Source organism: Drosophila eugracilis, unplaced genomic scaffold, assembly GCF_018153835.1.
Source record: "Drosophila eugracilis isolate 14026-0451.02 unplaced genomic scaffold, ASM1815383v1 contig_2154, whole genome shotgun sequence".
NCBI lineage: Eukaryota > Metazoa > Arthropoda > Insecta > Diptera > Drosophilidae > Drosophila > Drosophila eugracilis.
This window is the reverse complement of record NW_024573038.1, coordinates 8,816,962-8,956,044: the sequence shown is the minus strand read 5'-3', so window position 1 is coordinate 8,956,044 and position 139,083 is coordinate 8,816,962. Positions and strand designations below refer to the sequence as shown.

General features: G+C 41.3%; 16 protein-coding genes across 20 annotated transcripts in view; 9 read left to right on the top strand and 7 right to left on the bottom strand.

Annotated features, from left to right (window-relative positions):
- The window catches only part of LOC108114671 (ras-related protein Rab-26), a 15,414-nt gene extending 598 nt beyond the window's left edge, over window positions 1-14,816 (top strand). Inside the window, exons 1-6 of one of the 2 annotated variants that reach the window (XM_017225752.2) lie at window positions 8,189-8,855; window positions 10,396-10,506; window positions 12,917-13,025; window positions 13,134-13,244; window positions 13,343-13,487; window positions 13,640-14,816. In XM_017225752.2, coding sequence (XP_017081241.2) covers window positions 8,199-8,855; window positions 10,396-10,506; window positions 12,917-13,025; window positions 13,134-13,244; window positions 13,343-13,487; window positions 13,640-13,754 — 1,248 coding nt within the window. In that variant the 5' untranslated portion in view covers window positions 8,189-8,198 and the 3' untranslated portion in view covers window positions 13,755-14,816. Of the gene's footprint in view, window positions 1,441-8,188; window positions 8,856-10,395; window positions 10,507-12,916; window positions 13,026-13,133; window positions 13,245-13,342; window positions 13,488-13,639 lie in introns of those variants that run through there. The other variant, XM_017225753.2, reaches the window with a different exon arrangement.
- Window positions 14,817-15,163: 347 nt separating this feature from the next.
- LOC108114513 (pre-rRNA-processing protein TSR1 homolog) lies at window positions 15,164-18,062 on the top strand. The gene is made up of 4 exons (XM_017225534.2): window positions 15,164-15,352; window positions 15,413-16,980; window positions 17,036-17,302; window positions 17,360-18,062. Exons 1-4 carry the CDS (start codon window positions 15,247-15,249, stop codon window positions 17,867-17,869), a joined length of 2,451 nt encoding a protein of 816 aa, XP_017081023.2. The 5' UTR covers window positions 15,164-15,246; the 3' UTR covers window positions 17,870-18,062.
- On the bottom strand, window positions 17,978-23,557 carry LOC108114512 (TBC1 domain family member 9). Of its 2 annotated transcripts, XM_017225533.2 has the most exons (11): window positions 23,425-23,557; window positions 22,780-22,946; window positions 22,081-22,339; window positions 21,459-22,020; window positions 21,254-21,402; window positions 19,800-21,195; window positions 19,520-19,737; window positions 19,171-19,400; window positions 18,715-19,065; window positions 18,551-18,639; window positions 17,978-18,492 (listed from the first exon to the last, which is right to left on the bottom strand). In XM_017225533.2, exons 1-11 carry the CDS (start codon window positions 23,466-23,468, stop codon window positions 18,187-18,189), a joined length of 3,771 nt encoding a protein of 1,256 aa, XP_017081022.1. In that variant the 5' UTR covers window positions 23,469-23,557; the 3' UTR covers window positions 17,978-18,186. The 2 variants fall into 2 exon arrangements, with proteins under 2 accessions (XP_017081022.1, XP_017081021.1); XM_017225532.2 differs by having other exon boundaries at window positions 18,715-19,400.
- Window positions 23,558-23,758: 201 nt separating this feature from the next.
- LOC108114596 lies at window positions 23,759-34,823 on the top strand. The gene is made up of 5 exons (XM_017225652.2): window positions 23,759-24,370; window positions 29,731-29,977; window positions 30,052-30,175; window positions 30,247-32,711; window positions 32,884-34,823. Exons 1-5 carry the CDS (start codon window positions 23,816-23,818, stop codon window positions 34,710-34,712), a joined length of 5,220 nt encoding a protein of 1,739 aa, XP_017081141.2. The 5' UTR covers window positions 23,759-23,815; the 3' UTR covers window positions 34,713-34,823.
- LOC108114597 lies at window positions 24,527-29,024 on the bottom strand. 2 transcript variants are annotated; one of them, XM_017225655.2, is made up of 3 exons: window positions 28,759-29,024; window positions 26,223-26,490; window positions 24,527-25,733 (listed from the first exon to the last, which is right to left on the bottom strand). In XM_017225655.2, the coding sequence occupies exons 2-3, from the start codon at window positions 26,292-26,294 to the stop codon at window positions 24,699-24,701; spliced, it is 1,107 nt and encodes a 368-aa protein (XP_017081144.2). In that variant the 5' UTR covers window positions 26,295-26,490; window positions 28,759-29,024; the 3' UTR covers window positions 24,527-24,698. The 2 variants fall into 2 exon arrangements, with proteins under 2 accessions (XP_017081144.2, XP_017081145.2); XM_017225656.2 differs by lacking the exon at window positions 28,759-29,024 and adding an exon at window positions 26,575-26,997.
- Window positions 34,824-34,902: 79 nt separating the features above from the next.
- On the bottom strand, window positions 34,903-35,874 carry LOC108114598 (putative uncharacterized protein DDB_G0294196). Its single transcript, XM_017225658.2, has 2 exons — window positions 35,802-35,874; window positions 34,903-35,711 (listed from the first exon to the last, which is right to left on the bottom strand). Exons 1-2 carry the CDS (start codon window positions 35,802-35,804, stop codon window positions 35,040-35,042), a joined length of 675 nt encoding a protein of 224 aa, XP_017081147.2. The 5' UTR covers window positions 35,805-35,874; the 3' UTR covers window positions 34,903-35,039.
- Window positions 35,875-36,885: 1,011 nt separating this feature from the next.
- Window positions 36,886-39,417, top strand: LOC108114743. Its single transcript, XM_017225860.2, has one exon. It carries the CDS (start codon window positions 37,013-37,015, stop codon window positions 39,353-39,355), a length of 2,343 nt encoding a protein of 780 aa, XP_017081349.2. The 5' UTR covers window positions 36,886-37,012; the 3' UTR covers window positions 39,356-39,417.
- A 347-nt stretch (window positions 39,418-39,764) lies between these two features.
- LOC108114052 lies at window positions 39,765-40,522 on the top strand. Its single transcript, XM_017224806.2, has 2 exons — window positions 39,765-40,153; window positions 40,212-40,522. Exons 1-2 carry the CDS (start codon window positions 39,981-39,983, stop codon window positions 40,300-40,302), a joined length of 264 nt encoding a protein of 87 aa, XP_017080295.1. The 5' UTR covers window positions 39,765-39,980; the 3' UTR covers window positions 40,303-40,522.
- Window positions 40,523-49,560: 9,038 nt separating this feature from the next.
- Window positions 49,561-93,870, top strand: LOC108114232 (trichohyalin). 2 transcript variants are annotated; one of them, XM_017225104.2, is made up of 7 exons: window positions 49,561-50,149; window positions 80,764-80,811; window positions 88,963-89,154; window positions 89,225-89,509; window positions 89,571-89,682; window positions 89,785-90,009; window positions 90,894-93,870. In XM_017225104.2, the coding sequence occupies exons 3-7, from the start codon at window positions 89,103-89,105 to the stop codon at window positions 92,569-92,571; spliced, it is 2,352 nt and encodes a 783-aa protein (XP_017080593.2). In that variant the 5' UTR covers window positions 49,561-50,149; window positions 80,764-80,811; window positions 88,963-89,102; the 3' UTR covers window positions 92,572-93,870. The 2 variants fall into 2 exon arrangements, with proteins under 2 accessions (XP_017080593.2, XP_017080592.2); XM_017225103.2 differs by having other exon boundaries at window positions 89,761-90,009.
- On the bottom strand, window positions 73,426-75,518 carry LOC108114235 (transcription initiation factor TFIID subunit 8). Its single transcript, XM_017225106.2, has 2 exons — window positions 74,739-75,518; window positions 73,426-73,789 (listed from the first exon to the last, which is right to left on the bottom strand). Exons 1-2 carry the CDS (start codon window positions 75,490-75,492, stop codon window positions 73,548-73,550), a joined length of 996 nt encoding a protein of 331 aa, XP_017080595.2. The 5' UTR covers window positions 75,493-75,518; the 3' UTR covers window positions 73,426-73,547.
- LOC108114233 (HIV Tat-specific factor 1) lies at window positions 89,922-102,078 on the bottom strand. The gene is made up of 7 exons (XM_017225105.2): window positions 101,975-102,078; window positions 94,163-94,999; window positions 93,901-94,103; window positions 90,684-90,850; window positions 90,432-90,618; window positions 90,240-90,376; window positions 89,922-90,180 (listed from the first exon to the last, which is right to left on the bottom strand). The coding sequence occupies exons 2-7, from the start codon at window positions 94,989-94,991 to the stop codon at window positions 90,021-90,023; spliced, it is 1,683 nt and encodes a 560-aa protein (XP_017080594.2). The 5' UTR covers window positions 94,992-94,999; window positions 101,975-102,078; the 3' UTR covers window positions 89,922-90,020.
- LOC108114236 lies at window positions 97,150-102,129 on the top strand. Its single transcript, XM_017225108.2, has 5 exons — window positions 97,150-97,533; window positions 98,524-98,721; window positions 99,023-99,238; window positions 99,300-101,927; window positions 102,002-102,129. The coding sequence occupies exons 1-5, from the start codon at window positions 97,395-97,397 to the stop codon at window positions 102,127-102,129; spliced, it is 3,309 nt and encodes a 1,102-aa protein (XP_017080597.2). The 5' UTR covers window positions 97,150-97,394.
- Window positions 102,130-102,686: 557 nt separating this feature from the next.
- On the top strand, window positions 102,687-107,999 carry LOC108114515 (adult enhancer factor 1). Its single transcript, XM_017225536.2, is given in 3 exon segments — window positions 102,687-102,969; window positions 104,196-105,149; window positions 105,214-107,999. Coding segments are annotated over 2 exon segments (1,341 nt in total). The 5' UTR covers window positions 102,687-102,969; window positions 104,196-104,380; the 3' UTR covers window positions 105,786-107,999.
- Window positions 108,000-108,071: 72 nt separating this feature from the next.
- LOC108114514 lies at window positions 108,072-110,363 on the bottom strand. The gene is made up of 3 exons (XM_017225535.2): window positions 109,727-110,363; window positions 109,012-109,671; window positions 108,072-108,957 (listed from the first exon to the last, which is right to left on the bottom strand). Exons 1-3 carry the CDS (start codon window positions 110,246-110,248, stop codon window positions 108,142-108,144), a joined length of 1,998 nt encoding a protein of 665 aa, XP_017081024.2. The 5' UTR covers window positions 110,249-110,363; the 3' UTR covers window positions 108,072-108,141.
- Window positions 110,364-110,453: 90 nt separating this feature from the next.
- On the bottom strand, window positions 110,454-113,142 carry LOC108113955 (alkaline phosphatase). The gene is made up of 4 exons (XM_017224668.2): window positions 113,016-113,142; window positions 112,203-112,462; window positions 110,763-111,867; window positions 110,454-110,687 (listed from the first exon to the last, which is right to left on the bottom strand). The coding sequence occupies exons 1-4, from the start codon at window positions 113,089-113,091 to the stop codon at window positions 110,557-110,559; spliced, it is 1,572 nt and encodes a 523-aa protein (XP_017080157.2). The 5' UTR covers window positions 113,092-113,142; the 3' UTR covers window positions 110,454-110,556.
- Window positions 113,143-114,067: 925 nt separating this feature from the next.
- LOC108114727 (syntaxin-7) lies at window positions 114,068-116,338 on the top strand. Its single transcript, XM_017225835.2, has 6 exons — window positions 114,068-114,266; window positions 114,430-114,625; window positions 114,692-114,761; window positions 115,069-115,213; window positions 115,290-115,706; window positions 115,767-116,338. The coding sequence occupies exons 2-6, from the start codon at window positions 114,487-114,489 to the stop codon at window positions 115,860-115,862; spliced, it is 867 nt and encodes a 288-aa protein (XP_017081324.1). The 5' UTR covers window positions 114,068-114,266; window positions 114,430-114,486; the 3' UTR covers window positions 115,863-116,338.
- Window positions 116,339-139,083: the final 22,745 nt, after the last annotated feature.

Sequence of the window (139,083 nt, the reverse complement as noted above, 5' to 3'; positions counted from 1 at the left end):
TTATAGCAAATAGGAAATAATAATAGCAACGGCTCCCCCCATCCACGCCGAAAGCCCATGAAAAGCAGATTCATTCAGAAAACGTGCCACACAACCGGACGGCAGCGACGTCGACTGAGGCAGCGACGGACAACGGTAAATGTCAAAGTCATAAAGAGAAAGCAGCGAAATGCCGATGAGAGAAAGCACAAAATAAATGTCAAAATCATAATGAGGGATGAAAGCTAATCAGAGCTTTAGAGAGTAGCAACGTCAAGTGTCAAAGTCATAAAGAGAATGTAAGGAAAGTGCCGGAAAGAGAAATAACGAAAAGCTCAAACGTAGTTGACAAATGGGGAGTAAGAAGAAAACCTCCGGTTAAATGCTTAACTATTGGTTAAGGGATCTGAACGGGCAACATCTCTGAATACAAGGAAGCAAAAAATCACTTAATCAAAGAGGATAATGACTAAATCTTATGATAACAAAAAAACTTCCGGTAAAATTATTTAGCAGATGTTTGGTTAAACGTGTAAGGAGTAGAAAGAAAGAACAAACTGGATCTAAAAGGAGGTCAGGATAAAAGCTCTTTCAGAAGAGAGACCATTAATGATTTGACATAGTTTCGTTCAAAAGTCAAAGATAACAAAAAAGCTAAGAATAAAGAGAAGATTACCATATAAGAAGAGAGTAAAAAGGAAAGTGAAAGTAAAATTAAAAGCTTAGTGAATCTCCTTAAAACTAGACCAATGAGAAAGCCTTAAGTGAAAGCTCAGGATAAAAGCTCAAGCACGGCTTTTGGCCAAGACACAAGCCAATAAATCGAGACCAATGGCCACCACAACGTTGGGAATGGGAGGAGGCCAAGGGGCTGGAGGAGCGCCAGCCGGATCAGCGCATCCCGACGATGCTAGCAGCATGAGCGACGACGTCTTCGAGGATGCAGAGACCACCCAGGCCAGGATCGAAGAGCTGCGTCGTCGGCCCTTCGGCGATGGCTGTTACAATCCCCCCGCAGCGCCCGCCTCCGTTTCCGCCTCGATAACGACAACGTCGACGCAGCACCACCATCATAATCCTTCGTATCATCACCACCACAGCCAGCAGAGTTTAACCGGAAGTCATCACTACCACGACGATACGATAATGGCGCCTGTTCAGCGATCAGCCACCGGTTATCCGGGTTATCGGCCCTCTCGCGAAGCAATGCAGATGTATGCATATGGCGCCGAGGACTACGAGGACGACTACAACGATGGCTGGCGATCGTATCGCTACGATGAAGTCGATATGCACCCAGCCCAGCCCACCGCACATCAGCAGCCCTTTGATGATACTGTTAACCACAAGACCATCCTCCTGGGAGACTCGGGAGTGGGCAAGACATCCTTTCTGGTGAAATACAATACGGGCGAGTTCAGGCTAGGTTCCTTCTCCGCCACAGTGGGCATTGCGCTAACGGTGAGTTTTTGAAACAGTTAAACATCTTCAGGTCAAAATAAACCCCTAGTCAAATCTTCTGTAACTCGAACAAAGCCAATGGAATTTTCCCGGGAATTTACCGCTAATTATGTTATTGTATAAAATAAAATATGATTTAATTATAGAATGCAATAAATTTTCATATGCTGACAGCTGGTGGTTCGAGTTACAGAAGCTTCAGGGTGTTGCCCGAAAATCCGGAACTCGCATAGCCGTAGTCTTGCGATTGTGGGTGAAACCGTAGCGCTGCCTGCTGCATGAAACCCGCACCCTGTGACCCCGCCCCTTTTGGCAGACCCCCGCCCATGTATTGACGCACATTCGAATGGGTTCGCTTATGTAGTAAGAGTATGTCTGTGTGCATTAGCTTGCTGTGAGTGTGTAATTGGGGAACAGCTGGCCAGTACCTTTTGGTAATACAAGTCTTTGCCTTGACACTGAGAGAAAAAACAGGAAATTTCACTTTAAACTTTAATAGAAGACTTTTACATTTTAAAAATAAATATTCGAGGGGTTTATTTCAGTAAACAGTATAAAATCTCAAAAAAGATGATTCATTTATTAAGATTTTTTTTTTATTTATAACTAAATCGTCAGTTTGTTTAAAAAAAACCAAAAATATAAATTTTCATTTAACTAAAATAATTTCCAAGTCAAAAACTTTTCTTACTGTGCACCGTTTGCCCCGCTAAATAGGCAACATATTGTTGGGGTAATCGCCGGAGATTTTCTATTTTTGGCGGGCGCTCTGAAATCCCCCAAATTGATTTTTTTCCCGCAGGATAAATATAAATCGCTGCGTTCGACCTTTTGCACGTTGTTGATGTTGACATTGATGGCTGGCTGGAAATGACAGTGTGTGCAGGACTCACTTTCACATGCGCGACCTGTTGCTGTTGCCTTTCACTTTCACTCACCACACACAGACAGTGTCTTACACATACAAAATAACTCACACACAGACACAGTTTACCACCGCAATGGCCGCCAGTGAAGTTCAAGTGCAACGGTTTTCAGTTGCCTTGGATGCTGCTGGTTTTCCTCCTGCTAACCCGCTTTTCTCCGCTTTCACCATTGTGAAACTTGGCGCGTGCTCGACTCCGGGGCTTAAGTATTTTTAGTAGGGTGGGTCATGCGCTGGTAAAACTACAAAATATGAAAGGGAATAATTTATGTATTTTTTCAAGATTTTAGCCTAGAAAGTATTTTTGTAAAAATGCCCAAAAAAAGCATATCAAATATAGGCCTAATTAGTTTTTGATATCTAAAATCGCATTCTTATAAGGCAGATAAATCAATCAAAATATGATACGATATTGATATGAAACTGGAAAAGGAGTTAAGGCAATATCCCAGCAAGCAATTGATGTACCCTATTAAGCAGACACCTGAGACCTGAGACCTCGGACCCCCCCCCAGCCATACCGCGCCTCCTTGCACGTTTCTAGGCCAGGGCTGCTGATGTTTCAAAGCCAAAGCCGAAAAAACCGAAGCCACACGACCTGCAAAACTCGAACTTAAATCGAAGCGGAGCCGAAGGACTCGGCTGCTGCGAGTCAAAATGGGAGTGATGCGAGTTCTCCTGGGTCTGCCAGTCAGTCTAGTCTGAACACTGAATCTGAACGTTGACGTCTCGATAAGCATCGGACGCGCAACAACCTTTGTAGCTTTTCCGAATTTCCTAGCCAGGTGTAAGGCTGTACGCCAGCTGCTTCAGCTGCTCCAGCCGAAAATACATTCGTCGCGAGACTCCACGAGCCAAGTAAAGTGAAGTGCTGACTTGTGTGTTGACTTCGTGTGGCGCGTTCATTAAGAATTTAAAAAACCATTTTGTAGACATATGTAAACAGTTTTGAAAGCACTTGCACTTTGCAAAATGCAGCTCTTTTTTGTTTGCTATTTTTGGCGCTTTAGCATCCTGTGTGTCTGTGTGTGTGTGTGTCTATGTGTGTCTGGGTAATTTGACAAGGTCCTGCGCGAGTTTAAAAATAAATGAAAACAATTATGGCAGACTGGCTGTCGTTTGGCATTTAATAATTCAAGTGCAGCGGAAAATGTTTTCGGGCCAACTTTTGTTGGTTTTTGCGGCGTTGAGAGGATTTGGGATTTTCGGTTGCTTTCTAATTGGATAATCTGTTTGAAAGATTCCTTGAAACGGCATAGGAAATGAATCTAGAAGGGGAATCCAGGCTAAAATTAGAATTTGTGGTTGGTTTTTACAGACTTGAAATATAGAAATTTACTAAGAAAAACCAATCATGTAGACAAGCACTTAGATTTCTTTCTAACATTCTTAATTATTGTTATTTCTTTCAATTTTTATTTTGGTTTCAGTTTTCCAATTTGATTTATTCATTTAAATTAAGTTTAAGTTTATAATTTTAATGGATTTATTTGATTTATTTCGTAAACTAAACTCAATAATTTCAAATTAAAAATCAGCATTATTGACTTCAAATGAATACTTAATTGACTCGAAATGAATAATAAATTAATCGGACTACTGATAATCTGATTAAGTGGAAAATCATCCGTCGATTACCTTTCGGAATTCCCGTCGAAACTACAACAAGTTCATTTGCCTGTCTCTAATTGGAATTTGATCAATGCAATTGAATATAAGCCAATTTAGAATCGAACCTGATGCTGTCATGTCTTGGCCAGATTCTATTGTTGTTTACTTGGACTCGGGTTTCTTTCAAATGCGCATTAATTATGCGAGAGCCAATAATTGCGCATGAATGCAAACGGTCGAAGGTCATGGTTAGTGTCTCCCTCCCTTTGATTTTCCCCTCTAAAGCAGCCATTCTAACGGCCAACTTGTATTATTTTCCATTGAGCTGGAATTTGAGTAAATTTCTTCATTTTAAGCAGCTTGTGGTTTTCAAGGTTTTTTTTTTTTTTTCTGGGAGAAAGAGAGATAAACGAGCCATCGATTTTCTCAATTAAAATTGGTTTTTCCCCTCCCTCAGCCTGCAGTTTTCAAAAACTTCAAAGGTGGATCGAGGGGTGGAGAAGAATTTGGCCTACGAAAGCCCCAAAAAGTTTTCTTTCACTGCCACAGGTGTCCTGTTTCTTGTCGTTTCGAAATTTCCCAGAGCATCCCCTCGGGCTGGAAGTCACTTGAATCGTCATTTAAGCCGATTACTAGCACAAATCTCCTGGGTGGCATGTCTTCAACCTCCCAAACAGGACTTAAAGCCCCCTCTGGCCCCACCCTTGCCGACCCCCTAAAGATGCACTGGCACTAAATGGTTGTGAGGTTGCCTTGAAAGTTTTATGAAAGCATTTTGCCTTTTGTCCTGTCAATTGGCCCGCTCATCAATTTGAAGTTTTCCATCAAAATCTCCAGCGTCCTCATGGCATTCTCAGTGGGTGTTTCCACAGAAGTTATTAGAATAATAATAGCACCCGCTGGAAAGTTTTAAAAACATAAATTAGATCTGTAAAACTATGTTGGAATTTCTGTGAAATTTTACCCTATTTGTTAATTAATCCTTCACCAGTTCGTGGAAAATATAGATTTGGAAATACAATATAAAATTGTTCAAGGACTTGCCATTCTCTATCATGTTTATTAACAAAAATAAAATTGAAAAAGTACTACTAACCTGAGTCCAACTGTATATAGCCCAGTGCGTGGGTGGCAGTCAATCCAGCTGGCTCGTCATTTCCTTAAAGCTGTCCATGCAATCAGGAAACTATTGTCTGGCGCTTCTGTCTGCTCCTTGTTGCTGCCGTTTAAGCGGCGTGATTGAACGCTAAATTGAATGTAACTCAGTGTGTCCTTAGTATCTGTGTGAGAGTATTTCTGGTTGCCTTCGTGGTCTGTGTCTGTGTGCGTGGGCAGAACATACTTGTTCATACTTACATGAGCATTGTGTCCTGCGTGGGCGCCAGCGTTGGCTGTGCAATGAACCGTCACAGTGGCTGACCCTCCACTTCCACATCCCCATTCCCTCACTTTCCAGCTCAAAAACCCACTTTCTCCTTCCGCTTTGGTATAATTACACGGGCAATGCTGCAAACCGGGGGATTCCCTTTCCTCGTCTTAAGGCGGCGGGAGTTCCTCCTTTCCTGCTCAACCAATTTATGAAAGGAACTGTAAAATGCTGCTTAACTTTTAACTTTGAACAAATTTCGTGTACTCAGAGAAAGGAAATTTCGCTTTTCCTTTTTTTTGTCTCTTCGCTTTTTGGTTGTTGTCACCAACAGCATGGACGGATGCACTGTGAGAATTTACCTAGGCAATGGTAAAGATAAGGATCTCTCTCCTATGACTTCCTTCTTGATATGATACAGAAACATTGCACTACGATATAAGGTTAAAGAAAATTTAAAATTTACATAACATTTTTTTCCAGTGTAGGCTAACAGCTAGAAGGCGGCAGCAGCATCAGCTGGGCAGAAAACAGCGACAACCCAATTAAAAACTTTTGTTATCAGGCATTGCGTTTTAAGTTGATTAAAGTAAATTGCTCGATGGCTGCTCGAAAGGTTGCTTCATGGATTGACACCTCATTGACCCCCAAGCCCGGTGTAAAAAAAAGGGTAAACTTTTTGAATATCATTTGCCATATTTGCATAAAGGGAAACCAATTGTCCGAGGGCCATATATACATTTTTTCCATGGAGTTACATTGAATTCGGGCATAATTAAAGGTCGCCCTTTGTGTCCGTTGCTACGAATAAAATCGTAATTGGTAAAAGTATACTTTTGTCTGTTTAAACAAATTGTTCTTGGCTCGAAAGGATATCCGATTTCAATCTGCTTTTTGTATTATTTAGAATGTTCTCTAATTATTTATTAGGAATTCAGTTCTAGTGATTCCCAGGAATTTGGTAAAAACTTTCTGTATTTTAACAAATAAATATTCTTTATACGAAAAGCTCTATCTCTACCTCTGAAATATTTTATTCACGTCCAATTTGAGCTAAAATATCCAGGTTAAATAATTTTTGTAACTGCTTTTCGTTCGATTAAAGTTGTAAACCTTTTTCCCGCTTAAGCAATTTGTCCCAGGCTTAAGGGTTATCCGATTTCATTGCCTTTCCAACTCCAGCACTTTGGCCCCGTTTTAGCCGCCTTCAGAAAGTAGTTAACAGTTCGCACGTGTCCGCTGCCGTTGACCTGCATTTGAGGACTTGAAAAGAACGCCATAAAAAGAACGCTTTAAGACGAAAGAAATAAAGGTGAAACGACAGGTTGCAGACAGCCGTGTTGAATGGTTGGATGGAATTCGCTGTGTTCCTGCGGGTCCCACAACTTCAATAGTCCACAGCCCCGCCGAATCCTGCTTCTCTCCCCCCCTCTCGGAAAAAGCATCCTCGTCAAAAAGGGTTTTGTCTGGAAATTGAAAGCCATACAACCATATTGATATATGTATTGGCATTTGGCAATTTGTTGAGCTGAAAATTAAATTAAAGTTCGTCTGAATTTCGGCATTGCTGCTGGCAGTCCCAAAAACGTCAAAGTAAATAGGAGTTCAGCAACTTTTGGTACATAAAATGTGATTTCTAGTTTATGGCTCTTCGTTGATTTGAAATTGTATTCACTGAGTTCAGTTCATTTTATTCATACAAATTTAATATTGAACGCTAGTTTAGATTTTCAATTTGTTTTGCGATTTATTGCTCTTTGTTCTCTTTCAAAGTTTCGGTTTGTGCGGCTTATATATTTAATTTTTTAATTTTCAATGCTTTTTAAGTATTATAGGTTTATTTTCTTTTTCTGTTTCAAGTTTTACTCATTTAAAATGTCTTTTGTAAAGTAGAAAAACAAACTAAACCTGGGAACGTCACTTTTTCCTGCAAAACTCTTTTTAGCCCCAAAAAGTATGCTACGAAATTCCCTAAGATATACACACAAGCGATTTGTAATCACTTAGTGAAACAGCCTTAGGACATTCGTTGCTTGCTAATGAGCGCTAGTTAATCACAGGGTAGGTCCTATATTAACCTTTGGAATACCATCTTTTCCCTCCCCTTTACCAACATTCTCCAGCAGGACGAGCCAATGCATAATTAGCCAAAAATTTAGTTAGCCACAGCTTCGGTCCGTTGATTTTGCTTTCGCTTTCGCTTTTGGTGGCCTTGCGGTTTGCTTGCCAACTGTTGATTTAGCGACAGCAACCGCAACCACCCACAACAACACGCCCACTGTTCTTCCTCTCCTTTTGCAGCCCCCTTCCTACCACTCTTCCACTACCAGCACCATCCCAATCCACTTTCACTCTGTTGTCAACGACAGTTGTTGTTTGGCGGCCCTGGGGCCTTTGTGGGTTTCGGTTTTCATTTCATTTCGCCAAAAAAGAGAAAGCAACGGAATTACATTCAATTTGCACCTGGTCTTTCATTGTTTTATGCCGAAAATTCCAGAATTTTCATTTATTTCTTCTGTAAATATAAATTTATTTCATATTTATTAAAACAGGATAATGAAAGTTGCCATCTTGTTTATGCTTTTTAATGAGTTTTAATGACTTTGTCGGAAGTAAACTGTATATAATTATGTATCTCCCACTCTCTGTGTGAGTGTGTGTGTGTGTGTTCGTGTGTATCTGAAACCTAAACAAACTTTATTTGGGATACTTTCTCCTGGGGGTTGCTGTGTTCTTTTTTACCCATCAATAATGAAGACACAACCAACAACCGACATCTCAGATTATTGATTTATGTGCGTGTGTGTTAAATATAGAATCACGCCAATCACCAGGAAGTAAAAAGAGGTTTCAAAGATGCGTCGTCAGCAGACAAGATATCGGAGCGATTCCATCGCCAGTCCATCGGGCACACGAAAGCCCTCCATTTCGATGGCCACACCATCACCATTGGCCAGTGGCTCACCCACGCGTCGTGAGTCTCTGGTGAAGCCCACATGGCAGCATATTACACCCGGCCAATTGCCACCAAAAACGCTGGACAAGATCAATGGCATTGCCTCAGACGATTCGGACGATGATGGCTATCCGAAGAGACGACCCAGCGTCATTGTCCACCAGCGCCAGCAGTCCATCTCCCAGCAGCCTCTGTTGCCGGAATACATGACCTCGGCATCTATATTCCGGGATCAAACACCACAGACATCTCAATCTCAAACCCAATCCCACCATCTGCCATCTGGCAATGGTTTCATGGCCCGTTTAAATAGCGTCAGATTGGCCGCTGGGGCAGAACAGCAGCCACTTTTGGATTCCGGAGGAGGAAGTAATGGATTTGGTGGTGGAGAAAATGCAGTGGCCAGGCCATCTGTTGCACTTGCTGCACCTGCTCCGGGACCTGGTACCGAGGGAGCCAGCGCTACGCTATGCAAGAATGCTGGACGAGCACTCATCCGCATGATTTCATCGAACAAGGCGCCGGAGGAGGAGGACGATTTCGATATCATGGGCAAGGTGAATACGAATGGGAAACTGGGCAGTGTACTTTTTGACTTTTAATAAGTTGTTTAATAAAATGAAAAGTTAGTCAGGAGGAGTATCTTAAGCTAAGGAGTAGGCAAACTAATGAGCTTCTCTCAATTTTCTAGCCAAATAATATATGTATGTTTCTTAGTTCGATGAGTTTATAAAGAAATATTTAAGTTTGAGTTATCAGCATTTCTGCTTTGCCAGCAATAATATCCAACATCGACCTTGATTTCCACCCAGTTACCGAGAACAACCCTCAATCACTGCACTTACTTTCAAAGTAAAAAAGAAAAAAAAAGAAAAGCAAAGAAAGATCCCCTTTTTCGATTCAACTTGTCAACTGCCAATTTGCATTTTCAAAAAGGCGACAACAAAGGCGTAACGATAAAAAACTGAAATATTTTCTTATGGCTATATTTATTTGTAACTTTAACAGTCTGAGGGAGTGTGGAGTTTTCCAGCCGGCAACTTGCTTTTCGTGAGGCCGCAATTTGATTTATGTATTATACCTTTTTGTTTGACTGCCAGCGACTTTTACGAGACGGCTTTTTATTCGTTGTGCTCGTGATCGGCTTTTGGCCTGATTTACAATGTGATTTGCACAAGCAGCCGAAAATAAAGTCATAAAATTCAATAAAGTGCAGAGTGACAAAGGAAATTAAATGCCCAAAGTTAGAGAGCAAAGTTTTTTTTTTGTGTGACATTCGGTGGCTGCTGCAGCTGCTCTTGATTAGAATAAATCTGGGGGGAATTATGACAGGACTCCTGGCGGCGACTTCCTGTCACCCAGCTGCCAAGGCAAGTTGTGGAAATGAAAAATTTATATAAAAAAAAACATATTTATATGTCCCGCTCTTTAAATGTGGAAGAGAGGGAGGAAAGCTAACTAAAACATTCGCAGAAGTCCCACGGGGCAACTTTGAGCCATTTAAAGCCTGCTAGCCAGTTGGATTTAATAAAGGCAATTATTTAAGCAATCTATATTTTAATTTTGAAAAGCTTTAACTGCAAAAAAAAAGATTTATTCTCTGTGTTTGAATAGGTTTTGCGCAATGATTTTTGCTGTAACATTTTCGCCTAGTTAGCAGCTGGCAAACAAGATACTCCCTGGGAAATCAGCAATTGCAATGTTTGCATAACCGAGCTAACTTTGCGTATCCCAGCAGAGTCAATACCAGCTGGCAGCAGTACCTTTTTGAAAGGATATTCCAGTTATAAAATTTACAAAGGCTACAAGGTATAAAGAGGACATGCCCTGCCAATGCTGAGGGCTACAACAATGAGAGCTTTCAGCACGGCCGCAGTGGCATGTAAAATTCATAAGCAGCTCATTAAATATTTAGCTGAAAACATTAGGGCTTGGGCATAAATTATAAAAGCAGATAAATCAAACCTTAGACACTCCTTTAACTCCAAAAAAATTAAAATCAAGAAAAGATGTACATAACAATTTACCTCACTCACATATCACATGGTTTTCTTTTGGATTTTCCTTTGGCTTTTACCCTTTGGCAACCTGAAATAGGTCATAATGCTGGGAGATTCGGGAGTGGGCAAGACCTCACTGTTGATCCGTTTCCGCGATGGTCGCTATGTGCCCAGCTATTTCCTCAGCACCGTTGGCATTGATTTTAGGGTAAGCGCTTTATTCCCGCCGTTTCTTCTGTTCCATTATATGTTCCCCCTTTCTCTGTGTTCTTATATATGTATTGTTGTCATTATCCTTCTTGTTCATATTGTTGTTGTTGTTATTATTGTTGTTGTTGTTGTGGATTCTGTTCTTGCTATCATTGTTGTTCATTCCGCATAAGTGTTTTCTCCTTCTCTCATAGTTTACTCACATCTCTGACTCTGTCTGTCTACCAAATCTACATCATTTATCTATCTATTTGAATTGCCCGTCATTGGGTACACAGAGAGAAATGTTTGCTGTGATTTAACATTTAATAAACCCTATCATTGGATTTAAGAGCTTAAAAACCTAACACTTATTAAACTGTTTTCAAATAATAAACTTTGTCATATCAAATTTTCAACTTATAACTTGTAAAAATCTTAACCCATAACTTAATTTACATAGTTATATAAACAAAATTCTCTCTGTTTACCACTTGTACACCTGCTGATTCCTTCTTTCCGTCAATCTGTATGTCCTGTCAACAGTTGTCAAGGCTTTCAATGAGATTTTCACCTACTGCCCTCTCAACTTCACTGCTTACTGTGTCTCTCTCTCTCTCTCTCTGTCTCTCTCTCTCTCTCTCTATCTCTTTCTTTCAGCATACCTCTGTCTCCTTCTCTGACCCGTCTATGGGCTGTGGTTTTCATGATTTCGTAGTTGCCTGCGGTTGTCCTCTTTACGTTTAGTTCTTGTTCAAAACCCAACGAAACCCGCCCAACCTCCAACTTTGTTGATAGAGATAAAGATCCTTGGGGGACTATTTATTAAAAAGCATGTGAACTTGAAAAGGACTTGTTGATGTTCTTGTCCATGTCTTTGTGTCTCTGTCTGCTGCCTCTGTCTCTCTCTGTGTGTGTGTGTGTGTGTGAGCTGTTTACTCTACTTCGGTGTATTTAACTTGTTGTTGTTGCTTTTATTATGCTTATTATTGTGCGGTTGAACATTTAGGGGCTTAGTTGTCCTGGCCGGAGGCACTTCCTTTGCTCCTGTCTATATATCCTTCCATATATCCTCTTTTCCTCTGTGGCTCATGGCTCATAAATTTATTAAACTACCCGTGTTACCCATCTCTCTCTCTCTCTGTCTCTCTCTCTCTTTCTCTTTGTCTCTCTATCTATTACTATCTGTCTCTTTCCCGGGAAATTTTACAAGTGCCCCATTCGTTTGGCGTTTCCTTGACTTTAAATTGTTGCCATGTTTTCTATATTAAATACGTCGACTCTGGCATTGTCTAACTTTGCCCTCGGGGATGCACCGCTACCTACTAAGGCATCAGCCACCGCACTGCTTACTACAGCGGGGACATTGGGGATTCAACTGAAATTTAATTCACTGGGGAGTTGTTTCATGTTGATTTTTCAACTTGGCTGGTTCTTGGCCAAAAAGTATAAAGTAAACGAATATTGTATATGAGTGCCTGCCAATTTATGGATAATTAAATGTTTGAACTCTCTAGATGTAAGATAACTTTTCCATTCGAATGTTTTAAGAAATATATTCCTATATTTCATTTATGTTAAGTATACTTATCCCTATAAACCTGCTCAAGTTCTTATTTTAATCATGTTTCACTCATACTTATTATAAACTTTTAAATAATTAACTTATACAGTTTATATCATATTTGACCTCTGAAATTTCCGACAGTGCATTGGCCTAGTGTGTGCTGAGCCAGAAATTCTTGGCTTATTCCCTGAAATTGAAATGAAATCAGGGCAATATGCCACACAAACGTATTAAAATCATACACCCGTACTTCTACCTTTTGCTAGATGTTGTGTGTTTGTTTTTTCTTGTTTTTTTTTCGTTGTGTATTCCTCATCTTGTACACTTTTATGGTATTGACTGACTGTCTGAGTAGTTAGTGGGGAAACGACATGGGGCCATCGTAATGCCAATGGCCGGACGAACTTGCAACGTCTGCTGCTCATTATCCGGGAAAAAGAAGGAAAACGGAAAAGGAGGCGGCTCATCATTATGCTGGATCCTTCGACCCAAGGCTTTCATCATGGAAACTGCCGTCTGGTCGTACTTATGAATATTTCCCCTTTCTCTCTACCCTCTTCCTTTTTACTTAATTCATGTCTGCATGTGTATTTTGGGGGTTATACTGTAAAAGCAGACCACGCTGCGTATAAGTGATATGCATTAAGCATACGCAACGTTATCCCCCTTTTGCCTTGCAACTCTTATTCTCCAACCCCATCTGTGTGTGTGTGTGTGTAATTCGGTGGCACGGCTTTTGTGCATGAGCATTTCGTGAATTAATTGCATTTTACATAACAATTGCATTTCCACGGCCCAGTTTCGTGTTTGGCATTTATAAAATAATAAATTACATTTCGTTCAATTACAAAAATATCAACAGAACAAAGTGGTGGTCGTCGATGGCACACGCGTCAAGCTGCAAATCTGGGACACGGCCGGTCAGGAGCGTTTCCGTAGCGTTACCCATGCCTACTACCGCGACGCCCACGGTGAGCAAAATTCTATACTCTAGCATTTTTTTTTCGCGTGCATGTCACATCTGCTCCATCGACTGTGTGTGTGAGTCCTTTGAACCTAATTAAATTTTTGAACCGAAGCTCTGCTGCTGCTGTACGATGTCACCAACAAGACAACCTACGACAACATACGCGCCTGGCTGGGCGAAATCCGGGAATACGCGCAGGAGGACGTGGTCATCGTTTTAATAGGTGAGAGATCCGGTTAAAAGGCTTTGATTACGCTTAATCAACTTACGAGCATCGAATCGAATCTACCTTCCGTTTCCGTTTTTGTGTCTGTTTTGCAGGAAACAAGGCGGACTGCAGCAGCAGCGAACGTCAGGTGAAACGGGAGGATGGGGAGCGTTTGGGAAGGGAGCACAACGTACCCTTCATGGAGACCTCGGCCAAGACGGGACTCAATGTGGAGCTGTCCTTCACAGCGGTGGCCAGGTGGGTCTTTCGTTTAAATTAAACAATAAAGGAAAATATGCTCTCCCCCGATAATATTGCCTTTACAACTTGGATCAATGGAAATCATCCATCTTTTGTCCCGACATTCCCCAAACCAATCTCAATAATCCTTTGTATTCCTCACATTTTAGGCAACTGAAGAGTCGCGGCTATGAGCACGGCGATGATGGAAAGTTCAATGTTCATGATTTTGTGCGTGACAATACAAAGGCGCGTTCGGTTTGCGCCCAATGCAGGAACATGTAATTGCAATTGGCCAACTCGCGAATAAAACAAAAGCCATATCCTCCCGATCCCGCGCACAAAGACAACAATAAACCGGCAGTCAGATCAAAGGGAAGTGAGGCAGTCTGAAGGAGACAGAGAGACGATGGCAGAGTAGAACTTCTGCATTTATTGAAGAAAAAAACAAAGGAAATATAACAAAGATGGCACCAATTTTGTAAGACCCTAGTGAGGTGGTAGATTATTCGGTATGTTTTGTATTGTAAATGGGAATTTCGGGGCAGCGGAACGGGACGCGATACGTATAATTTTTTTAGGGCAGGCCATTGGCGTATGCGGCATATACATATATAGTAAATGTAGGCCAATGCATAAATATTGAACAATATATATATATACAAATATCCATATACAACTGCATAAATTACTTTAACGAGGAAGAAAAAAAAAGCAGAAGAAACGCAGCAAAATCATGCAACATTGAGATTTATCCAGCACGCCCGGTTGGACTTCGCTGAGAAACGTCTTCGCTCTGATAAAATAAACCTACCTAAAAACGAAGAAAATGAATAACTTAGAGAAAAGCTCGAGAAGTACCAAATCCAATTAATGAGAAACAATCACTCAATTTACCTACTATTAGTTGTATTGTTTTTACTCCTAATTGTTAAGTGTTATGGCCTATCGTTAAGTTTTTGGACCCACTCGAGGATCTCTGGAAATTATTTACACACCCCACTAATGAATATCCTACGCAACTAAGTTAATTACGACAACCCATGTCTTATCTATGTAAGCCCAATCCAAAATCCATTTGAAAATATTTTGAAGAGCGCGCCAAGGCGAAGGTTGCGATCAATCAAAGGCAGTTAAACCTATTACTATACTGAGCTACTACAGCAAATGAAAAAAAAGAATCCGACGCATGCATATATCACGGGATGGATGTAAACTAGCTACTAAACAGCGTTATATTCAAGACGTCATGTCTTTACCATAAACAGCAAATACATATTTACATTGAATGTGGTTTAAAAAAACGAAAAACTTTCTTTTATTTTTAGAATCAGTTGGTATACTTTATGGGAGTTTTTCATTTTCAAATATCGAACTTTTTTATAAATAAGGTAACAATAACATAACTTTCAAATTGGCGCCATGCAACAGTGCTGTTATGCCTAACAGCCGTTACAGTTCATTAGCCCACTCTGGTCACATTTTTGAAACACATAAAATAACCTTTCGGAAGTTTTTGTTCAATGATTTAAGATATAGAAACCAAATCTTAAAATTTTGGCGGATTCTTATCGGATTTGTATGATTTTCACTTAAATGAAAACTACCATAAACAACAAATTCAAATAAATTTTAACATCTAAAATCGATAACAACAATCGAAAAATATCGCTAGCAAAGAATCAATGGTTTGATCATCACTAGAACATGTGCTCTTGTTTGTGGAAACAAAACAGCGTGAATTGGTTGGAATTTCTCTATTAAAACACCTGCAATCATGGCGGATCATGCTTTTCATCGGCCCGGGCCGCTGAAGCAAACGAACAAAGCCCACAAAACGGGACGTCATCGCTCCAAGGGAGCTATAGACAATGCCCAAAAGGGTAAGTGCAAAGCCTGAAGCAATTTTTGAAAACCTATTAAATGATCTATTGCTTCCACAGGAAAGATTGGTCTTAAGGCCATTTCGCATAGGCACAAGCAACAACAGCGGAAGGAGCAGCGTCGCAACCAGATGAACCAGCTGCGGAAGAACAAAAGGGAAGAAGTCTTGGAGCAGAAGAGGAAGCTGGGGGGTCAGAACACTGCTCCCTTCCTCGTCTGCCTGTTGCCTATGCACGAGCAAATCGATCCCAAGTCCGCGTTGGAAATTCTTCAAAGCTGCGACAGCGAACTGGTGGTGGAGAACTCCCCAAGTGGCATTGTTTACATGAATCTTCCTCGCTTTAAGCAGCGTTTTGCCTTTGTAACCCCACCTGTTGGTCGTGGAAATGAGCTAATTGCCTTGGATTACCTCAAGGTGTGCGACACTACTCTGCTCCTGACCACTGCCGCCTTTGGTGATGAGGATATCTTCGATCGCTGGGGTCAGCGGATTTTCAATATGATGTCTGCTCAGGGAATACCCACTCCAGTGGTGGCCCTCATGGATCTGGAGTCCATCAATCCCAAGCGGCGTCCAGCTGCTAAGCAAGCGGCTCAAAAGATCATCTCTAAACTGTTACCCGAGGAGAAGATCATGCAATTGGATACTGCCAGCGAGGGACTGAATGTGATGAGACGTATCGGCGGCCAGAAGAAACGTATCCTGCACAACGTGGCAAATCGGCCACATCTCTTCGGCGATGTAGTGGAATTCAAGCCTAATTCCGATCCTAGCGATGATCTGGGCACCTTAGAAGTAACTGGTTTCCTTCGAGGACAATCTCTAAACGTGAATGGCTTGGTTCACATTCCGGGCTTAGGTGATTTTCAGCTTAGTCAGGTGGTGGCCCCGCCAGATCCATACAAACTGGATAAATCTCGTGATGGCGAAAATGCCGGAGTGAGACTTTTGGATAAAAGTGATCCCTTGAAGCGCACATCCCTCCAGAGCGAGAACATCCCCGATCCCATGGACGCGGAACAGACGTGGCCCACAGAGGAGGAGATTGCCGCCTCGCAGCAGGAGACCAAAAAGATGAAGCTTGTGAAGCGTGTTCCCAAGGGTTACAGCGAGTATCAGGCCGCATGGATTCCTGATGTTGAGGAGGTGGCGGATACCAACAGCAAGGAAGACGACGACATGAGCGACGATGATGATGATGACGATGAAGATGAGGATGATGATGAGGATTTTATGTCGTGTGACAATAAGTCTTTCGAGGATGAATATGAGAAACGGGATTCGGACACTGAAGAGTTTCAGGATAGTGCGTCTGTGACCTCAGAAGCTGCCGTCAACGACGAGAAATACGATCAGCAGATGGACTTCCAGGAGGAGCGTGAGACCCTAAAGCAGCTACAACAAGCTCGAACAGATCAACTCTGGCCCGATGAGATTGACACACCTTTGGATGTGCCTGCCCATGAAAGGTTCCAGAAATATCGCGGCTTGGAATCCTTCAGGACATCGCCTTGGGATGCCAAGGAGAATCTGCCAGCTGATTATGCTCGTATCTATCAATTCCAGAACTTCGACCGCACCAAGAGAAGGATTCTGAATGAAGCCAAGGAGTTCGAGGGTGTGCTGGTAAGATCATTACAATTCGGGGTGTTGAATTTGACTGTAAAAAATATATTTCTAGCCCGGTTTCTACGTCACCCTTCATGTGATTAATGTGCCGGAAAGCCGGTGGAACGCCTTTAAGTCTGCTCAGCTTACGGACAACATTATTGTATATGGAATGCTACCTCATGAGCACCAAATGTGCGTAATGAACGTTGTCCTCCAGCGTATGCCCGATTCCGAAGTGCCGATAAAATCGAAGGAGCAGTTGATTATCCAGTGCGGCTATCGTCGCTTTGTGGTGAATCCGATCTACAGCCAGCACACCAATGGGGATAAGCATAAGGTAAGGATTCTTTTACTAATGAAATGAATTAATAAATAATAAAATCACCTTTTCCAGTTTGAACGCTACTTCCGTCCGTACGAGACCGTCTGTGCCACGTTTTACGCCCCCATTCAGTTCCCTCCAGCACCCGTGCTGGCCTTTAAGGTGAATCCCGACTCTACCCTGGCTCTGGTGGCACGAGGACGTCTGCTTTCTTGCAATCCAGATCGGATTGTCCTTAAGCGCGTTGTTCTCAGCGGTCATCCTATGCGAATTAATCGCAAGTCGGCTTCTATCAGGTATATGTTCTTCTACAAGGAGGATGTGGAATACTTCAAACCCGTGAAACTAAGGACCAAGTGCGGAAGACTTGGACACATCAAGGAGTCGCTAGGAACGCACGGTCATATGAAGTGCTACTTTGATGGACAACTGCGATCCTATGACACTGCTTTTATGTACCTGTACAAGCGAGTCTTCCCCAAATGGACATACGAGGATTGCCTGGTGCGAACGGCGGAGCACGAACGTCAGCATGCGGCTGCGAACAGAAGGACGTCGCAGCAGGTGGCCATGGAGCAATAAATACTCCGACGAATATTTATTCCGTTGCGAAATATTTAAGCCACCGGAAAAGTACATAAAACATGTACAAGCCCCCGCATCCATCGTTATTTATATATGACTTCGTTGTATAATAGGAATAATAGAATTATATTCACAAACAATTGTCTTAACTTAACGGTAGAGGCAATACAATATACATACATAAAACATGGATACTTTTAAAAGCTTGCCGCATTGCACAAGGATCAAGGATCGGTCGGGCTCTCATATATGGCTAATACAGTTTTGTGGCTAGGATTGGGTATAGGAAATAGTGGGATAGGGACTATGATTATTCAGTAATTGGTGGACAAACACTTGCGCCGCTTCTTTTGCAGTTGCTCGATCTGTTCGCTTATCTGGATGGGTGTTTGGAAACCTCTTACAATGCTGTTGACGGTCAGTACCGTGGCGATGAACTGGCTTATGGATATGTGCCAGGATTCGGAAATGTTTGTGCTACTGTTGCTACTATCACCGCTGCTTGTCGTTCTACCCTTGCCGCTAGCTTGACGCAACTCCTCCTCCAGAGCAACAAAGAGACGGGTGGTGCCTATTGGTTCTGCTGCCGGTGTGGTGGGATTGCCATTGCTATCCGGTTGCTAGAAAATTATATATCCAGATTATAAAAAATCGTTTAAAAACTAGAGAAGGATCTACCTCATCGCCACCCATATTCAGCTGAGTGAAGCTTTCCAGGCTGGGCTCCTTCTTTATGTTACTGTTACCCAGCTCCAAGAGATTCTCATCTACAAGAAAATGGAGTATCAAATAAGTGGTCTCAATAGCATAACTTATATAGTATGCTAACAGCTTTTACTTACAAGCCCTCTGCATTTCTTCATCTTGGACCAGACCCATTATCTCTATTATGCTGCGCCACAAAAGCTGGAAATTCTCCTTACGCATGTGCGGAATGCTGCGCTGGGAACTAGACGCGCCCTCATCCGGCTGGTCCAGCAGATAGCCGAGGCTACCCAGGCTCCGTGAGTCCGTGGCATTTGAGTCAGCGCGTTCCAGTCGCGTGGCTGCAACCAAGTCGCTGATCTGTGAGAAATTCGATATAGTCTCGACATTCAGAAGCATATTATCGGCGGCCGCAGCTGAGGCTGCTCCGGCTGCCACATCCGCTCCCAATCCAGCTCCGGGCGGCGTCATGCGAGCCGCTCCCAGATCTGAAATATCCGAAAATGTGTCAATCGATTCGTAACGGCCCTGCTGGCGAAGCTCTCTCTGGAGCCCGTCATCGTCCCGCCCAGCATCTGTGGATGTTGCAGTACCCTGGAGTCCCGGCAGGTCCACGTAAAAAGTTGAGCTACGCTGCGCCAACGAAGAGGTATTGGAGTTCAGCGAAAGATTTGGAGTACGCGATAGATCCATGAACGTATTTCCCGAGATTCCAGCCAAGTTGTGCAGGTGCTGTGTAGCAGTGATCAAGGCAAAGTCATCAGCATCAAAGTTGTGATCCGAGGGCGAAGGCAACGCCTCCATCGACTCTGAGGCATCGTTGCTAAAGTAACAAAAAAAGTATTAGTGGAATCTTCATTGTTTTTGAAATATATAATGTATAGATTTATGAAATGATTTAATTAAATGAAGTATTGCATATTTTAAAAACAAAACACTCACTCAAAAAAGTCCTCCGCTTCGTAAGCTTCCTCGGCGTCATCTTTAGTGCGTGGACGCGGGCGCCGCGATCTTTCGATCTCCGCTTTGGACAGAAGAGGCGGCAGATGCAGGACATACAGCAGCTTCAGTTTCTCCATATTCTTGGTGGAGCAAACCAGACCCAAGGCGTTTATGAGTTGACCAAAGTCTAGAAAACCTGTGTTTCTCTTATCGGTGAGCTGAAGAAAGAAGACAATAACATACAGATTAATTCCAATTTAAGTCTCGGCGTATAACTTACTCTAAACAACTTTTCGCCAATGTCCACGCTGACACACTTGCGCCATGGTGTCAGTTCTGTAAAGAGTGTGTGGAACACCTCATAGTTGACACTGTAGGCCTCGTGTCTGCCTCCAGAAGTGCTAGCATCCTGGACCGGTCTGCTAGGCGATTGCGGCACCAGCTGTGGCATCTCTGACAACGGGCATTGAGCCTTTTGCTGCTGTTGTTGCAAAGATTTCAGGGCGTGTTTCTCCTCCCGAATTATGGTTAGCAGCATGTGCAGTTCGTTGCGACTGAAGTACGGATTCTGGACGTAGGCCTTTACAATGGTCTTCTCGTTGTCGATATCGAACTGCCGCATGGTCAACCGACGATGCTTGTTACGAAGTTCCTCAATGCGTTGCTGGGTGATCTCCTCTCCGAACTTTGTGTACGCCTCATGGATCAGGGTCTGTACTGTTTGGGTTTGGACTTTACGTTCCATCTTCCGCTTGTCTGTCGTTGGAGGAACCTGGTATTCTGGGTTGTAGATCCCCTCCAGATAGTTCTGCAATACCAGCATAGCTTCTCCATCATCCTGACACTGCAGAAGTTTTTCCCTATTCCACTCAATAATCTGCAGGGAGATCATGAAGATAATCTTGGCGCCTTCATAAAAGAAGCAGTCTAGAATGTGCAATGAGCTTTCGTAGCTGATCACGCTCATAAAAATGGTTAGGAACCAGGAAATGGAAATCATCTTAATAACTCCCAGCTGTTCAAGATGTCCGTGCAAATCAGCCAAATGCGTCTCTACCAGCTCGTTAAGCACACCCTGATCAATCTGGGCGCCCACCACCTTATCCTTGTAATAGTCCGGCAGTAGGTTCTCACACAGGCTAGCCAACATCCAGAAGGCATTCTCCTCGTCGCAGAAGAGTAGGAACACAGACGACACAATGTTCATGGCCTGGCAGTATCCCACTTGCGGATTGCGCAACGCATAGGCCTGCAGGACTCTTCTTAAAGCTCCAATGCCATCCGTGCTTTGGAAAGCCGGATGTTCGGGCAGCGAACGCGGCAAATCCCTATCGATTTCGTCATGGGCAAAGCAATTTTTGATGCAAGCCGCTTTCTCTACCAGATCCTCGTAAAGTCCCGGATTCATCTCCTTGTCATGAATCGCCCCCGAGAAGATCAGCCAGATCTCCTGACGCAGTTTGTCGGGAATGCCCTCCACTATTAGATTTATCACGTCCGTGGTGCGGAACATACCAATGCCTCGTCCAAAGTCTCTGAAATGTGCCTCCCAGCGCACCATCTTCTCCTCCTGCTTTTGTATAATTTCCGAGCTAAACTGCGTCTTAAATGTGTTCATCAGAGCTGTCTGTTTGCTCCATGAAATGTCATACTTGGCCCGTTCGCGACTCACAGGACTAAGGGAATTAACTTTAATTACTGACCTAAGGAGTTACATAGTACATCTATACTTACACATGAATTCGTGCGAGAAGATCTGTGATCTTGGATATCAGTACATCCCTGTCCACGATATGAGCAAACATGAAAGGCACATTCTCTGATGTAATAATTACAATTTGATTTTCGAACCGCTGTTGACCATCATCCTTCTTTTCCACACTCTACAAAAATTGGTGACTTAAGCAAACCAATCTTAAAATCAAAATGCAATACCCACCTTAATGGTCTTCATGGGTATAACAACGCTGACCAAATCCTTAACATCGCTACGGAAGCAAAAGAAATTCGGCGAAAGATATATAAACCCAGAATTAAAGCGCTTTGAGTAAGGTGTCCAAATGTTTGCCTTGATCTTCCCGTCGATGATCTCCGACTGTGGCAGTCGGAAATAAATGCGAAACTCCTCGGATTTCTGGCGAGCTGTCAAGTCACGCAGCAGGACGGGCTTCTTTGAAGTTTTGGCACCCAACCGTGCGAAGTTAGAAGTATCGTGGTCGACCACGGGACTGTCAGGATCATGGATAAGTTGCTGAATTGCCATTTTGTTGAGCTGCTCGATCAATAGATGCGCCTCACTAGCGTTAAAGAGCATTGTGAAATTGTAGGTCATATTATTGGTGGTTTTTAGATAGATGGTATTCGCATTTCGGCTAATGTCCTCCAGCTCTGCAAAACGTATTATGCGCTTTATCTCCTGGCCCAGCATATATGAGTAGAAGCAAACGTGATTCAGCGATATGTAGAGCTGACCCTGTCTTGGAATCTTGTTTTTAACATATCTGAAATGCATTTACTAATCTGTAATTAAGAGTTCTAAATAAATATTAGATTAAACTTACGTGGCCGAGTAGCAGTTAACAAGTCGCTCTTCCTCGGGCATTTTGAAAATCTGCCTGAATTTTGATTTCATCACCTTGAAATCGGCTGATTCGCCACTGTCGTCTTGATTGTTTTGCGTAAAGAGAGATTGGATCTTGCATATGGTGAAGTTGGTCACCTCGTCTTCGTTCTCCATCTCGTCCAGAACTTTAAAGAGATTTGCCTTCAGCCATTCCCAGTCCTTAACTATCTCATCCTGGGTAATGCCAATGGCGATTTCTGTCGAACAAAAATGTTAATCATTAATTTACCTTCTTAGTTGACCTTTTGTTGAAAATGTTTTATAATATTCAAAGATTTGCGGAAAGAATGAAGACAATAAATGTAAGAAATTTTTATCGTTTTTGGATAGGTAATGATAATAATGATTCCCTTGTGTTTTTTCAGAATTTCATGTACTATAGGAGTATGCTATAGCCTTTCATTCTTAATATATTTGAAATTAAATAACAAAAGAAATAAGTCAGCCTCCGAAGCTTTTGTAATCAGCTTCATTCCATGTTTACGTAAGCGCTGTGAGGGAACCGTAGATGAAAGAAATATAGGCATACTCCCATAAAAGCGAGGCGAAGCCCGATGATTCACGGTCACAGATTGCTGGACATAGACTCCAGGAACTGGAACTGATAAAGCAGATGAGTTCGAGTTATTGAACCTACCGTAAGACACCTCCGATGATGGTGTTTGATGGAGTATGCGATATGGAGCCGGTTTGGTGTTCATTACACTGTCGTAGGTTCCAACCAACATGGAACCAAAGCCACGGGATTCCCCATGACCACGTCGCTTCTGTAGGACAAAGTATGTTGAGTGCATCTCGGCAATCCTGTGGGCGGCAAGAAGGCGGGTTTTTATAATCGGTTTATCAAGTGGTTTATAGGGAATTTTCTAGGTGGTAGGGGGCCTCTTTAATTTTTTTACGCAGCAGGAAACAGTTGGAAATCAATTTTCAAGCTGCGGCTGCTGCTGCCGCTGACTTTGCACAGCTGCCTTTTTTTGCGTTGCGAAATCAGAATCGTCGATTCAAAGAGTTGGAGTCTTGAACTTTCGGCTCAATTAGTTATCAACAAATGCAATTAAACTAACTGCAAGTACGACGTTTATGCGTAGCTTTAAATCGCGTTTAAAGCAGCGCCTTGCGGCATGCATTTCGTGATAATCACATTCCATGAGACACCTTCCATAAACACAACATTGCATATACACATGCCCATCCATCTCACCCACACACTGATGGGGGCATGTTTAATTTAGATTTTCGGCATTTGCTCGATTTAGGTTTGGATTTGATTTAGATTGCTCACCAAAATGCCGAGGGCAGGAGCAGCTCCTTGGGCTGTATCCACATCTCGATTGTTTTTAGCCCGTGCGAGGCCCAAAATCAAAAATTACTCTTTGTTTAATACTGCATCGAGCGCTGATTGTTGTTTTTGTGGCTAGTGTGCCCGTTGACTGGAAAACTCAAAAACCCACCAAGAACGAAGTGATCTATTGTGAATGGACGCAAACCGCGAAATATTTGAATAACTGTTAGCACTTCGTAAACATAAACATTCAGTAAACTTTGACTTTCCTTTAATATTATCATTTTAACGAGTCACTCAAATGTTTTATTCAAAACATAACTAACGTGTCGAGCTACAAAATTACTAGTTTTATTCCCAACTCCTGCAAAATCATAAGTGTTTTGCAAAAATGTTGAAAAAATTCGTGGAAGTTAACGCGGATTGCAGTCCCTCTGCGAATCCGTATGAGGTTCGAACCTTTCTGGGCAACGAAACGTCGCCGGAATGGAAGGCAGAAAACTGTCCGCCTCGCGATCGCGTGTGCCAGAAGAAGCCAGCTAACTCCACGATCTCCCAAGTACTGACCATCGAAGATGAACTTCGTCGCATCCATCAAAAGGCGGAGGAGTCTCGATTCATACGTCCCTTTAAGAAACAATGTGCCTTGTACGATGAGTACACCATGTGCATTATACCGCAACGTACTCCGGCAGAGTTGAAAACTCACGCCGAGATGCGAGAGCGCTTATTGGCCGCTCGCAAGGATTTTGGCCTAGTTGAGCACGACGCCAGAGTTGACAGGACATGCCCCAAGGACTTGGTGGTTCTTAACAGTCCCATGGACATGGGCGAGGAAGAGCAACAGGCCGAGGAGGGTGAGGAAGAGGAGGAGGGGGAGGTCAAGCCACAACTAGCCACCCCAGAATGCAGCTCGGATATGATTATTATTCCAGATAAACGCATGGTAAGCCTAAATATCTTCAAAAATTGAAATGATATGCAATTATTTTTACATCATAAGCAGTGCTTGTTTATTGTTTTTTAAGTAAATCAAATCCTTTTTGATTATAAATTAATAAGAAATAAGTTCTCTTAAAGAAAAAAAAACATTGATTTCAATATAAGTACTTTCAATAAATAAAATACGACTCCATTAAAAATAAAAGAAATAGCTTTCATGTTATAGCTCAAAAAATCTTAACCTTTTAACTTGTTGATCATTAATAACAGACCACTGATTAAATTATGGCATTGAAGCTTAGGCTAGCTTAGTATATTTTTATTTTGTGTTTCTACTCAATTAACTCAATGTCATCGATGTCCGCGTAAATGCTGCCCGGTGGCAGTTCCGGCAGAGAGTTGGATCCTTGTTCCGTTTGCCCATCTCCATTTGTCGAAGCCAGCGACAAGGTGCGATAAGCTCCAGAAACAGCCTGCTGTTGCATATGTACTCCCAGCTGAGAAATGAGTTCCAATGCCTGGATATCCGAATTCATCAGAGCGAACTGATGGATAATTGCCAGGTGCGGAAAAACGCCATTCAGTAGGGTGCTCGTGCCGGCATTCATCTGATCATCCAGGTTTTCCTGTTCTTCTTGGGGGGAAAGTGCGTCCTGCTTCTCCACTTCTGGCACGCTGGCTGGTGAGGGAATCATAGTGGGCTCACAAGTTACCAACTCCACATCATCATCCTCATCAAGATGATCTGACATAAGACTATTCTCACTGGAGAGATTAACAAAATCCGGTATGACTGGTTCATTTGTGACGCCTTCAGTTGAATCGGCCAGTTCCCGTTGCATGAAGTTCGGCAATGCATGCTTAAACTCTACAATAATCTCCTCGACAGGCAGATCTTGGTTTAAGGGATTCTCACCCTGGTAGCCCAACTCATCGGCCTCGTACTTGTACTTTCCCCGGAATCGGTTCAGCCAACGATAAGAGGGTCTAAAGGATGGAAGGTTTAAAATTGCCGCCATTCGGGTGGCTGTTTCCTTTAGTTTTTGGTTTCTTATGCTGATTTTCAAGCGGAGTTGAGTGCATCTTTCCACCCACTCGTGCAGAAGGAAACTAATGGCACTCATCTCAAACTTCCGGCGTTTACGCGTCATCTCTTCGATTATTATAGAGGCATCTGCCTCGCTGAGAGTAGCCAATTGCTGGAGCAAGTCCTTCTTCTTGTCCAGGATTCGACGAATTTGGGTGGCACAGCAGTGGAACATCTTGGCCAGGCTGTTCCTCGATATATTTGTCTCCTCATAGTAGCGGATGACAGCAATTTTTTCGTAGAAAGTTAGAATATTACGCTCATTTCGACGGGATTTTATCTAAGAAAAAGGAAATAATATAAAATTAGTTAAAATTTTGGGCGTAATATACATAGATATTCATACACATGTGCACTTTAAGTAGGTTATTTTTTAAGGTGGAAAAATAGGAACGAATAATATTAAAACATTTCGACAAGCAAAACTTTACAACTCTATAAAACAAGTTTATCCTTTTTGTAAAGACAACTCTATAAAAGATCTCGTGCAAGGTGTGTATATAATGTAAATACATATGTATAAAAGTCCTTGTTTCCAAAGCAAAATGCTCAAGGGTAAATATACATACATACATATGTATGTAAATATATGTAAGTGTAGATATCTACTTACATACATATGTACATACAAATGTATATTTACAGTTTAGCGCGTGCTTGTCTGACGCTCGCGCTGCCCACTTGAGGCAAGTTGTAAAATCCACCCTCAGCAGACCGCTTAAAGGCCAAGTTAACAAACATATCTGGCTTCTCCTTTGGGACTACTCACCCCTTTGTTGTTGCTGTTATTGTTGTTGTTGCGACGCAACGTAGTTGTTGGTAATGCCGCAATAGCTGCCATTTCAATAGTAGTTTTAAGTTTTTCGCTTCTTCTCCTTCTTATTCCTTTTCTTTGTACTTCTACTCCTCTTCTTCTTTTACACTAAATGCGCAGCAGCTTCTTGCGCTGTTATTGTTGTTGTTTCGCCTGCTCGCCCCAAAGATCGTGCGTCAGAGAGAGATGGCGAGCATGTGCGTATTTGAGACTCCTTTTGAAGCTGCCAGAAAGAAAAAGGCAATAAAATAGAAATAAAAGCATTATTAATACTGCCCATGCAAATTGCGAAGCGTTTATTAGTCACATTTTTTTATGAGCGTTGTCACGGCACGTTCTCAAATTCGCCTGGCTATTGTTGTTGCGGCTCTGACATTTTTACAATTACTGAGTAATAACACACTTGTGCGCCCTGTTTCTTTTTTTGTTTTGTTGTTGTTTGTTCCGCTCTTCGCGTCTATCTGTGTGCAAGTGTGCGTGTGTGTCCGTTCTTTGCTCGCTCCGTATGAAATAAAAACGGTTCACTATGCTAAGTCCCTTTTGCGTGGTGTTTGTTGTTGTTGCCGTTGTAGCAACACAAACGGTTCTTGCAGCTGTTACTTCAGCACAGTAGTGGTTAAAATATTAGTAATTTTCACTTGTTAATTACCTCAAAAGTAAACAATTACAGCTCTAGACAATGGTTTTAGTTCAACTGATTGGCAGTTTTTCGGATCGCATTCCAACAGCAGATAAGAAATAATTCTTGGGTACAGAAACGCAAGCATAAGAACATTAGGAATATCAACAGTTACTATAGGTACCGTGGTAATAGTATAGATAATTACTTCTACAACTTCTTTAAGATTTGTAAATATGTAAATATATTTATGAAAAACGGTTTAGTGTATTTATCATATTTCCCATATTCAAAGCTTTAGGTTTTTACTATTCTTTATTTGACAACCAATCAATCCTGTAAATTATGAAAAAAACTTTTTGGAACATCGGTCACACTCACTTTTACATAATAAAAAAAATACTACTAGGCTTATCCTTTGATTATTTATCTTTGCTTAAACCCTCGATTGACCACTATGTTGTTGACCGTAGGTGTTACGGTTGTTGGTCTAGTGCATTGTGCAGTGGGCATATGCAAAAGCAGTGCGACTGCAGTCGCCACGCTTTTGTTTCATTTGCGATTGCGTTTTGCCGCGTGTGTTGTTTGTTATATGTCTCAATTGTTGTCGTTGGGGGGAAAGGGGCGTGGGCGATGCAGGCAGGGGGTGGCAAGGCTATATGATGGTGGTTTAACAATTATGATTCGATTCCTATTCGTTTGGCTGGCTGCAGAAACCTCTCTCTATCTTGGCCAATTAACTGTGCGCCACAGATAAGAGCCTGTCTACTTTTACCTTTTGAACAAAACGTTTGGTACTCGAAGTGATATAATCACGATCCAATGTTTTATGATCGTTTATAGCCAGTGCGTTATCAATAGACAAAAAGCAATTTTGATTCTTATAAGATCTTTGGAGTTCCTTAACAATAATTAATTTCAACGTTTATTTCAAGGACTTTTTTAATATCCTATATTTAGTTGTTTAACTTAACCTTGAATATAAGGATGCTATAACAAACAACTTGAAGTTATAGTTTTAAAAAGAACATTTAAGAAAGAATATTCAAGGTTATATGTAAAGGATCCTGAATACCTTTTAATTTAGCTTTGACTTATATACTTATATAAACCCCTCTTGGAAACACCTCTGCCTTTTGCAGCCATTCCCTTTTCTCAGGGGCGCCGCCTGCGGTCGTTTGTTTGCTGAACACTTTAGCTCGGCATCCGTATACATATACTTGCATGTGTCCATGAGTTTTCGTTGGGCGGCTGCACCTGGCAAATACCAATTTTAATTCGAATTCAAAGCCATCACCAAGATTGCTTTTGCAGCCTCAGCATCTTTGATGGGAACAGCTGCCTTTAAATTGATTACTTCATCAGTTCTTTTTTTCAGAGTTACTGCAAAATGGGTGTTGCTTTTCTAGGTAAGCTAAAATGAATAATATTTTAAGATAATTATGATACTGTAATTAAGGATAAACTCTTATTTATTGAAGAAATAGTTCTGTATTGGTGAATTACTGATAAAGTTTCAGTGTAAATAAATAAATTTGGAATAAAAATCATGCCTTAAGGATCTTATTAAGTCATTAAGTAACCGAAGATACAAAAGCTATTTTTAAGTTGACATCCCAGCTCATTTGTCTTTGCAAAGATCTTGGGTCTGAAGTCCCCGTACCCGTAATTGCCTCAGATCCCCTGCCTCATCGTAACCCCACTAGCTAGTTTGACATTTTGCCAGCGCGGCTATTCAAGAGGGTTGCGTAGTTGGAATTGGAACCGACTTGTACTTGTACTTGTATTGTTGGCAACTGCGCTCTGTTATTGGTATTAGTATTGGTATTGACGTGGTCGTATGCTATAACTGCGCGATACTGCGACGCTCACCTGGTTCACCTGGTTCGCCGTTGTACTATATGTCTCGATTTCTGTTGCTGTTGTTTCTGTTGTTGCTGCAGCAACAGCACGCTACTAGATGACTTGTTTGTTCTGCAGCCGAGCCGAGGCAGCTTCGTGTTTGCTCGGTGGTCCGGGTTTTCTGGTCTCGGGGCTATAGTAGTCGTCGGTTTTGGTTGGGTTTTTGGTTTTTGGTCGAACGAGAGCGATAAGATTCCGTGATGTGGCACTAAGCGCTGTTCGTTGTTTACTGCTCTGTGCATGGGACGCCTCTGTTGTTTGGTGGCCGTCATCGTGGCCAGCCAGCCATAGAGGCACACTCACTTATACGGACGCACCCCGAAACCCATACAAACATACACACATATAGCATATACCGCATATAGCGCGGCGACATCAGGTCGTTATAGTCAATCTAGTTGGCATTTCGTGCTTACCTTATGCCGCTTACTAACTTCTTGATGAGCGCAAATAGCAAAAGAGGAAAGAAAAAAAAACATGAAACAGGCCTCTAGTACACATAACATACAATACGATACCATACTATACAAAAACCAAGACAAACAAAAACGTCTCCTATATAAGGGGCGTCGGGCATCGGTGGCGTATGCGTGCTATTTTCAGCCGTATTAAAAGCTTATGGCCATGGCCAGGAAAACAGAGTCGCCGAGTGAAAGCACAGAGCTTGCACAGAGCCAAGCGCTGATAACTGGCCATATGTTACCCAATCGCCAACTAAGGCTATTATGTCTCTGAATAATTCCATTTGCTAGCCATATCCTAACTTTATTTGGGTTAAACTACGCCTTTTGTTTACTATTTGTCGTATTACTCTTTGTTTAATTTATTTTTTATTGATTTGAAACCCTTATTATGTTGATGACTAATACGCATTACGTTTAACCTTGTAAGAAACGCTTACAATCTCTCTTAATTAATTAATATAATCATTCTCGTAAACAGCTGGAGCTAAAACGTCCCAAGAGTCGAATCTACTTGAACGAGACCGAAGTTGGCCCCTTGGAGGAGTTACCTTTTCCTTCCTATAATCCGCGTGTCCTCCAAGAGGGCCTAGAGGGCGAGAACATCAAGACCTTCGACATTATCGAAGGATGCAGTCCACAGGATTTGTGGACCTGGAATGTGGGCTACCAGAAGAGGGAAGAGGAACTGGATCAGGAGTTTATCCAAGCCTCCCTGCCCAAATATGGTGTGTATTCATTCAGAGACTTTCTTTCACATAGAGCTTGGCTATTCTAATCTAGCTTCATCGAAAATTTGCAGAAAACGACGGCGAACTCACGCTCTATAATATACCCCAGCAGCTGGAAAAGACTTTCACGGCGGAAATTGTGTTTGGAAATCGAAATATCTATCCCGAACCAAAGCTTGAATCTAACCGATTGCAGTGAGTATCCCATGAATGATTTTCACTGTTACTCCATACGAGTATATGACTCCTCTTTCCTTTCCTTTCAGATACTATAATCGGCCAAGTGAAATTGGGGCCATCATAATAGCCTTCGTGGAGACCTTTCGTTTGAATCCCGATTTCTGGACAGGAGGCACTATGGACGGTATCCTTAAGCGCGGTGTGAAGTTAACCAAAAAAAGCGCCGACCTAAACTACAAGTCACAGACGAACGACTTTGATATTATCGAACAGGTAGTTGAACGAGACGCTGCCGTGGAGATTAAGATCCACTTTTCCGGACTGTTAAAAAACGAACCAAATATGTATAAGGCTCTGTCGCTATTCTTTTCAAAATACAATGCCTGCATCTTTACATCCCGGGATCTCTACCTGTTGATTTGGAAACGTTGCCTAAACTCTTACTATATCTTTGATCCCAATGGAAGGGATGAAAACTGTGAACGGGATTTTGAGGAAGGAAAGTGCTCACTGATGGCCACTCGTTTTACAGAGCACTTGGTGCATCTGATCACCAAGTTCAGTGATCTCCAGCCACAGGATGAGTTTAATATCTTTGAAATTTCCTTGATTCAGTATGGTAAGCTAAAGGAAGCACCAATTGCACCAGCAGAGAACGAGGAGTATCATAAACTCTGGGCGGTGGTCAACGAGAACTTTGCGGTGAAAACTGCAGGAACGGGTGGAATACACCAGCCCATCTCAGGAAATGAGAAGAATGCCTCGTTGGTTGTATCCTTGATAGCCTTGATTTACTCAGAATTCGAGCTGGCTAAACTGTGGAAACCCGAAACAGTAGATGATATCATAAGGTATGGTGTTGCCTACTACAAGACTCTGCGAAAGAAGTTTCGGCTGGATGGTAAACGCTGGAAGAACAAGAAGCCCCATTTGAACGTTGTGGATCTACCGGAAATGTTCCTAATGGGTGCTTTTAAAGCCACGGTTCGCAAGCATCCCTTTATGATCAATGGTCATGTGGCGGATTGCAGGAACTATTTGGAATCCCAGCTTACGATGGCCCTGCATCAGTTGTTCAACATGCCCCAGTGGCCTTCGGCGCTGCTCCAGATAGATAATTCAGTGATGGCTGTTTGGCGGGACAGGGAATTCTTTTACGTTTTCGATCCTTTCAGGAGAAATCGAACGGGTCTGGTCGTGGATCCAGATGATTATACCATCAAGGGTCTAGCTGTACTGCAGATACACGCCACCTTCGATTCCTTTGTCCGCGTGATCTACATGAATGCCTTGAAGATGCGACGTGGTGGCAAATTCTTCATCCATGGCATTCGGACAGGCTGTATCCGACCTTTGCAGGTGATGACCCCGCAGACGAACAAATTCCCCGGTCTACAGATGGGCCTGCCCACATTCACAGATGAGCCACCGTTGCCAGAGTTGAAGCAGAAGAAGAGCATTGAAAGCATTCCAGAGGAGGATCGCTTCCCCACGGTGGATGAAAAGGAGATGGCTCAGGAGTTGATAAACATGATCATCAATATGATTATTAAAGAACTGCCAGAGCCACAAACCAAGAGGCCAAATCTCTACAAGCCTGCGCAAAAGGTACTTCTACGTACAGATCAGGAGAATCTCAAGGCCCTAAGACTGAAGATTAAGCGAGGCTATGAGCTTGGCCAGGAGGAGGAGGAAGATCTGAAGAGGGTTCTCACGGTGGAGGAAGAGCTAGCTCTTAAAAGCAACTTTAATGCGTTACCAGATGGCTCCTGGATCATTATGGGCACCACGCAACTTCCTCAGTTGGATGAGGAAATGGCTAAACTCGGAGGACTCCTGGCTGGCTTGGTGGCCATGGCTGTGTCCTCGAAGTACAAACTATCCACCTGGAATGCTGACTTAATTGAGTTCTCACTGGAATCAGCGAACAGCTTTGGTGAAGATTACCAGAACTACGAATACATCTTGGCCTGTCTTTTGGCCAAGAAGCTACCTGATATTGCCATCGGCGAGAGCAACTTCAGTTTGGAGGTAAAGAAGGTGGTCAAGTCCTCGATGATGGTACCTCTCCGCCAGGTTCTAGTGGATCTTTTGGTGGATAATAACAGACTACTCCTCGTGTGCCAGCGTTTCTCCTGCGTGATATTTAAGCGTTATAACTTTGTGTATATGTTCATTGGATTCCCCTGCAATGCCATTGGTTATAGGAAAGGTGGTTCTGGGCCAGCTTGTCTCCTTCGTTTCCTGGAACTGGATGCTCTGATCAAGCGTATTGAATTTGGCTGCAATCCTCAGGGCTGTTCAGTGATGAACTTCATCGTGGCCTGCATCCAAATGGTGGATAATAATCTTCATGGCCGTTTCCGTCCCTGGGGCAAGGCTGATGATGACAAGGAGGTTAAACAGGAGACGGCGAGGCAGAAGAAGCTGCGTGATCAACGGTTGGAGAAGATGCGTTACATCGATGAGGAGCTCAGGAAGGAGAACGAACGCATCCAGTTGTTCCTCAAGGCCAAACAGGAGCACATGGACCGCAAGGCGGGAATTAAACGTAAGTAAAGCTATTTGATATATTAAAATATGAGTATGAGGATAGAATTATTTGTCAATTCGTTTAAGACTTATTATTATTTTGTGTAGAAATTTGTGTAGTGATTGTCCGGTACGTTTTTCTTGGCCTAGTAGGAAAAAGCGACTTTAAAACCTTTCTCTTTCCCTTTTAGCCGAGTACAAAGACATTGGCATCGACGAGGCCGAAGGCGAAGAGGGCGACGAGGAAGAGGACATGCTTGGCGATGAGGAGGGCGAGGAGGAAGGCGAAGGCGAGGAAGAGGTGGAGCTGAAGCACCGTCCTGGCAAGAAGCTACCAAAGGAACTTCGCCGTGCCTACAAGCCACGTCCCATCATGTTTGGCTACAGAATGCGAGAGAAGGACTGCAACTTCAAGATCCAAGGCAGCCTGGCACTCGAGGGCCGTGATGAGGGCTCCTTCAAGACGATCAAACCGTGCTACTTCGCATCCGCCCTGGCCATCATCAGTTGCTCTCTGCGGCCTTTGAACCAATGGAACTCTTACCGGATCGATAGGGTGATCAACAATGCCAAGACGATTGCCACGGGTGTCTGTGAACTGGAATCTGTGTTTGAACGGGTCGTTCGCCACGTTACCATCGATGATTACGAATTTGATATCTGGATCCGGTGCTTTGAGCCGGCGGGCATGTGGACACCATCACCGGTAAAGAAACCAGGTAGTCCGGAAGTGGGTCTAATGCTTTTCAAGAAGAAGTTTGGCAAACTGCTTAATTTGCGGAAATACATGATCATCTTTACGCCCAATGGAAGTTATGCCATCTATCACGACGAGTTCTTCCATCTGTTTGATCCCTATGGCAGTATGGAGAAACCAGGGGGAGATGAGGAGCAGGAGGACGACGATGGTGATGAGGAGGGTGGAAAGAAAAAGAAACGTTGTCCTAAGGGACCAAAGCGATGGCCCGAAAGAAACACCGCCTCATGGGTTCTCCTCTATGATATAGATTCCTTGCTGAAGTACATTGACGATCGAAGTGCCGCTAAGAACTGGAAGGAGAAGAACCTGTATAAGTTCTTCGTCGTTGATGTCCTGTCCCACAAGAAGGCGGCACCGAATGCCAGAATCCTCCAACTGCTTACCGATCTCTCGATACCGATGACATGCAGCAATAAGCAGTACGGAAGTCCAGAGTATGAGATCTGCGCCACCAATGAATCCCTTGGATGGCTGGAATTGGAGAACTGCCTGCCCGTGTGGAGCAGGTTGAACCGCCGAAATACGGCGGGCAAGTATCGCAATCTGCCTATCAGCAAGATCAAGAAGTTCGACATCGAGATCGAGGGTCGTTTGTGGTCTTTGTGGGGCAATCTCCATCCGGAGGCTCCAGTCTTCGACGACGAGGTCAGAGGTCGTCAGTATCTGGGTTGCTATGTGATGGCCTGTTGTGCAGCCAGTGTGTATCGGTTAATGGACTGGAGTCCTCATCTCCTGGACACCATTGTAGTCAGCGGAAATACGTACTTCAAGGAGAGCATCGATCAGATCAGCAAGGAGGACTACGAATTCTCGCTGGAGAATCTCAATATCGACTGCTCCATGGACACCATCAACTTTGTGGTGCACATCGAGCATGTGTGCTATGGAAAACTTTACAGGGCGCCCACTTTCAACCGTATGAATCTCTCCGAGGCTTTGATCTACTTCTTCAGTCACTATCAGTTTGGAATAATCAGTGTGCGGAAGAGGTCACTGGCCATTGGCTTCTGTCCTGGTCACGACGGTGGTTACTTCATGTACGATTGTCAGGAGAAGGACCATCCACTATTCCCCAAGCAACAGGGTGCCTCTTATATGCTGCGCACCCGACATCTCCAGGTGCTGCTCTACTGTGTGGTGGTCACCCTGAATGTACCATTCTACAACATCGACTTTAGCATCCACAAGGTTGAGATGCTGCGTGAAGGAGCCACCGTGGAGAACGAGGAGGAGGAGGGCGGCGAAGAGGCTGCCTTTTAAAGAATATGAATAGGAGGAGATTCTTTTGGTATTCGTTGGGTCACAGGCTAAGATTCTAGTTTATAATTGTTTGAATAATATGATTGGTATAAATAAAGATTTTTCTATATATATATTTCTATCTTCTATATATATGTTAAAGGTTTCTGTATAAAGACAAACCAACTCCGTGACTAATAGAAACCCGAAAGATAATCAAAGACGACTACTCTTCAAAGTCGAAATTTAATCGGTTCTCTAAGAACTAAGCTAAACATTTAACAACAATCGGATGACGCAGAATCAGATGACTCAATGTCGTCATCCGGTGACTCAATTTTGGGTGACTTAATGTCGCAGACGATGCTGCTCATCGGCCTGCTTGTAGTGATAGCCATCGGCACGAAGTTCGTGGGCGGGCTCGGGTTCCAATTGCTCTTGAGTCTCTACATCGGATGGAGCCATGGGCTGCTGGACATCCAGAATGTAGGGCATCTGCTGCTCTTCCTCAGCTGGTTGCTCCTGGGGCTGATCCTGCTGCTGTTCTTGCATCTGGAACTGCTGCATCTGCTCCTGGTATTGCTGGTAGGTCAACTGCTGCTCGGCAGCTGGGGCAGGGGGCAGGTAGCGATTAGCAGGCTCGGGCTGCTGCTGGATCTTCTCCACGATAGTTTCTTCGGGAGCAATCATCTCCATCTGGGGCATCATCATGGGCTCGGCATCCATTTGGACTGGAACGGGTGCAGGGGGCAGGTAGCGAGTGGAGGGCAGTGCTTCTTCCTGATTCACTGGTTCGGGAGGAGTTAGCAGACTGCTGGGCATTGCCTCCATCTGACCCTGTTCATTGGGACGCATGTACTCCACCTGTTCGGGCAGCTCACGCAGCTCCTGTGGCTCAATGCTCATGGACACTGCGTGCTCTGGACGAGCAGGAGGAAGGTAGCTGCTGCTGGGCTGCAGATGGGACACATCGGCGGCTGCCAGGCAGGCACACAAAGCGAGGGTCAGGCAGAAGGTTTTCTGAGAGGAATGAGAATGGTGTTCGATGTTATTCCTATATCCTTTAGTTATCGCTTTTAGAGGCTTCTATTTCCCAGTGTGAGTACTTACCATCTTGTTGGATGTTTAGCTGTGAAGCGTCTGATGTCTGAAGAGTTGGAAGTGATGATATTTATACGAGTACAGAGCTTCAGATGAGACCTTCGTGTCCAGTCCGATAAGTTCAAACAGTGGGCTTTGGGGCGGGTTCCGTTATTTGCGCAGACCATCGAATTGTCATCGATTTTCGGCGTTGGTTTCGATTTTGGCGCATCTCAACAAACAGTCAAACAAACAAACATTCGAATGCCCAAATGTCCAACTATTCGAGCTGAATCATCGCCACTGGCCGCCAAGCAAGGCGAAGCCATTCGATCCCATCCGATCCGAGTCAATTGGACTCAGTTTAAGCCGCTTTTGGTTGTCTTCGTACCCTTGCGGAAGGTAATTACGATTTTTAATGCCCACGAGGAAGCTAAACTATCAGAGTAAATACGTATTTTAAAAAAAGGTTTAATATAAACAAGCGATTAATGCGTTTTATTTATTTTTCCTCTGGTTTTCATAGTCACGATGTAATATTTAAAAGAGGGTATTAAATATTCTTCATTAAAAGTTTGCTCATTTATCCATTTTCAGCGTTTCTTCTCTCATTACTTCGGTCTTCACCTGCTGACAGGTGGCACTTGACGGGGCGTTTGACAATCTCAATTGGGCACGAGAGCTCCGGCTCGAGGCGTATAAACTGGAGCATGGCTGGTCTGGGAATTCAAGGTTCCCTAACATTTGCTTTTCACTCTGTGAATTTGGCACTTCCCCCACTGACCTTCGCTAGCGGATTTCACGGTCAATGGATGGATTGTCCAGAAACCTGTCCGAAGATGTCTCCGCATCTTCAAGGGGCCGGACCGGAAAAGCAAACAATCATTCGAGCAAAAAATCCCATATAAGCTGAAGAATAAAAGGTTTTATTTGCAATGGTTTTCTTCTCTCAGAATTTGCATAAAAAGAAGGTTGAATGAATCTAAAAATGAAATGTTATTCTTTAAGATTTCTCTTATTTAAAGTATGAAGTAGCCTTTCAGTCGCTGTAGTTCCAAATTCTTTCCTTAAACTTTAATTTCTTTATCTTTTCCTGATAAAGTTGCCAAGTTTCGATAACTCAATTTTTTTTTTGACGTTAAATTTACATTCCCCATTTAGGGAAGCGAAAATATTTTTCGGTAGCGCTTTTATAAATTATCTAACAAGTGTTTGTAGTATCTTCAATGTCTGATTAGATTATGTACGAGTGCAGTCGTTGTGGTAATCGAAGAAGCAGCTTGAATCCTCACGCTAGCGACAAGTTCCGATTCGAAAAGGAGGATTACATAGAGGGCGCCTCCAGTTGGTGCGACCTTTGCAGGGAACTGACCTTCTTTATAAAGTGCCAAATTGGCACGGACCCAGTACAGATACTATTTAAAAGCAGTTTGGAAAATATATCTTCTGAAACGCCTTCAGGTATCGCCAATTCAAGATCCGATATCCAGAATTCACAGGCCGCCACTCTGGCTGATCGTGTCAATAATTGGGCCGTCGAGGCCGTAGATCCTCCAAAGGAAGTTGGATCTTTTTGTGTACTGCCCAATAGGCATGGCTATTTGATTCGCAATCAGCAAAGCGAGGATACTGATGAGAAAACGCCGGAAACTTCACATAACGTGACTCCAGCATCGAGCTTGCAGCCAATGCAAAGCAATGCCGGCAATTCACGCGACTCAAGTCCTGCTGAAGTGTCCAAGAAAGCATCATCGGTCGAGGGAAGTACAAAAACTTCAAAGATTAAGGGCATTGAACTCTTGCGAGCCACTCCTCCGGATCATTTGAAATCGGTGCTACCCCTTGAACAGGATATTCGTCTTTCACAGGATAACCCTTTTGCCAAAACTGGCGGGGATAGCGATGAACAGAAACTAAAATCTAAAACATCTGCCGAAGAGATTAAAAGTTCTGATTCTACTTCCAAACCTTATGGTCCAAGTCTGACCGTCAAGGACGTAAAGAAGTTACAGCGTCGCTACTGTTCAGATAGATCTTCCCAACCAGGAACTTCCCAGCAAGCCAAGGCACAGGCTGCATCCGGCAGTCACTACAAATTCCGGGAACCCGCCAAAAAGTTTTCTACCATATTTGAAATGCAAAGGAAGCTCTTAGAGAAACGCCGAAAAATGAAAAAGTTGGCCTTAGTACGGATGAAACTAGATGCGGAATGTGAGATGACACGAAGGGAACTGAGTATCCTGGAGAGAAAGAATCATCGGGAGTCAATGGGTCAAAGTAAACGACAGAGTGGTGGCGCGCACTTTACATTGTCACGTCTTGTATCTGAAATGAAAAGTGAAAAACAACAACAAGAAAAGGGCAAAAAGTTGTTCAAGAAAGATGTTCTAGGGATCCTGCTGAAAACCTTACTCGAAGAGGAGGTTCCATTAGAGGAAGAAAACGAGGTGGACACAAATCTGAAACCTGAAGACAAAAAACCATCAGATCCCCCTCATGAAGCTAAAGGTGAAATGGAAACGGTGACTGAAAACGATAAAGGTTTGAAATCGGAATCCACGGTAGAGAGGTCATCAGCAATGAAGAAACAAAAAAGAATTTCAAGAAAGAAAAGAAAATATATACCTATCCCGGATCAGCTGAGAAACCCCTTTGCCTCGCCTGGAAATATTGGATTCGACATGCCCAATGCTTATCATTCCACAAATAGTTATCAACGATCGCAGCCGTTAGAAAAATCTCCGAGAATGTGCTTCCTGCTGTCCTCGGTGCAGCGGGCAATTCGGTCGAGGTTAATCAATGATCCGCTAAACGTAGTAAGGCTGATCAGAAGCTTGAGTGCATCCGTCGAAGTCATCTTGAGAGCACCTAAAGCACTGTTTTGTACAATACCCTGTTTGGAAGATGAAGTGCTGAATCTGATCGAGAAGAAGACCCATTTGACTGAAATGCAAAAGGTCGAGGAACTACAGGTTTCGCGATCTCCAATCCGTTGTCCCGATTTCGATTGCCAACGTGTGTTCTTTGTCTCCGATTTCAATAACCACCTGCTGAAGGATCATCGAACTCTGACCGTAGAACGGATCAAATCAAGGCAAACGAAGACCTTTTTTCTGGATAGCAATACAACAAAATTGGACAGGCCCAAATGCCATATGCTCTTGATGGTTCGGAATAAGGTTATTGACAGCCAAGCCAAGCATATGAAGGATCTTATGCCCATCCTGCTAATGAGTGGCCGTACCCATTTATCAAAAACCTTTGAACCCATGGGATCAAAAGCTGCCAAGATCATTAGTCGGATAAAACCCAAATCAGATATGGAGTTCTTCGTCATTTGGCTTACGGGAATTGTGCCGATTGGTATGAAACCACTGGCTACCATTTCACTGTGGTCCATTCTAGGTCGCAATACGGCCGATTGCTTCGCTGTTAATACCGCCTATATAAACGATATCAAGGCACCCAACGACGCGGGACACATCTTCCGCAGATCATCTTCGATTTTCCTGCCCATGAGCATGATCAATAAGATGACCAACAATGGACGCAGGTTCCTGGCCATTCAGGTACGGGTCTACTGAAGATCGATCAACATAAAAATCGAACTAAATCTTACCGTATTAATTATATATATAATGTTTTATATATAACCTATTTGTATTGAGTTTTTTATTGGTGGATGTATAAAGTATAAGAGGGAGTAGATATTATGCAATGGTTGAGTTTTAATGAAGAAAAGTAAACATTATTGGCTGGCATAAACTGAAATTGATTTTGCTTTATCTATTAAAAGTATTGCATACTTCTAGGCTTCGCGATAGGTTTCCCAAAATATGACTGTAGAAATTATATTGCCTACTTTTCCGGGAGCTGCTTTTTTGGTCTTTAAAATTCTTTAAGAAATAAATTTATGTATTCCTCCAACTCAGACTGCGTTGCTTAAAAAATCAATTTTAAAAAAATATATCCATTTGTAACCTTGAATTTCTTGTCTTACAACGTCAGATTCAGACACTAGCACTCTTTCAGTTGATAATAACAAATAATACTCAAAACATATACCCGTTTCTTTTTGCATTACCTTTTTGGATATAAAACAGCGTAAATTTAAGATTCTTTTAAATTCTCTTGACCATAAATTGTCCATTCAAGAAATACATTTACTTCTTTTTTCGATTTAAAACCAAAATAAGCGAGGAACGCAGAATGTCGTCTAAATTTGGTGAGAAGCTCGGCCTAGCTAGCAATGGTATAACCAGCGATGATCTGGCCGCCATGGATCCTACTGAGACCGACTTCGCCCTGGAGTTGAAGCCCACCCCCAAGCTGACCTGCATTCCGGAGCACCAGCGTAAGCGCTTGGTCAGCTCGGATACCAGGTGGGAATCGTAATTAGAGTAGTAAATAAACTCATTATTAAATCTTTCTCCTATCCAGTGTTTATCAGCGTGAGAACGTGTTCGATATGCCGGACAAGTCTTGGTCGGTTCTGTATTTTGGAGCTGGCAAGAACAGGGCCTTTAAGTAGGAACTGCAGAAGCCAAACAGACGACTCGTTCCCGCTGTCCTAACATCCCGTATTAGCACCAATTTAAATCGAATGTCTGGCTGACATTCCGCCTGGCCCATTGATTGACTCCCTGACTCCTCCTGGAGCACATCCATTTACCAATCCACCATCCATCAAACGTCGCGAAATGTTATATACACATTATATATATGAAAATGAAAATTCGCCCTCGTGCCAGTGCATATTTGATCGTCTTGTGTGTGGGTTTTGGGTCTGGCCTGCAATTGATGATGTTGTCGCCGGCGATTCTGATATGAACGATTGTGATTAATGGAGACAGCGTCATTGAGCTCGATCTGCGGCGCCTCAGACATTATAGTACTATGATATTTGCACAGAACGATCCATGATGTCATTCAAAACTGTACGACACATTGAGCCAAGATTGCTCTTGAGAAGTGTCAAGCGAGCATTTCTACCAGAAGCGGAAATAATGGCTTAATGAGACAAATGACGCGACTCTGACACATCTGACAGCTCTTAGATACGTGTGAAGTTCATGAAATTGATGCCCAATTTTTTGCAAACGTCTTGTCAATAAGAGTTGTGATAAATTTGAGAATGTTCTTTGCACGAAATGCTAATCCCCCAATGAATAATGCAGTATAGAGTTAATTTTAGATAGAACTTGGCAGGGGGAATCACAAGAAATCATGATAGTCGTGGAAAGGAATTTTGGGAAACTTATTGTTAAATCTTGAAAATTTACAGTCCAAGCTTACAGATTTTGGGAGAATAGACAGCAAATCTAAAGGCTTTAAAATTCTTTTTTTTTTAATGTTATAAATTACCAATCTCAATACGAATGAACACCCTTTTAGTAATGTTTATTTTGATTTAAATTTAAAATTCTTTTCAACCATTCTTATAAGTCTCGATTTTGGCTTCCATGCTCAAGTGACCTTTTGTGAATCCCCCTCCATAAATTTATGGTCTGTCTGCGTTTAAAAATAGCACCGAAAATAGCTTTCTTTCAAGCATGCCAAAATCTGTTTGTCTGCTCGTTAGCATATCTGCATACTGAATATTTGGCACTGCCTGCAGATGGGTGGATTCAAAGATTCCTAACCATATGTCAGCCTTAAACTCAGTTCAAGTGTCTGACCTAGTTCCTGTAGAGTTAATTAATTTAAAAATAAAGTTTTATAGAGAGAGCTTAGTTTGGGATAACAATATATAAGCATTGAAAGTGGGTGGGTTAAAACAAAATCTCATTTATAGTCAGCAAGTGCAACCTTTGATACTGCACTTTAAAATAAGATTAAACTTATCTTTAAGGTAAGATAACTCTTTAATTTATATTTATAACTGATGATGAATAACTCTGTCCTTGTCCATCAGAAAAGCTTACAATGGGCCAAAGAAATGTCTCATTTCCGTTGTGAAATTCTTTTTATTCGCTGCATATTCTGGCCATTGCAATGGCAATTTATAAATGAGACGAAAGTGGCAGTGACATCAGTTGGCACTCGGCTGGCTATAACAAGAACATATTAATACAGTTTGAGTGAAAAGTGAGATCAGAGCTTGTGAATTTATCGAAAATAGAAAAATTTCTCGTGTGAAAGTTCTGAACTTTATTCGAATTTATTTGGTCAAACAATTTCCTGGGAAAACTGTTAAGTGAGTTCTCTCACTTTCGGTTTGTAAATAATATGTACTTTTGCCTATTTGCTTGCCACATTTTGTGGCCTGTTTGCTGTTCGCTGTGTGCTCTAATTGAAATGGACCACAAAATTGCTCATCTTTGAATGCGGCATGCCGCAAACTTCAAAGTTTCGCTCTACTCTTGCCGCTTCTGATTGATGGTTATGATTGATGGAGTCGCACTCGATTTTCGTTTATTTCTCTGCCCATTTATTTTTGGCATTCGTTTTCCACCAATTTGATACAATTGAACTTTGTCATGTATTCTCACACAGAATTCTTTTCCTTCTTCGTTTTTTTCCATACTTTTTGCATAATTTGCATAAAATATATGGCCAAGCTCCAAAGTCCAAAGTGCCAAAGTGCCAAAGTCGCCTCTGTGTTTTCATTTCCCCTTAAAATTTTTTTTTGTACGGCTCATGTTTTACTTTTCGGTTGTGGTAAAATCTCACATTTCCATAAGGCAAACATGAGCATAAGCATAAAATTATATATGCACAAGAATCGGCAGAGCCATCGAGAAGCAACGGCAACTGCACTTGCAAGTTGCAACAATCTGAGCAGGGCAGTGGGAGAAAAGTTGAGGCAATCTTCGGGTTTAAGGAATATGAATTTTAATAGATTTTTTTAATCCTTTCTATTTTATGAACATATCCTGCTTTTCCCTAATACTTAACCATAAAATGTCATTCTACTTTACCAACACCTTTTCTCCCAGTGCCTTGTGAGTGGCTAAGAAGGGTACATTGTGTGGGTGTTTGGGGGAAGTGGAGGGGGTTTCTTTGCTCTGGCCAAATTTCGCTTCACTTGTTGTGGCTGTAATTGCTGCCGTTTCCGAGGGGCCAAACGGGCTGGTGGCGGTGGACGGTTGGACTGGAGGATTGGTATCTGTCATTGACATGGATGGTCGTCGTGGTTCGTGCCTGCAGCTTAAATGCGTTTTGCATAATTTTAAAGCCTCTTTAAAGCGAAATGCAATTACGGGTTGCGATTTTGTGACCGAAACTATTTTGCCAATTTCCTTTTTTGGTTTTCTTTTTTTTTTTTTTTGGAACAAATTGAATTTCACTCTTCGCTGCACAGCGATATGATAGAGAGAGAGAGAGGGGGAGATTTTCCATTTCCCATGCGTCGTATACGTGTTATTTGGCAAAACGCAAAACGCGCGAACAATTTTGATCAATTTCTATGCAATTACTTGCTGCCAATTATATGGAAATTGATTAATTAGCCTTAGTCAGTGCGATTTGAAATATGCTTAATCAATTATCGATGAAGCTGGGGGGGGGGCGGGGAAAAAGGTTTATGGTTCACTTCTGTCGTTGGCTCTGTCAATTATTCACAAATTATGTTCTCAATGAAAGCTAAAACTAATATTCGAAACACATTTTCAGATTACTCATGGCCAAACGAATTGTCTAGCTGATTCAGGTAGTAAACTTTGTTTATGCACATCGATAAAAGTGGCCAAGATGAATCAGATCTTGCCTAGAAATGAGTCAGAAAAAGTTCTTTAAGAATATAAATAAATGTAAAATATTTTATTCCTTCTTTTTGGTATCAAACGAAGTCATTGACGCTGCCTAATTGAACTTGAACTTGATGTTAAGTGACAGCAATTGAAATGTCTTAATTTTGTGCCCGAAAATATTTGGGTCAACTCGTGCTGAAAATTCTTGGAATGCAAGCAAGTGAAAAATTTTTGGACTTTTAATTACTCGTTTAATACTATGTACGCCTGCCAAAAATGTTTCTAAAAACAATTTATCAAAAAGTTGCGTAATATTTTTTGGAATATTTTTTAATATTCATAAAAACCAGAAAACAAAAGCATTGGCCAAAAGCAGTGGTAAGGCCTTCTAAGCGTAAATATATTGAAAATCGATTAGTGCAAAGTGAACAGGAAAATCAACAAAATGGAAATCACAACGCCAGACAACGTGGCTCTGGGAAACTGTTGGTCACGCATAATTCTTGAGCTGCTGGCTTGGGGGCAATCATACACAGAAAGAAAAAAAGAGTTAAAAAAAAATAAAAATTTAAAAAAATCAAAATTTAATCGCATATTAAGTTTCTCATAAAAAGAAAACTTTAACCAACTAATGAAACCCTTTTTAGTTTTCATTTCTCTCAGTGTCTGGTAATCATCAATGACAAAGTTTGTCCACTAGCCAGGGGACAGATTGCAGTTGGCTCCGCTTTCTGACCACTAACCAGTTACCAGTTACCAGTAACCAATGACCATAACGCCATCTGTCCAACAAGTTGTCTTCAATTAGCGCCAATCGCGGCACAACAACGAAAAGCAATTAAGTTACGCAGAGTTTAGCCACTTCTTGGGTGTTCTCTTCGAGACTCTTATCAAATATATTTTTTAATTGAAAACTTATTACTGGAAGTATTCCAAACTTGGTTATCTCGTTCCAGTGAGTTATGTTATGATGAGATTTGCATAATTGGAAACACGTTAACTGGCTGCTCTAAGGTATTCCTCTCTCTTTTCCAACCAAATTTGCATAGTGCATTACTCACTTCGATAACTGAATGATTCAGAGTGGTAACCTTCAGTGTATTAACCCTCCTAACTATATAACCAGTAAAATATAATGGAAATCCTATGAGTTTATTAAGCAATTGTCTTGAGCCAAATGCAAGTTTGCACATTTCTTGTTTTTAGGTTTTCAGCTTGTTTATTTGCATTTGAAGATTCTTTATTTTGAAATTTATGCATTTTATGATTGTTTTTGTTTTCTCGATTTTCGATTTTTGGGTTTTCGGTAGTGCGGTTCAAAAATGCGGCGATCATTCTGAACTAAAATTTTTGCTCTTATTAGTGGAGCATACCCAGACGCCAATCCCCGAGCACCGACACATGTTGCGCCTGCCGATCTTTTTCCAAAATTTTATATACATATATATATATATTGGTATGTACTTGAATATATCCGAAATGTGCGAAAAATTTAAGACATCTGGCAATTGTAATGGGCAGGAAACTGTTGGCCTGATGCCGGGATTATTTGTCTGGGTTAATTTCCTCAAAACTTGTCGAAAGTTTTAGTGAAATTAGTTTTATAGCCGTTTTTCCTTTAAACTTGAACCCCTCAAATGATTTTCTTATCAAAGGAAAGTATTTGTTTGGCTTTTGAGCGAATAATAATCTATATAAGGTTGTTCATTAAACTATTTATAGATTACTATATGCCATGTAAGCAAGCATAGATTCACTATTTCCTATAATGTATTTATATTAGTCATAGGTAAGGTTAGTAAGACAGGAATGCCTTATACCTTGTATACCTTTTTACTGGTTTACTTAACTAAACACTTACTAAAAGGTTATTCAAGGGGTATGTTTAGTTTTCGGTTCGTATGAGTTTCAATGTTATGGCAGAAGGCAAGAAAACTAAAACTTAACTCGGAAATTTCCGAAGTAAGCATTTGTCAGAGTGAAACCAAAACCAAAGTTGACTTATTCATAGCCTCTCTTCCTATAATTTTTCTATAAAAGCAATGATTACTAATCTATATAAAGCGTATAAAAAGAAGTAAATTTGAAGGTCAAACCTTTTGGTTATTTCTTAAGTGATTCATGTAAAATTCTATGATTTTATCAATAATTTTATCAATACCAAAAACAGATTTTACAAATATTTTATCAGCTTCCGGCCAAATATATTGTTTCACGGAATAAACCATTTTAAAGAAAAGAATTTTTCACTTCCTTGTTTATATTTTTGCAAAGGAAATTCCATTTTTATAAATAAAATGCAATATTAAAACACCAAATCTATTCACTTAAGATTTTCCACCTTCAACCTTTCTCTAATTGGTTTCCCTTCCTCTCTACTAACCCCTTTTTCCCATTCGAATACTCGATTGTCCACGTGCTGCGACCTCTTCAATGGGTCAATGTCAGGCCAGAAATGACGCTTCTTGTGTTTGTTTAGGCTCACTCCCCCTTGGGGGCAGCTGAGAAAATCTTTAAATTGCCATAAATTATAAGAATTAGAGGCATTATGTTAGATACGGCTGCCAATGTTGCGCAAACATTTGCCGGGCAGTCAAGTGCAGAGTGTCGATGGACGACGAAATGAATCGAGATCGAAACGGAGGCGTAGACTGCGTCTACGGGTACGAAATGAAACGGAATTAATAGGTCTGGCCTTTGATGGCCCCAAAAGAGTTGAGCTAAGGCATAAATCATGGGCGACCTTCCTTTATTCCCCCTATATATACATGAAGATCGTCATTCTAGTTTTTATTCCAATTTTCCGGGTGTTAATGGCCGGCAAAGCAAATTTTTGGCCACACATTTGCTGGGCGGAATTTTATATCGTAACTATTTGGTAATTAAAGTTGGAATAGTTTTTATTACTCCTCCTACACTATCAAGAAAATTTTGGACTATAATTTAATTTAGTGTGGATGATGAATAAGCCATTTATTTTTAAAATTTGTTTATATGAAAGAATAAATGGTAAAGGATTTGATTTTAATTTGGGGCCATAAAGAGGAAATCTTTGCTTTAGATTTTCTATAATATTTTTCCTAAACATTTTGCAAGGAATTTCTTTTATTATTAACAAATTTTCTGCTTGTGTATGCTCGTAACATTACACGAATTCTGATGTTTATGCACAGATTTTTTGTTTTTTGGGGGCAGCTGCCGCACATGTTGCCAGCGAGGCGCCATGCCATGCCACGCCACGCCACCCACTCAATGCCAATGTCCAGAGCAGATGGCAGCACAATCACCCCACACCACCTCCATCCAACCTTCCAGCCTCATAACTACATACATTTGTAGCCACATCCACACCCAGATCAGCCACACCCACATCGTATAACCCCATGGAACCATGGCGATTCTATTTCGATTTTGGAAGTCATCCCTATTTTTAGCCAACATGGATGGATCACACCATCCTGTGTGGCCCGGGGAGCATGGTAACTCTTTCACGTCCAATAAATTAATCTATTTCGATTCGCAATTCCCATTTTCCGTCCGGGAAACTATTCCATAACCCAAAATTATGATCCATTTGTCTTTGCTTTCTGGTTATTTTTTTTGCTGAGCTTTCATATTTTCTCGAATTACTTTTTTGTTTACAATTTGTTTGCTTGCTCGCGCCTTTTTCGAATATTTTTTCCTCGAGTGCGCTCAATTTGTTGATCATTCTGTAAACATTCCGTTTTGTTTATCAGCTTATAAAGTGCAACAGATTAATAATAAACTGCTCCGTCAATTTGACCACTTTATTGGGTGATTGGATGACCCTCCGTCATATACTCTGGGATTTTATGTTTTTAGAAGGTTTCGTCAGCCAGTTGAGATGTTTGCCATTTTGACAAGGATTGCTACTTGACCATGGAAAGTCTCTGTCAGTTAAGAAAACTCTTATCATCTTGTAACAATATTTACTTTCTTATTTATCTCTCTTTTGTTATAGTTTTTATATATGTAAGAATAAAGAGATGGTGTTAAACTTAAACATTGCATAGGTGATAATCTTAAGCTTATTTTTAGATTAAACTTAAATATAGTCACAAGTATGAAGTTTTATGAAGGAAAATACTCATCGTTTTATTACCAAGCTTGTAGTTACTAAGCTTAAAATATATTTTAAGAAATTCACTTATTGGTCATAAATACAACGAGATTTAGTGGACTCTAAGATTTCATTCTGTTCGTTTGCAAAGCCTATTTGGTACCTAAGTGTGAATGTATGTATACCGAAGTAACGGCATGGCCAAAAAAATACCAAATTTAGGTATATTAGAGATGCGCTTATGCTTAGAGATTCTAAGTTTCAAACCCCTCACTAACACTTCTTCATGCAAAATATATATTTTAATGAGCATAAAAATAATAATGAGTATAATAAATAAATATTTTTAAAACCCCTTTAAAGTCTATAAAAACATTTTAATATTCTTACAAAAAAGGGTATTTCAGTTTCGACCTTTAAAAGACAACCTCATTTCCTTGTTATTTTAAATGGGTCAGGCTCGCACAAGCAATGAAAATGTTAATGTTGCTCCTTGAATACAATGTTGTTGGTGCTGTTGTGGTGGCTAAGATTGCACTTGTTGCTGTTGTTGCCGCTGTGTTAGTAATGGTGTTGCTGTTGGGTATTTGGTTGCCACTCATGTTGCAGTTCCTTGTGTTGCTCTTGCTACTAATTTCGATGTTGCTGGTGCAGGACTTGATTCTGTGTTGCTTTTCCTACTTTTGTTTCTTATCTTGGTAATGTAACTGTGATTGTTGCTGATGGTCATGTTGCAGCTGTTTTTGTTGATGTTGCTTGTGTACTTGCACCACTTAATAAAAAAAAGCAACAAGTTGCCGAAGCTAGAGAGCTTTTCGTTTTCACACTTGTTAAAGTCTTAGGAAAAGTTCTTCAAACTTTGGCAGCTAATGAATAGGATTAGTCTTTTACAATTTTAAGAAATTAAATATATAAAAATTTTCCGAGAAAACTTCTGTATTAAAATGCAAATTTCACAAGACCTTTGGGCATGATTCATTAACGCTGCCACGCTGATCTACGTAATTGTTTATAAATATGGGCGGCACCGGCAGACAGATGGCGTCATTTTGTGTTTGCATTGAATGTGGTCAGGAATTTTCATTTTAGTATTCTTCATCATTTTCTTTTCTGCTTTTCCCTTAAATCTCAGAACATTTTCAGGTTGACTGAGCCGCAGAAAGTAAACACTGTAGGCCGCTGGCAACACTTTCTGTGTTGGGCAACAAAAAGAATTCGGTTTATTGCTCTGCTCCTATTTGAAACATACAGTTTTAGTTTTGTTTTCTTTTCTAGAGACAAGACGCACCCGTTGCGCCCATAAATTTAACTGGGCCAAGCACTCTGATCTCATGCAAAAACTCGGCGCCCATAAATTTAAATGTCTTTATAAATAAGCAAGCGGCGAGCGGCAAAGCCAAACAAAACGAAAATCTAAAGCGAAACTAAAATAAAATCAACTGTATAAATTATAAATCAGGCATCAGCAATTAAAGGGGGCACCAGGCGTCAGCAATACAACTCAAATTAGCGTAGTAAACTTCAAATAAATAAAAGCGCGCCAAACTTCTCTAGTCAACATGTTGCTAAGCATGTGGGGGAGCATTTAACAAATAAAAACATGTTGCCAAGCGGAGCCGGCAATTTTGCAAAAGAGTGAATCTTTATCTCTTGCTCTTTATGTTTTTGGAGCAGTGAGGAGCGTAGGCTCTGATTTAATGCTCTCTTCACTTAGGAAAACTTGGAGGTTATAAACAGAGTTTTAAGATTACTTGTTATTTATTTCATTTTTTATTTTTGATTTTATAGCGTTTAAAGATTATTTTTCAATACCATAAGCAGTAAAAGTAGTAATGTTACTATGTAAAGCTCTGTAAGCTACTTTTTTCCCAGTGCACCTCACTCTCTCTTACCTCTCTCTCTTGGCAACAACAGCATCACACAACAGCTACGTCACAACACTGAGCAGCAACTTGGCGAGTTTCGGCTTTCTGGCAAGCCGGCAGCAGCGAGCTTTGCGTTTGCTTTCGCGATTGCCAGTCGCAATTTTCCGTTCGTGGCGAACAGTCGCGTTTTCCAGCAGCGGTAGCAGCGTTTAACAAAAACTGCCGGCACTCGTAACGAATCTCTTGGCCGTTAGAAGTAGTTGGCCAAAAAAGCGAAACTATCTATCTCAGACTCAAAACACCGAACGACAACAACAAGTGCGATTGTTTCAATTTGTCAGCAAGTGCAACTTCTTGGCAGGTGAAAATAGTCGGTCGTGCCGGTTAGATAGACTAACACCTTCTTCGATTACCCCTAATACCGATTCCCTATATTCCTCTATTCCTATTCCGAATCCGATTCCGAAATCGACTCCGTGTGTTTGTTAAACAGCCGGCCAAAAGCCCGCTAATTGGCTTGATTTTGGGCCCAAAACTAAATATCAAGTTTCAATATTTACCGTGTGTTCGCGAAATCGGACAGTCTGTCACTTGCGGAAACCGAAAGAAATCTATATACAAAGTTGATATATATATATATATATATATTTGGCAACGGGCCAGCTTGGTGAAGTGAGCGCTTGGAAAGCAGGGAGTTCTGCCTATTTGCATTTCAAATTGTTTGCGAACATCTAAGAAAAGGTAAGTGGCTCGCCGGCTAAGAAAAAAGTAAGACTGGCTAAGTGAAAATCAAACAAGAAGTGGTACAATTAACTCGAACGATTTCTGATTCGATTTCTGGATATTCGCTGAGGTATTTGCATAACCCGATGGGAGTATATATCTATCTGTGGTATATATTTTATGCTTGTCCATTTCCTTTCGTCTGCATAAATTATCCCATTCTCTCTCGAACTTTTCTATTCTATTCGGTGGCAATTCTAATTAAGTGCCAAGACCTGCCCCAATGATGTTGCCACTCCCACGACCCTTGGCTCAACTCTGACCCGCTTGATTGCCACACGGCAAGAAACATTAGTTGGTTAATGTCAGCGCGTGTTGACTTTTTCATATCAGTAATTTTCCTTTTAAAGAAATTTCGGCTTATCAGTGACCATAAAAATGATCAATCGTTAAAAGGTTTTATGATTAATTTATTATTACTTGGCAACATGCGGTTTTTTTTTGGTTTTTTAAAAACATTTTTAAATCTCAAAAAGATAAAGATGGCTCGATAATAATACTGATTTAATTAGGATTTTATACTACCATAAATCACAAATTAAATGTTTCTGTTTAATAAAAGTCAACTTAATCGGAGAAGTGTTAGTCATAAATGTTCTATCTAAAAATATGCATTTAATTAAGATCGTAAAAATCTATATAAATAATATTAAATTTTAATTACTTTAATAAATATCTGTCGTCACTGCTAGCTATCTAAAAATGTCTCCTAGAATATTTCTAATTTGTAAGACATTTTAATCTGATTTTCTTAACTTTTCCAAAGACAAGCTAACCTTAATTAAAAATGTGTTATAAACTAAAAAAAACTAAATCAGATTTGGTAATAAATATGTCTACTGAAAGTTAAAGAAGGCTAAAAATACTTTTACCGGCATTATGAAATGTCACAATGATAAGCCGGAGATGGTAACTAATTTGTTTGATTAGCAAAATTGTGTTTTAGATTTTTTTTGGCCGTGCATTTGGTTGCCACTCGAGGGATCTTTTTATTGGCCTTTTTTGTTGTATTACTTTGTTGGCTATCTGTGCTCTTGTTGGAATTGTTAACAAAACTGTAGATTTATGCAGTAGATTAGCTCGTCAACACAAAGCGAAGGCCAAAGGACATGCTCAAATCCGCTTATTAATGAGCTGTCACAGGGCAATGGGCAATGGGCAATGGGAACTGCGAACTGGACAGTGGACATTGTATAAAGGGCGGTGGTCAAGACTTGGTCATCAATTAACGTTAATGTGGCAATGTCGTCAGAGCTGCTCGCTGCTCGCTGCTGGCTAAATGTCCTTGCCACACTTTTGTCAATCACAAGTATTACTTTTTGTATTTATTTTCATGCAATTTGTTTTATTTTTCGCCAACCGTGCGAATGCATTTCATATTCATAAGCTGTGGAGTGAGCGAGTGAGTTAGTGAGTGTGACTAAGCTGACAACTTGCAAAAGCCAAGAAATAATAATCGTTAAAATCGATTTGGTTTTACTTTTTTTTTTTCTTTCAAATTGGAAGAGCAGGGAGGAGGAGGTGGAGTATGGGTACGTGACCAACGATGACCTTCAACGGAGCAGCCTGCTCCTGGGAGATTTAAGCCAAATGCACGAATCTCTTTTCGAGGGTCATAAATAAAAGAGCGAACCGTATTCCTACCCCTCACTATGCCACTCAGGTGCTCGACGTGGCGCATATTTTTAGACGTTTAGCAGAACCCACTAAAAATACATTGCTTTCTTCAGCATAAAAAATAAAAACCCAAAAAAACCAAAAAAACAGAACGAAATATCCCGAAGAAAAAGGAAAACAAAGCCCTGCACTCAGAAACGACAGAAATGCGCGCTGGGATATCATAAAATGCCGAAATGCAGAAAAAGAAACCAAAATACAAGAAAATAGACATTAGCCAGCACAAAAGGCGGGTCTTAGGTAGAGGACAGTGGAGTTCTTAGTGGGGATTAGTCGAGGCAGGGATTACCCTGGAGATGGGTAATATATTATGGGAAGTATTCTAGGGCTATTTGTTCGATTAAGATATTGGTTTTAGGCTTTTTGGAAAAAGATTTAATATGGGTTAAGTAATAACTTATTGGCTATTCTTTTTCATGTTAAGTTTATCAATTATTTTATTATTTAAAAACTTGGTAAAACAATGAAGAAGAGTAGGCAGCTGTAGCTATATTATAAATATTAAATTATTCAAATATTTCAGGAAAATTTTTCATGAAAAAACACAGTACCTACACCTCCCCTTAGAACTATCAAAAACTCGAAAGAACACCATTTCCCACTCCACTGAGACAAAAATTGATCTACTTTCCAGCACTTCATGTGCAGGGCATGTGAGAATGCGAGACGGCAACGAAGGAAAAAAAAAACATAACAAAAAAGTGAGAAGACCGAAAAAAAGGACAGAAAAAACATTTGGCAGAGCATAAAAATAAAAATGGAATAAAATGGCATAAAAAATGCAACAGTTCAGTGAGATAAACACGAAAAAGCCAAGGTAGAAAAAGATATGGGGCAAAACGAGGGGAAGTTAGCTGAGAAGAAGAGAAGGAAAAGTGGAAGGTGAAGGAGGAGAAAGAGCATTTGGAGCCAAAGAAAGAAATAAGGGACACACAAAATGGGCCAGTAGCTTGGATTTCAAGCCCACTCACACATGAACACACCTTGCCGAATTTTAAATGAGTCAGCCAACGATTCAGGTGGCCGAAAAGGAGGGGCGGAACGAGGGTGGATCCTTCAATAAATGTCCAGTTGTCCGGCTGCTCTGCTTTGGGCCAACTCGGGGGCCTGCCTTCGACACTTGGCACGGTTTTAATGCCCTGCCCAAGGTTAATATGAACACAGTGAGAGAAATAGAAAGTGAATTAGAATAAGAAATCTATGACTTAGAGGAGCATATGATACTTTAATGATGTTAACCAAATTTCTTATAAACAAATTCTGTTTCTAAGCTTCAAGACTGAAACCTTCCCCTAAGCAACTGCATTTCTCTCAGTGTACTTACACAAAAAGAAATACAGACACTCTCACATAATGAAGAAAATGCGGATAAAGCTAGCAAATAGAAATGAAGAAATACAAATTGTATAAAACAGTGTGCAGGGAGAGGGGGTTCTTTTTTTGGTAAATGTGCCACAGAGATAAAAGCGTAAATAGAAGCAAGGCACGAAAATTTTTTCAAATTACCAGAAAAGAGGTTGAGGCAGGGCCACCCACAACCAGGCGTACGTACGTGTGTGTGTGTGTGTGTGTGTTTGTGAGAACTTATTGAAAGTGCTAACACACACGCAAGTGAAAATGGTTATGCATTCGTGTGGGTGTGGTATTTCCACATCCTGGCAAGCGACCGCAGTTTAAACAAACTGCTTGGCCTGCCCGTGTCCATGTTCCATATAGTAGCATGTGGAAAAGTTGTCACCTTTCTCCTGCCCCATTTACTCATCTTTATAACCTCACTCTTTGCACTGAAATAAATTTCATGTGTTTTTTTAATTTTCATATTTTAATGATAAGGGAAACTTTGATCTTAATAGTCTTATAATAGATCATAGAAGCTATCATAAAAAATACTGTCCAACAATACTAGGCAGAGATTTCATTATCGATAAAAAATCAGAACAAAATTGACTTACAGTTTCATATCTTAAAAATACCAATTAAATTTTGTAGTATTTTTTGGAGATTTTTTAGTGTGTTCATCTACCATCTCCTCCACCTCCTTTCCTGCTGCTGCTGACTTTGCGTGTGTGTAATGAATTTAAAGTTTGCTCCGCATACATTTTTCATACGCTTGCAAATTGTTATGGCTTTTAGACCACCCACCCACTCATTCTGCCCCCCTCTCCCCCTCCCTTTTCAACCTTCTGCCCCCTGTTCATACATACATATGTACATATACGTATATACACCTTGTATTAAGTGGGTGTCGTGTGTGTTAGCTTTTGTCCTTGTTATCCACACGAGACATGATTATTAATTTGCAATTTCTGCTAATTGCATGAGCTTCAGCCACCCACTTACCTGTATACGTGTACATTCTGCCCTCAGGTGTTTCTTTTATGCCATCTAAGCGATCGCTTAAAAACTTATTCTCATGTGCGGCAAACTCAGGAACATTCCGCCAGTGTGGTTGCCACTTCTGCTGTTCAAATAGATAAGCCTAGATTAGATTAGCGGTCACTGGAGCACATAGAAAACATATTATGCTTTCCCTTTGCTACCCCACTAAAGTGTTCTATATATATAAGATGTATATATGTATAGTATAGGGAATAATGACTTAATGGGATTTTTGTATAGTTTGGACTGGCGGGCCACTTGACTTTGAAACGATCGAAGAAATGGAAGGAATGGCGGAATTGCTCTTACTGCTCTAGTAATTAGTTCAATTTTTTAGGGGGAAAAGTTCTGGAAGATTCTTGTCTTATCCAGAATAATTGAAAAGATAACATGACTCATAGAAATAATTAATATATAGAGATCTTTTTAAAAACCATTTAAATTAAAACAGAAAGATTTATTTAGTTGATTTGTAAAAGAACGTGTTACTATATCGCTTTTTTATTCGAACTCAAGTGTTTTCCCGACCACAGCCTTATCCCAGATCATCGTAAACTATTTATTAACACAGCTACCACTTCATTTATCTCACTTGATGACGGCACTCATTCATTAAGTTTTTTTGATGGCCAACCATTACAAAAACAAAAATTTGAATATTTATTTGTGGCAAATTATAAGCCATATATTCTGTAATAAAAATCAATTTGTGAATAAATAGCTAAGCATTAAGAAGGCAACAACACACCCGAGAAGTGGGCTCAGCTTAGCTCAGCTTAGCTCAGTTCAGTTTTTCCTGGCTCAATGATGAGGCGATTGAGGCTGGCTGGCGCTTGAGAATCGATGGCTGTCATGTCGATGCATTTTAAATTGTTGACATTAGGCTGGCAAATCGACGGCCAGACGGCGTCTGCCTTAGCGATAGCTTTAATTTCGCTGATTGAAGGAGCATCAAAACGGAGCAGCAGCTCTCCTCTAGAATGCTTTACGACCGTAATTCAGCTTGTGTTTTCTGTTCGCAATTTTGTTTATAAATCGCTGGCAATCTAATCGATCCGAATGGCTTTGGCATTTGATGCTCGTAGGGTTAACAGAGGCTAAGTGCTGTAGTTCCACTTCCTGTCTGGTGGGGGCTGAGTGGTAATTCTCTGGCTCGGCCTTGACCCGGGCGCCATTCAATGGCGGCAGCCTATTATAAGGCTCGCCAACCGAAAAAAAAAAAAGTTTCACTCTTTGCTAGCCTTTGTGCTTGGTATTGCGCCATTGCGCATACGCCCCGTTGCCAGACTCCATTTAACCCTGGGCAGGGTTTTATGGGTGTAAGTTTGTACTTCTATGGGTTAATGAGATTTTTTTTAAAGGTTACTTTTTTTGTTAGCTATATTTTCTATGCTAGTTTAGGGCCTTATTTGATTTCACTTAAATAATAATTTATTTAATTTTTAAAATTAATACAGAAAATGTTATTCAAGGTTAAAGGTTAAACCCTCTAGCACCACCAGCGGCAGGAGTTTTCCTCTTTTCATTAAATATTTTCCTTTTGAAGCTGCAACAGAAGGCCGGTTTCCTAATTAAGTCGATGTTTGTTGGCTTTCCAGCTGCGTTTTTGATGGCCAGCTGAAACCCCTAGATTTTGGTTTGCTGTTCTTGTACCCTTGTAGGTGGTACTCGCAATATTCAAAGTGAAATCCGCCCATCGAACTGCAGCGGCAGAAAGGTTGTTTCTGGCCAGAAAGTCACGCACATGCTGATAATTTGGCCAAACTGACGGGCCAAACAAAATCCACCAAAAAAAGAGGCAACCACAGGGCTCAAACCCGTTGACAACTTCCATGGGGCAACAAATTGTTTTCTTTTCTGCGGTTTTTACTCTTAATTATGCGCAGTTAGGTGGAGTTGACTCGGGAATTGCCACGATTTGGGCCCTGGTAATGGGATCCCGGGGTTCTTTGCTTGTTGGGATTCGCTGACTTTGACATTTGAGTTCAGTTTGGTTTTTTTGCTTTATTTTTTATTTTTTTGCTCTTGAGACTGTCGCGAATCGCCAGTTCATTAAACTGAAGTGTCATTCTGCGAACGTTTTCCTGACTTTTTTTTTTATGTCTTTCACTGTAACGGGGCAAAGTACAGGGCTGTAAGAATGTGTTGTAATGGCGGGGGAATTCATGATTTTACGAATTTTGTGAACTCTTTTCAAGCTGACCTCAACACATTTTGAAGGCACTACCGTGGGCCACTACCAGACGAGTGAGAAATCAAAATAAGAAGTTAGTTTCAAGGCAGTTAAGGGTTAGAACTTAATCATTTTTTGGTCTTGATTTCTCAGAAAACCCATTAAAACCATAAAAATCCTTACTTAAATTTCATATATTCCCATTTTATTGGACTTCGGCTTCTTTTTAGACCCCAAAAAAAGCTGTTATAAAAAGCTTAGCTTGTACTTTAGAGAGCCCCTCGATGACTTTATCCCCATGAATTTATAATATTTGATTTTCCAAATTCGTACTCATCGGAATTGGCAACACCCAAGCTTCGACTTGGCATGAATTACATCATAATCTCCTCGTTCGCACACCTTTAAGAGCTTCGCTCTGCCCATAACAAATCGAGAAACTTTCAAATTGCTAACATACTCGTAAAATCAGTTGTTATGGCTTCACCCAGCCCCGACTATGGAATATATATGCCCGACTCAAATCGGTGAGATATGGCACCATTATGATTGCACAGGCACAGAGACACTCGTCGTCGTTTCTTCTTCTGTTTTTTTTGGCAAAAGAAAGCGATGGAAAAAAGTTTTTTCTTCGACATGCAAAAATTGTCAAGAACAATAAGGCGAAACCATATAAAATATGTTTTGGGTGCGTTGAGGCAGCTTGTCAGGGCAGCGGAGAGGGAGACGCGTTGAAAATGCCAATTAGGCTGAAGCCAAAACCTCTCAAAAGCCTCTTCAGAAAAACAGCAAAGCAAAAAAAAAAAAAAATCCAAAACTTTCGAGTTTATTGTGCGTCTGGAATGCGAAATATACAAGATCATGTTGCTGGGGGGAGCACGAAAAAAAAGAGTAAAAAACGAATAAAAAACGAGTAAAAAACTAAACAAACAGAACTATAACAAGGGAGGCGAGAAATGCCCTGTTCTGGAGACCCCTTATCACAAGCGATCGTGCTCAGGAAATCAAATAAATTATGTGCTCGCCAAAGAAAGAAAACAAATCTAATAAAAAATCAACAAAAAAAATATATATAGGCTTTCGTATTGGATTAATTTCTGACGCCAGAACTTTTGGAGACAATGTTGTCGGCGGGCCAAGACAATTGATGGTTGTAGACCTTTTATTTGAGCGCCGATTTTGCTTTGATTTTGATCGAAAACATAAAAACAAGTTTATTTATTTGCCTTTCGAAGTGTTAAAAATGATATTTGTAATTAAGCCAATCCTAGTGGGAAGTAGTGATAAAGTCAGTCTTAAAGTTCAACGAAATTAATCAACTTGGCTTATTTATCGCTGCTCCCTTGATGAATTTCGGCTGCTTGGAATTAATGATGTAATACATTAGGCCAGTTTCTCAGGCCAACAGCCTAGCCCAGCCCAGCCGGTGTCTCATTATAAATTCTATTGCGCCGGTAAATGAAAACACCATAAATATGCAAAATGATTATGGCCAAGATGGCGTTGACATAGTCGATGATGACGAGCCACCTGATAAGGTTGAACTTGTGATGGGAAACCATCTTACTTAACCCGAGACACTCAACGAGATAACAGGGAAAAGTAAGGTTTCAGGTAGTTAGTGTGCTCATTCTAAGTTGATAAGATAAACTAACTTTCATGTTTAACTGAAATTTTATCTAGGAAAAAGTGCGACAAATTCTTAACTTAATTAGTGGGAAGTTCTGTAGTTTAATAAGCTTAGTTTAACCTAATTATTATTGCATTAGTAATAGTTTAAACTGCAGGCAAGCTTTGTGCCATTACTCATTCATGTATTTGCTTAGCTTGAGTACCTAATCTGCTTATGCAATCTTATCAGAGAGAATGAGAGACACTTTAAGCCAAGTTAACTTACAGTTGCAATTTAATTAGCAAGAATTTCTAAGAATCCCATGACTAACTTTAAGGAATAAAGATCAAGACTAGCGAAAAGTTACTGGGAAATGAAATCAAATCAATCTTAAGGCTTCTTTATTAATATACAGGGTTGGCCCATTTAGCGTTTGCTTTTTGAGCTATCGATAATTTTGACTTTGACATTTCGAATGATATTTAGTAGAAGCTTTGCGGTTAACGAAATGGTTAAGTTTACGCTTGAAGAAAATTGGGAAATATTGATATTTTCTTTAGCGATTTTAAAACTCATATCTTCCATGGGCCTCCCTATATGTGAGGTGGAGCTATGCACATCAGTTGGCAGCCCTACGAATATCGATAACGGTCGTGTATCGAACAGCCCGTGAGAAAGGACAAGCACTAAGAAAAGTAGCACAAGAAGAAGCACAAGAAAAGTTTTAGCGTCGTAAATTAATTGTTAATTCATAACTTAAACATAAACACCTGTTATAACTTTTATAAAATAAAACATATTTAATACTCAAATATCTTATTATATCAAATCCCAAAAATGGGTTAACTTTAGTTTTTGCTACTTAACTCCCTTCCAAGAACAAAATCTTTAAAAAATTATAAAATTTCAATTACTTTTGTTTCTTTTGTAAACTCCAAGATTGAACATATGATTCCCATAAAAACACTCGTTTAATATTAAAAACATTTCCGTCAGCACTCATTGGAATGTTCTAAACTCCATCCATCATATTTCCGGCCTTGGGGGCGGCGACTTCCTCTTCAGCGCCCTCAGACTTATGACATGTGAAATTAATGTACATTTAATATGTTTTCAATTTCAATGAAAATACCAAAAATATGCCGAAAAATTTCCGGCATAAATTGGCGCCGCTTGTTCAATCGTCCGGGCTCATAAATCTTTTTTTTTTCTCCCCTGCTCAACCAGTACAGGATGCTGCTTCTCTTTGCTCTTCCCAAAAATTCCATTTAGCCCTCGAGGGCTGTCCGCTATTTATGCAAATTGCAAACAATCCGAGGCTCCTCATTTCCTCTGCTCTCTCTCTCGAAATTATTGTGGCAAATGGAATTCATATTTGTGGCCTGTTTGTTCCTTTTTTTTTTTCAATTAGAGTTCGGTCAATGATTTGCTAAACAATTTAATGGAAAATTGATTTTGGCCTTAGGCGAATTATAAATAAATTTATTTGATCCTCTCTCTCTGCTGTTCTCTTTTTTGTCAAATTAGTTATTAAAGAGGGACAAGTCGACTGCTAAAAGGGCTTGCATTTCCCGTTTAAAATGTAATTTCCCTGAGCAAGTTCCATGTGCATGTAGAAAAAGTTGGCGGAAAATTCTGCAGCAGAAGGAAACGCGAAAATGCGGAGTAAAGAAGGCAGAAAAAAAAGAGACTGAAATATGTGCGCCAAGCAAAAAATGTGTGTTTTCCTCACACACACACACACACACACTTACCTCCTCACGCCCCCCCGAAAGAAACATCCCCCATTCCACCCCTCATTTTGTTGTGCATTTATTTTTGTTAGTTTCATTTGCTTTGTGCAGCTGCTTTGCAATTTAACTCCGCCCGCCTCGGGAAACCCCTCCTGTTAACCCCTTGTTGCCGCATTGCTAATCCAGTGCGAGAATTTTTCCCACTGCCGCTGCTGCTGCTGCCATAGATTTTTCTCGAGCATTGTTCAGCTGACAAAAAGTCATTTGTTTGCCACGTTGCCAACTGGCTGAGAAGCTGCGAAAAGAATAGATCTTTAGAGCGAAGACGGCTTCTTATGATGCGCTTAATTTGAGTTTGCTTAGCGGAAATGTGACAGGAAAAAAATTGTTTAGCAAACAAGATGGGAGATAACAAGGGGAAGATTGATCTGCAAGTGCTAACAGCTTGGCTAGAAATATATACTTGTATTTTATTTACAAATATATATCATGAAAATCTGCCTTAAGGTTAAGGAATTTTTCTAGAAAGACAGATGAAGTTAGCAATTTAACTTCCTAAACCTTTGATTAACAAAAACATTATTTTAATACCAAATTGCAAGTAAAAACCATATTTCTAACAATTTTTCCTTTACTTTTCTTTTTAGGTAAGCTTTCTTGGTCTGTCCTCCGGCTAATCTTGGTAACTATTTCCAGCTGACCAAACGCCCCCTCCAATTTCATGCAACTTTTTCTCCTCCTTGAAACTAAAAATAAAATATGCATTGGAACATTCGATATGCAAACACACAACAAAATTGTGTTCAGTTGGCAGAAATATTTCAGCTTTTAGCATGTTGATTTTCGTTCGAAGCGGACGGCTAGCTGTGTACGCCAGTGCGTATGAGCAATGCATTGCGGCGGGCACGAGTCGCATAACGCATACGCCACGTATGCACGCCACGCGCAATTAAGCCAAACAAAATGCGATCGCAAAGCGTTCATAAAAATAAAATAAAAACGCGGAGAGGAGAGAGGAGGAGGGGAGGAAAAAAACAAGATGCGAAAAACGCGAAAATAAAAATTAACACCAAGCATAAAATATTCCCAATTTAACGACGGCGTGTGGATATATAGTATATATATATATCTGAAATATGCGCACGATAATTAATAAACATTTAGGAGGGTAGGCGAGGGGGGCACTTGCCGTTGATAGTTGATAGTGGCCAACACACTATGCAGTCAACCACTTGACCATAATCAGTCAATCAGCCGGCAAAAACGGGGACGTTGTTGTTTCACCCATTAATGAAGTTGTTGTGTTTGCCTGCGCCAGCCCACGCATATAAATATGTGCGAATCCATTGGCAGTAACATATATATATATAGATATATAGATATATATAGCCGATACATGACTGCATTTTGCCGCTGGCAATGGTTTCGTTGCAAGCCAATTAGGCTCATCAATTTGGCCCGCTTTGCTTGTTTATCGAAGTGCAAAGCGGCAGACACGAGCCACATGTCGAATGGCTAATCAGACACATTTTGGGGTCATTTCCAATGCAGATTGGAGGGGGGAGGGGGTGGGTTGGGTAAGGGAGAAGTCATCCCGGAGTTGTCGCTTATTCCCCTGAGGGGACCTTCGTCGACGACCGGTTCCGCAATTGTTAAATTCCCAATTAAATCTATTCCCCAGTTGCGGGACTCCATTTGCCGCCCCCTTTCCATTTGGTTACTCAATCTCTTTCTCTGGCCGAGGCCATGATGCACTTTCCATTCAGATGATCTCGGGTGGAGTCATCGCGATTCGGAATGGCACTGTGATGTCCATTTTTAATCTTTTCACATGTGCAAAGGGGGTAGGGGGAGTCGATTGGTTTTGGGAAGAGAAAAAATGGTTTTTGATTGACATTAGCTCACTATACCCCACCTAAACTTAAGAGTAACACAGTTCATGCTTTCTGTTAAATCATTTCTAGTGACTGCCCCAAAACAGAGCCACCCTAATGCGTAAGGCTGACCCAGTTAAGAGGGGCAGCTGCAGTGCGTGCATACAGTATGTAGGTGGTGTTGCCCAAGCGGGTCAACAATGGAGTGCCACTCAATATACAAAAACACGACTAGCCGCCGATGAATGAATGCAAACAAACAGTGGAAAACAAAGACTTTCCCAGCTAACAATCTGCAAAAATGTAGAGAGAGAAAAAAAAACATGTTTTTCTAAGGGAAAGGAAGGGCCAAAGGCAAAGTGCTAGAAACCTTTTACAGAGACTGGCCGGAAAGGATATGCTTGTTAGCAGCGGAAGTGGCAACCAGGATAAGAAAGGGACAGCCAGAGACAATTAGAAAGAGATAGAAAGAAGGCAAGTAGACCATTGTTACCAGGAACACTGTAATTAAACGCCTAATGCGATTTTACTTGCTGCTGTTTCTTGTTAATTGGGTCACTCGAAATGAATTTTTAGCGCTTATTCAAATCGCCGGGCATAATGAAGATGTTTTCCCTGGCTTAGCCACTTAATTGACTTTCATTGTTGTTCGCAGTTCGCAGTTCGCAGGGTTCCACCTGCAGCACAGCAACTCAATTAGCCGAATGGCAAAGTTCTTGCACAACTTTAGCAGTCTGCATAATTTCTAGGTCAGCCTGGCTTTTGCACAAAAGCCTCTCGAACAATAAATTGCTGTTAAATGGAATTGCCAAAGGATTTTCCTTCGGCACACACTTGATTTTCCTATTTGTATTTGTGTGGTCTACTTCTGGCCAAGATGGGCCATTTATTGGCAGGCCAATCGCTAAGTATTTAATTAATTTATGTCTTGCAGGGAAAAGAGAGAGAAAATATCAATACACCGAAGAAAATTATATACCATATTCAACCTTCAGTTAAGAATTCAACAAACTTTAAGTTTATCTTCTTAGCAAGCATGAAAAGCGCGAGAAAAACCTAGATGAAGGCATTTCAATTTTTCTTGCCTACAACTTTTATTTTTGCAGGACTTTTGGCGAAAAGTTGAAGCCGAAAAACAAAAGTCGAGGCGTGGAAAATATTTCTTATTCTTTTCGTTCCTTCGGTTGTCAACATTTTGGCAATTTGATTAAGTCCAATTTGTGCGACGTTTTACTGCCACGCCCACAAGCTGTACAGTGTGTACACCCACCGCCCACCGCCCACCATCACCCAAGCAGATCGGTTGTATTTGCGCTCAACTTTGCAGTTAAATAAGACAACAAAAATTTATTTGCCCAACTTTTCGTGTGAGAATGTGTGAGTGGGTGGCTGGCAGGCTGGCAGGCTGGGAAATTGTGATTCCATTAGGAAAAGTCTGCAACTCAAATGTCATTTAAGTTTGTCTAAAAGGGTTGGTTTTTTGGGGGAAAGGAGGAAGGGTAGATGGTTTAGCCGAACTCCTGGGACTGGAGTCACCGAGACACATGGCATTTGCATGGCAAATATAATTACAAAGAAACAGAAAATGCAATTTACCATTGCATACTTCTGGGCAATCCAACAGGAAACACCAATACATACGCATACACATTCGTTGGCAATATTCGGTAAACAAATATGAATATTTCAGGGATCGATTTTTGGGCCAACTGCCAGCTAGTTTAGAACAATTAGAGTGAGCAATGAATATTTCACAATTTCGATTTCGTTCGATATATGGCCATATAATTATAAGCAAATTGATCCTTTTCAGAACCGATTTGCCACAGGCTGACACCCCCTAAAAACGCATGTTTTCATGCACTGAGAGAAAGAGTTCAAGAATCTGAAAGGTTTTCTATAGAAATGTTTGATTTTACACCTCCTAAGACTAGCAAAACCTTTGCAAGAACACCTTAAGTTTTATTTTTAGATTTTTTCCCGTTTCACCTTACAAACTTCCCCATCATTTCTCCCTCTGCACTTTGGGGTTATGCAATACACATGCATGCAGCAGGACAAGTTGAGCTCACTCAAACTAATCAGTTGTTTCAATATTTGCCCGAAGGCGAACAAGGACAAAAGTCATCAGGAATGGATGAAGGTGGAATTGTAGGGGGAGGGGTCATACCCGGTGAAGTTAGGGAATCTGCAATGCAGACAGGAAACGGAAACAAGCGGCGAAGAACAACGGAAACAGCGCACAGTGCACTGCAGATATGAGAGAGGCCACTTCCTCCAGCTTCTGGCATCTGCCACCTGCCTCTGCCCCCGCCTCGCCCACATGTCGATTGGGAATGAGTTGAGGCCACTCAACCAAAGACTAATTGATTTTCTCACCGAACTTGCATCACCAGAATCAGATTTTCCATCTTTTCACACCCCGATGCTGTCAGTTTTTCCCCGCCTTATCGTGTGGGCCTCATTTTCAGCCTTCTTTTGTTGATTTAAATACGTTTGCATAAAATGCGGCTAATTAAAACTTATGAAACGGCCAACAAGAAGAAAAAAAAAGTCAAGAACAGTTAAGGCAAAGCGTAGGAATCCGCTTGAAAAGTGCCAAGGAAAAAGGCAAATAAAAAAGCTGGCAAAACCAGCTTCATTTTAAGGAAAACTTATTGAATTTTCATGAACTTTTACGTCCATAAGAGAGCGGCAGACCTTCTGCATTCAGAAGGCAAATGGAAAAATTTGGAAAATTAATAGGCCTAGAGGCATGCTAAGATATACCCTTTAAAGTGGAATTTTTAAAAGGTTTTTTCCACAAAGTTATAAAGTTATGAGAAAGGCTTACTAAAGGATTATTTCCATCAAAGAAGAAGTAAAGAAAACATAACTTGACTTTAGGAAAGTGTATATTTCCTGACCAAATAAGCCAATCTGTCCAACTTATTTAATCTCGGAAAGGAAATTTCACATCGTTTCAGCACTCCAGGAACTTCCGCTTGGCCAAAGTGCCATCGCTCATTGTGAGTGAAATAAACATAATGTCGTTACCCCGCTTTTCCTCACTTTTCCGCAGTTCTTTTCTCTGTTCTTTTTTCTTTTTTACCCCATGCACAAGGACAACGGACTACTGTGCAAATGAGCAATAATAAAAGCCAAAACTCTTGGGCTGTTAATGCTGGCGCATTAAAATAAAAAACCCCGAAAAGGCGAAATAAAAAAAGGGAATCCAGAAAAAACAGAAAAACAGAAAACAGAGGGAAATGGCGAATAAATCGCACAAAAAGCGTTGTGTGATGTGCCACGCCCCCAGGCTGCCTTTGGCCATCAAGCATAATCAACTTGCTGCTTAAGTTATAATATTTTTTGTACTTTTTTTTTTTAGTCTGCGCAATGCTAATGTTCCATTAAAGATGCCGCAAAACTTCTCATGGTCGAGAGGGAGGCCTTGCCATTTGGCAGTTCCATAAACAAATCCAGAGTGTTTCTTGCAAGGCTGTTGCATGAGTATATATAGTATATATATGCCAAACTTAAGGCCCATAAAAATCAATTCCCCTACAGTAGAAGACCAAGGAGGCAGCTCCTTTGTTTATTTGCATTTCCTGCCCCGAGAAACGGAAGTTCGCATGTCAGTCGCTGGGTAGCTCTGGATGATCATAAAATCAGCCAAAGGGCAGCAGCCGCAAACTTCTCTTATTTACGGGTGTTTATATGGGGGTCTTGGTAGGCCCAAAAAAAAATAGATATATAGAGAGAGAACTCAGTGCCCCGAGGCTTTACTTAGGCAAATGGGCAGGCAGGATACTTGCCCCAGCTGTCCGTGAATATTTTCTAGCATTTATGATTAAAGCATTTGGAGGGGAGGATGACGATGATGATGCTGATGATTTTGCTGACATTTCTTTTGAAAAAGATTAAAAAACTTTAAGGCCAAAAAACACTTAAAGATGAGCCAGAAATAATGTGCATTAATCTTAATGCTGACACAAAGACAAGACAGATAAACGAACTGCTGAAAGTCTAGCAAAATATATTATAAAATGATTTTAGATGACTAATCCAAAGACATTTAATTTGTTAAGAGGCATAAGATATAAAATCTTATACTTTGCCATTTCATCAGTTTCTATTTTGAGTTTCCATTTAATGATTTTCCTTCTATTAGAAACATTAGTTGGCCAAATAAACACAAAACTCACTTAAATATAAATTCCTTCTTTTTTGGCTCTACAAGCCGCAAACATCTTGCCAACTATAAATATTCCGATAAGCCTTAAGGCTCTTCACCATAATTCAGTGGGCTAATTGGTTCACACTTTTATTTTTGCCTTAGTTTTTCCTCAATTTTTCAGCGTAAACATTTCTGTCTTAACTTTTCTTTCTTTTCTTTGTAAGCGAGAAACGAGAAGCGTGCCAATTTTCTCAGCAATTTTCTTGGTTATTTTTAGCTTGAAATTAGTCATCCTTAAAGCAATTCGAGACTCAGACGGTTTTCCATTTAAAAGTATTCAAATGCGGCAGAAGGGCAGGGCAAACACTTGTTGCCACACAGGCCTCCCTCCTAGCTAATTGACAATTAATTGTTTCTTCGGTTACTTGGAGGCTATTTAGCTGACGTCTCTAAAGATTATTTTTTCAAATTTATGTCATACATTTTCCTCTTTCTTACTTTAAATATATATATTATATATTTGTTCGACATCAAAAGTTTATTTGATTTATTTTGTGGAATTTTGTCATGTTTTCTGTTTGCTGAATTTGGTTTAGACTTTTCGCTGGGCCATTCTTTTCGCAGAATTTGTATTTTTGATTTCATTGGCCAGCACATTGATGGACTGAATGATTGATGTTTATGCTGAAACATGAAAATTGCCCGAATAACATTATAATGTTCATGGCAGATCAGAGCCATTATGGTCGTGTAAATTCTGTTGCTACTCATATTTATTTCAAAATTATGCAACACCTGAGATTAAAGTGGATAAATTGTCACTGGCATTCCAGCAGCTGTCAAATAAGTTGGAAAATATGTCAACTCCATGTGCGGGCTGCTCTGAATGCCCATGAATTGGCCAACCTGATTGATGGTTTTTTTTTGCTTTTCTTTTTTCTTCTTTAGCCCGGCAAAGTGACATAGCCAAGGGGGGGGAGAAAAGAACATTTTCCTTTTTAAAGTACATTTATGGTGATTTTTATAGAGGTTTTGGTTTACTTTATAGAACAATTCGATTTGGCTGCGTTTAATATGGAATATGGAATATGCCAATCGACGTTTACTTTGTGCAATCAACAGGCTCAATGCAATTTTAATGCATTAACCGAATTAAATAAAGCCAGCTTGAAAATGATTCAATTAATCTGCATAAAAAAATGCATTTATAATTCATTTATATGGTGCCCACCATGCAAATGGTAAATTCATAAAAAATTCAGAAACAAACCAACCGCAACAAAAGGTCGAGCGCAATTAGCCAGGCTATAAATATATATACATATATATATCCCATTCAGGGACAGATGTTGTGACATCCAGCAAAGATGTGGCTCTGGCCCAGGGCATATATAAATAAATAATATTTGAGAACGAAATCCATTGACGGAGGGGGCAAAAGGGCTGCCTGAAAATACATTTTCAAGTTCAGGCCAAACGAAATCGTCTCGAAAATAGACATGGCCAAAGGTCATGGGGCATCCCGATGGGTGGGTGGGTGTTTGTATGGTTGGTTCTTTGGGGTGGGTCATGTTCATCTGTTCATAGCGCTGGCCCGCTGGCTAAAGTCCCCTTGGAGTGCACCGCAAATTGAATTCAAATTCGTAAACGTGCCATCTCATGTGTGGCAAGCAGCTGAGCGGTGGCTTTTTGATGGGGGGGAGGGGGTGTGGGAAACACAAATGTGGTGGTTATAGGTGGGTGGTTAGTGCTCCAGAGTGCAGCTAGTCAACTGCCTGGTGGGACCTGGGGAGTTGCTGCGAGTGCCATACAAAAATTGTCTTGATTGGAATGCAGTGACAGTTCGAAAAGAAAAGGAACTTTTTGGTAAAGTAAAAACTATATAAATCATTTAGTACATAGAACTGAATTTGAAATATGGATAATATATATTATTAACTGAAGTAAAATAAGAGAGTGTATATATAAAACAGCCACCAAGCTACAGAACACTCGATAATCATTCGATCAGCTTCGTCATTGAACTGCAACGTCTGGTCTCGGTTATCCCGCTTTTCCCCCATTATAGAAATGAAAATGTTTGTGCCAGAGACGGATGCATTTTCCACTTGGAAATGGATCGTTGTATGTGCTTGTGAATATTTTCCAATATTTCAAATTTATGGGCTGCCTCATGACCTGCAGCAATAAACGAGTCTTAGCAACATGTTGCTGCTGTTTAAGTGTGAAAGTAAAGCAACATGTTGCTGGCAAACATATTTAAGGCCGCTGACAGGCCGCATTGTTGTTGTTGTTGTTGTTTTTGATGTTTTCTGGTTTTTATTGTTGTTGCTGTTTGGCCTAATCTCGACAAGATGAAGCGGCAGCCATATGGAAAAATATTTCAAAGAAAAGATTGCCAAATGCTGATAACAAACGACTGAATGCGACCGGCACGAACTCCCCGAAAAGCATTTGAAATTGATTAGAGAGAGGGAGAGAGAGAGAGAGGGGGAGATGGCGGAAGAGAGAGGCAGAGAGATAGAGCCAGCGGAGCATCGTCTGCGATAAACATTTAAGATAGCATCGAGCCCATTAAAAAAGTACAGATCGCAGGGGCCAACTCTCAAGGGGGGTCGCAAATCAACCAAATCCCCACAGATTTTTGCTGGAAATTCTAGTTTTTATAGCTTCGAGATTTTAGAATTCAATTTATGTCATATTTTTGGAATGATAATTAAGCAATCTTCTGGAAAATATTACAAAATTGAAGTCTATTTTATGAGATGAGAATTTAGATTGCCTGAAAACTGTAATTAGGAAAACAATTGACTGGGAAATCTTACATAAATTTCTCCAAAAACCCTTTAAAAATATCTCAAACCATCCCCACCCCTGATCCTCAGTTTCTACAATTCCCCCACCACAGATCTTTACCAATGATTTGTGGCTGACAAAGGCAAACTCTTCCTTCTTCTGACACAATAAAAAAGCGATTTGAAAGATTGCGGAAACTCAGCTTGCCACCTGAAGTGGAGCATGCGAGTTGCCTTGCAGCGGGAAATACGAGATGCGCATGCCTGCCGCCTGTCCTTGTTGCAAGCAGCCTCATTCATGGCTATTTGGGCATTAAATCCATTCGGTTACTATAAGTACATCATAGTAAGCATTGTTCGTTGGAAAGAGACCCCGACATTGTTCCAGACAGCTTGCCGCAAGCTTTTGAGCCAAGTTTTGTTGTTGTGATTATGAAATGAAAGCCCACCTCCGCCCTACTGTTTTGCCAGGCAAATGAGGTTGGCTGGTTGGCTTTCATTGTCATGATGGCATCTTAGTTGGCGGCCGGGTGAAACTGCTTAGAATGCATAAATTGGCAAGACAAGCTAATGAGACAGGCTCCTGACGGAAGTCGAGGCAAGATATCTACATATATATATATATATAATCTATTGGAGACTTGCATTCTGCTGCTGTTACTTTGACATGCTAAACTTTCTGCACGCTGGCACGTTTCTGGCATTATAAACACATTAGGTATTCGCAAAACATTTCCATTTCGCCCGATGATGGAGGAAACCAAGTTTTCCTCCTCCACCTTGGCTTGGCTGCTGCTGCTTTTCCAGCAATGCTTTATTAATTCAACTTGAAATGCATTTTCGGGGAAATTGCTAGCTTTTCCAAGTGCAGCTGCCAAAAAAAAAAAAAAAAAATTTGCATAATTGCAGTGTTGCCGGAGAAGAGAAAATTTGAAATCGCAAATCGACAGGTACTGGAGCCAAGGGAGTCTATAATTGCATCCTCTTTTGCCAAGTTGGCACTGCTGGCAATCAAATTCAATCAATTTAATTAAGCCCCAAAATGGGGAGGGGAGGGGAAGGCGTGGCTGCTGGCATTTTGCAATAGGCGAGCACAACCGGCGTATACGCAATTTGTTTTATTTTTAACACGTTACGCACGTAGAGCGATGCTAAAAATATAATCGCGTATACACTTGTCTTTATATAGCCGCCATAATATCGAGTAACAAACGCGGCACACACGCACACACACACACGCATGCATAAGCTGCGGAAAGCTGGAAAATGCTGGCCAAAAGGAAGTGAGCTTCCCCTTAGGTCCCACGGCTACATAATAAAGCGGCCATAAAGCAACAGAACGTGCTAACAACACGTACAAATAGGCCAAAAGGGATGTGGCTTCAGTCCGTATGCGTTTCTTTTTTTTTGGGGCTGCTGTTTTCCCAGAACTATTTCTCGGAAAAGTCATGTGAGAAAAATTGGTCGGCATGATAAGGATAACATGGGTAAAGTTGGAAAGTGCGTAGGGGTCTAAAAGTATTATTTATAGTAGTTTTTATGGCAGTTGGTTACATTATTTAATTACAAGTATTTTAAGAGCTTCCTTTTTTTGTAAATTTATAGTTTAAATTTGTTGAAATTTTCCCTAAATAAGTGAAAAAATCCCTCAAGTATTCTCATTTTTAACCCTTTTTAGCCACAAATAAAATAAAGTAGATGAAAGATGTGACTGCCCTGCAGACCTATTTCTGTTTCTGGAGAATACCAGTATCCCTTACCTCATCAATTACTAAATATGACTGCTTTTTTCCTTAGCCACCCATCATACATTCCCAGTTAAAGTTTTTGGCAAGGTCCCCGACAATGGATGAGGCTCGGCAGTTGCTTTTGGGCCATGGAAATTTGTAATTCCCAAATGAGAAAACGGAGCATTTTCATGCTAAACACGAACCAAGAGCGATTTACTGGCACTTTTTCCTTATTCTGTATGCTTTTTTTTTTTTTTCCTCCTTCGACTCCATTTTCCGAGAGTATGTGTGTCAAAAGGCAGACAACATAAATAACACGAGCCGAGAAAGAAGAAAAGATGCCCAACAAGGGCGAAAAAAACACGAGGCTTGCTTTGTACTTCCCTTTTTCTTCTTTTTTGATAATAAAAATCAAATAAAGAGCCAGGCCAAGTCGAAGAAGAAATGACTGAAACCGCAGTGCCAAATGAGAGTGAGGCTGTGAAAAGGCAAAGGGAAAGTAAATTTCACACACGCGCCGCTCAAAGGAAAACCGAAAAACGGCAGGAAAAACATGTAAATAAATAAGAAGCGTGAACTTGAATTGATTTGCTTAAGAGAGCCGAGGCAAACTCCCCCTTGTTAGGCGTATAAAAAAAAACATCATAATTATAACGAGGTAGCAATTTGTTTTGGCTTCACTCAGACAACGAGGCGTATGAGCAATATACGTTGGTAGGAACTTTTTTTTTGTTTTTTTTTTTTATGGCACACATGGGCATCAAATTTAAAGCGAATGTCAAGAGAAAAAGGTTAAATGCAGCTGTAAAAATTCAACGAGGTCTGTGCGAAAAAAAAAAAAGATTTATGGAAAATTGGCTTTTGTTGTTATGGCTGTTGTGTTGTTGTTGTTGTAGCTGTGGTTCCTGTGCGTCGAGGGTTTTCACAAGTAAACAAGATAACATGGTCGAAACACACACAAAACTTACACACTCATACAGAGAAAAGTCCGTGAACGGAAATGAAAATGTGAACTTTATGACAGAACACGCCTTTTTTTTTAACATGGCCATACGACCTTCTCCACCCGCCGTTCGTTAGGATATCCGCTTTTTACCCGGCCGCATTTTTATCAACTAGAATAAATAAATCAGAAACTATATGCCCTGAGGTCAACAAGGCTTGCTCGCAGAAGTGCACAGGGAGAAAATCGAGGTTAGAGAGTTATGGCAAAGGCAAAAACTGAAATTGGGTAAAAGTGGCTTCACGTTCCCTAAATCCTTTAACAACTTTAATAACCACATTTTAATATAAAATACTATTAATATTAATTAATTATTCTTCCCTTTTTCCTTAATTAATATTAATACTTAAATACAAAAACTTTTCTTTTCGTGTCCCTAAAAAACTGGCCACAAAAAGTTGAAAACATAAAATCGCAAAATAATAATCAAAGCGACCATAATTTTCATCCTCGTTTTCATGTTGAATTGAATTTTATCTGTTGACCGCAAAATAAACAAAGATGCCAAAGCAATTTTGTGGCCAATGGAAACGCCAACAACAACAACAACAAGCAAGTCTTTATGCATAGATAAATGCACATTGGCTAACATGGGTTAACTGGGTTAAAATGACAAACGCAATTGGGCACAAACAACAACAATAAAAACATTTGTTGGCCTTTCTTCACATGGCTACTATTTCTCTCTCTCTCTCTCTCTGTGACTCTAGTTTCTCGGTTTTAGCCATGTTTTCCCACATAAATGTAATTTCGTTTTTATAGGTCTTTCACAAATTTGTGTACCGTTGTTGTTTATGTTTATGTTTATGTTTATGCATTTTAATGGCACAGTAACAAAAACAACAACAACAGCAGCTAAGAAAAGTCGGAAAATTTGGCAAGAAAAAGCAGCCTGCAAACAGCCGGCGTTTGCCAGCTGTCTGATCTTTGGCCCCTCGAAACGCCTTAAAAAAAAAGAAAACCCCCTCTCGGGGCAAAATCCAACCCACTTCCACGACCCTGGCACAATATCAAAGTCAAATTGTGCGTAAAATTCTGATGTTGCCTGTGCCAAATAAAATCATCATCGGCGGAAAATGTTGAAACCAATTCAAAGCTGATGACTAAATGATGAGCCAAATGATGGGCAGAAAAGGGCCAGCATCTAGCGGGAAAATCTAGAGCAAGTGCGTCATCTTTCCAGGTCATTAGACTTATTTATTGAAACAATTTTGTTGGCCAAATTCAACAGGCCAGGCAAATCTTGTGAGATCTGAATTATTTAGATCTCTCAGCTGTCACGGAAAATGCAAATTTATTTTTATTTCATAATCAATAATGTGTTAAAAACTACATTTATTGAGGTAATAAAAAACCAATAACTGAGATTTTTAATGAAAATGAATATGCTTTAAATTGCAGTTAGTGAAAAGGCAATAAAAAGCTGGCAAAAACCAGTAGTTTCCATTTATATATTTCCGTGGAAATACAATATTGATTAATCTGCCTTTGTAATTAGTTTTCCAAGTGATTATGCTCATTCCCTGGGATTATTAGCTTGTCATCCTGTGAGGCACCAAACACCCCACCTCGATGAAAATCTCTAATTGCATTCAATATTCCCCCAACCCTTAATACCCCTCCCTTTGCCAGATAAAATTTCAAATAGCTGGGGATATTCGAGCAGAAGATGAGTTGGAGGGAAAAAGCAGACTCCTCTCTCTGTCTTGGCAAATCCCATGTAATCCGAGCTCGACGAAGAAATCACAGTTCCAATCCTTTGGCTCTGGACTCTGCCAGTCAGCAGGAGTGTCGCCGCCCAGGAGGATGCCTGAGAGAAGAAGTTCGGTTGAAACTTGTTGAAAAATTGCAAAACGTTAATCAAAGTTAAGCGGCGCAGCGCAGACGATGCCGACGTCAAAGTTAATTAAATTACAAAGTTATTTAATACTTTGGAATCGCAAACCGTTCAGCAGGCGAGTAAGACCAGCATCATCATCAGCAGGAGTAGCATCTGCTGTTCCATGCCAGGACCTCTGCTCCTTCGAACTCTCTGGCTCTGTCTCTCTCTCTGGGCACCTCGGCATCTCGGGGCAAACGTGTGGCAGTCCTTAATGAAATGTAATTGAAATAAATTTATTTTTCTCACACCTTTTTTTTTATCGTTGTAATGGAAACATTTCGTGTGCTTTTCAGCTCTTACTCAGCTGCAGTTTAATTCGGTTTTTCAGTTTTACAGTTTTCAGTCCGGCTGTGACCAGTTAATCTCCGGCATGGAGATGCCCACGGCACCTCCTACTGCCCCAACTTCTGCTGCTACTTCCATTCCTCCATCTGCTACTGGTACCATATCATCATCAGATGCCGAGTCCAGCTCCACATTGCAATGAAGCTCTTGCATTTCCACATCATCGCCTACGAAATGTCCTGGGGATTGGTCTGAGCGGCGCTCCTTGGGATCCATCAAGAAGGGGCAAATGAGGGCTGAAAGAGAGGTCAAAGTTGTTATTATGATGGGTGATGTGAGATGGTTGCATAATGATATATACTCGGATGGGGGGAAAAACGATCAGAAAGCGTTGAATGATTCGCTTCAGTGCCTCGGATGGATTTTTAATTTTTCGTCGTGGCCAATCGTATCAACAGCCTTCTGTTTTATGAAGTCATCTTAGAATCTTCCGAATGGTGCGGAATGTTATCGTGAACGCTTTTCAAACCGGACCCGGACTCTGATTCTTTATGTTTAGTAGCCAAACAGTAACAGTACGCCATAACCCTGTCCTAATAGCAAATTGAGGGCTCTACTAAATCCAGTTGAATTTCACAGAATGCAACGGAATTTAGTTGAGCCCTCAGTTTGCTTATGGAACACGGATGGAGCGTTACTGTTACTGTTTGCCTCCTAAACTAAGAATCTGACCCTGGGCTCGGATTGAAAAACATTCCTGACAACATTCCACAGCAACGAAAGATGCTAAGATGAAACCATAAAACAGGAGGCTGGGGATACGATTGGTCACGACTCTCTGCGCCTTAAAAGATGTTCCGAATGTTTCACTGTATTGGCCTACTTGAAATGTATCGTTCTAATAAATAAAATCATCCATCTTATACATAAATTGCGTTAAAAAACTTGGGTCATCATGGTCCATATTCCGACCGTTCTTTGTATTCTGGTGGCTGAAATGCAGATTTGGGCTAGAAATGAGGATTATGATTTGAGAAAGACAATATCAATTTTGATTTTCTGATTCTGTGCGAACAAGACTGATCTGATTTGGTTCAGAAAACGTGAGATCTTCACCTTCTTCTATTTGAGAACTGATAGATTCCCAAACAGAAACTCGGTTTTCGTATGTAAACTTTGGTTTTTTAGTTACTTTCAATGAGTAAATTATATATATATATAAGTGGTCCTTAACCATATAAATACCTCCATGTGTGATCTCCTCCTTGTTCTCGTAGATGTCCGTATCAAAGACCTGATTGCGTGGCATCAAGGCATCCAGAAAAGAAGGTTTCTTGGGCGGACCCGGAGCCAAAACCTGACCGCTGACATCGCCTGAGCCACTTTCGATCAGCGTTATCTTGGGACTGGATTTCAAGTAGAATTTATTCAAAGCCTTTTGAATGTTCAACTCATTATCGGCATGACGATTTCTAACGGTTATATAGCCTCTATCGGTAACCTGCTCCATAACCGTATTCTTGTAGGTGTGCGCCCCGGGAAATGGTGGAAAATAATCGGGAATATGGGTGATGCAGCCCATTTCCCTGGGACGCGAGGCAGTCAGCATTGGCTGTGGTCCTTTGTGGAAATCCTGATCAAGTGTCTGCGGTGCTGGACATTCTACAACTTCTCCAGTTTCCAAATGACGCTGGGCAGTGGCCTTGAGGTCGCCCGCATTGATTTTCATCAGGCCAAAAACTCGCTCCAGATCAAAGTAACTGGGCGCAGTGCGACCAGCATGATTGGACAAATTGGTGGTCCGAACGGCAATCTCACGGATTTCTTTAAGAAGCCGATGGTTAATTGGGATTGCAATTTTAGATTTCTTCTTTGGGTACTCACTGTCTCGCAGAAGTTCCAACATTGATTGGCGCAGTACTACATCTACCACCTCGCAGTTCTTCATGGCCAAAAGTTCATCAAGAGCTTGAGACAAAGCCTCTTCGTAGGCATTCATTTTTGTTAGATTTTAAAATGTGCTAATGTCGGCAACTGCCTTAGGAATGAAGTTTGACTGTCAAACTTTGACCAGGAAAAGTGGGAAGCCGGAGTTGGCAGGTCTAATATTCGATACATATCGATAAAATAGGCTTGCAGAGATAAATTAGGACTGCCACCTAGTTAGAAATTTTAGGCAACTGTGAAAGCTGATAAATAAAAAGGTTTTTCTATTCAGATCACATATATTAATAAAAATATTTCTTCTATTGATATTTAAATTATAAATTAACATAATTCAATATTTTATAAGCAAACAGTAGGCTTCCATATAACGGTTTACTGTTTAATAACAAGCCACCTCCGCTCTTAACAAATTTACACAATCTTTCCAATAGGCTGAGCACTGAAGACCAGCAGCTAACCACCGATTGGGAGGGAAGTGCCTCCCCCGGCACTCCTCGAAAACTAATTACAATATTTTATGCGATCGCTAGCCACTGCAAAGTACTTAACATGGTCTCGTATCTTGAACATCTCTCCTAATGAGTTATGCAAATATTTGCAGTCGACTTGGTTCCAAGAAAACCAAAGTGGGAGCCATTGTTTGGCCGATGACAAATTCTCCAGACTCTGTCATAGATTAGCCGGCCAAAACGTGAGGCATAATCAGTCATAAGCCAAACAAACGGCGCTAAAAGAGAATGGAGAGAGGAAAAACCAAGTAAAAAAAAAAAGAAGGGGGGAAAAGCTTCGGCACGAGGTCACTGTGTCAGAGTGGAAATAGTACTTTAGATGCAGACAGATTCGCGTTTGTGACGCCCAAGAGGCTGCCGCTGCAATTGAACAAATTGTTGCCTCCCACCATAATCCCCATATAGACCCCCCGCCCTCCGCCAATCTTTATACTTCTCGTTTTTTACGATCTCCGTCATGATGATGATGTACATAGATGATGGGGATTATGTTGGCGGTCGTGCATTGTGGGCGTTCCATGGCTGACATTTGTACAAAGAACTCGCCCGTATCTAAAATCTCATGTTTTTGCCTCTAAGCGCTACCGTTTAAGGCCCACAGAGGAAAAAAGTATCTTAACTGCTGAATAATTCATCAAAAATAGCATTTGATTTGAATGCTAACTGGCTTTTTAAAATCTAAACACTAAAATCTAATAAAGTTTGAAGTTGCATTGTCAATATTCATCAAGTGTGGTTCAGTTAATATTAGTTTGAGGAGTGGACAAGTTTTATGACTTTGAAATTGTTTATTAATGCATTACTTTTTGTTGTTTGTATAATTTGTATCAAATCTTTACGGAATATAACTCTTAATAAGCAATCTTTGTTGCCAAAAAAATGTATTTTTCATAAATCTTTCTACCAAACTGGTTTCACTTTTTATGAGGATTTCCTTGTGATGAATTTTGAATTTAAAAATTTACATTTTTGTCTACCTCACATTCGAATACAACCTAGTTTAAAGAAGATATCTGAGAGCATGATTTCGGATTTTAGTAAAAAAGCATTAAAAATATTTAAGCAACTTTTTTCAGTGATTAATTCCACTATCTTTTTATAATCCTCATACGAGGTGTGTTCAAAAAGTAAGGTGACTCTTCAAATTTCGCGAATTTCAAATTTTTCGATTATCGAAACCTTTTAGAAGTTATACGAGGTGTGTTCAAAAAGTAAGGTGACTTTTCAAATTTCAAATTTTTCAAATTTTTCGATTATCTTCAGTTTTGGGAACAAGAAAAAGTCACATGGGGCCAAATCCGGTGAATATGGTGGCTGAGGCATTATTGTGGTGTTGTTTTTGGCCAAAAAATCCAAATCCTTTGATCCATATTTTTCGATAGCAAAAAATCGCCGAGCTCGCAAAACAACTTGTAACTTTACGCCTCTCACAACCAAACAAAAGAGGATGTTCCATTGAAACTTGGTACAGATGTTAGGGAAGAGTGTACCAATATAACAAAACAAAAAAATCGATAATCGAAAAATTTGAAATTCGCGAAATTTGAAGAGTCACCTTACTTTTTGAACACACCTCGTATTTCCCCGACAATACCCTTCACAAACATCCATTTTTATTCAGATTTCTCTCTCTGTGGCAATAATGAAATGGAATCCGCTTTCTTGACATGCAAATTGATGCACTCGCATTTGCGGTTGCGCCCATTGTCGCATAAATTCATTCATAATTAACAAGAATGGAGAGCACATCCCGGCTTCGCAAGTTGTTTGCCCAGACGACAAACAAAATAATTGCTGCAATTTAGCCACCAGCCAAGAGACTTACATACCACTATATATCTATATAGAGTATATAGTAAATACATACATATAGGGGAAGTGCATTCGAAGCAAATTGAGCTGTCCGTGGCTAATTCGAACGATTAATTCGATAAGCTTGGAGCTCAAATCGGCAAACAGAGAGACGAACGACAGTTGAACAAACTGGCAGCCAATTGATTGAGCAGCCGATTACGTTTACTGTGGAAGTCTAAAGTCTTGGCCAAAGGCCCGGTGCAAATTGCCCCGTCGGCTGGCTGATCGGTCGGTCGGGAGCATAAAGCACCACAAATTGTTCCAGTTTCCAAAGCTCAGATAAATCTATTGAGATATCTCAGCTCCTCCATTGACTCTCCTACTCCTCATCCTCATTTGCAGCTGTCTTGGGGAACCGTTAAGCCCACGCAGACTGTAAGGCATCTTGGCGAAAGACTCTCTGGATTTCACAGATTCCATGGCACGATCTTTGGGGGGATTCTGTTCTCCCTGGAAGCAATCACTTGACCGAGGGCGGCATTATCTTTATGACAGGCCACTGACGGAAATCATCGACAGGTTGAGCCACGTTTTTGTGGAGTCAAAGAGATTGGCTAACGGAGTCAGTTGACCTTTGATCTTGCTGAAATCTTAACTTATTTTGGTAGAATATCTAACAGAATGAGATTTTTAATAGTGCTTAAAAAAAACACGCTATATTCCAAGAAATTCCCATAAAAAGTCGTATAAATTTGCTGATTGGCGATCACTTTTCGATAATGATCACTTAGTTAAGGCCTCATTACGATCACCCGAAGTCAGGACAATCAAAATCTAACGTTTGCACGACTTTTTGCCGGTTAAACAAAACGCTAATGACACAATCAATGCAAAATTGCGTAATTAAAGCCAGATGGCCAATGGTTTTGGGCCACGTTTGATGAATGGCCAGTCAGCCCACGGAAGCCAATTTACCAAACAGACACAAAGCGCGTTCGTCAACCCGTCAAATTGTGTTAAATTGTCAAAACGACAACAATAACAATTACTGTAACTTATTGTATTGCCAACGGGGAAAACGAGTTGCCATTGCACTGCAGGTGCCACAAATAAAGTGCATTTTGTGTGTTTTCGAATTGAGAAATCATTTAACACAAATCTTTAAGTACTTCCATGAGCAAATAATGACTAAATCAGTGAGCAAATTTTGATATGTCGTCTTCTTATCTGCTTATCAGTTAACAAGAAAAACAAAACGGAATGAAAATAGGTTATATTACATATTGACTTAAACCTCTGATAGATTTTTTGTTTCGTTTTGTGAAAACCATAAAAGTTTTTACACTTGGCTGAGTTTCAGGAATTTTTCCAATACTGATTGCCTGGAAGTACATAAAAACTTAACGCTCTAATGAATCATTTTAAGTTGCGGTTTTCTCTGATATAATAGAAAATAGTAAATAGTTTAAGTTTCTACTGATGTAAGAGCTTCTACAAAGTTAAGTTCATATAACTGACTAAGCTGCATATACAAAATGCATCTCAAAATCTACTTCCCAAAGAACTCTTTCTTGTCAGTGTTTGCTTTTTGGATATTATTAGGGCACTTGCACTTTGCAAGTTCTGTTGTTGACTTCTTTGCACTTCGACATTTGTCTGCCCTGAAAACTTTTACCTAACTCCCCCAACAACCCGCCATCCCCCCGGAAAGGAAGTTGTTTGCATTTTTCACCAAGCTCTGGGAAAAGCTTCTTTGTACTTTGTTTATGCAAATCGAATGGCAAAAGATTGCGATAGTCAAATAGACAATGTTGCAATTTAGCCTTTTATGAAGTTGTCAAAAGTACTTTTAAGGCCAGTCAGACTGCCAGACAGACTCACTTTCTATTTGCATTTGGCATGTTTTGTACCGCCTATCTAATCATAGGCCAGGTGACAATAGCACAAAGCCTGGGAAAGAAAGGGAAAATCGAAGATAGCCATCTAAATGACTTTATTATTTTCAATTGACACAATTTCTGAGGCTGCGCCTGACTGGTTTTATTTTTCATTATTTTTTTTTCGGTTTGACCAAATTGAAATTTATTGGCCAAACAAAACGAGAATTATGTCGAACGGAATTTAATAAATTATCAATTCAAGTGAGGGGCGGGCTTTTATGTGCAAAATTGGGAATTAAAAGCAGACTCTGAAGCTCTTCGTGGCACATTTAATAATTCAATTTTGTCTCTCTCTCTCAGTCGGCGTATGGGGAAGTCTAAAGTCTGTCCCGATTTCGATTCGATTTAAATTCAAATCAACTTTTCAAAAAGCTGGCGGCAAATTTATGCGATATCAGGTTGCCCGACCCCGCGTCTTCGTCTTGCTAGGCCATGCTCATCCGCTCCAGAAACACAAAAATGCTAAATTTGTGCTAAAAACTAGAAACCTTCTCTAAGCATAATTACGCAGTTCAACGTGCATAAGTAGAAGCAACATTTGGAAAGAGCTTTCAGCTTCCCGCCGTCAGGCAGCATCATTAGAAATTTGGTTTGGAATTCTGGTGGGGGGAGGGAGAAGAAGTTTTCTGGGCTCCTAACTTTAGCTTGTATCCGTATCCTACGAGTATATGGGCAAGATAAACAAATTTCCAGCTGACAGACGTCGAAGCCAAAACGAAGATAAACAAACAAAGCCACAGAATGCAGTTGCTTAAATTATGAAAGAACTGTCAGATCAAAGGGATGGGTTGGGGGTAGTTTAAGGGGGGCATAGAGGGAAAATCCTGACATTTTCAAGTGGCTGTGATCCGCAGAAAATTCCATTGCAATTTTATATAATTTTTAGTAACGCTTTTAGCTGATGGAGAAGTTTGCATTTTTATGTCAAAATGCTTTTGCCAGACATTCGCAATGGTTTACATTTTCTGCCTCGATTGAGACAGAATTTATGCCAGAGGAAAGTCTCTAGAACTTAATTTGCATATTTTTCTTTTGTCTTTGAGAGTTTTTATTGATTATCGTTGGGTTTCTGTATTGCAGATTCGCTAATTTGGATTTGAAGAGCTGCTGAAGACGCTTCTCCAAAAGGTAATTTTGATTAGATATAGAAAGTGAGACTCTTTGCAAACCATAAGTACTAGTTTACCTTTCAGTCTAGAGTAAAAAAAAATTAAAATCTGTAAATCTAATTTGCTAGATTTTAACTCAACTTTAATCATGTAAACAAATCATAAGCTCACCTATCAAATTGTCTATTTAATGATTAATTAAATTTAATTGGCATAAAGTTGCATTTCATTTTATTCATAGCCCTTAGTAATCCGAAATCTATAATAGTTATTTACCAATTTCCGCAATCAAGAATGCCGTTTTCCCGCCCTACAAATGTGCAATGAAATTGCATTATAAATTTCAGTCCAGTAAATGCAAGTATATAATTCAAATGCCAGCATCGATACGGTTGCCATTTGTGCAGTTCATTTGGCTAATGCAATTTGAGCCACCAAAAAACCGCCCACTCGACTGGCTGGTCGGCGGTTAAAACCTCTTGGCCCTCTTGTCAATATTTACCGCACATTTTGCGCAATGCCAAGCGGCGACTTTGGTTTTCATCTTTTCGGATACGTTTACGGTTTTCATTTACACTTATTTATATTTATTTCCACACATCGTAGCCTCCTTCTCTGGCGATTGCTGCAGCTTTTCCCGCCCCGCTTTTCCCGTACTTATTTATGCTGATTCCTTTGGGCACTATCGGCCATGTGGCATTTTCTTTTTTTATGGTGAAAAGGGAATTGCAACGGCATTTACCACAATAAGTTAGCGATAAGGCGTTGGAGTGGCATATAAATTAATAAGAGTTTACAAACGGAAAAGCTGATGCCGTTGCACGTGGCGCATACGTAATGATATCCAATGGTATTTTCTGTGGCCTTACGATCACAATTTACTTAATGCCATGTTAGCCCTCAAATCAATATTGATACTTGGCTAATATTTGTACAATTTGTTTCAAAGTCACAGACATTTTACTAATACCAAATGGCAGAGTGACTCAAATTGCAGATGATTCAGTTTTTCCCCACACCTTCAGCTGCATTTGACTTAGTCATTTCATGAATTCTCCTTCTTTTTTTTTTGTTGTTGTTTTATTATGATTACCAGAATCAATTTGCATGTCAAAGTTTTTATATTTTTCTCCTTTGACCATATACGCTGCGCCTGCCTGCCTATGAGAACGTAATTTGATTTTCAGATATCGAGTTTGATTTGTGATTTTTGTGGCGATTCTAAATGGCTCGCCTTGACATTTCGTGCTGGAAAAATTTAAATATAGATTAAAAAACGCCAAAAGCGGCTAGCAGAGTGTCGAGAGCATCATCTGCCGGGCCATTAGTAAAAAGAAAAAAAAACTAATGCCACGCCCACTCTGCCACTCAATCTATAAATATGCCAGACTTTGCATAGCCGTAAAGTCAACAAATGGCATCCGCAAAATTGGAATGGGTACAGTGGGGAGGGGGTTGGGGATATGATGATGCAGCATCTGGCTGGGATGTCAGAATGATGGTTAAATGGAAAGGGGATGCAGGGGGTGATGTGCTTTTAGGGGGTGTTATATGAGGAGTTACGGTGGAAAGTTAAATGGGGAAAAACGAGTGCAGCAGACCGGTTGCCTATAAATTACAGTCAAACGGAAATCATTTTGCATGCATGCCGTGGCCTCGGGAATCATGAAAAAGGGAATACTATGTCCTGCAGAAATTCAACATATCAGTAAACAGGCGGGCAAATTTCCACTTGGCCAGCCATTGTCAACACTGCGTATACGTCATGGGTTCAACATTAGCCCAGGCAATAAACTAACATTTCATAATGCGATTAAACCGCCTTCACAGCATCACACAATGCAAGTCTTAACCCCTTGCCTTCCCTTGTGCAAGAATAGACGAAAAATTGCTGCACACGCACAAAAAGCCAAAAGCGAAGCCACAAATTTTCCAGCCTGAAAATGATTTCAAGGCAACTCATATGGATGTTGGTGGAATGGCTAACAAACAAGATAAAACTTTTGATTTATCGTTGACACGAACGCCAAGAACAGAGAGAAGGAACACGCAGGACAAGAGGACCAGAGATCCAGATTCAGGGAACAAAGCCAGAAACGAAAACCAAAACCAGCACTAGGACCTAGCTTCTAGGTCCTTTGGAATTTTTTGGCCTGCGGAAGGCAACTGGAAACTAACTTGGCTCACAAATGCGTGCGTCGATAACGAAAGGCAGAGACTGCACTGGGAAGAAAAGCCACTTAAATTTGAAGTTAAACATGATTAAAAATGAAAACATTTTTAAACTGCAGATTTAAGAATGATTTGTCAGTAGTTTCTCTGATCTTATCAATATTTCTTAAGAAAAAGAAATCATTTTAAAGGAAACTTTAAACAAACTCCCTTTTTTTCCCTGAGTGTGCCTGCATTGAAGCCAATTACATAGACATGAAGAAGGAGGAGGAAAAACAAGAGGGCAGTGCGTGGGTGGCAGTGTCAAGTGTGTGTCACGACACGCGCCGACAAATTTGTGGGCTGCCACCCAAAAAAGCTGCAAACAAGCACAAACTCTCCAGCTTCTCTAATACACCAGGCAAATGAGATGGTTTTTTGGGGGTAGAAGGAAGGAGGAGGACTCAGACAACAATGGGCAGCTGAATGGTCAACTGGCTTGGCCAACTCTCGGATAACATCGCCAAAACAATTTAGCCCAAACCAGAAACCAAAAACAGAAAACTCTGAAAGCAAAGTTCCGCAAAATTTGTTTGCTTTGCCAGCCTTAATTTCCACAAATATTTGCTCATTCGCATTTTTTTCTTCTTCTCCTCCTCCTCTCTGTTTGTTAACTTTTTCGAGGTTTGAACTTGAAAAAAAATTAATAGAAAATATTTGTATGAGTTGGGGGTGAGGGGGTAAATAAACAGCTCTACAAAAATACTACAAGTGACATTTTTATGTCAATGAAATAGGCACACAAAATAACGAACGATATCATGGAAAAAAACGATCTTCAGAGCTGAGATCGATTTAGCAGAATTTACATCATCGCTGGCTCACATGGCTTTGTGCACTGCAAGAAAATATATTATTTTTAGCAAATTATGTCTCTTTTATAAGTACAAATAGTCACAGCATCGAGCGATGAGTAGAAAAGAAATAATTCAAAGCCAAAGTTCCCCCTTTGCGAACTTAGGTTATCAGTAGACCATTCATAAAGTTGACAAATTTTCTAGAAATCTTGCAATCAGTGAGAAATGAGATGATGTCGTGTGCCAAAAATAAAGGTCGACGTATTTTTTACACGTGTACGTACTGATAGTGTCAGATAGGCTGGGACACCCGGCAAGTCGAGTGAAGTGGAATAAATTCGAGAGGCATGACATCACTTCAGTCTACTGACTGAGTTCCAATTGCCGGTCGGTCGGTCGGTCGGTCGAGTACGTGTTTTAGATGCTGACGTAGCCGCTGGCGCCTGCGCCCAATGCAAATCTCAAAGTTTATTCAGTCGATGACGTTGTCTACCAATACGAAATGCATATCTACGAGATATATATATATATACATAATCAGAGTGTGTGGAAAATATCGGAATTGCCAGTACGTGCGGCGAGTCTAAAAGGCGAACTTGAAGCGAATATTTATGGAATGGGGGACCCCAAGAGCTTTCGGCTGAGTTATGTCATAAACTTTGAGGTAGGACCCCGAAAGGTGGGCATGCCAAGCAGGTAGAAATGATTGATAGGTTGGTCTCTGGGACTCGTATTGCAGTTGATTTGATTTGTGATGAGTTCTGATGAATTGCCTTTGCTTTTCCACGGAATCTTCAGATCTACCAAAAATGTTATTTATGACTGTAAGCTGGAATGAAGATTTTTGGCTTTAATTTATAATGCTGCTCCCCATGACTCCAGTTGGAGTTCTCCTTTTGCTCCATTTGAGTGCCAGAATTTCAACCGGAAGGAATCCATTTAAAATTCATCTAAACTCATTAACAAAGTTTCCATTTTTTTGGCGGGCGAAACTTTAAATTAATTTCAACTTGGCCCGCAGCAGCACCAGCAGCAGCGGCAGTAGAAACATAGACGAAACTTTAAATGCACTCAAATTCAATTGAAAAGTGCAGCCTCATGGCCTGGCACTGCGTATACTTGATATCGCGTATACGCCGCATGGGACCATTGCCGTTGCTTTGCCCTGCAGTGCCATCGTCCTGTCAAAGCAACCAACACACAACAGACACAATGACTTGTCAGCAACTAAATGACTTTCACTTTCCTCGTTTTTGCCAGTGAAGGGTATAGCAAATTGTACACAGAAAGAAGCTATAGTTATCAGATCAGAAATATAGCTTAGTTTAGTTTATGAAAACTTATCAAATTGATAGATAATTTCCCTCAGTGTAAGCTTAGCTCGGTGTTGAGATGTGTATCAGTGAACAGCTCGGAAATTCCAAGAGGACAAAGTTGCCAGCTGACGATAGCAAAGACCAACGGTTGAGGGCTGAATAAAGAAGGTAAACTTCAGTCAAAAGGCATGACAGATGCGGAGATAGCAGAGTAACAGCCACAGACGTAGCAGCCAGTACGTGTTGGCTCCTCACCGACAGATTCCGCACAGGTGAACCATGAAAATGCTGGCAATTGCTGGCACACACAGGTAGAGGGAAGGTTTGAGGGAAAATAGCAGAAATGGCAGCTGTGAAAACGTTTCTCGGCTACGTTTCATTGCAAGAGCCAGCTAGTGATTGGTTGGAATCTGGCAAAGATGCGTATAAATTATATTGCCCGTCGACGATTTTCCACATTTTATCCTTACATAGAGAGTCGGAGACGATGAAAGAGTGCAGTGCAATTTATTGGCAACATTTTACACCCGGTTTTCGAATTGAATCCGAAACTATTTTCGTGTGGCGACCGACTGTGATTGCATTTAAATCAATGAAATGCGCATAAATTAATTAAGCCAGAGCTACAGCCAGAGCGAGGCGAAACGAAAAGAAAACCATTTGTTGTATTTATAAATGTTTAACTTCCTATGGCTACAAATTAACCGCACCAAAAACATTTACCTTTAATTAAGCCGCAAAACTGGTTGGCATTTCAGCCAACAATTTGCTATTGATTTTTTTAGTGTTTGTTTACTGTTTCGCAGCCCCATGAAATCTATGCAAATTCGTTTGGCAACTTAATTATGCCAAGAACGGGTTGAATCTCCCCTGGTAATTGATTACGACATCTGCTGGCCAGAAGGAACTCCCCCAACATAGTAGATACATGGTGACATGGTCAAGATTAATGCCACCAATTTGTCCACTTCCCAAGCCGCATGCCGATCTCTAAGCTGTTTATATTTTTCAAATTTATTTGGCAGCCGTTTGCATTGAACCCGACATGAAGAGGTTAAGTCCAAAGATGTTTCTGGCCAAGCCGTTCAACTTTTGCTTTTAACTTGAATTGGTTTTATGGTTGGATTTTGATTGATGGCCAGCCAGTTTTGCGAGTGGGTGATGATCTCCACTCAAGAGATCTCAATTATAGCCGATTCCCTCGGTTCGCAGTTCTTAAATTCTCAGCGCTGTTTTTGATGCGATTCTAATTACGACCAAATTACATATCATATATCATCGCATAGGCATAAACACTTCGTGGAAGTCTATAATTTATGCTAATTCCCAGACAAACACCGAAATAGCACCTCATAAATGTAAATTCGGAGCCCAAATAAAAGGAAACCCCCTTGAAAAGTTATCGCACGCCCCTCGCTCATTTATCAGAATCTTTTTTTTTGGTATGAGGGGGCCACACGTGTGTTTTTTGAATGCGATGCCCAATGCTCATTGCGATTCCCTTAGGTAATTTTTTTTTAAAATTTGAAGGCTTAAAACCCAAAGTGCTGATGAGCTTATCTCTAACCTCGAATGGCTGGACAAGGTTATGGAAAAGGGTCGGATTAGTTCTACACACAGAATCTGGCTTTTTGAGAAATATAAAACACACATTTTTATACTTTTTTTTTGGGTCTCAGCTGGCCCCGCCTGATTGATTCCCCTGTCGCTTTTTTAGGTGATTTTTATGATTTTATTTCCCCGAAACTTGTTAAAACGATCCAATTAAAATCACATTTCCAGCTTCGTGGATGCCGTAATGCCTTAACTTTAATTATTGCCGACGCGCCCAAGTTCAAGATCAAGGTCTTACGATTTCCCCCCTTCATCATTTTCCGCGACATTTGAATGTCGTCTGAGGCTCCCACAGCCAACTGCATTCGAAGTGGGTCATAAATCAGTCAAATTCCGCCCACTCGCAGACATTTTCCCTGGGCCTACTTGGGTGTGTGGGTGCTGCCGTCTCTCTTTTTATTAGCCACTTAAACGAATGTCGAGTTGTAATAATGTTGACAGAATCATGGATCGGCGATGGCTTGAAGGTCCCAAATCTACCGGGAACTCTCACGTCATCGCGTCATCGCGGGTCGAGCAAACAAGCCAGAAAACAAGTAAACAAACCAACTGCGGAGACAGCAGTTACAGCCACTGAACCTTACCAAGATCGGTGCACTGGAAAATATTAGGAATTAACTTAAGCTCATGATTTCCTACTATTAACTATTGTTATATCGTTTTTCCCTTCAGAAATCATCATTATTAACTCAATTGTCAAACTGACATTATAGAAACCACACCCTCAAATCAAAAAGCAGCAATTAAATATTATTTTTCTATAAATTAAATATATATTTAAGTGCATATCGGACCTATAATGAATGTCAAGTCGTCACCGTTGAGGAATTCGATGTTGATTGCCGTTGGCCAAGTAAAGCCAAGAGGCACAAGCCAACGGTGGCTTCAAGCCAAGACAACAACTGAGAGCCCAGCAACTCCGGCCTGTCTGGCGAAGCTGTCAATCCAGTTGGCCGGCATGTGTTTACTTCTTTAACTCATTTCTTTCTCCCCCCTTTAATTTGTTTGCCTTCGTGGGCATGAATTATTTTACAGGAATTATATGTGATTAGCCGTGTGCATACGTGTGCGCTGGTTGAGGGGCAGGGGGCGGGGAAATGAAAGGGGCGGCTTTGAATTAGCCACACGTTCAAATGGCTCAATTAAAGTGACACTATCTATCTTATAATTTTGCTCGGAGAAGTGCAATTGAAACAGGTATTCCTGTCGCTAAAAGCTTCAAATGATATATCATTTAATTAAGTTTAGTTTAGTGGAATGTCAAAGGTGAAAAACATGTTACGGTCGAACTTACAGAGAAGGCCTAACTTTTAATTACATTTGGGTTTATCATGAGATCTTTTCAACTTTCACTTTTCATTTAGTTTTTAAAGCGAAAACTGATTTAAACTGTGAAATGAACATGGGGTTGTAAGGTTTTTAAAGTTCATAAACCTAAAACTGTATTTATAGTTTAAGAGCTAAGGAGTGGCTTATACTTTTAAGTTATAACCTTAAACTTAGTTAGTTTACCATCTCATAAGATAAACAAACAATTTATTTAAGCCGGAACTAAGACCCTTAAGTTGCATTTGTGCTAAGAATAACCCATGACAAACCCATCTAAGACCCTCTTGAAAACAGTTAGCGGATTAACCCGCGGCATTTCAAGTCATTTATATGGTAGAAAAGTGGGTCACTGCAACTGGCACACACACACACACACACACAACATTCACACACTTTCAGTGGCACTTGGTGTGTGTCAACAAATTGAAAATAGAATGCAATAACAAGCTCCAGTGGCAGTGGCAGCTACAGTGACGGCTTTTGACCGGGTTGTCTGCCACTTGACGAGGTGGTTAAAGTTATGAAAGTGCTAATTGAAACGCCACACAATGGCCAACCAAATGAGCCACTCGATGAGTGGTCACTGGGACCAGCCCAAAGATGATGACCAGTTTCGTGGCCAAAAAAAAGACTGTTTATGAATGGGGGCCAATAAATAAAATAAATCTGTTCAAATATATATAAGTATATATCTTGGTCAGCTCAATTTGTCTTGGCTGATGTTGTGGTGTGGAGGCGTTTGTGTGTCCATCCATCAACGGAAACACTTGTTAGAGGCTTCACCATTGGAATATATTTGCATAAAACAAACATTTGCTGAAATAAAATTATGATAAGCAGACGAGTTGAGAGATTAACGAATGTTCATCGTTTGTTTTCGTTTCGTTCCCTTTTTTCCAACAGCCCGTCATCCGGTTGAGCGATGTAAGAGAAGTGGCAGCAGAAATAGCAGAGCAGCCAGCAACCAGAGATTCATCTTAGCCAAGAAAAAACAGGATCAACCACCCCCGCATCAACAAAAGCATCAAGGAGCAGGCATCACGATGAGTGGCAGCCATAAAATGTGGTGCTGCCAAGTATTTATCTTAGCTTTATGTGAGTGCCTTGCACATGCAACTTCAGCGATGATTTATTGAATATTTTTTATTATTATTATGCCCTCTAGTTGCTCACACAATACCGGCGCAGTTGCAGTCGAGCTCAGCTCATGCCGGAGTAAGTTTCGATGCCACAGGCACTGCTGTTAGGCCAAGGCGTTTCGTATACGCCCTGTGCCCGCCGCAATTCCATCGCGTTGGCACCGATTGCTATTCGCTGGTAGATCAGCGAAGCAGCTGGCTAGAGGCGCACTTCTTCTGCAAGGACAAGAATGCCAATCTCACGGAACCGGGCAAACATGCAGACCGCAAGCTGAGACAGTTCCTACAGAAACAGGATTTGATTTCAGGAGGTGAGTAGAAAACTTCATGGGATATAAACCAAAACTAAATCGTTTTCCCATAACCCCTTAGAGAAAAGCCCCATCTGGCTGGGTGCCACCTATGACCATCACAACCACCGTTGGCAGTGGAGCGTGAGCGGCCGTAATCTATCCAGCGACTCCTTCAGTCGCACTGATCCCGCGTAAGTGATCTCTTCGATGCTCTTTCCTTTCTTCCTTTATTTCCGTAGATTGATTTAACGCTTAAGCAACAATTTTAGCTATGTGCAACTTATCTCCAACAGCCAACCGCTGGATAATAACTGTGCCATCTACGATCCGAATCTCAAGTACCGCTGGTCGGCGCGTCCCTGCTCGGATAAGTTGCGCTTCATCTGCCAGCACAAGATGCCAAAGGTGAGCGGACCCAATCGCTATAAGATCTACAATCGCTGGAACGCCACCTATCCGAACGAGCGGGCCAACGAGGTGGCGCTGGAGATCCTCGAACCGCGGGAAAATGATCGCAGGTAATTTAAAACTAAGGTGTGGCATCTCCTGGCAACAGCTGGTTGTTGTCCGGTGAGTTGTCCTCCTCCGCCTCCTTCTCTGCTTCTGCTTTCTTATCAGCTTCCTCTTCTGCCAAGAACTCATCCCATTTGGACAGTCGCTCTTGGGCCTCCACAGCTGATTCATCAATTCTAAAAGAGAAACGGGAATTAGTTAACTGAATTTGTAACTACCCAGATTCGAAACTTACTTGTATTTGGTCTTGCCATCCCAGGTCTCGGCACTTAGCTGTCGCTGGCCAAAATAACGTCCCTGCATCATTTGAATAACCTGATCAGCTTCCTCCGGAGAGGACATGTTGATTTGAGCCACGCCCTCAGGATGGCGCTGGAAAAGGATTTAAGTTAGAATTTGACCCTTTGAGGTCAGTAGTTTTACTTACATCATAGATGACCACTTTGCGGACCATCCCGCATTTGCTGCACTCCTCACGTAGATTGTTTTGGTACTCCAAGATGAGTTCCACTTCCTTCTCAAAGAGCTCTGGGGTAAAGAGGTTCTTAAGAATGACTGTTTTCTCATTCTTTGATCGCTCGCCACGCATTTTGTCTGGACGCCAGTCGAATAATCTATAAATATTAGTAAAATTTGATAAACTTAAGTTTACATTCCATTTCCAAAGTTCATTACTCACTTTTCCTTCATCTTCTGCAACTTCTCCTTGTCCTTCTTCTTCCGCTTGGGCTTCAGGGCGGGATTATATTCGCCTCGCATTTGAAACTGAGCTCTCTGAACTCGAATCTTGTGGCCTCGCAGGTTATACTCATCCAAGATTTTCAGCGCCAGATTGACACTCTCCACCTGAAACAGAAATAGAAAAAACTAATTAATTTCTTGTTTACAGATTCCACCGCCGTGTCAAGGCAGAGGACAGTGACGAGGAGATGATCATTCCCAACCGACGCCGCAACAATAACAATCGCCGAAACAACCAGAGGAATCGCCAGACCCCAAACCAGAATCAGCATCCCAACGATGTGAACTACCATCCTCCAGCGCAGCAACGTCAGAGGGCTCATCCTCGTTCTACTACTGTGGCACCAACATCTACGCAATCGGTTAACCTATCCAATGATGTCCTGGCTCCATCTCCCACGCCCCAGCAGATGACCCAGTATGATCGCAAACTGCAACGCCAGAGGGAAAGGGAGCGTCGCCGCCAGTTGCGCCGGCAGGAACGACAGAAATTGGCTAGGGAACAAAAACGCGAGAAGCAACGTCGCCAAAAGGAGGAACGCCAACGATTGCAGCGGGAGGAAGAGCAGCGCAAACAGCGCTTGCAGCATGATGACCCCAAACGCCCAATCGATGAGCTGCGTCAGCGCTCTGAAGAGGATCTGGACAAGAAGCAAAAGGATGAGCAGGAAAAGAAGCTAAGAGAGGAGACGGAAAAGAAGAAACAGGAAAAGAAGCAAAGGGAAGAGGAGGAAAAGAACCAAAGGGAACAGGAGAGGATTAGGCAAGAAGAACAGGAACAGCAGGCCAGAAACCATCAGCAGCAGCTCCAAGAGAACCAGGAGCAGCAACTTCGTGAACTGAAGGCCAAGCAGCAGCGCGAGGAGCAGGAACGGGAGTACCAGAAGCAAAAGCGCGAACGCGAACTGGTGCTACTGAAGCAGCGTCAGTTGGAAGCCGACCGGCAGCATGCCGCCGATGAGGAGGCGGAGAAACAGCGCCTGGAGCGTATCCAGAAACAACGTGAATTGGAGGCCAAACAACGACTTGAACGCGAAGAGCAGCGCCGCAAAGAACGTGAGGAGCAGGAGGAACTGGATCGCCAGAACCATGCCAAACGTGTGGCCGAAGAGAAGCGACTCCAAGAACTGTATGCCGAGCGCCTGAGGCAGGCCAATACGGAGCGGGAGAAGCAGCTGGCTGAGGCCCATGAAGCCAAGCGACGTGAGGAACAGAAGCTTCAGGAACAACTTAAGAAACAAGAAGAGGAGCGCCAGGAACAGATCCGACGCGAACAGGAGGAGGAGGAGAAGCGCCTGGAACTTCAGAGATTAGAGGAAACGCGTCTCTTCGAGCAGAAGGAACTGCAGCGCCTGCACGAGGAAAACCAGCGACGTGAGGAGCAGAAGCTTCAGCGTGAACGGGAAATAGCATTCCGTGAGGCCGCCGAGAAGAAACTGGCCGAAGAAGAGGAAACCCTGCGCAAGGAAGTTCGTGAGGAGGAGCGTCTAGCGAAACAGCGCCTGGAGGAGGACATGCGCCAGGCGGAGGAGGAGCGTAAGGCCAAGGAGGCTGAGGAACGGGCTGCCGAAGAGGCCAAGGAGGCCGAGCAGAAGCGACGCTTGGAAACGGCCAAGAAGCTGGCCGACGAAGAGGTCAAGGCCAAGTTGGAGGAGAAGAGGCGCGAGTATGCCAGTCGAATCTCAGCGCTAAGTCCCGAGGACCAGAGGAAGTTCATCGAGATGCGCAAGCGTCGCAAGCAGCTGAAGGAGAAGAAGGAACGCGATCAGAAGGCGAAGGAACTCAAGAGGATACAGCATGCCATGCGGCTGGATGATAACGAGTAGGAGTCTTTAAGAAGTCCACTTGACGTCAGGATTCCTTCAAATCAAGCCCCAAAAACTAACCAATACTAACCGAGACATATCGATCAAATTGGTTCCACATACGCACCGTTTGCCCAGTCGATCCCTTTTCGATAGTTTTCTTTGTGCTTTTATTAAAACAAAACACAAGTTGAACACGCAAAAGTATTATTTACCAGAAGAGAGAAGATTAAGGAGGAACATCACGACGAAGCACACATTTTGTCGGTTAAAAGGGGAATCAAATTTCAATTGCATTTCGATCGAGCAGGAAACACCCAATCTCCATGCACTTCGCTAGCTCTATTAGTACTGTACAGTAAATATATATATACTATATATAGGTCTAGGATATAGACACCACACTCACCGCACACAGGACACAAGACACACCAAACAAACACATACACACAACACGGCAAACCAGTCACGCATGTTTCCTTAATAACCGAACTAGAAGTTAGCAATCAATTTTAAAGCCAATAAACCCCACACATGCAAATCACGGAACTTTTTAAAACTCAAGCACAGAACCACAAAAATATTATATATATATATATATATAGTGAAGAAAATGTAAGATTGAATGGAAAACTCCTTTGGGTCAATGGCCCCAGCAGTCCAAGTCCAATGCCTCCCCCACTTCCCACTCGGTTTGCCTATGGTGTCCTCGGATCGGGCACAGCGAAGCAATAATTTACTAATAATCTTTTGATAACATCATCGGATGGTCACCGGGCCATTTCCTAACTTCTTAGGTTACAAACTATACTTTACAAAGATGTATGTAATAACTAAAGTATGTTTAAATGTAAATTTTTATGTATTTTTTAATACCTCAAACGCGAAAAGCAAGCAAAAAAAAAAAAGAAATGAAAAGAAAAGAAAAGGAAAAAATGTAAAACCCCGGAAGGCAACTTTCAGTACATTTTGTTTCGTTTAAAATGGAAATTGAAAGCTGGCGAGGACGGGTATGAAATGAAATCGAAAGGAAAAGCAATTTTATAGCCAAGTAAATGCATTTTAATAGTAAACTAACCAATTTTAAATATTATTACTCTACACACGGAGAAATGAAAAGCGAATTAAACTAAAAGAAAAAATAGTCAGCGAAACGTAAGCAAAGAAATCATGAATGAGGAAAACAGAAAACAGAACACAAATGAAATACGAAAACATATGATAAAATTACCATATAATATTTATGCAAGATAAATTCTAGTTAAGGAGCAAACAAAGTAAATTAATGAATAAAGTTTGAAAAAACACAAAACAAAGAAATATCGAATCTTGTCTTTAATAACCACTCACCTTGATATAATCACAGAGGCCATCGCCTTTGATCTGACCATCTTTTTCAGCATAAAGTTTCAGCTTGAACTTCTGCGTCTGGGGATCTCTCATGACCATGCCACACTTCCCCATCAAATCAGCAAACTCATCCATGGTAATGTCCAGGGGTAGATTGGAGACATAGACCTTGGTATTCTGCGAGGGATCCATTTCAAACCATTCTGAAAAGGGATTAAAGGTCATGGAAAGTGTTGAGGAATCAATAACCAATCCTACTCACTTGGTGGCTCCTGGACCTTCCGCTTTCCCGTTGGTGCTGCTGTCGTTGCTGCCGTGTGATCCCTGGACATAGCTGCCTCCGCCTCAGCCGTCATCCGCTTGAGTTCCTCCTCCTTTCTCTTGGCCTCAGCTGCCTCTTTTTCAGCCTTTTCCTTCTCCCCCGCCGAAGTGTTGTCAATGAATCCATAGTTCATTTGATAGCGGGCCATGAAGTCATCATCGATCTTGGGGAACCAAGCATTCTTGGCAGCATCCCAAAAGAACTCGGCTCCATCCTTGTCCGTATAAGTACGTTCGCCCTGCTCATCCACTCCGTAAACACCTTCTTGACCAGATTTCGGTTCCTTGGGTATCCACTTTTTCTGCTCATCATCCCACTTGTAGTGCTCCGTTTCTGTTTCCTGTTTTTTGGGCAACCACTGTTGGGTCTTGGGACACCATTTGTAGTGCTCATTCTCGTAGAGATCTCCAGCACTGGCTGCTTCATCAGCGCTTAGAGGTTGCCAATTATTTTGGGTGGTGCACCATTTGTACTTCTGCTTGGTACTGGGATCCGTATAGATGGCTCCACCATCGGCTGCATAGGACATATGCTCCTCGTAGGCGGCAAAGTCCTGCGATGGTGTTTCCTCTTTTTTGGGTTCTTCGTTTTTCGATTTGGTTTCATTTTCCAGTTTGTCTACACCTTCTGGGACTGAATTGCTGTCGGGGATGGCTGGTGTTGCTTCCTTCTCTTCAACTTTCTCCTTATTTTCCTCAGCTTTTCCTATCGCTTCGGGTTCCTCAGCTTTCTCCTCCTGCTCCGATTTACTTTCACCTTCGTCGCTCATTTCGGGTTCTGTAATTAAAGCAAGTCGAGAAGTAGACTACATTTAGTTCCTTCCTTTCCTTTACTGTTGCGTGGGCGTGACAGTCGTCTAATTCCCAGCTAATTTCATATTTTTTTCCCAGGACAACAAATAATGACCACGTGAAACAACAAAACTAAATTGCAGGAACGTGCCCATATCGCTTGACATTGAAGAAGCCGGCGACGGCGACGGCGTTGGTGGAAAATCAAGGGTGAGAAATGAGAGAGCATTCCGAGAAGCCCCTCGGGAAAATAACAAGTTTTCCTTTTTGCACCTTTGGCCGGTCGAGGTAAACAATTTACACAATGATTGCCATTTTTCCTCCCATATACGAGGCACTGAGTATGTGTGTTTGGGTCAAGCTTTGAGGCAGGCAATAAAATGAAATGAAAAGCGCACGCCACTTTCTGGGGCGGTCCAAGAAAAGACCAATACAAATCCCCAGAAACAACACAAACACAAAAGAAAGACGAAAAAAAAAGGACTTGGCTACCACCAACACTCTGAAGGTCAACTAATTTCGTGTTATTTTTGGGGCAGGGAATCCTTTATTCCTCCTTTTTCGAATCGATTGCTTTGAACTGGCCAAGCGACCAGGTTGGTTCAATCAACCTTTGGTCCGGTAAATACTATTCCGAAGCCAAATAGATTTGTCAACCTATTGACACATCGCTTGAGAGTTCCGGCAGCTGACCCGCAGGTTTTTGACCGATTCCTTTTACGTCATGCCCAACATCTTAACCCAATCGAAGTGGGTTCAATGGACTCGGGGCTAATTGTCACAACTTAAGGCCACTAAAAATAGGCGCAAAAACCACGAACAGCTCGAGTTCAACGCTCAACGAGTGGGCAGCATTTGCATGTACTCGTAGTACCTGCACAAGATTCACCTTTTGCCAAGTCAGCGGATGAAGGCGGAACCACTAGGGGAATTGCAAGTAAGGAATTCCCCTGCCAAACCGGCACATGCAACAGACCATGCCCTCTCTTCTCAGCCCAGGAAAAGCTGAAAAGGACGAAAGGGTGCACGGGCAAGTGCAGTTTGCAGGCCAAACAACTTTGTTAGGGGATTCATAAATTACATAGACATTCGAGTACATGCTTGAAAGGCGCACGGTTTCCACATGAATAAGGCACAAAGTTCTTGCATATAATATGGAAAGTTTAGACTCCAAACTGGGTCTACACATTGCCATGCAAAATAGAATACAGAACCCAACTGAGGGAAACGGAAAAACGAAGAATACTCCATTCTGGACTTAACCTGCAATGCCAAGAAAATATTCTCCTTTTCTCTGGACACCTTTGGCCTTTCTGCGTCGACTATAAACGCACTTCTTGCATAACTAAGTACGGGAATCAAATGAAACCTTCTTCGGATGCCGTCAGAAATCAATTAATTGACGCAAATTGTCTGCGAAAGTCTGCAAATGTGGGACGGACTAGCTAGTTGGCCCTGTTTTATGACGGCGCCTTGGAGGTCATAAAATCGTTAGCCAATTTCGGCTAAGCGCTCCTTCCCTGTCCAAAGAAAAAAACCCAAGAAAAACGGGCGAAAACGAATTAATTAACTTTTCAGAAATGTCGCGAATTCGTCGGACACTCGTCCTGCCCAAAATGTCAACAGGTCAGGGGAAAGGGAAGTGATGGCTAGAGGGGTTTAAGACGAAACCGGGACGTAGGCGAAATGAAAGGGAAAAGAAACGCCCCGCTCACATATATACATATATAATAATGTTATTTTTAACGTCGCTCGTATTCCAAGAGATTTGCAAACATTACTCACAAATGCCATAAATACCATGGAGGGAGTGGGCAACGAACCGAAACACCAACCCAAAAAATAAAACCGAATTCCCATACTCGCTCTTTGGGCGCACGGAATAACTTAACTCGGAAAAACGGACGGAGTAGGGTGACTCACTCTATGAATATGGGGAAAAACTCACCCGCTCACATTTTCATAGCACACTTATAAGGGCCAGGCCAGTTCAAATGGCCCAATATTGATGGCCCATTTGTGGGTGGAGAGAGAGAGTGAGCTACCGGCTAGTGGCTAGCCAGGTAGCCAGGTTAGCCAGTTAGCCTGCTAGATTGCTAGACCCCAGTCGTCCTAGCTGACCAGTACGCGCTGAATCGTCCGACTGACCGCAAGTGCCGGCCAGAATAGCCACGGAAATAACCGCCTCGGGGAATTGGGAGCACGCAACTCCAATGTTTTTGCTGTGTACATATATGTGCGCCTAGGGGGCAACCCATAAACATTTGAAATGCAGCCGGTGAAAAATATGCAAGACTCACTAATAATAAAATCAATAAAAATCTAACAAAATCCATCTACATAAAGTTTAAAACGCAAAAAAAAGACACAACAAACTCGAAATGGATATACCTGCCAGCGGAGCCATATTCACCCTGGGCAAATCCCATTTGGCTGAGAATACCCAAAGCTATTTCTACATCAAAAACGATCCAGTGAAGCGCCTGATTTCCGGTCCTAACCAGAGCGCTGTCATTTGTGGTAACTACTACGTGACCCCAAAATCCTTTCGCGTGGTCAACCAATCCAACCGCTCAAGTCAAGTGGTCAAGTGAAAATCTATTGGCGGTTGTCGGTTGTCTGTGCTTTCCATGTTGCCCGCCTTGCATGTTGAGTGCAATTTTCTTTAAATAATAATAAGCTGGGGCGTTCAGCTAACTTTCACTTTCTTGTTGGCCCAGTCTTTGGTCCGTGCTTTCTGGCCAAGTTATCCGTGTCTTGCAGGGTCTATTGAATTACTAAATTACAACCGGCTCTTGCAGTTCGACAAATTTGTAACCACGATTAGGTGTATTGCAGGGGTGTTTTGAATATTTCATCCGGCTAATCCACACCCAAATTGAATACTGTTCGTCTTGAGAAACATACTCGTACACGTCAAGAAAAACTATCCGTTTTTAATGGAAATATACAAAAGTTCCTCTTTCTCAAAAGAGCATTCTTAAAATATAACAATTACATCAATCAAACAATTATCTAATAGATTTCTTTCAATACACTTTGTCCCACATTTAACCCGCATTACATAAGCTTTAAATCCATGATAAACTATGGGTAGAGCTGACCAAGCACTCCAAATCACGGCAACTTCGACAACTAATGGGGTCAGACGCGGCGTTAAAATAACTGAAATATGGAGCAAACTCACGAAGTAAACACCCAAAAAAACCAAAAGCCAAAAAACCGAAACTGAAACTAAAACCGAAGCTAACGTAATTGAGGCGTTAACTTTTGCGGGGGAGCAGTTAAACAGTTGAAACGCTAAGGGATTGAGGAATTGGGGGATTGACGGATTGACCCACACTCGCGCACACTTTCTCAATCAATAAAAGTCAAGAAAAGGGAACAACCCTAACCCGCTAAACATAATAAAACAAAATAAAGCAAAATAAAAACAAAAGCCAGCGGCAGGCAGCAGCAGGTGAAAGCCAAACGCCAAAGCAAATGTCAAACCGTTCTTATCAATTACAGAATCTGGTCGACTATTTGTTTGGGGCGAGAACCACTATGGGCAGCTCGGGATTGGTGGACATGGTGGAGCCTCGGGCAAGAAGGGTGGCAACGGGGGAGACATCATCACCAAACCCACCTGCGTGAAGGCCTTGAAAACACTAGGATTAAAGATTTGCGACGCCGCCTTTGGCAATCACTGGGCCGTGATGCTGACACGTGAGTGAATCAACAAATGCTGTGGAAGTTGGTTAACTTGGACAATGTATCACTAAGCAAGTTGGTCCAACAGAAAGTTTTTGTTAAGGGAAAAAGTTTAGTGAATAGTAGCAATTTGATGATTGTTTTGGAGCACAGTTTTCTGATTATTATTTAATATTCAAGGGGAGCTAACCCATAAAGACGAAATATTAATGTATTCTGAGTGCAGTCCTAACTAGTGCTGTGTTAGTTAAGCCAGCTTCCACTAAATACAACCTAACATAAAATACTCATAACCGAAACAAAATAAAACCCACAGATTCCAATGAAATCTTTTTCACTGGCCGCAACATCTTTCCCGAGGATACCCATGTGGCCCAGCACTTTACCAGTGCTCAAGTGGAGCAGCACCATTGCGCCATCATACGAAAGCCTTTTCGGCTGGAGGAGTTTGACGATTATCTGTCCAAAAGCGAGGAGACGGACAACTTCATGGCAATCCAAGCGGGAAACGAGCACTTTGCCGTGCTGACTAGTAAGTAGTCTCAGAAAACGTCAATCAGAATGATTTAATTTGAATACTTTATCTCTAAAAGGTTCTGGTCGATTGATTGGATGCGGTTCAAATGCCCAACAGCAGTTGGGAGAACTCGAGGCGGACTATGACGGTCATCCGGTGGAGATTACTCTGGATGCCCCGGTGCAGCAGTTTGCCTGCGGACCCGAGTCAACGCTGGTATTGACAGCTAGCGGGAATCTCTTTCTCACCGGTCACCTCAACGAGTTTGTCTTTCCGCGCTTCACCGAGCTGCAGAAGAACCTGCCGCCCACCGAGGCCATCATCTTTATGCACATATCCAAGACCAGCGAAGTGTACATCGTGACCAATGCGGGCAGCATCTATCGGAGTTTTGAGTCGGTGCGGAACAAGAGCCTGGTCTTCCAGCGCTTCTACGATTACGACAGCGAGGAGAACGGACCCATCTGGAAGCTTCTTAAGGGATTCTCCTTCTACGCGGTGCTCAGCAAGGCGAACAAGTTCTTCACCACGTTTTCGGAAAGCGGCCATCATTTGAAGACATTCCGCGAGATCTCTAAATTCAAGAACCTCCGGCTTCTGGACATCGCAGTGGGAGATCAGCACGTCCTGGTGCAGGGCATACCGCGCTCCTCAATGTCGTCTGCGTCTGTCAATGGTTCAGCTGAACCAAGTCGCCATATGAGCCGCAGTTTCGTGCTGCAACCGCAGGATGCAAATGGAAACGAAGAGCAGGTCAGGAGCCATAGCGGAAGAAGTCTCACCAAACAACAAGGAGTGGAGGAGACTGAGGAGCGATCAATGGCGGCTACTGTGGGAGGTTTGGCAGCTGCAGCAGGAGCTGGAACAGCAGCGGCCATGGAAGCAGTTAAGCATTTAATCAATGGGGAGAAACCAGATGATAGAGAGGTGACAAATGAATCCCAAGATATAAATGCAAATATGGAAAGTGGGGACTCTATGCCTATGGAAAATAAGGAGGAAAATGGCAACGAAGAAAAGGATACACATCCAAACAGTTCTTTGAAGGAAGAACCAAATCAAATGGAAGATCAAGTCACAAAAACTCCTGCAAATAATAATCAAGATATGGAACATCAGCAAGAAATTGAAGATCATACCAAAACAGCTCCCAAAAGCGAGGCAATCAAAACGAAGGATGAGTACAAGGAGATGGTGCCCACAGCACCTGTTGAATCACCTATAAAACCAACGGCAACCGTTGAATCATCAGTAAAATCAATGGAATCCCCAGATAAACCAACAGATTCACCAGTAAAAACTATAGAATCTCCAATTAAATCAATGACATCCTCAGTTAAAGCCGTGGAATCAATGCAGAAGCTACCAACTCCTCCTACACATACACCGCCACCGCCTAAATCCCCTTCAGAATCTCTAAAATCCGAAAAATCAATACACTCTATGCAATCATTAAATCAACAACAAAAATTTCCAGGCAGCCAGGAAAAACTACTGCGTCCACGTACTCCGTATCCGGAAAGCAGCGATTCCAGCACACCGCAAACGATAAAAAAGACTCCTATACGGAATTTTTCCTACGAGGCAGCTATGGATCATGATCACCTGGAGAGAACATCTCCTGAATTAGTATCTAGTCTGGAGACGGTGGAGGAGGTGCCTGCAGCAACAATTGAAGTGAACACGCCAACCCCGCCCACGGAAGAAGACGAACAGTTGGCTGTGGAGATAACCACAACGAAGGACTCTAAGGACAGCAGTAAGATGATCAATGAAATACGCTTTATAAACAATGGTGTGGATGTCACGGCCAAGGTGGAGGAACAAATGCCGGACACACCACTAGAAAGCTCTGTGGAGGAGCTGGAATCCGATGGAGAGCAAATGCTTCAGGATGTGGAGGAGCATGTGGACAAAATTGTAACGAACACCGAAGAGGCTGCGACCAAGGCTGGAGAAGAAGCAATGGATATCATGGACTCCACACGAAATTCCATCCAAACGGCGGTAAGGAATGCAGCAAATGGAGCCCGTGATGCCATGGAGGCTGTTGGCGAGCGAATGGCCACTGGAGCTCGAGGCGCAGTAGAAACCGTCGGTGGGGCAGTAGGTGCAGCGGGAAAGGGTGCCCAGCGAATGGCTAGCGATGCAATGCATGCAGTTGAGCAGGCCGGGAGTAATGCGGTCAAAGCTGCTTCAGATACAAAGGATTCCATGGGCAGGGCTATGGATTCGGTGACCAACAAGATCTCCAGTGAAGTGCAAGGCGCCAAGGAGAATATTTCATCGTTGTTTCAGATAAAAGCGGCAAGGGAGGCTGACCCTCAAACCACGCCAGTATCCACACCTCGCGGCGATGATGACTTGTCATCCAAGGACGGAGCACCCAAAACGACTACGACACTGGGTTCCAACGAGGAGGATGAACGAACAACTGCCTCTGTGAACTCCAACCATAATTCTGCAGGACATGGCAATGGCAATGGGAATATTTTCGAGCCCAGCAATACTTTTGAGGATCCACTAGATGCCGTAGTGGAGCGCAGCAAGAAGGCGATGCAGGAGGACATCCGGGCCATGCAACTAAGAGCCAATTCTCATGTTGAGGCGTTGGCCCAGCAAAAGGAGGAAGACGCCAAGGGATTCATGCAGCAAGTGATAGACAGGCTCTCGTGCCGCAACGAAAGGGCAGTCCGTATTGAAGGTATTTATTATTTGTTTTTACATACGAAAAATAAAGTATAAACTCACCTGAATCATATATTTCCACAAAAATAGATGAAGTGCGTCCGCCGGTTGGAATTCACAACAAAAACACAAACAAGGTGAACAGCGAGCTGAGCTTAACCAATGGACAGGCACATGGCGATCAGTCACAGGCGACGCGGGTCTGCACTATTTTATAAAACATGCACCAGCGCCAGCACTTTTCTAAGCAATTGCATTTGGTCTTGAAGTACAATTTAATGAAAATAAAGCAAACGAAATTGCCATAAAAAGTTTTTACACCGGGAAGTGTGACCGTACTGTGGCGGGAGAAAAAAGCCAAGAAAAGAACAGAACAAACTTTTCACGTCCACAAGTGAATGTCACCAACGGAACTAGCTCATTCGGAATAGTGATGGAACTTTCGGTAGCCATGGCTCTGAAACTAAAATCTCTTGAACTTAAAATTAAAAACTAAAAACGTAAAATATATGATATATATAAATTGTTATTTGTCCATACTGACAAGGGTTTTTCACTAGTCAAGTGTGATGAATTTTTCTTATTGCATAAGCTATGCTAAAAAACATTTCCAATTGTTTATTGCAGAAAACCTAAACTTAACTTTGAAATTTATACTAAGCAATTTTATTACTTGTATAAATAAAACCTCAACTGCCCACCCAGTCACGACCAATGATCGTGATTTAATCACACTCGTAACCAGTAACAGGTTCCTTATGACTATCGTCCATCACCAGTTGGCACTAGTTCATTCGCGTCTATTTTGTACGCGAAACAGTAAAAAAAGAAAAGAAATATTTGTACTATTTTTCTAACGTTTATACGCTTTTTATAAATGAAGACCCAGCCACAGATAATGTTGTGAGGCCCCGTTTTTGAGAGGCGATTGCAAAGCGCGAACACCCTGCTGACGGCCTATATTCCCCAAAAAACCGATTCGAGTGCGGAAAATGATGTAAAACGGGGGGAAATCTAAACCTGAAAGGCCCCACACAGCACAGCCACAAAATGGAAAGGTAGGTCAATGTGTGGGCGCCCGAAAAGAGTTCAAGTGTGTGATTCAGTATAACCCAATGCCAATCAGAATCACCTGGTTATTATATCAATTAAAGGAGTGTGAAAAACAATGGACATTTTTCGAGCAGAGAGCTCCAAAATTAAAAGTCTCCTAACCTCAAAAGAGCTTTTACACAGTACTTGTGCATGAGTGTGTCGAGTGTGTGTGTGTGGAACTGAAAGTGGTTGTGACTTTTAGGTAAAGGGGGAGCGAGAGGGGTGATCTGAAGGCAACGTGTTAGTGGAAAAACTGCTTTTGAAAAAGGGAAAATCTGCACTAAAAAGCCCGCCCAAAAAAGGTCAGTTCGAAATCCAGGTGATCTCTTCTAGCCTTTGATAGTTTTCGAATGGATTGTATTATTAGTAAGTTTATTAGTTGCTAGGAAAACACATGTAATTTGCGAGAAAGTAACACGCTGTCAGTTCACCACAAAAAAGAGAGATACCAGTGTGTGTGTGATGGTTTGTGATTGTGTGTGTGTGTGAGGGGGGCGGTGAGCGGGAGGCGTTCCAGGTAACCTGTCCGGCGGACGTAAAAACCAGCGCTCGAAAAAAGTTACATGCATGCAGGCAACGCGCGCGTATTTATTTTGTTTTAAAATGCATAATCGTATGTTTTATAATTTATGCCCTTTATCGATACGAAGTCGAAGTTTTTATACCCTCGAAATTGCCGGGAAATTATGATAATACAGCTTAATGCCATCCGATTTTATCTTATTCAAGAAGGTCTTATGAAACGATCATATTCCAATTTCAATGTATGTAAATAACTTATAAAAAATCAAAGTTCTGTATGTTCGACAAATTACTTCTATGAAAACTATATCTTCTTATGTTGTAAAATAATGAAGTTATTAAAAATTGGTAAGAGGGTTTCTTGGCATCTGAAACTGTGTTAATTATTTATTTTAAAACACTTTAGCAAGCTCTTCAGAAATGATCAAAAATTGATAGTTTTCCTACGAGCGTAATGTAAGAACGCTAGGAAAGTAGGGAAAGAGGGCTGCAAGAGGAGGAGGAAATGGGAGCCCAGTTAGCGAAGTGTGTCAGCTATTGAATAATTTAGATTTATAATTTCGCAGTTAGGTATTTCGTGTGTTTTTGGGAATTCCTCACATATTTTTGCATACCAAAAAGCAAAGCCGCCGCCTCGACTAATCCCAATTTCCATTCTCCAAACTAGGCACTAGCAACAACAACATCAAAGAAGTGACCAAGATGAGCATGTCGTGGCGTTTTTGAAGCATCGATCTTAGTTTGTTAGCTAGCTTTCTGTTCAAGTCACAGAGGTACCACAGTCCCCCCTCAAAGTTCCATCATCTCCGATTCCGAATCCGAGTCCGAGTCCCCGATCCCAGCGAGCAGTCCATGATGCATATCAAGAGCCTGCCCCATGCCCATGCCGCTGCCACGGCGATGAGCAGCAACTGCGACATTGTAATAGTGGCCGCCCAGCCACAAACCACCATAGCAAATAATAATAACAATGAGACGGTCACCCAGGCCACGCATCCCGCTCACATGGCGGCGGTCCAACAGCAGCAGCAACAACAACAACAGCCGCAGCAGCATCATCAGCAGCAGCAGTCGAGCGGACCTCCATCTGTGCCGCCCCCGCCCACGGAACTTCCTTTGCCCTTCCAGATGCACGGAATCTCTGCGGAGGCGCACAGTGCCGCTCAAGCAGCGGCAATGGCAGCTGCCCAGGCTGCAGCGGCTCAGGCTGCAGCGGCGGAGCAACAACAACCGGCAGTGCCGCAACCGCCACCGCACCTGACGCATCTAACCTCGCACAGTCCAACAACGATCCCTGGCGATCATTACCTGGCCAACGGACATGGCGAGCATCCCGGCGAGGGTAACGGTGGAGGAGCAGTCCGAGAGCCGGAGAAACCCTTCCATTGCACCGTCTGCGATCGTCGCTTCAGGCAGCTGAGCACACTGACCAACCACGTAAAGATCCACACTGGCGAGAAGCCCTACAAATGCAACGTTTGTGATAAGACCTTCCGTCAATCGTCGACGCTGACGAACCATCTGAAGATCCATACGGGCGAGAAGCCCTACAATTGCAACTATTGTCCCAAGCATTTCCGTCAGTTAAGCACTCTGGCTAACCATGTGAAGATCCACACGGGTAAGTAAAGCATTAAACTATCTCAGAATTTATCAAAAACTAAGACTCGTCTCTTTTTTTTCAGGTGAAAAGCCTTTCGAGTGCGTCATCTGCAAGAAGCAGTTCCGGCAGTCTAGCACGCTCAATAACCACATAAAAATCCACGTTATGGACAAAGTCTACGTTCCTGTAAAAATCAAAACGGAGGAAGAGGAGGGGTGACTAGGACGCATGGCGTTGGCGGCACATCACCATCAGCACCAGCAGCAGCAGCAACACCAGCACCACCATCAACAGCAGCAACATCAGCACCATCCTCCGTCCCAACAGCAGCATGTCGATCAGCGAGGAGTCACTATAACCACGCTACCCTCCGCCACAACAGTTGCCCAACATCAGCAGCAGCAACAACACATTCAGGATGGCTCGCCACACCACCATTTCAATGTGGCGTCTCTGGGCGATCTTTCCAGTGCAATGCAGCTGGGCGCTGTGACGGCGGACGGCAGCTTTGTGACCATGGGCGGCGTGGTGGTGGGACGCATACAGCATACACGCGAGGAGCTGCAGCAGCTGGGAGTGATCAAGGTCGAGTCACCATCGAATGGTGCCACAGCCACGACGTCTACTGCGGCGGCAACGCAGCGCGAGGGATGAGTCGATGAGCTGCTCCTCGAGTACATGCTCAAGGAGGAGAATGTGGACGAGGATGACGAGCAAGAGGCGGAGCCGGATATGGAAGCAGATGTATTGGAGAATCAGGAGCACGATGAGGAGGAGCAGCGATCGAGCCAGAAGTGAGCCATGTTTGGTGTGTACGCTTACGTTGTTGTTAGTTGTTTAATTGTAGCGAACATTGTTGTTGTTGTTAAGGTTTAAATGTGACTAAGAACTTACCAAGATGAATGTATAGCAAACGCTTCAAAAGTAGCTAAACGAAAGGCGCCAACACCAGCACCCAGAGCTCCCAGAAAAACAAAACACACAAACCATATAAAGCAACTGAAAACCATAAACAGAAACACATATACTAAATCTAATAGAAAAGCTAAACTAAACTTAAAACCAGAAGAAAGACCTTAGTGGAGAGTTGTCTACATAACAGCGCACCCTATCTCACATTGAAAATCCCTCTCAGACCCGGAAATAGATTAATACACTCTCTACTCACTTAAATAATCCTAACCATAACTAGAAGGAAACTAAATTGCTAAATAGAAAAAGAAAACTAAATCCCTAATAAGCAAAAAGTCATTGCCTGTAAGAAAAAAGTAACTAAAATTCTTCACAAAGTGCGAACCCGAATCAAATTTTAAATTTGTTAATCCAACTCACTTTTAAATTGTTTAATTTAGCATTTAACGTTTAAGAGAAATTGTCGTACACTTTTGACTACAAGTCATGGTGGTCGACGTTTTTTTATTCGCCATCTTGTGAGGGCGTGTTTTTGGTCTGGGCAAACACAAATACAATTTGTTTTTAAAAAATTCCTAGCTTAATTATTTAATTTTGTGAACTTATCGAAAAATCCATAAACAATACCCTAAATAGAAAACGGAAAACAAAAAAAATTCTAATAGTCTTAAGTGGTCAAAACAACTATATAATTTCGTAGTCCCTAGAGAGCCATAGTTTTAAATGCAGCGTTTTGTTAATTTTAATTGATTAGTCTTAATAGTTTTAATTTCTGCATTGGCATAATTTGGATACACAAAAGCTGTCACGCTAGCCTTCGTTTAAATATTAGTTAATGAAGTAAACACAAACTAACGCTAATTAATTCATAATTAATTACGATTATGCGATAGGAAAAAGCAACAAGTTCTGTACAAAGCCCAACTCCAATTTGTATGTATAAAGCGAAAGCAGCGGCGTTAAGGAGAGAGTTTAACTAAATTGTAAAAAAAAAAACACACCTTTTTAAAAGAGAAAATAATATTTTCTAAAAATACAACATGCGATTTTTTATGTTAACCCCTTATATTCTCTGTTAACCTTGGTTTCCTGACGGCCCGACTGACCTTTGTTTCAAATTTTTGGTCGCCTTTAAATACCTTTAAAAACTGCAGCAAGGGTCGAAACTTAAAAGACACCTGCGTCAAGTTCCTATAGATTTCAAAGCGCAACAAAAACAAAAATCCCCAAATGTATACGAATCAATTGCAAGACGGGAACTGGAGATACATTAAACAAAAACCTAGCCTATATAAATAATAAATAAATGTTGATAAATGTGTAGTGTTAACGAATTGAAAGCAAGACAGCCAGCAGTAACGAAAAACCGAAACCCCAACCTAGCAGAGTAAAGATTTGATGAGCAATGCCTGAATCCATATTTGGAGTACATCTTTTCAAGCTTTCAATGCGTTTCTCCAACAGGATCTAAGATCCAAAGAGACTTTAATTGGATGCTTTAAAAAAATTTCCTAAAATTGAAAGCACATCGGACTTCAAGCGCAAAGTTTCTAAAATCTTAGCTCTGCACACAGCTTCCCTAACCCTCCCACGCGTATGCATATACCTTACATCTAAGAGACGTAGTGAGATTAGCATTTAAGAGCCTAATTTAATGATAGTTGAGTATGTAAAATGTAAAACTGCAAAGAATTTAGACATACAATGAACAAAGACAAGAAACGTTAGGAAAAAAGAGGTGGCAGATGGATGCGGAACTGCGAGAAACAAAAACAAACAAGCAAAAGGCTTAAAAACAAATCGCGATAATATTGTATAATTATACACATATATATTTATTAATGTATGTATGTACATGCGCAGTAGCTGTATTTATATGTAAATGTGTACGTAATTGTGTATTTAGTTACAGCATAAATATATATTTGCAATGGAGAAATACAGAAACGAAAACTATGACAAATGGCAATGAATCAAATGTATTCTTATTTAAAAAACAAAAAACAAGATAACTTCTAGCCAAACTTAATACAACTAAAAACTAATTGAACTTTTGGTATGATAAGCCTTAAAACACTTTTGAGCTTCAAATCTAGGCTTATATTGTCATGGAAGATGTAGATGTGGTTACAGAATCTGGTTCCTCTACATCGCCCAGGAAACCATTTAAATAGGTTAACCACTTCGAGACGTCCAACTCATTTTGGACTTCGCTTTGCAGGAATCGCCGTAAGAAGCGCATCTGCCGCACGTCTTCGCCATAGCGCACGCACACCTTGGCCACATTGATCTTAGCAACCGGTAGATTCACCGTCGGCCGGCTTATAATCATCTTTCTATTCATGCGCTTCTTCCAGGTGAGCTCGTCTTCCTCCATTTCTTCAAGGATGAACACCTTTCCCGCTTCGTTCGAAACCAATGGCGTGGACAGCGTTCCATCGGCTCTCGTAGTCAACGGCTGGACTGGCTCCTTCGACTGCAGGTACTTCCAGAAGCCGCCGAGGTTGAGCCATTTGTCGTAGTCTTTTAAGGCGGTGAGAAGTGTTGCGAGGTAATCCTCACGAGACAACTGTTCGTCGTTACCATCCTTAATCTCGCTTTTTGGTTTGTACTTTATCCATTGACGCATCTTGAACTCTTCGACAACCTTTTGCGGTCCAAAAGAGGGCTTCTTCGGAAAGTAGAACAACTGCAGAAAGTGGTCCGTGAACTCGAAGCGAAGGTACGGAAGATCCAACTGCGAAATGGTTTTTAAGTAAGTTTTGACGTTTTTATGATTCTGTGATTTGAAGATCTTAAAGAAGTCATCAATCAGCAGACGGGTTTTTGGGCCAAGACTCGGATAGATTACGGCATTATCCACGTATATTAGCTCGGCCGTGTTGCTAAACTCAATGATCAGGGATATAAGGCGCTGACGAAATGGAAATGTTACAAAAGCTTTAAATCAAATCACACGGAATCTAACCTGTAGAATTCTCTGGCGTTCTGGGTACATGGATCTCGCTGCTGCCTGTCCATAAAGCTTCATGATTTGCTTAACAATATCAGTAAGCCGCGTTTTAGCAGACATTCCGAATACTTTAGATGCAAATGGCTCGAAATCCTCCTGAAAGATCTCCGACTGCCTTAGCCTGTTATGATCCAGCCAAGAGAGGAACTCCATTTCTAAAACCCATGTAAGCATATTTAGAACATCACAAAGCCGTGCCAGACGGACTGCGGGTGACATTCTCTTATAGTCGTCAAGGCAGAGCTTGCCACTTATCCAGTCGTATTGCTGAACATGACGCAAAAAGACGGTCTCCTGCGACATATTAGCATCTTCCTCCTCCGAAAAATTGAAGACGAACTTTTCGTAAAACTTTGTATTTTCGCGGATCTCCTCATCACTGCACTGGGTGAGATTCTCTTCTAGAAGATCCAGATAAAACTTCAGCTTTTGAGGGGATTCGGCGGAACGCCTTTCACGCTCGACGGTGTTCTTGACGCCCAGGAAATTTAAATAGTACGGTCGCAGTGCGGTCCAGCAGGGTGGAAACGCGTCCACCAGAAGGAAAAAGGTGCGTATAAGCTTGTTGTACGTGTCGCCCAGCTCCTTGACGCTTATTTCCTTAGCAATTAGAATCTGCAAGACAATTGTATTATTGGAATACAACACTTAAGGCACACACAATCCTAACCATGGTCATATCTATAAGCCGGTCAAAGACTCCTTCGCCCGGGTAGACGCCTTGTAGCGCCATCATCTCAAGGATGTCCAAGAAGGTATCATAGTGCTGGCCATGCAGCGTGGTCCGTAAGGCCTGCACGGCTGTAAAGTTAGGGGCATCAGGAAGATTGGAGCAACGATGCTTATCAGTGCACAGACTGGTATTATGAAGACATTTGGGGACACATGCTCCTGGCAGACGATCCTCGCTCTTCATGTACAGGTTCGAGATCAGGACTCGAAGGTTTCGTTTCCAGTTCAGTTTCTGGAGAGAAGCTTCCTCCGGAAGAGGCCGTTTCATTGGTTTCTTGGACCTCTTTGCCGTACCTATAGTTCTATTTAATACACTATCTACTTGAAATACTTCGGTATCGTCATTAGAATCAAGATTTTTCTGGTTAACGTTAGTAGAAACAGATTGAACTTCTAGTTCTCTTGCTTCAAAGCACTGTTTGCCCTTAACCGGGGAACCCTTGTAATTTGTGGTTGACATCGGAGCGCATCAACAACTATTAATTACTCGGGAATTTGTTGAAACAATTTACGTTCTTTTAAATGAAAACAAAGGACACATTGCTGATTTTAATATGACCGTTCATGTACCGCCGAAATATACCACGGGCATCAAAGTATATCGATAATTTTAGTAATTGGGTTTCGATTACCCGAAAGTATCAATATTGAAATATATATTGAAGTTAAAAAGCGTATGTGAGATTTCGTTTAATTTTTGTTTGTATAAAATATGGAAAAACTAATAACTAAGTACATTTTTAATTGCATCTATGTTAAATTAATTATCTAAGGATTATAATTCGCCTTGGGTTGTAAATCACAGTATGTAATTCCAGGTCCCAGACAAGAAGCGAAGCCCATTAAATGTGGAAGAGTGCTTTGCTCATAAACTCCAGTAAAGAGATGAGACCATGGACCTGTAAAATATATTTCACAAAATAAAATTGGTAAAAATAAAATAAATAAATTTTACATGAGTTCGTCTAACTTACCATTTGCATAGACGGCCACATCACCACCGCCATGAGTCTCCTCTGTCATGGGCACTCCATGCGGGTAGATGGCATTTGAATTTGAGAAGTCCAAGGACCTGAGATCCACGCGTTTTACTTTTCCATCTGTTGACTTGTAGAACCTCTCGTAGTCTGGTCCATTGGCATATGAGATGGTCGCGTATGGCAACTGATCCACATCGCTCAACTCCGAGTTCAGACCCACTATGCTGTTATTTACATCCGGATAGCCGCTGATCGTGACTGTGTGGCCATGATCCGCACTTACCACGATCAGAGTGTCCCAGGGATTTGTCAGTTGCCTTGCCTTCCTTACAGCATTCGAAAACTGGACGGTTTCATCAAGAGCCTTTTTGGCTTTTGTCTCGTGATGGGCATGGTCGATCCGTCCTCCTTCTACGAATAGGAAATATCCATTTGGATCCCGGGAAAGAACGTTTATAGCAGCTGTTGTCATCTCACTAAGAGTGGGGGTGTCTATGCTATCATCTAGATGGTAAGCTAAATGGGATGAATTGAACAGTCCTAGCAGGAAGTCTGTGTTCTGAGGATCATTGTTCAAGAGATCTGTGCGATTGAACACCACTCTGGCATTACCGGGTTTGGTTTGTTGCCACTCATCAATAAGGTTCCTATTATCTAAGCGCTGACCCTTGTTTCCGTATGCATCAGTGGTGGTATTGGGCAGGAATTTAATGGTTCCTCCACCCATCACCACCCGCAATCGCTTGCCCACATCTCCGTCTATCAACTGCTGTGCAATGTCCGGACAATTTCCTGGATTTTGACCCAATTTGGAAACATCGTAGTCGCTCTCAAAGTCACGGTTCGATGTGTGGGCATAAACCCCAGCTGGACTAGCATGGGTCACTCGTGTTGTGGTCACTAATCCGGCAGATTTTCTTCCTTTGAGCGCCCAGGCGGCGATGGAGGAAAGTCGATTCTGTGGTAACCGGGATGCCTTGCAGTCGTTCAACTCTACATCAGCGGTTACTCCGATGGTCAGATAGTTGGCCTTGATTCCGGACAAATAGGCAGAAGCCGTGCAGGCAGAATCAGCCACCTGTTTATTGACGCAATAGGTCTACAATGGAAAAAATGGGTTAAACAATTATCACTAATAGTTTTAGCACATTTATCAACAGATTTCATAAATTAATTAGCAATTGATTGGTTTCACACATGATTTCGCGGTAGAATTCTTTTGAAAGAAAATGGTTATATACATTATTTAAAATTTTCAGTCAAGCCACTTCTTAAACTGATTTATGATCTAAAAAGAAAACCTATAATTTTCAAATGACATGATTTAAGCTTTTTGTATAACTTTAATAAGTAACCTAGTAAATATTTATGAAGAGGTGTGCTCTATTTTTTTTATAACAATAACCTTTATATTTGTAAAGTAAAAACACCCACCTTCGACAGACCGACATAGTTAAACTTCTCAAATTCCAACCGATTCCTTTCGCCGACCACTCCGCGTATTTGTCCATCATAGATCCTTCCGGCGGTTACAGTGGGCACGGACATACCATCACCCAAAAAGAAGATCACATTCTTGGCACGATACTGATTTGGTGCAGTAGACAGCTTCTCGTAGAGTGTCCGTTGGGCATCGTGGAACCAAAACTCCTTACTCTTCAACTCGGAAATGGAATCCAGGTCCCAGGATTGCACTGAAATTGAAAAATCATAAAAAATTCTCAAGTTTTAAACTCTATTCCTACAGCAAAGATAATGTAATCTGACAATAATTATTTAAAGAGTTTACCGGCGGATATGGGAATGATTTCAAGTACTACGTCAAGAATTTACAATTCCAAACACACCTGTCGTTTTACAAAAAAAAGACCTGATCAACAATCGTCATTGTTTTCAACTTCACTTTCCAATTTATCATTTAAAAGGGAAATTTTATTCAGCAAAAAGCATTTTGATAGAAAATGAAAGGAAACCGTTCGAATAAATACATTTTTAAGAAAAAATGTTCATAGGGTTAATTTTTAGAGGTTTTCGAAATTATTATTTGACATCTCTGTTGATGGGGTGTCAAATATTGAATTTAATTTATTTCTCTGACGCCTTTTATATTCCGTTTAGCACTTGATTAATCAATTCTGCATATGTTTTGAGTTTGCTTTCGGCCTGGCGCACTCTCACTCTTTTTTTTTATTATTTTTTTTCTTTTTTTTTCGGCCTGATCTTGATCTCGTTCTTGTCGTCACGCACCTGGCCCATATTCGTACTGGCTGCTACACGCCGTGAGTTGGAGGGCAAGAGCCAGAAAGAACCGGAGAGCACGCATTGTACGGAATTTTGATGAACTAACTTTCGACTCGGATCGAAGCGAGGAAACCGTTATGAGCTCTACGGATCGACTAAGCCACATTTGGGTACTGAAGGCATATTTATACGATCCCCGAAAAAACAGCGACAAAAAAACCGAAGTGCTGAGACAATAAATAAAACCAGCCCCTCGTATTAGAAAGCTTCTAAATGAACTTTTCAGCTGGAATTTCGGGCTAAACTGTCGTAAAGCCCTTATTTAAATTACATTGTTTTAAAATGTTGTTCTTTCAGGATCCGGTTTGTTGCATATGTCATAACATCTTTAATCGCTGTGAGAGATGATGTAATCAGAAGATGCATCCGAACTTCATTTATTTTTTCTCATATCTCAAAGGTCATTCACCCCGTCTAACACCGGATACTAATATGCAGACTGATTTTTGGCCATTTCTATTTGTTTCAATTAAATTATACGCAAATTGTTGGCTGTTACTTTCGCCTCCTTTTGTTATTATAAACAGGTCGCATTTTATTTCTCTACCAGTTATTCAGTTCTGGTATTGACTGGTTTATAAGTAAGCGATTGTACTAGCAGTATAATTTGACTTTTTGGTGAAAAAAATATATTTTTTTTAATATTTCAAAACAGGTTCGATTTATTTGTTCTTAGACGGTTTTGTGTTAATATATAAATATTACAAAACTTTCATAGAGATTTTAAATTTGTTTATAGATAGAATACCAAAATATATAATAGAAATTTTAGACATATTTTTTAAGTTTGGCTCTAAATTTCTATAAATTAAATATCTTTCTTTCGCAGGCTTTATTTTGTTTAAGTTATGATTCCGTAAAACCTTCTTACCCCCATATACGTTTTTTGAAAACCGCGCCACATATCGATATCTTTATTAGTGCTGTAAGATACAAAAATGCAGTGCTGCAAAATCACTTCCAGCTATGAATGCGCTAAGGAATTTTTAGTTGCTGATAGAAAGTTGTTTTCCCTTAAGTTGGCAGTTCCTGTTCCAATTGTAAAAACCTAACTAAAATTGCAGTTTCGCGAACTTTTAAAGACCTGAAATCACCAAATCAAACAGTGTGCCGTACGTAATAAAGTGCAATAGAGATGCTCCTAGGTCAAGGCCATTAAGGAAGGTCACCAATTGGGCAGCAAGGGCAAGCACAAAGGTGGGTGGTTGGCAGCAAACAAAGGGAATCTGAATCACAAACAGCTCGACAAACAGACAAGCAGACAAACAAACAAACAAGCTAATAGAACCTGGCTGAGACGCATAAAAAGTGAATGTGATATAAGTGGGGCAACTAATTCGATTGTCTGTTCGTCTTCCAGGAATAACTTGTCGTCAGCGATAACTTGAAGGTCACCAAAGTGTCTGCCTACGAAAGCATGGACTTGCAGCATATGGAGAATGGCCTTAATGGCGGGGGTGGTGGTGAAAGAGGGGGAGGTGGTGGCCTCAGTGAAATAGATTTCCAAAGATTGGCCCAGATCATAGCAACGAGCATCCAAAAGGTCCAACAGAATGGTGAGTGCTATCCATATTTGCCAGCTTTCCCCTATGACTAATCTATTTTGTACTTAACTTTCGCAGTGTCCACAATGCAGCGCATGGTCAATCAACTGAACACGCCCCAGGATTCCCCGGAACTCAAGAAGCAGCTGTAAGATATAGGATCTTGATCTGTGTTTAAACTAATTTTCGGATTATAAAGTTTTCCATTCAAAATTGCTTAAAATTCCATCAGTCATCATAACATCTGTTAGGGAAACCGTTTATATTTATAGTATTTAACTCAGTTACCTCTTAATTAACTCATTTTCATTGTTCAAGCACAGAGTAAGATATTGATGGCAGATCTAATTCAATCATTGACTTTTCAAAGTAAAAATCAAAAACATCTCTGTATGATTCACCAATCAAACCTACGTAAAAGGCATTCTAAACATAATAATCCCCTACCCGAACAGCCACCAAATAATGACCTACACCAACCAGCTGGTGACCGACACAAACAATCAAATCAACGAGGTGGACAAGTGTAAGGAGCGCCACCTGAAGATCCAGAGGGATAGGCTGGTCGACGAGTTCACGGCGGCACTGACCGCCTTCCAGGTTTGTTTTTGTTTTCGCAGATAAGCAAATGGCCTTTGTGACTCATGCTCGAATGTTTATCGATTGTTATTTTTAGGCTGTCCAGCGTAAGACGGCGGACATAGAGAAAACGGCGCTGCGGCAAGCGCGCGGGGATAGCTACAACATCGCCCGTCCACCCGGCTCTTCGCGTACTGGCAGCTCCAACAGCAGCGCCAGCCAACAGGATAACAACTCCTTTTTCGAGGATAACTTCTTCAATCGCAAATCAAACCAGCAGCAACTGCAGACTCAAATGCAAGAGCAGGTTGACCTGCAAGCGCTAGAGGAGCAGGAACAGGTCATCCGGGAGCTGGAAAGCAATATTGTGGGCGTAAACGAGATCTACAAGAAGTTGGGTGCTCTGGTCTACGAACAGGGATTGACGGTGGACTCCATTGAGTCGCAGGTGGAACAGACAAGCATTTTCGTCTCGCAGGGAACTGATAATCTGCGCAAGGCGAGCTCCTATAGGGTAGGTTCTTTTAATAGTCCATTCAAATAGTTTTTAAAATAATTTAAAAATATTTTCCAGAACAAAGTGCGCAAGAAGAAGTTGATCCTGGTGGGCATCCTGAGCGCCGTGCTGTTGGTCATCATCTTGATACTCGTCTTTCAGTTCAAGAACTAGAGTCATCTAGAGCCAATCCGAAACATTCAAAACCAAACTAGTAAATTGTTGTGAAAAGACAAGAGTTGCCGCATGCAGGCCCCCAAACCCCCGTAATTCCCCACCCACTCCTTTGAACCTTAGGCGAGATTGTGGCTTTAATCCTTAAACCAACTTCCAATATTGGCTTGAAATCGAGTTACTCGAAGGCAAAGATTGAGTGTTTCCAGGAGTATTCACTAGCACGTGCATATGTTATATTCGCTTTAAAAAAATTATCTTATATTTTATATGTGTACTACTTTTATTATTACGCACCCTGTATATTGATTATTGATTAACTAACAAATGTTGGCTGCAAATTCTAATTATGTTCCGAAACTCATTCGCCAGCGCTTTGTATTGTATTTAGAGTTAAGAGGCAGAGGAAGGCATATACGATGGCATACACACACACACACATGTACGAAAAATGAAATAATAAACATGAAAACTGATATAAATATGTATGTGTATAGGCAGCGATCCTGCGTGCGTTGAAAACACTTGGAGCACTTCATTTAGGGCCCGACCTGAATGAATCAATGAATGGAACTCGCCAGCTCTTTTGGGCATTTGAAAATGTGCCTGGTCATCGACTCCTCCTTGGCTTGGCGATCATTAAGATTTCGTGTTGGCCATTGTTACGCATGCTTTAGCGGCTTAGGAGCTGGACCCCCCGCCCGACCCAAATCCCAATCCCGATATCGATCCCAATACCACAAATCTGACTGGGTGTTCAGCGTACATTAATGCTGCGGCAGACCTGGATGCGGTGGACCCACTTCAGCTTGCGCTGCATCGTTGAGGTGTGTCAGCCGGAGCTAAAGGGTTTCCTTGTGGCCGTAACTCCTTCTACCATCTACCATCTTCCACATTCGAGATTCCAACTCCGCTGGCCTGCATACAAATTGAGTTTAAATTTTTTGCCAATTCACTGACATTGATAGTTCGTTTGGGCATCATTTGTGTGGTGGCTTCTTATCCACTTGTTGGCATCGAGTGGTTTTCTCGCATGCATTTAAGTGCAGCTCATTTCCTTCTCTAACTCGCCCCGGGGCTCGCCAACAATCATTTCCCGCCGAGTCATCCAGTTATTTCTGGCCCAAAACGATTCAGTTCTCTGCCCTTTAATCCATTGGGTATATTAAGTCATTCATTGATGTTGAATTGAATTGAAATGTAGAATATATCATTATGACATGATATAGGAGTTTTAATTATTAGGAAAGTCTATTGGTCTTCTCTGAAAATGAGAAGATTAAATTTGTATTTTAATTTGAAAGTGGATTCTTTATATAAACTGAGTGCACTTTCATATCATAAAATAGATAAATAAATATAACTAAGCAGAGTATCTAGGCATTTCATTAGGATTTTTTCATCCATTTTCTGGTTGTTTCTTTTGGAACTGCTTGGCTGTCAGTGGCTGTCCAAATACGTCACCGGGTTGCCCGACCAGCCGGTTGGGAATTATTGATTACTGGTCCATGGGGGCCAAGGGTTAGGCTCCGATCGTTCCGCAGACATCACGGCCTAATCACATCGATTATGGCTACATGTGGCACTTGGCAGGTTGGCCCAGTGGTCACAAATCCGAGTCCAAATCCCGACCCGGAGCCATGGGTCACGTTGTGAGCGCTCGAGGTGAGCATATTTGAGTGTCGGAGGTGTTGGAAATTAACAGAAACTATGCACACCTACAAGCACACCCAACGCACAGCAGGTAGCCTTTGGTCTTGGCCAAAAGGCTGCTGTTTGCATAGGCCGAGAGTCTCAATCCCCGGACCATGATAATATTGACATCTTCGGTGGTCAGGCCATAGCCACCGGAATCTCATTTGCAAAGTCATTTTGTCTAAATAAATCCAGCCTCCGTCTTTGGTGATTTTCCCAACTTAATGCGCGAGCACACAAACCGCATGTTTTGACTTTGGCAATGAAAATGGTTGAAGGGAAATTCCATAACTTAGTTAAGCGGGTGGATTGACTTACCAACTTGCTAGCCAGGATTTTGGAAATTTTGTGGTCCTGGGAAAAAAAATTGGTGTTGAAAAGCCAAAGAGGGGAAAACTGCGAAATGGCAATCGGTTCGGTTATCTTCCGGTTTCCTAAAAACCCCCGATAATCCCGGCACATTTCACACGTTTCTTTACAATCTTAGTGTTCCCTTCTATAACTCTTATCATTATGATGACGATGATCATGTTGTGCCTGGTGGATAAACATCCGGTTTATGGCATTTCCCAAATCAATAAACTTATTATTATCCCATTTTCCAACTCTCGCTCTTAAAGCCTTTCATTTTTATTTGGAAAAATTCTTAATTAAGCGTTTTTATGAATGGAAAACGTAGTGCCCACGCGCAGCCCCCTTCCCAGCGATCCCTTAGGTGCTTCTTATAGAATTTTAAGTGGAATTACTTGCCTAGAAGTGCTGTAAATCTTTTGAATTTTTATTAAAAACAAGAATGCCAAATCAAAAGTTTCGTTTGATTGTTCCGTTTTTACCTGTTTTAAGGCGGGGGGCTGCGGTTGGGTATGCGATGGAGGGCAGAGCACTTGATGCCCAACACTTTCGACAGTTTTATTAATGAAATTCGCAGAAAAAGTAGCCCACTGATGTACTGGCCCCTCTCATTTTCCCTAGGTCTGTTTCTCTCTTTCATAAATATCAGCTCTCTACAGGGAGAGAAATATGTTACTAACTTATCAATCTTAAAGATATTTTTATAGGTTTTAACTAGTGCTAAACTACAATTTTACCTTATAATTAAAAGTAATATTTGTAAATAATTTATCATTTTATTTTTCATAAAAGATATAAACTGATATAACAAAACAGTTTCCAAGTGTAGCTGCGATTTTATGGACTGCTTAAGAAGGCCTCCCCCTTTGTAGCTCCCCTAAACACCCCTTGGCCCCCCTTTTCCTCCATCTACTGACCACACTTCTAAACAAATTGGGTGTCAAAAAGTGCGCACATTTCAAAAGATTTAACCGTTTTGCAGGCACCGCTCGCTGGTCTTTGATCTTTGCCGCCCCCAACGGCAGACGCCGCCGCCGGTGCCCGTTTATGTGGTTGCCACTGTGGCAGCACAGTGGAGCCTGCTGCTGCTGCTGCTGGTGGTGATGATGCTGCTGCTCAGTGGCGAGTGCCCCACTGAAGGGAACAGTGGGTGTGGACCAAAATACACTTTGTGGCAAATTGATATCGGAGCGCTACAAATATCATAAACTTTTATAAGTTAATAAACAAAATTATGATAGTTTTTAAGGATTTGGTCTATAATAGAGATAGGTACTTGAATATTCCATATTTTATGTTCAAAAAACACTTTCTTTCACTTTTAATAATCCCTAACCATTTCCAAATCAATAGGCTATCATAGCACCCACTGTGAAATCGTAGCTAGTCTGCTCTTCGCTCAATATAAACACGCTCGTCTATATCTTTTATCCGATTCGCTATATACACATATACCACGCGCCGAGGGAACTGTGTGAAAAAAGCGTCAACACAGCAATAAGATGGCAAAATGGCAAAAAAAAAGAACAATTTTCCCGAGCCCAGGGGCGCTGAGGCTGTTTTTTATAAATTGGCAGAGATCTCGGAGGTCCCGTCCCCCAGGCGGGATTGGGATTACGACTACAAAGAGATCGGCGATCAATTCGAGCGCATTCTAAAATCGCAACTGCAATTGCAACTGTAACGGAGTATTGAGATGTCTGAAGCCGCAGGCCGGGATTAAAGTTGGTCGGACAATGGGATGGGATATTGAAGATATAGACTATATATTCGATATAAGGCCATGTGTGGATGCCGATGCCGATCCCGATGTCGATGCCACCGTGCTCGAGGCTCTGACATCCCATTGTCTGCATTGGGAAGGTGTCTAATGCGACGTGGATGGAGTATCTAGTTTTTTGTGGCCCATTTGCCGATGCTTTGTTGTGTAATTGTTTGTTTACGAATTGGCAACAAAAGCCAGACAAAAGGCCACGGCCAGGGCGATTTTTCCTAGTTCATTGGGTTCACACACGTACCAAAAAAACAAAAAAAAAAGAAGTGAACAAAAAACTGAATCAAATCGAAAGCTGCAATAACAAAATGATGATCATCGGATGATCAGCCTCATCCCCAGAATATATATCTCAGATTTCTTCTTTTTCGGGGCTGTCAAATTATTTCTGGTTGCCTCGTTTATCGTTTTTTGATTGTTTCTTTTTCGAAAATGCCTTGTTTTTCTTCCTTTTCGCTTTTCCGCTCGGTTTTTCCTTCCCCAACTAATTGTGCCTGACATTAATGTCACTCTGTATTAAATATAGCCCAGCGCCGATTTGGAGGCCTCTGCCTGTGTCTTCTGGCCTGCTCCATTTCATATTTGGGAGTAAGGGCCGCGACTTATGAGGGAACGATATTCTATAGAGGATTGGGTGGATCTCGGTGAATTGGGGGGGGCATGTACACATATCTGACTTAGCAACGTGTTGACAGCAAGTGACAGACACATTCATTAGGCGGAATGATTCATATTCGAATAGGGGTGTTGGTGTGTGGTGGCATCTCTTGGAAGTGGAAACGATCTGACAAATGGCAGACTAATTTGAAGAGCATTAGACCAAGTGATTTAGGGCTTCGACTTGCGGTTAGTTGGGCTTCATCAATAATATGGATGGGTGGCATTTAGCCGGGCATGTTGTAACTTCATTAGGATAATTTATGAAACATCATTGATTAATGGCTAGGCAATTGGTAGAGTTTGATATGTTATAGGTTATAGTTAAACCTTTTTTCTTTACTAATTCCTTAAGTTCCTTTGAGTTTCCTTCTCTTCATGATGTCATTCATGAATTTAATAAATATTCAATCACCAATCTCAATCGACTTTCAATAACCCAATAAAAATCCTCTCTCTCTTTCCAATTAATCGAATTTGTGTGTGTGGGGGGGCACAATCCTTGGAAACATTTTCCACTTTATTGAGTGAAATGGCAAACGGTCAAACCAATTATGGATTACGTCCTCAAGTCCATATGCGCGAATAATATTTTGAGAGTAAATATTGTCGGAGCGGGGAATGTTTGGAGGGCGGAGTGTCCCGGAGAGATTCCGGAGGGATTTCAAGCGGATGTACGGGGAATACGGGTATGTCTGTATGGCACATCATCATCATCATCATCATTTCATATTTCGCAATTTCGCATTTCGCATGCAAGCCGTGGGCACAGCTTGGACACGAAATGGGCGCGGCCAAGTAGCCGCCGGTTGCTTGGCCAAAAAGGGCGACAATGCGAAAAATTGTGCAATCGATTGGAGGGAGCCATCATGCTATCATGCCAAGCCCAAGACCACAAAAAGTAGGACGAACAGGGTAGATTGGGGACTGGATTCCCAGCCATATGTTAAATCAAAGAAGAAATCAGGAGTGGGTCCCTATCGTTCGTGTGTATATATATATATATACATATATATATATCCTGATATCCTGATTGTTTTTTATCCATAACAAGCCGGAGGCCACAATTTATAATAGACTCTGCGTGTGCGGGTGTGTGTATGTGTGTGTGTTTTTGGTATCTATGGCTCACAGGTGCCGGAGTTCACAAGCCAGAGAAGTCTTTTAGTGTTTCTGTGGAAATTCAATGGAATTTCAGAACTGGGCATTCCCAAAAAAACGTTGCAGGGCTAGTGCCCCATCTGCATACAGTAAATTATATTTACAATAAAACCTGTCCCAGTCCGGACTTAGAGACCGATTCAAATTCAAGTGTCATGCTATTTTTGGGCAAACATACACACACACACACGCATTAAATTTGTCGCCGGGTTGCCTCAAGTGGCCACCAGACTAAGAGACCAAGAGACCAAGACCAAGACCCAATTTCAATTCCCATTTTCAAATCGAAAAACCCAACCCAAGTCGGGCTAGACTGCCGGGCGACACTTTTGTGGACGTCATGCCCTAGCCCTCATCAAACTATTTGCTCATGTTACATCTTCTGCAGCCCGATCAGCCCAAGACCAAGGCCCTAACATTGTCTGGGGATTGGGAACAGTGGTTCGGGATAAGGAGTTTTGGTATATTGGTGGGCCAATCATATAATCCATATCGATCTTATGCTTTAAGGTGATTATTTTTTTAATCTTTTGTATCTTTAACTTTGAATATGTTTCAGATAAAATATCTCTTTTACTTTCATGATCCTTAAACTAGAACTAGAAATGATGACCATTCCCCATTTCTTTCAATCTCGAACCACTGTACCTTATACTGCCCCTGGTCTCTTCTTTTATAGCTCGAGTTCGAGACCAGATTGGATGATCTTGGGCCTGCTCCTCGCACTTAATTGTTGGTCATGCACTGACGCTGCATTTATTTATGGTTTTCTTAATGAGTCTCATATTTATTACACAGACGGACAGACGGACAGACGGCACGGGCAAAGTCATCCATATCCACATCCACATCCACATTATCCCGTTTTGGGTCAGGGGAAATACGTGTCGCATTTCATTAACGGGCTCCCTCCAAGAGAAGGAGAGAACTGGCGATGTCTCGCTGGCAAGAGTTCCTAAAATACATATATCGAGTGTAATTTGAATATGCACTTGAAATTGCATGGAAATTATTTGTCGCTTTGGACTTAACACTTATTCCGGTCGGAAATGACCGTACTTGGTGGCGGGTGATATCGGATTTGAGTGGGTCATTCGGGGTATACTATTTGTTTTGGGTCTCTCTTTAGCTGCGCTACTCAAAAAATACAAGGGAAGTGGGTGTGGCAGGGCATACGATCGGTTTTCCGGCAATTATAGATTTAATGTTGGTCCATAACCCAATTATAGATGCATTGCTTGGCTAAGATAATCCTCGATGGTAGGGCATATAAACCAATTCCTTTTGACTAATACTAATCTGAGATCTGCGGGCGTATGCTGGGAGTCAATCCTTGCCACAATCAATTATAACGAACGCCACCTCCCTCCCACCTAACCAAAGACGTCTTTCCACACCTTTAAGCCCACCCCTTTTTTGGCCAGCTTGGCAAACTGAATTGCCGCTGGGCCAAAATTGATAACATTGTAACATTGAATTTTCTGCATATAAATGAATTAATTTTCTGCCGACGCATCCTTGTGGCTCTGTCTCCGGCTCTGACTCCTGCTCCTACTCCTGCTCCTGCTACTGTTCCTTTTGTCCGTCGCTGTGTCTGCGGTTATCCTGTCCTCCGTATCAGCATCAGACTGGCATCCATCCCCTCATCCCTGGAGGCATTGTGTACCGGGCTAATTTCCATAAACCCCCCTTCTTCATCATCAAAGAGCCGAAGAAGTCGCAACGCCATTGTTATGCTAAAGTTCGCTCTGCGAATTCCCGAAAAAGGGGTTGCAAGTTTTTAGCCTCGAAATATCGATGGGTTGAAGTAGAAGTTGAGGTTGAGGCTAAGGTTTGGGGGAGAAAAAAGAAAAAAAACAGACCACCGGGCTTGAGTGGGAATCCGCTAACAATTTTTGCTAGCCAGAGGCCCAGAGAGGATAAGCTCACCACCAAACCAAATTGTTGCACAAATGTATTTCGTGGAATCCCGGCCAAGCGGGAGAGCCAAAGCAGGAATAATGTAACAAAAAAAAAAAAAGAGCAACCCATGTAAGCACCTTAAATATCGAGGCCGTAGCGCCCCTTAAACCTGCATTCTTTATATAGATTGTGCACTGGAAAAAAATCTTTAAAGGGTCCCAAATAGGTTTCAGAATTAAACATTCAAAAAGATTCGCTGATAGATACTTTTTAGGAGCAGATAAAACTGCTTTAGTTTGGCTTGATCGATCTTGTTTTTTAAGAAATAATAAAGAATATAACATATCCCCTATTTCTCTTGGTGTAGCAACATCTAGCAACTGTTACCATTCAGCCATTATCCCAGAAACCTAATCGCGCGTGAGTAAGGACCAAGGATCGTTCTCCGGCTGAGCTGCTTAGGTTATTGTGTGTGCAGTGTTGCCTGCAATTGCCTGTGAAATTGCATTGAAATGCGAATTGCATTACGCCCAAAAAAACAGTAGCAAAAAAAAAATCTAGAACTGTGGAAAACACCTAACAACATATCATCAGACGGGCCAGCCCCGGCAGTCCTGTCAATCAAAATGGATCGCTTAGGGATTTGAAAATCCCGAGGCTGGTGTAAGGTGTTTGCTGTCAGATTTTCTCCAAAACGAATCGCTATAAATTTTATACGCTTCTTGAAACTTTATTTTATGGCTGTGCCAACAATGGCCAAAACGAAACAAAAAAAACACAAGAAAATAGTGTAAAATAGAGAAACTACCAGCGGTATAATGGAACGCCGTTAATTTACGAGATATACTCCCCATGGTTTCTTCAGTTCGATTTGGTCCATTTTGTGTATACAAAACGGGCCAGCTCCGAGTGCAGAGATCGGCGGAGCAACGGATCCGGGACTCTTCTTCCATTCGCATGAATTTGAAATAAAACACACTGCACCTAGTAAAAGTCATTGAGGGAAAGAGAGGGGTACCAGGCTGTAAAGTGGCTAGGTATGGGGCATAGGGAGGGGGATATAGCCATACCTATAACTTCTTAAGCTTGATTGCCAGAAATTTATTGATTGCCAGTAAATTATTGGCTCTACATGGGCTATAGACACTGCAAGATTACTGATTTTAAGATAATTTTTTAAGTACTATAAAATCTAAGAATATAATTTAAAAGTTTATTAGGTTAAAATTTGTAATTTGATGGAAAGGAGACCCTATCCCTCTGCCAGCTGACAAACTCATGTAGGATTCCAAGTTCTCTAGCTCTGTGGCACCCACAGATGCCAGCGACATGCCACAAATGGACTGTGGACTCCTCTGCCTGTAAACCACCTCCCCAATCCATCCGAAATCCATCCATCTCCCGATAGATACTGACAGCAGAAGACCCCATAAAAACTCCCAGCCAAAGACTAAAGACTCGCGACCCCGGACATGTGTCAAATCAGCGCGTTAAATGTTTGTAAAGCATTTAAAAAATATTTTCATGTAATTTGGTAAACTAATTGTTTCTCCTCCTCCCCCTCCTCTCTGCTCATGTTATTGTTGTTTTGACAATAAGGCATTTGTAGCTTTTCAGCGCGATGAGAGAGGAAGGAACGTGATTGGACTTTGATTGACTTGAACTGACAGACGTTGCAGTTCCAGTTTCAGGCTCTTTTCATGTGTGTGGATCGAGGGGGGGTTTTCCGGTATTCATTTGCCATGTTGCATTATGTTCGACATCGACATGTAATTGATATATTGGCTGCAGGCGCTACACCAGCGATCCACCCACTCTCTAGCTACCATATATATGTTCCTTTTCCCCCCACTAAACAGATGTTTTGCATGCTAATGTTTGTTTACTTAGTATTGTTTTTAAACTAATGCTGATGCTTCGGTCTGGGATTGTCGGAGTTTGCATCTGAGCCGATGCGCTGCGGTTATCCATATGCCAGGCCAAGGGGAGAATTCTTAATTGGTTGGATATTGGAAAGCAATTAAGAGAGGGAAAAGGTGTTTTTGGGGTTGAACTTGGAGTTGGGCAAACAAAGTTTTTTTGGTTTGTAACATGTCATTTGTAGGTTTTAATTTTCAAGATTTTAATATAGTTTTAAGCTTGAGAAATTTGTATAATATTTATATAGAAAACTGACATTTCCCTCCCACTTCATCCTGTATGGCAACCAACTTCCACATTCTCCAGCCTCGTTCATCCGCTGCAATCACTCAAAAATTCTATAGAAAATGCATAAAAACTGAAGCACGGTTTGTAAACACAAATTTGTTTGCTAGTAATTAACAAATTTAGGGGAAACAATATCATTAATCCTCGACAATATAAAATCAGAGTTTATTTCCAACAATAATACAAACATTTAATGCCCTGCGATTCCGAAACCCCGTTGTCGTAGGGCTTCCCCTCATTTCCCGCCCATACCAAATCCTCCATCCTTAGCTCTATATATCAAAACTGTAATAAGTGCTGAGTGTGAGGGGAAGGGGGGGTATGGGGATTGGGAGAGTCAGTTGGGCACATGCCTCAGAATGGGAAACGGAGCGATTGTGTTTTTTTCTGGGAAAAAACTGTCGACGCAACGTCTACGGTGCAGCAGCGGCAAGTCCATAAAAAGCAGGCGAGCGCATAATGGCAATGCCCATTAAAAAAAAGGTGCAGAACGCTGTTGATGTTTATGGCCACATCGTTCAGATATATAGCCTAGATATATTCCAATCGATGCCAACTAGTTTGGGGGCTGATCTGCCAGTTTAGGGGAGACATTTGCGGTGCTTAATTTATAGGTAAATTGAAAGATAATTTAATGAGAGGAAAATATAAAAATATATAGATGGGAAAACAGTTTGGAAAATGCCAAAAAATATGCAAAAGACTCAAACCCTTAACCATAATTGAAGTGAAACAATTTCAGGCAAGTTCAACAGTCTGGAAATGCAATCTACTTGTCTGCCATTTCTGCGGTGGAAAGTGCCCTTGACATTTGCCTTTTACCTTTCTCCAGTCCCAGTACTTTGAGCATTTCCTGTTTGCTTAACTGATTTCTTTCCTCTTTTTTCATTTTTTTTTTTTTTGTAGAGGCCGAGGGCCATGTCTATGGTACACCTTTCCCAACAAGTTTTCCCAGCGATCGTTGGGCAAAATGGCCGCCACAGTGGTAACTGCGACACATGAACAAGAAGTCCCAGTACAGAGCCACCCCAAAAAAGAGCAGAGACTAGACAAATATTGAGTTTTTCAATTAGCACCCCGAAAAGTTGTCTCTCTCACTGCCTTTTAGCCGCCCCTTTTTGCGGTATATGGCAGTCAGCGGAAAACTTACCCTTACTTGGAAACATTCGCCCTGTCTCTGTCTCTATCTCTGTCTGGCATTCAGCCCTCTCTTTCGGTTTTTTGGTAGCGTTTGGTAGTGTTTGTCTAAAGGATCAGGCTTTTGTTTGCTTACGGCCGCGTTAATTGCCCATAGTGGCGAGCGTTTAAAGCCGCCACAAATCCCCACCGACGAAATGTCATGTCGCCCCTCGCCACGTGTTGTCTGTATTACCTTGGGAACTGGAAACTGGAACTCCTCCCCTTTTTTTTTTTGTTTTTTTGTGTGCGCAAAAGATAAAGCAAACCGATCCCAACGAGTCCTCCTTGCTGTTTGCCCCAGCTTGTTTTTCATGTTGTAAAGTTAATTATAAATTAAATATTGATTCTGTGCGTGCGACCGGCACTTCCGATTTTCCCTGCTTTCCCTGCCTTTCCTGTTTTCCCATTTCCATTTTCCAACTTCCCATTGCAATGGTTTTGCTATATTCTTTTTTTTTTTGTATCTTTTTGCAACCGCCAGAACGGCATGAAATTGATTGGTCACGTATGATTTATTAATATTTTCTTTTCATTACGCATCCGCAGCGTTGACAGCAGCTGTTTTAATTGGTTTAAAATTTCCAATGCACTTCAATTGGGGCTGGCAATTTGGCCCGCAGTGGTCTGAGGTTTAATGGGCCACAGTCGTTCGTTCAGCTAGCAATTTGCATTTCGATTTGGCCACTTGCAGTAACAAGTCATATCTTTGCCAGGGTTAATAGATATATCTATATAGAGTATATATATATATTGATTTGTGGCTACTCAAGTGGCTGTCTATTTTATTGGATTTTATTGAATGTTTTGCTTACCTAATTGCAGGCTTAGTTCTGGTCATGTCTTGGCCAAAAGTAAATATCTGGGGTGTGTGGGAAGAAGATGGATTCGCAAATCCTCTAAATTGATTGACTAAATTTATTATTTTGGCCTGCTAATTAGAGTCTTGAAATAAGGTTGCCTTGTGTTGGGGAAATAGGTGTGATAAATGTGGGTTTTAATGGCTAATTAAGGGATTACTTTCGTTTGATTAAATGTTTTTGTGTAAATATTTATAATTTGTATTTTAAAGATATAAACTTCGATTCTTTTTAGGGTTCAGGTAGGTATATTGATCTTGATTTATGATATATTTTATATACTCTACTTATGGATTTATATTAAAGTCTTCTTTTTTGAGTATTAATATTAGCTTAGTTTGAGATTTAGTACTGAAAATGTTCTGTGATCTTGTGATTTTTTGAATATTTAAAGATAAGTTTATTCAGCTTAATTAGCTTAATATTTTAAAAAATCTAAAACTATTTATCACTTAAAACATTCTTTAGGGCTTAAACTTCAAGTAAAGTATCTCAAGTTGGCTTCAAATTATCTCTGTCAACCGAACTCACCGCAGAATATATGCAAACAGCGACGGCAAAACCAGAAAGATGCACAGTTCACTCACACCAGCAAAGAGGCACACACACCGAAACACACACAGCACACGCACTCATAGAAATTTGTATCTATGTGGGCCGACAGGTAAAAACAACCAAGATGGACAGGTCGGAATGGCAACGGAAGGGGGTCTCTCTGGTTGCCAGTAATTTATGTGCGGCCATCGATGCTTCAGCCAGTTTTGGCTTGTGGAGGTGAGGCAAATGGCCACACCGTTTTGACCGACTGGTCAAAACAAGTCTAACAGTGGTGGAGAGATAGGATAGGAAGGGGGTGATCTGAATAGGAGATAAGGGAATATATAGATGTCGGCGACGGTTGGAGAACTGGAGATCTGGGCATCGAGAGGCAGACTGCGCGGCCCGAACGAGTTGTACTTTTCAATTGCCAATTGTTGTAGTTGCTCCTGGCCCCTTAGAGAACCTGAAGCCCTCCCCCCCCCCTGAAAACCCCTCTCAATACCCCCTTCCATGGTACCCCTCTTCAGCCGGCAGCGACGTCAACGCTTGTGCTCTCTGCTGGCTGCCTTGCTTGTGTATTTGTGAGATACTTTTGCAACGGTGAGCCACACTCGTATCTGTGAGATACTTTTGTATCTCTGACTGCGCAGTCAGCGGCAGCTGTGGGCGTGGCCAGAGCAACATGAATTTTGCCAAAATAATTTTTTTGTTGGTTTCAATTTTTGCTGCCCCTTGCTGCTCGAACGGCACGCCCCAGTTAGATACATAAATATTTATGAACTTTAGATACTTTTCGCTAGGGTTTTCTGCCAAGGTGTGAACTTGGCTAGCGGAAGGAGAGGGATGGCTACCTTTTAAAAAATCAAATAAAAATTCTGCAGATTATGAAAAACTTTTGCTAAACGACGGAAGTTGTGAAAAAAAAGAATAAATCAAAAATGGCCGCGGCAAGCCTTCTATTTATTTGGTTAGCGATTTCAGATTTTTTACAAGCCAACACAACCTGACCAGGTTGTCTTCGCCTTTATCTATTTTGCATAATTTTGCTAATTTTCATTGTTTATTTTTGCATTCGATTTGCCTTCGGTGTCTCTCGCTCTCTCTCTCTCTCTATCGCCCTGTAGCTGTCTCTTTCGATTTTAGCCCGCATTTATTGGCTTTGTGTTTGTGTCAATAATCGTTTTTCCCTCGCCGTTTTTTCTATTTATTTTTTTTACAACGATTGTGCTAATTTATTTTATTGCATTGCACAGAGACGTGTGTGTGTGGGTGTGTGTGTTGGTGTTTTGTAATTGCTTTGATTTTTGTCTGCTTTGGCTAAAAATTTATTTGAAATTTTAATTGTGAAAATATTATGGTAGGGATTATGCGATTTATTTGTTATTAAACGGAAGTCATGAAAATGAAAATGAAAATTGCAAATTGTAATTTTCGATTGTAATTTAACAATTTTGTATTATTGTTTTCACAACCAGCCGTCCGTCCATCCGTCTGTGCGTCTATTATTGTTATTTATTTGAAATGTATCCGCCGGATAAATTGTGCACACAAAACGCGCTGCTATAGATACATACATATATACACTTTTTAATGAAGCCTGAAACATTTCAATTTCCATTTTCATTTCCATTTAGCATTTAGCATTTACAGTTTTCCATTTCGCATTCGTCGGCTGTGATTGGCAATTTTTGTTTGTTATTGAATGATTTGTTCTAAAATTTTATGATGCATAGATTTGTGTAATATTTAAATTAAATAGTCAATGGAATCATTTGGATAAATATGTGTGCCTTGCCGCCTCTCTATCTCTCAGGTTAATTAACTTTTATGAAATGAAAATGTTTGCATAGATGGATTTAACTTTTTTAAGGTGGCTGCTTTGTTTGCCTGCTAATTTGATAGCAAAATATAGACTACACTATTAAGATTGTTGCTTGGCTGGAGTTAGTTTGTGTAATTAATCAAGTTATTTTAGTACATTTGAGAAATTATTTATTGGCTTTAAAGATTTATAGCAATTTCAGAGGTTAAATTAAAGTATCTTTGCAGTTTAACATCAACTTAGAAAGATAACTAAGCTAAGATTGTGAATATTTTCTTCTACGACTTTTATGACTTATCAACTGAGAAACTTAAGACCTTCTTTAAGCCCTTAATATACTCTTATTCCCATATACCCCAACCCCCTATATCATCTTTAATACCATTTCCCACTGCCATTCCCTCAGAGTAAACACCATAAATCGATTATTGATTATTGGAAGCGACTCTCGAACTGCATCCAAAGCGGCATTCTGTTGAAATTGAGTTTCCCGGGAGTAAAACTAATTAAATGGAAGCACTTTAGTAACCACAACCGCCGAAGGAGTCCCATAAGGATGAAATGGAATGGTCATAAACAAGGCAGATAGTCGCCATTACGAATGCCAATTGAAAAGGCGACAGAACGCAGCCAAGAGCAGAGGTAGGGGGATATTCCAAAGGGGAAGTCTGTGGCAATGGCAACAAAAACTGAAACTCGAAATTCGAATTCGGGCATAAGTGACAATTCAATAAGCCATGACGTGCCCAAATGTTTATTTAGCATATAGCGACGGGCGAATGAGCGACGCTCGACTGGATCGAGGGAAACGGAGTCGGGGTAACTTGGAAGGGAAGTGGCCATAGCCATTGCTATATAGGGGAAGAGATATATAGCTATATAGCTGCTGCTGCGGAAGTGAGCAAAGGGACTTGGCATGGGCTGCAGGGTGCCGAGTGCTCTGCGTCTGCCTTTAAACGGTGGTTCATTTCAGGCAGACAATTTACTCGACCCATCACCATTGCCATCAGCAAAGAGGCACAGAGAGAAAATATGATTAAAAATCGAATTTTTATATATCTAAAAGCAGGTATACAGCAGGATCTCTAAGTTGATATTACCAATACCAATCTGAAGTAAGTTCAAACCCTTAAACTAAACTAATTTTTGATAAACTTTCCTTACTTTGCATAGTTCAAAGTTAAGTTCCTCATGCTAAGAAGAGTCTAATATGATTCTTTTATCGATCTTCAGTCTCTTACATTTTCTACTTACAAATATTAATTTGCCTTGCTGATCAATTTTTCTCAGTGCATCCATGTCTCGTTGTCCGCCACTTTCATAAAATGTTGCTGCTGTCGCGGTGATGTTGCTGTTGGTGTTGCTGCTGCTGCCGTACTGTGGTTGCTGTGGCTGTTCAAGAGAGAGATGAAATGTTTATTTAGGACAAATTGTCTTGGCTCGGCGGTGAGTGTAGGCAGCAGGAAATTGCTCATTGCAGGGCTGGGCCAGGGTTATATGTCTATGTGCGTACCTTGTTAAAAACCCTAGATGGGTCTCAAAATGGCTTACCAATTAATATGCTTTTTGGGGTATTGGTGTACATTGGGTACATTGGCATGGCACATACTAATAATCACTTTCATGGGCGTTACTCGTCAAATTGACTGCGAAATCTTCCGAATTGTTGACATGTGCTTGCCTTGGTGGGGGGGAAACTCCTCTGCCTCCATCAGATCCCCCTGAAATTCAACCTTGACTGCATCATCTTTTTACCAATAGCTTCTTCTTTTTTTTTGTTTGGGCCTTGTTTGCTTAGCCGCGCGCCATTGACGACACGTTTCCCTGGCTCACTTCCCTGTCTAACTTCTCAGCTTCCCAGCTGCCAACTAATTTTCGTTAATCTGCATTCTCAGATACAGATACAAATTCAAATTGAGTCACACCATTGTTGATTTACGGATGTGTTTTCATTGCTTATCAGCTGCTTAATTAATGGCCGAGCTGCCATTGGGTGCACAAGTATCTGTCAGATACGTTTTACTCATAATCTCGTTGATGGCTAGTTGTGCCTGCAGATAAGTATCTCGTTCTTCGAGTGCCTGCTATTTGCCAGATACTTATCAATTAAGGCTGAAATTGTAAGTTTATAGGTGTCGACATAATGATAAGCTATTATAGCAGAATAATATAAAGTGGAGACTTTTTAGATATAGATGGCGTTATATTATAAAAATTGTACTGGATAATCAATAAGATTCTTCTTAACACGTTTAAGTTTGTCTTAAGAAAGATACAAACAATTTAAGTGACTTAAACCAAACTTTCTGCTTTTAAGACCCTCATGAAACCACGCCCATTTCGGGGATACCCTGCCTTCTAAAGCCATACCACCCCCTTGCACCATCCAGAAGCCTCGCAGACCCAAAGACTTTATACATATTTGTCAACGTCTTCGTCGTGGTAGACTCGTTCTCCTCTCGCTCGCCTCGCTGCAGTTGTTTTCCCAATGTAAATATTTAAATATTTTCAAGACAAACATTTGCATGTTGTCTCTGAAAATATGTTGATAAAATATTTGCTCAGCAAACTGGTTAAAAATTACAACAATTCCCGCCGACGTCGCCGTGTCTGCCGCTGACTTTGGCATTTGTTTTATTAATTTTCTCAACACTTTTCCCGCTAGGCGTGGAAAAACAGCTAACAGGCCCACAAGCTCAGAACAGAAATCTGCATGCACTTGGCAAAAATAAGTATTTTGGGTTTAATTTAAAAGTTAACATGATTTAAGGTAAGAAAGACTAAAATTTGATTTATAGCTAAAAATTATGATGTATTTTTGTCATATTTAAAGAAATATTTTTAAACATTTTCTTGAAGAAAATTAATCATTATTTAGGGCTCTTATTTGTTAATTTTTCTTATATTTTTACTACTCCTCTGATTTTTGATTTCCTAATTTTTTGTGAGTTATTTTCATTTTGCATCTGGTGGTGGGCTCTGCATAAATATGCACTGATTGTCCGTGTTTGTTGTTGTTACAATTATTGTGGCTGCTGTCCATTGTTGTTGTAATTTGTTGTTGTTATAATTGCCAGAGCCGCTCGTGCAGACAGCGCGGCACCAAGTGTTTCACATCCCATAAGCAAAAAAAAAAGAAAAAAGAAGGAAAATTAGAAAAGAATAGATTCCGAATATGGAACAAAGAAAATAGTATATCTGGGTGTGCTCTACTTTCGGCCAATTTGGATTGTGGTCAAAATGCTGAGAACTTCATCCCTGTTCGTTCGGTTTATCCCCGTTCTTTAGCCGCCACTCAATGAGCCTGTCAAGAGGTCAAAGAATAGAAAGAAAGATACATAGCCCGACAGGCGGTCCAGTCTTCTATTTTATTTCCCCGGTCGAAATGAATCAAGTCGCCGCTTCTGAAATTTCACATAACACATTCCAATTGCCACCGGCTGACATTAATTGTGGCGCAAACGATCGATTAGCAACATTTTAAAATTCATTAATGAATTGCTTCTCAAACACACGCCCGTACACCACGCACCCAACAACTATGTACATAAATAAGCAATCCCCACATGCGCGCCCCCAAGTCTCTGGAAAAAAATATGGGGGAGCAGGTTGGCCAAGATGGCACAGTGACTGACAGAAGTTGGTTTCTGAGGAAAAGGGCTAGCTTATGTATTTGGTGTAATTATTTTAAAACAGGCAATGTTTAAGCGATTTTTGTTCTTTAAATATAAATATTCCTAAAGGGTAGAGTGTGATTCTCATGCATACTTTCCAATTTATACAGAAATATTTTTTTTTCTTTAGATATTAACTTTTTCTAGCTTTTTATTGGCAAATGTTAAAGGCTTACAGCCGCTGGTAAGGTAAAACCCAAACCGATTAATCGATAATCGATACATTTCTAGCTTGCACATCCCTTGTCCTTTAAAGTAAACAAATTCCTACACTGACCAGCCAGGAGTTTATATTTTAAATATTTTTTAGAAAACACCATGCCACATCTGTACAATGTAAGAAGAACTCTTAATACCAATTAATATAAGTAACAATCTTAGCAATAAACTAAATACTTTTCAGAAATTTACGACCTTTGCCACCGAACCAATTCGCGAAAAACCAGCCTTCGAGCTGCCAGGAATCGGTTTAAGAATGACCCGCAGGCTGGCCAAAGCGGGTTTCGGGACGGCCGACAGAATCATGGGGCAGTTTCTTCTCCTGAAGATGGACAAGGATTACTTCTGTGATTGGTTGTATATAGTTTGTCGTGCGAATCGTAATCGAGCCGAGGAATGTTGGCGGTCTCTTTGTGAATGGTGTGGGATTTTCTTATAAGGTTTCGTTTTTGACTTCTGCCCCTGCTAAACTGAAAACCGATTTGCTAGTTTTAACAAACACATTATTTCTGTTCCCTAGTGTCTGCATACTTATCCAAAGCACTGTTTGACTTTTACTTCCTCGCACAAACGCAAACCCAATAATAAATCGAAGAGAAAACTGTCTGAAAATGACGAGCTGACGATTTGTATGGTTTTTTGATATCCACAGACAGCAACAATACCCAGCCCCAAAAAAGGGGCAGAGGCGTGGATAGAGGGGGCTATATATGTATGCCCTTGTGCTCCCCCCAATAATTAACCCTGCAGTGCTTAACCCTCTGCTGCCCTTTTTCGCACCTCCACTGGCTGCATTCAAAAAACTTATTATGCACAAATAAATACTAGAGGCAGCCACAATTTTCCCCAAATAGATAAAAATGAAGAACAAATTTGTTGTTGTTGCTCTGCCAGTTTTCCGAGTTTCCAATTCGTTTTTTTTCTCTTTGTTTTCCACCCAGTTGATTTATACGAGGAACGGAAATCGTAGACTTTTCGACGCGCAGCATGAGTGCAACAGAAAACGCAGATACAGATACAGATACATCTGCTGGAGATGCTGGTTGATCTTGTGGGATACTAAAGAGGGGGAGGGGAATTGAGAACCCCGCTGAATGAAATTGGGCAAAGCGCATGAAATATGTTTGCAAACAAATTAATAACAATCGATCTGAAAATGCCCAAGTTGCCAGATCGCACGGCCAAATGATGAACGATTAGGCTTCTGTTTTTATAATCTGGGTTATACAAACATGGCAATAAATATCTATGTCTATGAATGAATGATGCAAATTTTTCGCTTCTATATTTTACCAATAGGTGTTTTCTCTTTCTCTTTTCTGGCATTTTTGCAAGAGGGCCCTCCCCACATCTATACTCCCAAAAAAGCCCACAGTTTTGTTTACCATTGCATCGAGCTGGCCAGACATTGGAACGCCAAAAAGCTGTCGTAACCATAAATTAGCACCTCCTTGGGACTCCACCATATGGTTTCCATGTAAACTGCATTCTGCCCCCGAAAGATTTATCTGCCAATCCGTTTCTAAATGAGTTGCTTGGCCCTCTCTCTCCTACCCACTTGCGATTATTATTACGATATATTTACAATTTTCCTTCGATTTGGCTTCCGTAAACAAGAGTTCCCATGCCCTTGACGGTGATCGATTGGGAACTGGAGTATTGCATTGTTTTGGTGGCTTTGGCCATGGCAGACTTCCTGGCTAACAGTCTGAACTATTGCACTTAGACGATGTTATTTTCATCTAACATAATCCATTCATATTTACTAAATACATTCTTATCTCTCTTCAAGGTAATATTCTACCGATAATGTTGTGGTTTTCCTTGAATGCCGACCACCAGCTGGTTTTGTCGGTAAAGTTATTTGGTCAGTATCAGCAACAGCCACGCCCATAGTTCCAAAGAAGGGAGATATGTACAGCAATCAGTTGGTCCATCCGGGCCTGCCATGTGTGAGGGATTACGGATTAGATGTGGCCCGGAATGGACCAGTATACGGCTGCAGTCGCAGCACGAGCTGGCGCTAGGCAGTCCAGTTTCGGTGTCTGTTTTATAGCCAAAGATCTTCGTTGTTCGGGGCATTTACCACCTCCGTGGGCGATAAATCTGCAGTGCGCCCGTGGCGCAATGAACTCGCCTCGCCCTTCTGGAAAACTCCTACACTCTCTACCCCACTCTTTCACTACACTCCAGTGGAATCCATCTACTCCTTCTCTTCTCTGCGGTTTGTTTAGCTCGCTGGCGACCATAAACACCTTGGCGCCAGTGAAAAACAGCCATGGCATTAGCTTAGTTGGATCCTTTCTATTGGGGACCTTTTGACAATGTTCCAGGTCCACTTGAGATTAGCTCATTAAGCCTTTCAGCTGGTCAAGTGGTACACCCTCCTGCCTTTTGCTTTCTAACTACACCTGTTGCCTAATTCCGATGGCGTTGCTTTATTATAATTTAGTGGAGATCAGTGATGGCAGTTTTTTTGGGTATTTATTATAAATATTTTTATATTTTATTGAGCGTTTTTAGTAAATTATTTTTAATATTTGGTTAAGTTTATGAAAATATTCTTTAAATTTACTAAAATATTTATACAGGACCAGCTTCTACTCCCTCTTTTATCGATATTTTTAAAAAATATTTATCTAGAAGGCATATTTATTGTTCCCTCTTTATTTCCCCCTCAAATTTTCCAACCTGATCATCACTGATTACTGACCAGATATCGTTGGGGTTTCTGTTGACGACGCTCTGGCGGCTGTCGTGTGGAGCGGGCTTCCGTCGAAAGCTCTTGAAATTACACACGATATCGGCCAGTAATTATGCATGCATTTATGTTATTGTTAATTGTTTAAACAATACACCTCTTGCAGTCTGCTTGGGGGTTGGCAATCGAGGGGTTGGGGGTTTTAGGTTACGAAATCGAAACGGAATTGGAAGAAGAGAAAAAAAAACCCAACCCCACGCGATCAGATTCGTTGAATGGTTTTCGGTTCATTCATGGATTTTGGAGAAGGGCGTGTGGGTGTGAATGATCGCAAACGACTGGGGGCCATTCTCGATTCATGGAAAATAGTCCATAGACAGGCAGGAATAAAATATGCCCCAGCCCAATTATATAACCTCATTGCAGTCACTTACGGCTTTAGATTTTCCCAATGTTTTCACTCACCATAATTACACGAAAATTTCCACCAAACAAAACACAGAAAACACACAAAAAAAAAGAAGAGGAAAGCTTTTGCAATTGATTTATGGCCACTTCCCTGGAAATTGTCGACGAAATGTCTGGCCAGGCACACCAGATCGAATCGGTTAATGAGGGCTGCTTGCTGCTTGCTGCTTGCTATACTATATCCATGAATATATATATAAACTTTTCTCAGCATTTTCCTCAAATGCCCAGGAATGCCAAACGAGGAGTTGCTGGGAAGAAGTCGTTTCCGTGATTTACACGCCAACGAAATTAGAAAATAAACAATGGATTTTAGTATTGCTGGCTGGGACGCGTGAGATGCGGATTTGATGCTGAATTTGATTATTTGACTTTCGGCCTAAGACGTTGTCCCGGGCCCCTGGCACTTTGATAGTGCTGAATCTGCGCAAAAAAAAAGGAAAAAATCATCTGGGGAAAGGGGCCTATAAACTATTCGCAATTCTCGTTATTCCCCCCCGATTTTATTTATTTTCTTATGTCGCGTCAACTGGTTGGCAACTTCGGCGGCAGCATCAAATGGCGCAAAAAAACTGAACATTTGAAGCCCGGCTGACGCATAAACATCGCTCCCAATTGAACTGAATGTGAATCAGAATCAGAATGATATATCCCAAGTGACATCAAAGCCAAAAAAAAAAAAAGCCTGATAAGCCAAATAAACCAAGCATCAGCATAGATAATCAACTCAGCCAGGCAATAACTTTATTTGGTTAAAGAAGGGGGAAAGGATCAGTGTTGCCCATTTGGAGTTTTTATGGCCGTTTCCAGACATTTTCAGTGCGAAAAAAAACAGAAGATTTCGAAGAATGCAATTAACCTTAATTCTATTTATATTTCTGCTAGTGCAAATACGTAGGAAAATTAATTCGCTATTTGGGTTCGTAATTGGGAAAATGCTTTTTGGATTTTTCAGTTTTTAGTGGGAAATTAAAACTTTAAAAACTCAACCTAAAGTAATGGCATAATAGTTTAGTTTATAAACAGATTTAAGCTAAGATATTAGTTAAGATAAGTTATAAAATTCAAATCACATATCATAGATCCCCTTTAATGCCTCGCCTCACCATGCATCATGACTGATCCATCGATCCACCCATCATAGCTTCCACATCAAAGCGTTTCAGGCCCAACAGTCAATCAAAGTTTTGCCCCCTCTCAGTTCCAAGATCTGGAAGCAACCTAGACGGCCAATAAATTCTGCACTCCTCGCCCACCATCTATCCCCTATTTTGATTTTCCTCCATTTTCCTCCCTAGATGGATAATTTACTCAAATGTCGACGCCTGGCGCTGATTTTTGCTTGGTTTTTTTTTTTTTGTTTCGCGTTGCTTCTCATTTTTGCATAAATCGATCATAAATTTAATTTGAAAATTGCTGGCTGGGCAACTCCAAAGTCATTTCTGGGTATTTATAACTCAATAAAACTTCAAAAGTGTTCGAAAACATGCGCTCTCTCCAAGTTTGTTTAATGCCATAAAAATGCAGTTGGCTTCATTGTTGTTTTTGTTGTCGTTCTTATTGTGTATTAGCCAGACATCGGGTTGTGGTACTAAAATCTATATAGCCATAGCTATAGCTTTATGGCCTTTATACGTAGAGTCAAAAGGGCCGAAAGGGAAGCGGAAGTTTACTCAATGGTTTCTAGGGAGTAAAAGGAGCTTCTACAATAAAAGTTCGATTGCTTTAGCGGAGAGCAAACAATCAATCTGAATTTGATCATGAAATATGGAATCGGATTTCCTTTGAATCAATAGAAAGTCATAAAGCTTGGAGAGCTTTTCAAAGGGTTTTCATGATTGGAGATTGGTTTTTTCTATATATTCCTAGTAGATTTATGAATTTGATCAAAGTTTCCTTCCAAATTTCTCATTTTATGAACTTTTTTAAACTTATAGTTAAACTCTCTTTACATTTTCTTCTCTTTAACATAAATTCTTACCACAAACACATTTTCCCCTTTGTAATTTCAGC

Coding starts and splice junctions, on each gene's coding strand:
- LOC108114596 (XM_017225652.2), top strand. CDS start 23,816: ATGTTGAAAAAATTCGTGGAAGTTAACGCGGATTGCAGTCCCTCTGCG. Junction 29,978..30,051: donor AGCCTCCCTGCCCAAATATG/GTGTGTATTCAT, acceptor GAAAATTTGCAG/AAAACGACGGCGAACTCACG. Junction 32,712..32,883: donor CCGCAAGGCGGGAATTAAAC/GTAAGTAAAGCT, acceptor TTTCCCTTTTAG/CCGAGTACAAAGACATTGGC.
- LOC108114233 (XM_017225105.2), bottom strand. CDS start 94,991: ATGAGCGACGAAGGTGAAAGTAAATCGGAGCAGGAGGAGAAAGCTGAG. Junction 94,104..94,162: donor GAAGGTCCAGGAGCCACCAA/GTGAGTAGGATT, acceptor ATCCCTTTTCAG/AATGGTTTGAAATGGATCCC. Junction 90,851..93,900: donor GCCTCTGTGATTATATCAAG/GTGAGTGGTTAT, acceptor TTTCTGTTTCAG/GTGGAGAGTGTCAATCTGGC.
- LOC108114236 (XM_017225108.2), top strand. CDS start 97,395: ATGGATATACCTGCCAGCGGAGCCATATTCACCCTGGGCAAATCCCAT. Junction 98,722..99,022: donor CTGGGCCGTGATGCTGACAC/GTGAGTGAATCA, acceptor TAAAACCCACAG/ATTCCAATGAAATCTTTTTC. Junction 99,239..99,299: donor GCACTTTGCCGTGCTGACTA/GTAAGTAGTCTC, acceptor TATCTCTAAAAG/GTTCTGGTCGATTGATTGGA.
- LOC108114235 (XM_017225106.2), bottom strand. CDS start 75,492: ATGAATGCCTACGAAGAGGCTTTGTCTCAAGCTCTTGATGAACTTTTG. Junction 73,790..74,738: donor GGAGGAGATCACACATGGAG/GTATTTATATGG, acceptor CCTCTCTTTCAG/CCCTCATTTGCCCCTTCTTG.
- LOC108114743 (XM_017225860.2), top strand. CDS start 37,013: ATGTACGAGTGCAGTCGTTGTGGTAATCGAAGAAGCAGCTTGAATCCT.
- LOC108114052 (XM_017224806.2), top strand. CDS start 39,981: ATGTCGTCTAAATTTGGTGAGAAGCTCGGCCTAGCTAGCAATGGTATA. Junction 40,154..40,211: donor TTGGTCAGCTCGGATACCAG/GTGGGAATCGTA, acceptor TCTCCTATCCAG/TGTTTATCAGCGTGAGAACG.
- LOC108113955 (XM_017224668.2), bottom strand. CDS start 113,091: ATGCGTGCTCTCCGGTTCTTTCTGGCTCTTGCCCTCCAACTCACGGCG. Junction 111,868..112,202: donor ACTATGTCGGTCTGTCGAAG/GTGGGTGTTTTT, acceptor TTTCCATTGTAG/ACCTATTGCGTCAATAAACA. Junction 110,688..110,762: donor TGTGGCCGTCTATGCAAATG/GTAAGTTAGACG, acceptor TATATTTTACAG/GTCCATGGTCTCATCTCTTT.
- LOC108114597 (XM_017225655.2), bottom strand. CDS start 26,294: ATGGCAGCTATTGCGGCATTACCAACAACTACGTTGCGTCGCAACAAC. Junction 25,734..26,222: donor ATAACAGCAACAACAAAGGG/GTGAGTAGTCCC, acceptor CCTTTTTCTTAG/ATAAAATCCCGTCGAAATGA.
- LOC108114727 (XM_017225835.2), top strand. CDS start 114,487: ATGGACTTGCAGCATATGGAGAATGGCCTTAATGGCGGGGGTGGTGGT. Junction 114,762..115,068: donor CCGGAACTCAAGAAGCAGCT/GTAAGATATAGG, acceptor CTACCCGAACAG/CCACCAAATAATGACCTACA. Junction 115,707..115,766: donor GCAAGGCGAGCTCCTATAGG/GTAGGTTCTTTT, acceptor AATATTTTCCAG/AACAAAGTGCGCAAGAAGAA.
- LOC108114512 (XM_017225532.2), bottom strand. CDS start 23,468: ATGTGGATACAGCCCAAGGAGCTGCTCCTGCCCTCGGCATTTTG. Junction 22,340..22,779: donor ATCATCGGAGGTGTCTTACG/GTAGGTTCAATA, acceptor TTTGTTCGACAG/AAATCGCCATTGGCATTACC. Junction 19,401..19,519: donor GAAGCGGAGGACTTTTTTGA/GTGAGTGTTTTG, acceptor TTGTTACTTTAG/CAACGATGCCTCAGAGTCGA.
- LOC108114514 (XM_017225535.2), bottom strand. CDS start 110,248: ATGTCAACCACAAATTACAAGGGTTCCCCGGTTAAGGGCAAACAGTGC. Junction 109,672..109,726: donor GGCTTATAGATATGACCATG/GTTAGGATTGTG, acceptor ATTGTCTTGCAG/ATTCTAATTGCTAAGGAAAT. Junction 108,958..109,011: donor AACGCCAGAGAATTCTACAG/GTTAGATTCCGT, acceptor CCATTTCGTCAG/CGCCTTATATCCCTGATCAT.
- LOC108114232 (XM_017225103.2), top strand. CDS start 89,103: ATGAGTGGCAGCCATAAAATGTGGTGCTGCCAAGTATTTATCTTAGCT. Junction 89,155..89,224: donor AGTATTTATCTTAGCTTTAT/GTGAGTGCCTTG, acceptor TATGCCCTCTAG/TTGCTCACACAATACCGGCG. Junction 90,010..90,893: donor CCGCGGGAAAATGATCGCAG/GTAATTTAAAAC, acceptor TCTTGTTTACAG/ATTCCACCGCCGTGTCAAGG.
- LOC108114513 (XM_017225534.2), top strand. CDS start 15,247: ATGGCGGATCATGCTTTTCATCGGCCCGGGCCGCTGAAGCAAACGAAC. Junction 16,981..17,035: donor AGGAGTTCGAGGGTGTGCTG/GTAAGATCATTA, acceptor ATATATTTCTAG/CCCGGTTTCTACGTCACCCT. Junction 17,303..17,359: donor CCAATGGGGATAAGCATAAG/GTAAGGATTCTT, acceptor CACCTTTTCCAG/TTTGAACGCTACTTCCGTCC.